The sequence below is a fragment of the Mchenga conophoros genome, linkage group LG20, assembly GCF_057382185.1.
Source record: "Mchenga conophoros isolate Kocher_MC1m ecotype Shallow Benthic linkage group LG20, M_conophoros_male_GT1.1, whole genome shotgun sequence".
NCBI lineage: Eukaryota > Metazoa > Chordata > Actinopteri > Cichliformes > Cichlidae > Mchenga > Mchenga conophoros.
This window is the reverse complement of record NC_140545.1, coordinates 22,049,819-22,163,477: the sequence shown is the minus strand read 5'-3', so window position 1 is coordinate 22,163,477 and position 113,659 is coordinate 22,049,819. Positions and strand designations below refer to the sequence as shown.

The window sequence follows — 113,659 nt, the reverse complement described above, 5'->3', positions numbered from 1 at the left end:
TTCCACAGCATGTCTTCTATCCTGTCTTCCTTCTCTCACCCCAACGGGTTGCAGCAGATGGCCCCGCCTCTCCCTGAGCCTGGTTCTGCTGGAGGTTTCTTCCTGTTAAAAGGGAGTTTTTCCTTCCCACTGTGGCCAAAGTGCTTGCTCATAGGGGGTCATTTGATTGTTGGTTTGTTCTCAAAGCACCTTGAGGCGACTGTTGTTGTGATTTGGTGCTATATAAATAAAACTGAATTGTAAGTAAATAAAAATAATTCAGTGCAGAGAGCCTGGTTGCTGCTAGCAAACAGAAGCTTTGAAAAGTAAGTAAGTGGAGCATCTGTGCTCACAGCCAGGGCTGTGGGCTTGACATGACCGTGGGGCGACCGTGGTTCAGGGGGTTGGGAAGTTCATCTTGTAACCGGAAGGTTGCCGATTTGATCCCCTGTCTGTCCTGGTCGTTGTGACCTTGGGAAACCCTACAACAGTGGTTTGTGAATGTGAGAGTGAATGAATAGTGGAATTGTAAAGTGCTTTGAGTGTCTAGAAAAGCGCTATATAAATGCAATCCATTATGACCATGCCATGGATATCTTAGTGACACTGCACAGATCTAGATGTAGAAAAAGGTGTCTGAAACTGGACATTGAGGAAAGCCTCACAATTGACTTGTTTATATATTCTGTTTATAAACATTTACTATTGCAAAAGTCCATCCATCCATCTTCATCCGCTTTGTCCGGGGCCGGGTCGCGGGGGCAGCAGCCTAAGCAAAGAGGCCCAGACCTCCCTCTCCCCAGCCACCTCCTCCAGCTTATCCGGGGGAATACCAAGGCGTTCCCAGGCCAGCCGAGAGATATAATCTCTCCAGCGTGTCCTGGGTCTGCCCCGGGGCCTCCTCCCGGTGGGACATGCCTGGAACACCTCACCCAGGAGGCGCCCAGGGGGCATCCTTGTCAGATGCCCGAACCACCTCAGCTGGCTCCTTTCGATGTGGAGCAGCAGCTGCTCTACTCTGAGCCCCTCCCGGATGGCCGAACTTCTCACCCTATCTCTAAGGGAGAGGCCAGCCACCCTTCGGAGGAAGCTCATTTCTGCCGCTTGTATCTGCGATCTCGTTCTTTCGGTCACTACCCACAGCTCGTGGCCATAGGTGAGGGTAGGGACGTAGATCGACCGGTAAATTGAGAGCTTCGCTTTTACACTCAGCTCCCTCTTCACCACGACGGACCGGTGCAGCGTCCGCATTACTGCAGCTGCAGCCCCAATCCGTCTGTCGATCTCCGGCTCCCTTCTCCCATCACTCGCGAACAAGACCCCGAGATACTTGAACTCCTCCACTTGGGGCAGGAACTCATCCCCGACCCGGAGTGGGCACTCCACCCTTTTCCGGCTGAGAACCATGGCCTCAGATTTGGAGGTGCTGATCCTCATTCCCGCTGCTTCGCACTCGGCTGCGAACCGTTCCAGTGCAAGCTGGAGGCCCTCACCCGATGAAGCCAACAGAACCACATCATCTGCAAAAATCAGAGATGAGATTCTGAGGCCACCAAAGCGAAAGCCCTCCGCCACTTGGCTGCGCCTAGAAATCCTGTCCATAAAAATTATGAACAGAACCGGAGACAAAGGGCAGCCCTGGCGGAGCCCATCACCCACCAGGAACGAGTCCGACTTATTGCCGGCAATGCGAACCAAGCTCTTGCAACGGTTGTATAGGGATCGAATGGCCCGTAGCAATGGGCCAGACACCCCATATTCCCGCAACACCTCCCACAGGACACCCCGAGGGACACGGTCGAATGCCTTCTCCAAGTCCACAAAACACATGTAGACTGGTTGGGCAAACTCCCATGCACCCTCAAGTATCCTGGAGAGGATAAAGAGCTGGTCCAGTGTTCCGCGACCAGGACGAAAACCGCATTGTTCCTCCTGTATCCGAGGTTCGACTAACGGATGAACTCTCCTTTCCAGCACCCTGGCTGTCACAGGCTGGGTCTCCGACCCAGCACTCTGAGTTTTCTTTGTATTTTTTGATATGTTATTAGTTTGTGTTATTTCCTATTTTGCCTTTAGTTTAAGCAGTTATTGTTCCTGGGTTTTCTATGTTTTGGGGTTTTCTATTTATTTCATCACGTATTAGGTCTGTTAAGTTGTGTTGTCATTTCCTGTTTTATTCTGACAATGTCATGTGTTCTTTGTTCATTGTATTTAGCTTTCCTCTCCTGGTCCTGTCATTAGGTTTATGTCTGTCAGCTGTTTTCCCCCATGTGTCGCCACTTCCCCTGATCACCTCATGTCTGTATTTAAGCCTTTTGTTTTCTTCATGCCATTGTCAGTTCGTCTGTTTATTCTCACCAGAGTTACAGTCATAGTCATAGTCTTAGCCTGTTTATTTTCCACCTCGGTCATAGTTATAGTTTTTGGTCTTAGTACCTTTAGTGTTTTGTTTCTTAGTGTTTTGCCAGTTCAGTGTTTTGTTTCTTAGTGTTTTGCCTGTTTGCTTTGGTCTCTTGGTTCATTTCCTGCCGTCATCGCAATAAAGGTTCACTTTTCTGTTAATCATTACTATTCCTCGTCATCATCTGCTTTTGGGTCCTGTTTCCGCACACATCGGCGCACCCCGCTGTGACAGAACGAACTGACCAGTCATGGACCCAGCGGATTCTGCTCTCAACGAGTGTCTGGAGGAGACTGCTCGGATCCAAGCGATCCTCGACCGCTTCTTTACAGCGCCCGATTTGAAGAGCAAGCTGGTAATGATTAACGCTGCTGAAGCTATTATGGAGAGGGATCCCCGCCTTCTCCAGCTCCCGGACTCACCTGCCATAGTTGATGCCTTTACGAGGATAAAGGAGATGCTGCAGGCCCAGGGACTGTCGAGTCAGGAAATGGCTTCCAGCACCCACCAATCACAACAACCCCACAATCAGTCATCTCCATTGCTGCCTCCGGAACCTGAGTGTGTTCGTGTCGGTTCGCTGAGATTCGCCGCAGCGTCACCACCTCTCAGCTCACCAGTTTCCACGCCCTCATCACAGTCTCGCCATACTCCTGTCACAGTTCAGCGCGAGGAAGCGCCGCACACCATAGACTTGGACGACGACAAGCGCCAGTCTATATTCTGCGCTCTCTTGGAGGAGGAGCTCCGGTGGAAGCCGTGGCTCATTCCGGAGCACGAGCACTCTTTCCGGGGAACTCGACTGGCTCTCGGGGGACCTCGGAGTTACCAGGGACTTCCACCCATCGCTCCGCCGTCTTCCACTCCTAAGAAAAAGCGGCGTGCGCGCCACCGACGCTCCGTATCACAAACGCAAGTGAGTGATTACATTTTGGCTCGTCATGTTTTCTCTCAGGAAGTTGTTGAAATTGACACTACTTTTCCGGTTAATGAGCCCGGCTATACAGAGACTGTTTGCCCTGGAAAAGCTAGCCATCAGGCTCAGCTAAGCTGCTGTGGGACTGCTATCCAGGCCGGTTTGGAGCCGGAGACGGAGGTACAGCTGGTGCAGCCAATTTCAGTGTCAGCCGGAGGGCCCGGGGAGCCCGTCCGGCCTCATGTTTCGTCTGCTGGAGGTTCAGGAGAACCCAGCCAGCTTCATGCTTCGTCTGCTGGAGGTTCAGAAGAATCCAGCCAGCTTCAGGCTTCGTTTGCTGGAGGTTCAGGGGAATCCAGCCAGCTTCATGCTTCGTCTGCTGGAGGTTCAGGAGAATCCAGCCAGCTTCATGCTTCGTCTGCTGAAGGTTCAGGAGAACCACACCAGCCTCATGCCTCGTCAGCTGGAGGGCCCGGGGAGCCCATCCAGCCTCATGCCTCGTCAGCTGGAGGGCCCGAGGAGCCCTTCCGGCCTCAAGCCACGTCAGCTGGGGGGCCCGAGGAGCCCGTCCAGCCTCACGCCACGTCAGCTGGCGGGCCCGAGGAGCCCGTCCAGCCTCACGCCATGTCAGCTGGCGGGCCCGAGGAGCCCGTTCAGTCTCATGCTTCGTCAGCTGGAGGGCCTGAGGAGCCCGTCTGGCCACCTTCTGCTTCACCACCTGTGGCTGCCTCACTGTCACCTGGTTCTGCCTCTGCTACGCCAGGACCAGCTCCGGTCTGTGCTTCGCCCGGTCCAGCTCCAGCCTGTGCTTCGTCAGCCGCAGCTCCAGCCTGTGCTTCGTCAGCCGCAGCTCCAGCCTGTGCTTCGTCAGCTGCAGCCTCAGGGCCTTCATCCTCGCCCGGTCCGACCTCTGCATCAGCTGCTCCTGCTCCACCTGGTCCGGCTCCGGCTTCAGCCTCAGAGTCTTCGTCCTCGTCCTCGTCTGGCCCAGCCTCAGAGTCTTCGTCCTCGTCTGGCCCAGCCTCAGAGTCTTCGTCCTCGTCTGGCCCAGCCTCGTCAGAGTCTTCGTCCTCGTCTGGCCCGGCTTCGTCAGAGTCTTCAGCCTCGTCTGGTCCGGCCTCGTCAGAGTCTTCAGCCTCGTCGGGTCCGGCCTCTGCCTGTGCTTCTGCTACGCCTGGTCCGGCCTCTGCCTGTGCTTCTGCTACGCCTGGTCCGGCCTCTGCCTGTGCTTCTGCTACGCCGGGTCCGGCCTCTGCCTGTGCTTCTGCTACGCCGGGTCCGGCCTCTGCCTGTGCTTCTGCTACGCCTGGTCCGGCCTCTGCCTGTGCTTCTGCTACGCCTGGTCCGGCCTCTGCCTGTGCTTCTGCTACCCCTGGTCCGGCCTCTGCCTGTGCTTCTGCTACGCCTGGTCCGGCCTCTGCCTGTGCTTCTGCTACGCCTGGTCCGGCCTCAGCCTCTGCTTCAGCGTCACCTGGTCCTGTGCCCTCCAAGCCTCGGCCGGTACGCCTGACACTTGGGCGCCGCCGCCGCCTTCCGCACGGCCGGCCCCCTGAACGGTTCCCGCCCCGTCGCCTTCCGCACGGCCGGCCCCCTGAACTGTTTCCACGTCACCGCCGTCGAGGTCGGCCCCCTGAACCGTTTCCGTGTCGCCGCCGTTGCCGTCCGCACGGACGGCCCCCTGATCACATGAACTATGACTTTCTGGACCGTCACCCTCCGGGTCGGCCCCCTGAGGAGTCATGAACTGTTCCCTGCGCTCCTGTGATTTTGATGGACGTTTTGTTTTTGGTTTTTTTTGGCCTTGTTTCTGGCCCTCCGTCCTGGACCCCCACCGCCCGCCCTTGGTGGGTTGTTTTTGGTTTTGTTTTTCGAGGTTTTAGGGCGTCTGGAATCCGCCCTTAAGGGGGGGGCTCTGTCACAGGCTGGGTCTCCGACCCAGCACTCTGAGTTTTCTTTGTATTTTTTGATATGTTATTAGTTTGTGTTATTTCCTATTTTGCCTTTAGTTTAGGCAGTTATTGTTCCTGGGTTTTCTATGTTTTGGGGTTTTCTATTTATTTCATCACGTATTAGGTCTGTTAAGTTGTGTTGTCATTTCCTGTTTTATTCTGACAATGTCATGTGTTCTTTGTTCATTGTATTTAGCTTTCCTCTCCTGGTCCTGTCATTAGGTTTATGTCTGTCAGCTGTTTTCCCCCATGTGTCGCCACTTCCCCTGATCACCTCATGTCTGTATTTAAGCCTTTTGTTTTCTTCATGCCATTGTCAGTTCGTCTGTTTATTCTCACCAGAGTTACAGTCATAGTCATAGTCTTAGCCTGTTTATTTTCCACCTCAGTCATAGTTATAGTTTTTGGTCTTAGTACCTTTAGTGTTTTGTTTCTTAGTGTTTTGCCAGTTCAGTGTTTTGTTTCTTAGTGTTTTGCCTGTTTGCTTTGGTCTCTTGGTTCATTTCCTGCCGTCATCGCAATAAAGGTTCACTTTTCTGTTAATCATTACTATTCCTCGTCATCATCTGCTTTTGGGTCCTGTTTCCGCACACATCGGCGCACCCCGCCGTGACACTGGCATAGACTTTCCCAGGGAGGCTGAGGAGTGTGATCCCCCTGTAGTTGGAACACACCCTCCGGTCCCCTTTCTTAAAGATGGGGACCACCACCCCGGTCTGCCAGTCCACAGGTACTGCCCCTGATCTCCACGCAACATTGCAGAGGCGTGTCAACCAGGACAGCCCTACAACGTCCAGAGCCTTCAGGAACTCGGGGCGGACCTCATCAGCACCAGGGGCTCTGCCACCAAGGAGTTGTTTAACTGCCTCAGTGACCTCGCCCCCGGAAATTGGCGGGTCATTCCCCTCATCCCCAGACTCTGCTTCCTCCTCGGAAGACGTGTCAGTGGGATTAAGGAGGTCCTCGAAGTATTCCTTCCACCGCCTGACAATTTTCTCAGTCGACGTCAGCAGCGCTCCGCCAGCACTATACACAGTGCAGGTAGAGCACCGCTTTCCCCTCCTGAGACCTCTGACGGTTTGCCAGAATCTCTTCGAGGCAGTCCGAAAGTCTTTTTCCATGGCCTCTCCGAACTCCTCCCACACCCGAGTTTTTGCTTCAGCCACTGCCCGAGCCGCATTCCGCTTGGCCTGTCGATACCCGTCGGCTGCCTCCGGGGTCCCACAGGCTAACCAAGCCCGATAGGACTCCTTCTTCAGCCTGGTGGCTCCCTTCACCTCTGGTGTCCACCATTTGGTTCGGGGATTACCACCACGGCAGGCACCAACCACCTTGCGGCCGCAGCTCAATGCAGCAGCTTCGGCAATGGAGACGCTGAACATGGTCCATTCGGACTCAATGTCCCCAGTCTCCCTCGGAATGCTGTTGAAGCTCTGCCGGAGGTGTGCGTTGAAGATCTCGCGGACTGGGGCCTCTGCTAGACGTTCCCAGCACACCCTCACTACGCGTTTAGGTGCACCAGGTCTGTTCAGCGTCTTCCCCCGCCACCTGATCCAACTCACCACCAGGTGGTGATCAGTTGACAGCTCAGCCCCTCTCTTTACCCGAGTGTCCAGAACATATGGTCGCAGGTCTGCTGATACGATTACAAAATCGATCATCGACCTACGGCCTAGAGCGTCCTGGTGCCACGTGCACTTATGGACACTCTTATGTTCGAACAGGGTGTTCGTTATGGCCAAACTGTGATTAGCACAGAAGTCCAATAACAGAGCACCGCTCGGGTTCAGATCAGGGAGGCCGTTCCTCCCAATCACGCCCCTCCAGGTCTCGCTGTCGTTACCCACGTGAGCATTGAAGTCTCCCAGCAGGACAACAGAGTCTCCAGGTGGAGCACCCTCCAGCACCCCCCCCCAGGGACTCTAAGAAGGCTGGGTACTCTGAACTGCCACTCGGCGCATAAGCGCAGATGACAGTCAGGACCCGTTCCCCGACCCTAAGGCGCAGGGAACAAACCCTCTCGTCCACCGGGAAAAACCCCAACGTACCGGCAGCAAGCCGAGGGGATATTAGGATACCCACCCCAGCCCACCGCCTCTCACCAGGGGCAACTCCAGACTGAGACAGAGTCCAGCCCCTCTCCAGGAGACTGGTTCCAGAGCCCAAGCCATGTGTAGAGGTGAGCCCGACTATATCTAGCCGGTACCTCTATTGCAAAAGTAAATATTATATTTAAGAAAAAAAGAAAAGAAGGCTTAATAGGTCCTTTTTAATGTCCCAACCTCTTTTATCTTCCATCGTCTTTGAATGCAGCACATTATAAGTGTATTATTTAACCAACTTCAGGATGCCTGTATGTTAAGCAGCTGTGAAAGACACAAACACACCTGGAGACAAGGCTTTCTGAAAGACAGTTTGGTATATGTTATTCCTAGACGCAGTACTGTATACAGAGATTGTTACATAAAACAGATTGTGAATGAGGGAGCGGACTGATCTGATCAAGCTCGCTGCAGAGCTTGGCAGCTGATGGACGAACAGCTTTCTCCCTCCTCCAAAACAGTCACTGTATACCGTACTCTACTCACTGGCTTCAGTACACACAAGGAGGCCAAGACAAAGCAAAAACAATCCCAAGTTTCACTCGCTTTGCCAGCAGTGTGTCACGATTTTGTATGGGTTAAAATGCTGAAAAGAGCCAGTCACAAACTTCATCTTGTTACAAACTGCATGGTTGGTTTCTGTTTAAATTTCTCCACTAGCAAATCAACCAAAAAAAGCACATCAAGAATGGCAAATGGATTGTGAAAGCTATTCATTTTTCTGAATTGCCATTGTCAAAAAAGAAGGAAAAAAGAGAAAAGAATGGTAATGCTTTGCTTAACATCATTATCTTTCTTATTCAAACAAATTCTTTATTGTAACAGACTGTAAAAAAATTAAACATGGTCTTTGTATCTCTTAAGTGTTTCGGGAAAACCTTTATTGAATAAGAAAATAATGTACCACAATAAAGCTGCTGGACAGTGTCTAACATGTTTCTCTCTTTTTACTATAGCAAAAAAAATCTAGGTCTGCATCACTCTTTATTATAGCTGCTCTTGCTTTTATTATTCATACAAAAATAGGAAAATAATAATTTCTTGCATTATTATTTCCTTATGAGTAGTTTTGTCTTTACAGAAAAAACAGCATTGCAGGAAGTGTCACTGTTTGATCGACACTTATTCACAGATATGCACGACAACATATTCCAGTGCTACAGCACTAAAAAATGTTTGGGAAAATTGATTTACAAACAACAGCATACACGTACACAGATATAAAGTATATATAGGTCAGGCCAGGACCCTTACTGGATACTGGGTGGAAATCAAACTTGCGACTCCCGCTCCAGAGGTGTGTAGTTTTACCACCACACTATCCAGCTGCAGCATTATTTTAATAAATAATGCTGTACATATGCAATATCCAGACACTATGCAGTAATAATTCCCCAATGAAGTGTATATAATAGACATAGGAGAACATTTTAAGATTCCATGACATAAAAGTTATGAAATTATACATACATGAAAATATAGATATCATATCAAACAGCAGGATGCAAACATATGGTATTACATGATATATGGTATTTTTGAAAGGGTGTATTTTGCCTTTGATTACTTTCATTACTTAAAGGCATTAACAAAATGCAAAATTATGCCATGACTGTTTAACCCCTAGAGGGCTCAATTTACCCCATCCTTGTGCTCATTATCCCTCTACATCGGGGCATGTTGTGCAGTAGGACTAACTTTTTTGACAGGTCATTGGTGTAAAACTATAATAACTAGAATTTGATAGATACAACAAAAAAATATTATTATTTGAATATTATTTTTATTATTTTTAACAAATGCAATTTTATTTGGCATCAAAATCAACTGTAAAAAGTTGCTCATCATACCTTCTTTTCTATAGAGATAATAAGGCAATGCAATGTGGATGTATCACTCTGGTGACTGTGGAGATGGTTGGTTTAGGACAGTGGTGGGTGGAGATGCTCATTCTCTCCTCACATTGTCTTTGTTTTCACATAGTCATACATTCACCTATTAAACCACAGTGACATGACAAACACACAGCCAAGTGGCCATTTAATTGGCTTTAGTCCATAGGTAGGATGGTACACATGCCACTGATCCAAATCCTGTCAGGCCTTGTAGGGTGTTCAAAGAAAAAACAGATGTTTCCACTAATATCTGAAATATAATCGAGCAGGTAAATTTACAGTCCATTATGGTTGAACTGGGAACTAACTAGCCAACTTGTAAAAAAGCAATAAGTCAGGGATTACTGCCAGATACCTTACAAAGAAGAAGTACACACAAAAAAAAGCATTCAGTTTACAACACAACCACTGGCCGCCTCTGTGCCCCCTTTGGATATCCATCCTTGGATCAGGAGCAGAGTTATTAGTCATGGTTTTATCCAATCAGCCATCCTTAATGCTTTTGCTACTGGGCATTACTCTGGAGAGGAAAGATTGTCTTTCATTGTCAGTTTGATTTCAAACTGGAGATTAGTCGTATTCTTTCAGTTGCTTGTGGCACAGACCTATGTGTATTTGTGTATGTGCGTGCTTCTGTGTGTCTAATAATGTTTGCATTTGGGCATACAAACATCTGTGTCGAAATTATTCACTTCGGGAAACCTTCATGAGCTCTTTTTGTGTTACATTCTGTACATATGAAGATTAATATCTGTCAGTCAAACTGTAGCGGTGGGTCATCTCACAGGCAAAAATCTGGTAGTGATTCAGAGACTCCCCAGAATTTCGCTATAATCATGCGTATTTTATATGTGAAATTGGAGACATTAATATTTAAAACCTGACCTTCATATAATTATAATTCACTTAATTTAGGATCATAAACAAAGAGTTATTCACCACTTAAATCACCATGATTATATACAGTCTACATATTTTAAAAAAAAAAGGTTTATTACAGTAACGATTTTAGTTAACAACAGTGGGCTTGCTGGATAACAATCTGTGAACACAATTTTAGAGCAACATTATAATACATCCGGACTTTCTGTCTCTGAACTCTCTGAACTCGTGAGGACTCAGTTTCATATATTGAGACTGGGGATAGCTATTTAACATGTTTGAATCAATTTACAGCTGTTCTGAGGGTGTCTTCAAAGTCTCCAAAGACCTTTCTAAACATCTGGATTAAAAAATAATCCAGTGCAGTGAATGACAATAAGAGATTTCCCAAGATAAGCCCGTGTTTGTGAATCAAAACAAAGAGGGCAACACCATGGCTCAGACAGAAAGCAGAGTGGCAACATGGTAGATGGATTTTGCATTCATACAGCTAGAAGTGTCTGACATTTATGTAAGCATTATCAGAATAGCCAGAGAAACTGGTAGTTTCCATTGTGAACTGAAACTATGCTAATGCAGAAAGGCACAGACTATGTGAGTTAATGTCTTTCTTTGGTGAAATCAGATACTGGAAGCTGGAAATAACAGTGTGACTGAACCAAAACAGCATGATTAAGGCCAGAGAGTACAAACAATAGGCTGAAAGATGCTATAAAGAGCTTCACAGTGGAGTAATAATTTAATATCAGAGTTCCCGAGAGAGACCAGTCTCTCAAGAAATAGAAAAATTAGATATGATTCAAATATTGATTATAGGCCTGCATGTGCGCGTTTGTGCAAGTGAGCTGAGTCCTTTAAGAATCTTTGTATTTGTTTATATAAACAGTTCTACAGCACATGTACTGTACAGGTATTTTTTAACTAATCTCCAAATGCAATTACAGCTGAGAAAATGGTTTGCTGATGCAGCTTTTATCGTGTTGTAGATGTGTACCTGTGTCTTTAAACTCTCATTTACACTGAGTTAGCCACTCCAATAAAAATGAAGAAGAGTCATCCTGGAAGTGAGAAAAGAAAGAAAATAAACAGGAAGAGGATAAAAAAAAGTGAGACAGAGGTGAGTGGCGTAGATAATAATGATTAACACCAAATAACCAAACGCTGCACATCTGATCCTAAATGTGGGAGAGACTTGACTAAAGTATCTTACTGTGGCTTAACTCGACTTCTTTTGTGTATGCTGAAGTTTAACATCAATTAACTTAGACGGCAGAGCAGCCTATGTGCCCAGCTCTGCCGTCGGTGACATGACCCAGTAATATTATAACTGCGATGGGAGGCTGGTTGGAGGGGCCCACTGTGATTTTTGTTGAGGTCCCCAGCAGACTCTGGAGTCGCCACTGAGCTCATCCATCTAACTTGGATGTAGCAACTGTAAATCAATCAGTTGATCAACTGAGACTAATTGATAATCCGTTTATTCTTTCAGTCACTTTTCTAGGAAGAACTCTAGGTCCAGCATCCCAAAAATAAAGATTTTCCCCCCTGTTTTCTCTTTTTAATGGCTGAAAACAATTGTTTTCTGTCTTGTGATGTTAACAAATTACGTGGATATTTGTCCTTTGCTTTTACCAAATCAGAATGGAAAATGAAAATAATCGGCTGATTAATCAGTGATCGGAACGATCGTATCTGCTGTTTCTGACCAACTTTAAAAAGCGTCATCCGATAAAATCACCAACTCGATGTCAGTCAAAGCTCGGGCCTGCGGTCTGCTTTTTGAATGAATTTTTCATTTAAACTCCCTCTTCTCTCTCCTTGAATCATCAAGGAGCATCACTCCTCACAAACGGAAAGAATAGACATCCAAACGCACGCACGCACTCACGTGGCCTCTCTCTGCGCATAATGATTCATCAACCACCGTTTGCTCATGAAACCGTGATTTCGGGTCCGATGAGTTCATTTACGGAGCTGGGTGGTTTGTCGTGGGCCCTCGGATGCCCCCACCCCCACCTCTCTCATCCCGCGTCTCGACGGACCAAACGCTGCTGCTGCAGCATCACCGGCAGCCTCCAAACTGCGTTTTCCCTGCCGCGATGGATCCCTGAGTAAACCGGCGAGCTGCTGTCAGAGAGACACCGCTGTAGCTGCTGTGGACAAGGACCGACACGCAATGACCGCAAAGAAATGGTGCCATAGGCTCCAACTAAGAGATAAAGAAAGACAATTTTATTTTTAGCGATGTTATAGGATCGCCTTGTTTACCTTCTCGACAGATAAGCAGCCGGGTGACTGTGATATTACGGCATGTAAGAGCTGGATAACTATTCCTGTGTGACCGACACCCTTCTGCCGCTGATTACAGTGAAATGAAAAAGGTAAGCTTGTTGACACGTTCAGGATTTACATCGGGCGTTGCGGGTTTCAGTGAAGAAAAAAAGAAACAACAAACAACAAAAAACCTGACAGCTCAAATGGGAGCTCATCAGGCTGCATTGTTGCATCGACAATTCCAGTCTTCTTGAGTTGAAATTGACGATTGATTTGGGTGTTTGGATTAGGTCGATTTTCACCTGTCGAAATACGAGTGTGTTTTTAGCGCAAAGAGCCCTGTAAGTAACTTGACATAAATCAATGTAGGTATTATGCCAGCAGCTTGATTTATTGTGAATGTAACAGTTATTCACCTCAGGATGCCTGGACTACCTGGCTTCAGCCTGCCAAAGCCAAAGTCGGTTTATCCTGTAAGATAGTGGTGCCTGAAATCTTTCTTTCCCCTTTTTAGTCTTATGCGCATGATCTGTGTTTGTCAAAGTTATCAAATCTTTGCTTTCATCATTCCTGCAGGGAGAAACAGCCACTGAATTCAGAGTTTGGATAGGGAAAAGCATGTCTTTTGAGAACAATTAGGTGAATCTCTGTTAGCTTTTAACTCAGATTTTGAATTAATCAGAACCATATATATATATATATATATATATATATATATATATATATATATATATATATATATATATATATATATATATATGGTGGCATTGCTTTTTCTTTTTTTCTCTTGATCTTTAATGAGTGGAAATAAAACCCCAAACTAGCAGCAAAAACTCAGGCTATCCTCGAGTTTCATCATTCTCGGTCCTAAAATATTGCAGTTTTTATTATCGAGTGTGTGAAAGACATATTTCTAAGGGGCCCTGTCCTCTGGAGGGAGCAGGAGCTGCCTGCTAAATTTTTTGTGTGGACAGAAACAAGCTCTCTTCTACTGTAAAGCTGCAGATGAGTCCGTGGGGGATGATCGATAGCCAGTTTGTATCAAGGCTCGTGTTTCAGCTGTCATTGTCGAACAGTGGTCTCTACAATTAAAAGCCCATTTTGTTAGTGAAAGACTGATTAATAATTCATCCGCAGCTCAATGGAACCACAAATCTGTGGATGGCACACTGAAGGATGCCTGTGGCTTCACAGTGGCTTCAATCTAGTGCTGTGCAGGCTGGAAGGTTTACACATCACTATATAGGCTGGATGGTAAATACACACTTTACTGTTTGCTGACTTTTAAATGTGCACTGGATTGTTTGCTCTAAGCAGAAAACTAAAAGCATACACACTCAGTGTTGAGCAGTACAAACAAGACATCTCTGGGTATCCAGTGTCAAACAGCTCTGTTGGTGGTGGACTGTAGCCTCTAACTGCGGTGTCAATGTCATATCTGCTGCCAGGGAGCCAACAGCCATGATGATACTGTACCACGGAGTTTGAAGGAAACCCAGCTGGCTCCGGTCCAGGATGGTGGGTGTTTTAAAAACCGGCTTAGTCAGGGCTACTGCAGGGAGTGATTAGAAAAGATAGCATACAGTATCACACACATCAGTGTGACGTCAACAGGACGCAGAGCATTAGAAGTATTTTCACACCAGGACCCGGACGAATCCAGAAACTGAGCCAGAGTTGCAGAATCCATCACACTGAACCCATTATGTGAATATTTAGAGAGCTGTCATGCAAACTATCCAGGCATTATTATTTTTTCTTAAATCTGAAACAATCTCAAAGATGAATATTTGTAGTATCTCCTAGTGAAAGAATGTATTTAAGTGCACGGAGTAGCGTGTAATCTTGAGTTCAACTTGTATGCTACATGAGTGCTTCCATTTTAAGTTATGTAACATTTCTACTCACCCACATTTCAGTACGAAACATTGTACTTTTTACTCCACTACATTTATTCACTGGTGGAGGAAGTGCTGAAATCTGTTACTCAAGTTAAAGGAGCAGGCTGGAGTGTAGAAATATACATCCCTATAACTAAAAGTACTGCAATTAAAATATATTTCAAGGTAAAAATGTCAAAAAAAAAACCAAATGGCTTTTTTTAAAAAGAATAACATAAAATAGTCATTGGTTTGATGCATAAATGGGTAAATATCACCTTAAAGGGGTTGTTCACTCCAAAATCAAACAGATATTTTTTCTGTCACCTGCAGTGGTTTTTCCCATCTATATTTTTCAACCTGTATCAGAGATATGTGCTATAGAAATGTTTGTATTTTCTTAAAAAAACACAATTTAAAAAAAAACAATCCACAAATCGTGGTGCGAGCAGTTTCCTGTAGGAACATTTTCCTTTCTGCTCTCTCCACTCTCCAGCCAACCAACTATCCAGAAGGAAGCCGTTCACCCGTGATCACAGACTTGTACTCGAGACAGTGTGACAAGATACAAATATTAATGGCGTTTATTTATTCTGAGCTGTATTGTTTGCCAGCATGGCTTGTGTTTTAATACGGTAATCTGATAAATGTAGTGGAACAAAAAAGTATCTGGTCATTCAGGTCAGCTTTCACAATAAAGCCCCGAACAGTAGATGTAGAGATACTAATGAGTACTTCCTTAGTTAATAAAGGTAAAGACCAATACACCAAACCAAAACAGTCCAGTACAAACAATAAAAGCTGGGCCTAACTGCATTTAACAGACACAAAGCAACATTTTTTTTTATCTCTGTTTTGGTCTCTAGCAGCTTAAACATCGAGCAATTAACCTGCTAAATGTTCAGCCAGCTAGTCGCTAATCATCAGTTTTCTATTGCAGAAGAAATAATGTTAAATAATCTTTTAACCTGAAAATAGTTGTCTGCTGTTGCTGAAAGTGTCTGGGAGTAAGAGAGGTGGGAGTAAATCAAAAATGAAGTTGTGGACAGGGAGCTTCACCTCACTGTAGAGCTACATAAAACAGTGGGAGCCTGGAAGCAAATGGAGCCGATAATTCTCTCCAGTCTCTTTTGCTTACAGTTCATAAGGTTTCCTGAAGTATGACTGGCCGTGCTGGTCATTACCTGTATCATCAGAAGAGACAGAAATATCATATAGCATTGGCCTAAAAAGCATTTCAATGCACAAGCAAAACAACGTTTTCTTATTCTGTCTCCTTTGTTATTCATTTGGCTGGATTTCCTCCTCTCTCATCTCACTCTAGATTATCAGCTGTATGTGGTGGGAGTAAGGTCAGGTGACAGAAACAACAAGTTAAATACAGTATAGCAGCTTCACCAGCCTTTATGTCGCACTGTTATATTGACTGATGTAGTACTATAACTGACAGCAATATAGTTTGCTGAATTTAATATGTCTGTTGTTATTAAAACTACTGTTTGAGGTAGCCTATTGATGCTATTTGTTCCACATTTGTAATGTCAGTAAAGGCAAACCTGTAAAGGGAAAATGCACTCACTGGACCTGAATTCTAGAAATGGATGAATTTGGAGTTTAGATACAGAAATGGACTACATTTAGACTGTTTTAAACTATATAAACAAGACAATCTTAGTGAAAAGTTACTTATCTGTTCGCTGTAACCTCATCAAAGTGAAGTTACTGAGAGACTTTTTAAAAATTTTGTTTACTTGATCCATTTCAACATGGCAACCTATACCAAGTGCAGTCATAAAGTTAAATCACTCCACCAGACAGCTATACCTGATTTACATTTGGCTTATGTTTACTCCAGGATGTTTTCTTATTCACATCTGGACTGTTTTGAACACAGCTGCTATTTTTAGATTGCTCAGAAGAGGTCCCATTCTGTCCCCTTGCACTTTTGTGAGCTTCTCCGGTGTGTCAAATTGATGATTGTTCAGTTTGAGTAACAGAATGAAGTCTCGTGGAAGCAAATCTGCTAAACAGCGAGTGAAGATTGTATTTAGCAGCTTCATATTTTGTTGGGGTTTGTTGAGGTAGCTCAAGTTTGGTTTGTTTTTTTTTTGGCTGCTCTTGTGCATGCTGCGGAACTGAACACATGGCATCATATATTTTTAACATAAAAATTTATATGGGCGTCATCGTAGATGGCATGATATATGACAACCCGTAGTTTGGACCCAGCTCTTATCACCAGCGATGATCCTCAGCATGTGGGACCAGTTAGAAACACAAGCTGATCTTTTGCCCTTGTACAAGTTTGAGGTCCACAATGAAAGTGGCTAGAATGGAAATTCTCTCCTTGGAAATCTTTGCTTATACTATTTAGTAAAAAGGCAGGGATTCATGAGATCTTCAAGGTGAATTCTGTGTGAAGTCTGTATGTTCTCCCCGGACCTACTTGGGCTCTCTCCCAGTACTCTGGCTTCCTCCCACATTCCCAAGGCATGCATGTTAGTTTAACTGATAATTAATTGGCTGTAGGTGTGACTGTGTGTGAATAGTTGTCTGTCTCTCTGTGTTAGCCCAGCAATTGACTGTCAACTTGTCCAAAACGTACCCCACCTCTCACCTAAAGGTAGCTGGGATACACTCCAGGCCCCCTCTGTGATCCTAAACTGGATCAGCAGTTAAGATAATGGAGTTTTTGTTAACATTTTGATGGGTAAAAATCAGTCAGACTGATGGATGAAAATCATTTGATTGAATATAACTTGAGTACAAAAAAAAATCCTCATTGAAAAAAAACTCGCAAAAAACAGACATGGATAAAATAAGAATTCAAAAATGTTCTTAAATGAGACCCGTTGTGTTTGCTGTCTGACCGGGAGAAGAAATCCCATACAGTATTTCAAGCTGTTGTTTCTTTGTATTTACCATAGCAACAAGCCACCGGTGTAACTTCGGTTCATGCAGAAGAATGGCGCTCTCAAGCCAGCCATGTGTACAGTTCCTTCTTATCATTGATGAAGTGTCTTAGTGCTCCATCTGTTCAGCTATTGTCTCATCATCACCCTCTTAAATTTTTTGAGAAAGACGGCTAAAATTAAGAGCAAAGATGGCGTGATTTCAGCTCCGAGGAGAGTCGCTCATCTCATTCTGTACGTCCGAAACAGAGAGAGATTTTATGACCTTGGTAATGCTTCTCTCGGTCCATCTCACACAGGAGCCGATGAAGCGGCTGAAGGTGATTAAAGTCTGCCTCCATTGATGGTCCTCTGTGCTGCTGAGTCAGTGACCTTTCCTGCCATCGGGTCACTGTGCTCAAATAGCTCCTCTGCTTTCCTCTCCCTGTCTCCTACCCTCTTATCCCTCTTATCCTGTTCGCTTCCTTTGTGCCCTCTTCTGTTTAGCGGCTTGTTTCACGCAGCAAAAACAACCCCCAAGGACAAATCAAATGAAATGATAAACATTCCGCTACATCGCACCAAAAAAGCTCTCTTTCCTCGGCATACTTCAACTGTCTTTCAGCGTTCATCAAATTCAAGTTGAAACATCTCATACTTTCCACTTCTTGCGAGCCCCAAAATAGAAATAACCGTTTTACAGTATGCCCCTGACAAGTGTCTTGTTATCTTCCTGCATGTGTCATTTTACAATAAGTCCCTGCCTGGGCTGCGTCGCTGAATGGATCCTCTGACACAAATTTGCATGTTATGCTTAACGTTTTTCACCAGGGACAATTTATCAGAATGCAGCAATTAAGGAGTCTGTGTCCCCAGGTGATTAATTATGTCTCATGTGTCCACAGCAGAGACAATCCCAGGAACAGTTGTTTGTTCAGGCCAATGTGTGTGCATTTTATTTTTTTTAATTTTTTATGTGAAAAACAGTTTTCTTGGTGTTGAACAAACATTTGCTTTGCTTTTTCCTGCACGACCAGTTTGCAGCTGGATCCAAATAAAAGCTAACAGACAAGGACAATTGACAAACCGTGATCGAGAGACGTCTTCTGTGTGAAAGGTAGAAGCAATACTGTAGGAGACAGAGAACAGGAATAATGCAGGGTGACATTCAAAGCTCAGGGATATTTTGTTTTGGAACTACAAAGAGAATTTCTTCATTCTTCGCTTGCATTTCTGGGGCAGCTCTCGATGATTGTGTCTGTGGGTGGTTTTGTGTATGTAAAAATACTTTTTTTGGATGAGGACTGAGCTCACGGGTATTCATTGTAATATCCACTGCCCTTGAATCAGAAGTCAGCTTTAATTACTTCTTTGTAAACATAAGAAAACTGGTGTTCAAAACAGATTTTGCCTTTTGGAAACCTGCTACCCTCCAGCAGGTCCAAACCAAATGCATAAATTCACTTACATATTCCAGAGAACAGTGGGATAACAAATGCTCATCATGCTCTAATGTGTTGCTGGACAACATTGTGGTAAACAAACACAAGCATGCAGAAAAAGTGTTAGTTGCATTATCCGGGGAAAGATCCACTCCTACCTTAAAATGCCTGCAGCAAGATTTGTTTGCTTTAAAGCCAGTGTTAAATTGATAGAACTATTATTAACTTGCTTTACTAGTATACAATTGTTTGGGCCTTGATATTCATTTTACTGCAAAACAGTGGACAGACAGTGAGCTTAATAGGGAGCCAGAGAGCAGATCTAAGCCCTCTGCAGATTAACACTATGGGTTGCCTGCCTTCTGGCTCTTGCCGCCAATTACATTCACTCAAACCGAGACCTGACCCCGGGTGTGTGCTTGTGTCACAGCCTTGGCCCCCGGCACCATATGGACATGGCATTGCATGTTATCACGTGTGTTGCTAGCACTGCATCTCATCACCTAAACACAAGATTATTTTGACCTTTTGGCATGCATGGCTTCCCCTGATTTCATGCATGCAGCATCAGGGTCCGAGTGTGAATAGAGATAATTAACACTTCTGACCAGGACTGATCTCTGCAGCATCTTTTTAAAACGTAACAATTAAGAATGCTTGCTGAAATAAATATTCGACTGGACTCTAATTTATTCAACGAGATACTAGAGATGAAAAATTCATTACTGACGCCAAGCTGCAACTGTTTTGTTTATGGTCTATTAGTGATAAGAAGAAAAATGGAGCCTCTATTCTTTGTGAAATTTAGACATCAAATCACCTATTCTGCAGCAAAGTTTTGCTTAAGTTAGAATCATTTAGTCCTGGTGAATGTGGTGACACTTATGGTGACAGCAAACACTTACCCCCGAGAGCACACTGGGTGCATGTCTGTGTTGTCACGTCTCAGACGAGGTTCGTTCCGTTCTTTGCACGATTTCAAATTACACTTGGAGCGTTTCAGAAGCGTTTGGTCTGTAGGAGATTGTTTGTGCTGTTTCTGTTCTGACATCCTGCTCTCCTCATCTGCTGTTTGGGCAAAAATACAAAAGAAGGAAAGCATTTGTGTCAATGCAACCAAATAAGCATACAGTACATTGTTTAAGCGCAGAAGTCGGTCATAAAATAATTTCAAACATGATCAGGTTTGCAGATGATTTGCATGCACACAGTACAGTTTTTTTTTCCACACAACAGCTGAAGACAGTGAAACCAGTTGGAGGTGTGCAGCCTCTTGCCTGCAGCTTTTCTAGCAGCTCATTGTGGCTGTCCATTCTGTTTCATGACACTCTTTCGAAAATTAGAGTGTATCGATTCATGGACTAATGCCACAAATGATTGTTGTCTTGTTTCGTACATACACTTCTGGCAAATGATCACGGTCACCCTGTTTTTGACAGCTGAGTGCTTTTTAATGTGATCCAGGAACAGTTTTTGGTCCACCGCACAATGCATGACGTAAAGAGAGGCTAACTAATAAGGCTGTTATCAGGGAGATTTAATTCTGCTAGATCACATGTAGATATTATTAAGTTTCCCTTTGTTTAGGTAGGTTATCTTGTTGTAGTGCTGGGAGGGATCATAGACTGCTGCTACTGTGCCAGTCAAAGCTGCTATACAAAGGTTGCATCCAGTTGATAGTGAATATTTACATTCTCTTTCTGTAATTATTACCGTTAGAAAACAAATGGTAAGGTTAAGGCACCTTTAAAAAGCCATTTATTTCCACCTGTTTTTGTATCTGATTTTATATATTGTTGAAAAAATTATTTTAAGATTTTAAGAAGTTCAAAGTGAATGAGCTTAACTGTAGATGTGTCTACCTTCCAAAAACGATTTGGACTTCCAAAACTAGCATAGAGCTAGTTCCACTGGGTTTGTATTTGGATCATTTTGAAATATTTCCAAGTATATATTTTTATAAAGTTATCATGTATAAGAACGGCATGTAAACTTTAGTCTACTACATAAAAGTCAAACATGTTACACACCAAACCAACATTCCAACCTCCTGCACTGTTACTGAAAGCAAATACTGCATGTTGACCGTAGAGCATATACTCTTAATTTTGGCCATTAAACATAAGAAAAACATTGTTTTTCCCTCTAAACTGGACCAAATAAATTAAAAAAACAAAACTTCTTTATGCTCTTGTAATTAGCCATTCCCACCCACACGAATCAGGACAGATTGTTATGGTGTTTAAACAAAATCGAGGTCTTTCTGTGTTCAAAACACTCTTATTATTAGGTTTGTAATTGTATAATTCTGTTTCTCAAGGAGCTCGTCGACCTTTAATATGTTAATATGTCTCCGCTGCAAAGGCAGTCAACAATATCCAAATGGTATTAAATTATTTACCCCCCCAAAAAACACTGGCACATATAAGAGTTTCACATGGAGGCTGCGCACAATGTGCGTTTCCCACACCATGACTGTACAAAGGCTGCATCAAGCCAGACAGAAAACATTACATCATTCCAAGTAATATTTTCTGTCCACATAAGTGGTAATGTGTGCACTTTCACTGGCACACACGTTCTCATTTAGGCAAAGGATTTCAGGAAGGAATACTGTAGCCTTTTGTGTGATGCAGATTAAACTAAGCTCAAGTTGGAGACTGGGAAATCACACCGTGGCTTTGCTTTGGCTTAATCCTGCCTGTGCATGGTGTCAAGATTTTGAATAATAACGTTAAGTCACTCCCACAGCTTGAGATATAACAGAAAAGTTAGAAAACTGTAGCCATATCAGAACTCAAAGTGCAAAGCAGTCAACAATTAAGCATGTGACAACCGTGTCAGCTGGAAATCACATTACAGACTTCTGATAATTTGTTAAGCCAAAAAAGTTTTAGTGGAACGTTCCTACCAACCAAATAATGCATAGACGCAATGTTTTAGCTTCATGTGCAAGTCGTAGCTGGATGATGGTCGATATAACGTGCAGAACTGGGGCGACAACACTTGTTTTCATTGTGAGTTCCATAAGTGTTCAGTTTAGGCAACAATCAATGATAGGTTTGATAATTTATGATAATCTTTTTAAAAATGTAACATCTTTACATCTACTGTCAAATATGGAAAAGAAATAGTAAAAACTTATATGTGATTACTCATGAAAGTAATATCGATATCGAAGGGAAAAGGTATATGGCGTTAAACGTGCTGTGTACATGGTTGATGTGAACATGTTGTGACTTCAGACTTACTCAGGTCCTATATGCTAGTTACTGGTATTCATAATTTGTCCATGTTCTTTACTTTAGACTACATGGGATTTTTTGTACCCGTAGTAAAGCATTGACTTTCAGAAACCTGTATTTTCCTACCACAGGGCTGGTTCATCAGAGCCTTTCTGCTGAAAACAGCTGCCTGTTGTGGCTGAGAAATGATGTAATGTGAGCAGAGATGGTGAAATGAAAACAAATGAGTTAGAGGATATAAAGCTCCGCAGAGAAACTTTATTTGTACATTTGTCATTGTAAGCTAGCACTTCAGTGATTATGAACATAATGAGGAAATGTGTCTCTACTTATTTTGATGAAAATTAACCAGCTGGCTTTAGGCTGCTCTAAATACATTTCTTTTACAAATTAGTCATATAATATATCACTTTCATTTAGTTAAACGACATGAAAAATCCCTTTTAATTGTTTTCGTGCATTTACTTACTGTAGCAGGTTTCTGTGTGTCTGGCTGCACTTCGTTTACTACTTTCAAAACTTACACCTACTTTGGGTCTGGAGAGACGTAAACGCACCCGCACTGCCCGTTTGCTGTCAAGGCCGCAAAGAGTCAAGAACAACATTCAACCTTGTGACATTACACACCTGCATCCCCTCAAACCACACATGCACACACACTCACGCAAACTTTGACTGTAGCTGGAAGGAGTGATTGTGCGCTGTGTCATCCTCAGCAGTGAGGCAATTTGAAGCCTGTCTCCCTTTTTCACAGATAGATGCAACACGTCTCCCAGGATTGCTGAATACAAACACACTTCTGATCACTCATCCTCACTATAACCTTGAAGCTAAACAGAAGGGTTTATCACATGACACGAGGTGTGCTACTACATTTTTGCTGTATTAGAGCTCTGCTACATTGAATCCTGCTGTTGTCCTGAATCCTGCAAGTGTATTTATCCCACCTATGTACCAAGTTACAACGCTGCCAGTACCAAACCTATATAAATAGAAGCAGCATTTTCCCAGGTCTACCAACGAATGGCAGCCTGAAAGTGTTTAAGTGTATTATTAGTGTATTCCATCCTTTCTTAATTTTTAAAGGGTATAAATCCTCCTAAACTAAGCTGATACCATATCTAGTGTTCCCTGTTTTATCTTAGAACTGCAAGAGATTTGCATGACAATGTGGTCACGTCTTCACACTATTAAACTTAACAAGAGCATTAGCGCATGTGACAGCTGCCCTCGTTTCTCTGCGTCAGTTTGATGTCTATATATTATTTATCGTGCATTCATGGACATTCGCACTCATTGCGCAAAGTGGAGCTTGCAGCACTCCAAGTCACACGAATAATTGTTAAAACACAGTTATGTGGGATCTTGTCATAATAGCGGTACATATTCATTATGTCATGACCATCTGTTCATATAGAGAGTATAGCGCAATATGTACTAGATAAGTATTGGAGCAAACATATTTGAGTAGCAGCCTATCAATTGATTATCGTGGGCTAATGGACGGCAGTGATGTGTTTTCACTAATTTCATTGGATTTAGGGAGAAAATGTGTGATGTCATAGAGACACTTGTGTTGCTCTGTCACTGCGGCAGGATTAACAACACAGGCAACGAACTGACTTCTGCAGTTCCTCTGCTGTCTTGTGTTTGTGCATATTTAAAACTCACAGTCGCCACAGAAGGCTGTCTGAATTGCTTATGTTTCTTGAACATGGCTTGACCTCTTGTTTCACTTTTATCCTTGTATGTGGGGCGTCAACTGATGGACAGGTCACCCTGAGCTCGATGTTTTAAATCCCTGTCGTGCTAACTGTAAAACACCAGGAACAGCAGAACAGCAGCAGGGAGGCAGCTGTGCCTTGAGACTGCCAGGTAATGGGGCAGCAAGAGGCTCCTGAGCCTCACAGGAGGCTAGAGGGCAAATCCTGGATGACTTGGAGATATATGGCAGAATCAGTCTTTCCCATGGGGATCCCGTCTGGAAGCACGACTGTGATGTAGGTCTTGGATAAAGGAGTTGTCTCAGACCTCCTCTTGAATTCTGCACATCTCTGTAGCTTAAACTTACAGAACTGACAGCTGAGCATTAGGAAGTGACTAATGTCAGAACCCGGATTTGCCACCTGCTTGGAGAACATCTGTCTGTCATCACAAGGCGATCTCACTTCATTAATCTATTGGATATGCTAATGAATTTCTTGTGGAGAGTTGCAAGGATTCCCAAAGGTCACTGTGTACTCTTATGCATTGCCTTTCCCTTCCATGCAATGCTCCATCCTTTAGCTTCATTTGTATATCACATAGAAGTACACAGTAGCAGTAAGCAACCCTGGCTCCTGCTGTCCTTAGACATTGTTTGTTGATGCCACGGAAGCATTTTGTTAATTTTTCAATTAGCCCTTTGTATTTCTGATCATTTGTAGCATTTGTGAGTAAAAATCTATCTAACTATATCTATATCTGCATATAGATATTTATATGTAGATATCTGTGGTTGTAAACAATGACTGATGCAGGGAATAGGAAGTCTTGAACCACATATCCTTTATTTGCCACAAAGATATCCTGACTATAACAGAAGCCTTGAAAAAACAGCAGATGGGATCCCAGATAGCTACAACTTTTTGCCTCATGCTTTACTTGAGTAAACTCAGCTGTGACCAACAAAAAGGTCCAAATGAGATTTGGCACATTTGGCCTAGCATCAGTTGCTGTAGGTAGGTCAGCAATAGCTGAAACAAAAAAATAGTAGAAAGTGTCTGGAGCATTGCTAAAGAGTCTGGATGTCTGACTTTTAAGTGTTTTCTTCTTTCTCTGTTGCTTTTGTTTTGTTTAAAACCCCTCCCTGATCACCTGAACCAAATGCCAAATATCTCCATTGGTGTGTTTTCTTTGTTGACAAACAGCACCTTGTCTTCTTGGTGCCACTCTACATATTGTCACTACAGTCCAATATATTTAACGATAACATTTTAATTCCATTCAGTTCAATATGATTTATACAGCGCCAAATCACAACAACAGTCACCGCAAGGTGCTTAAAGATCCTACAATTATGCAGAGAAACCAAAACAATCAGATGAGCCACTATGAGCAAGCACTTTGGTGACAGTGGGAAAGAAAAAAATCCCTTTTAACAGGAAGAAACCTTCGTCAGAACCAGGCTCAGGGAGGCCTGTCATCTGCTGCGACCGGTTGGGGGTGAGAGGAGGGAGACAGGATGAAAGACATGCTGTGGAAGAGAGCCAGAGATTAATAATAACTAATGATCAAATGCAGAGTGGTGTATACACACATGGTGAGGGAAGAGGTCCATCCATCCAATATCTTATGACCAGGAGGGTGAAGCCTATCAAGTTTATAGTTAACTAAACCTAAATTGCGCCTCATTTTTGTTGTTCAATGTTTCATTGCTACAATGACAATAAAGATTCTGAATCTTGCTATGAGGCCACAGTGCCAATCACTGCATGATCATGCTGAAATGGTAAATGGACTCAGAAAGCTCCTTTCTACTTAATTTGAGTACTTAAAGCGCTTTCTACTACAAGTCTCATTCACCCAATTACACCCACACACAGCACATAAATATAAATATTTTACCATTTTTATATATTAGCCGTTTTTAAACTCCAAAATCACATTTCATGCAGTAGAATGCAAGATATTAAGTTCATTTGAGACACACAGTTTATACAATTTATAAACAATCGGTTCCTTTGCATAGCTGTACTAGTGCTTTTGGAGCCTGATCTCAGTACATGTGCTTCAGCGTTTGACAAAGAAGATTTTTAATACATCAAATAAGCCATGACGTTAACTGAATTCTGACTTTGTTTGTCTTGTTTGTTGTGCTGTAGAAGCAACGACAGTTCATCTCTATATCAAATCCAGCTTGTTTGACAAAAAGGAAATATGGAAATTTAACTTCAGCAGTCAGTAATGAGATTTTAAAAATGTAAAGCTGAACAATGTAATATAGCAAACAGTCTGTTCTCAGTCTGCTGTTCTTAAACTAATTAACCAACAGTGGTTGCTGTTTCCACTGTGAGATCAATGCTTGGTCCTTGTTGGGGCTGTTGTGAGCAGTAGTGTGTCAAAATGTTTCAAAGGTTGAGAGGTTTGAGGTGGAGAAGAGAGAGCAAGTAACTTTCTTCTTTAAATGGTGGAGAGAAGGTTTTTTTCAAATGCTCTCTGGAAGCTGTGTGATTGTTTCTGCCTGATCCTCCTGCATACGCTTGGTCACTGCGCTGTGTAGAGTCTCATTAGTATGGATGTCAGCGCCTCTCCTTCAGCTGAACCTGCCATGCCACTACAGTAGTAGAGCTGCCTGCCTGCCTGCCGCATTGTCCCTGGATGGCCGATGTGAGGCTGCCAGCTCTGTCTCCTCCCAAGGATGACTGAAATGTGGGCGAGCGTCAGAAGCTGAATGTCATGATTCAATCAAAGGCGATGTCTGTGCCTGGATGTACAGAACAGGAATTCATGTTTCATATGGCTGTATAAAGAGAAGGGTACATATAAGAAGGCACTATCATTGCAATAAGCCTGCTTAAGAACAAAAAATTACAGCTGAGGTAAGACTGGGGAAATGGCTGTTTGGTGATAGTGATTCAGTCTACAGAGCTTCTGTATTTAGGTTGTACTGCAAGCATCAAGCAGCCCATCAAGTATTCATCTCTGGATTTAGGCTGTGGTGGCAGTTTCTGTAGCTTGGTGTGATACCTGACTAACTTGATTTTGTTGTGATCAGGGATTTGTTCTTCTAGTCAATAAAAATATTCCTTTATGAGCCTGACTGTATGATTGGGCTTCTTATCATGCTGCAGAATAAATTTGGGGCTGATTAGAGGCATTACTGAATATACTGGTTAAAACATTTAAAGTGTCCAAAAGCTTTGCACAGCACTGTATTTGTAGCAGTTATTTCATTTTTCTTGGAAAAGGTTTCAGATCGTCTTGGATTTACGTAGTTGACAGCCTGGCTTATTGTTTATTTACTTTGACACTTCTGGCTGTAGCTCTTTCGTCTTGTGTAGCGAAATCACAGGTGGTGATGTTCAGTACAGGCTGACATTGAGGGGAAAAACATATGACACTTCCAATATCTTTCTTGAAACAAAACAGATGTTTGTGAGTCAGGGTAAGCTTTTGGATGTAGGAAATGTGTGAAACTGAGACTTCTGCAGCACAAGCAAAGAAGAATCAAATGAGCCAAGAAAATATAAAACCAGAGATCACAGATTTAAAAGGTACCAGGGTAAGATGAGCAATGGTAAGACAGAGAATATCTACAGAAATGTGGAAAGTGCCCCACGTGACATTAAGCCAGGACGAAGCAGCTGTGCACAAAGGTGAGGTTCTCCCTTGTCTTTACAAAAGCTGCTGCAGGCTGCGAGGAAAGTTTACCCACGACTCAAATGGGAAGTTAGACTAAACACAAACATGAATATTTGGGAAATACACTAATTCCTCTTTAAGTGTCATAATGAGAGAAAGAAGCGCTACATACGTTACTCATGCCTATATGTTAAATATGAAGCTACAGCCACTAGATAGGTTAGCTCAGCTTAGCCCAGTGGTGTCCAAACCCAGGCCAGTGTCGAGGGCCAGTGTTCTGCAGGTTTTAGCTGTGTCCTTGATCCATCACAGCTGATTTAAATGGTTCTCCAGAGGCCTGGTAATAAACTAATCTTATGATTCAGGTGTGTAGACCCAGGGTGAGATCTAAAGCCTGCAGGACACCGGCCCTCGAGGCCTGGAGTTGGCCAAGCCTGGCTTAGCCTATCTTTGCATAAAAACTGGAAAACGGAGGAAATAGCCAACAGTGCAGGTAACTGACTGATTTTATGGGTTTTTCATGTTTCATTAGCTGTTGCTTGTTTGTTACTGTGTAACTAGCTGTCACTTTTTAAATTGTTCTACTTTTGTTAAGACTTTTTATTATAGGCTATCTAGCCATTTTGACTGACAGATGGGTACTAGTAAAGAGCAGTAGATGCTCTGTAGCTGTTTGCAAGGCCTCGCTTCAGCTAATTCAACTCACAGAACTGCACCTCTCTCATACTTACAACTACCACAGCTTGCTGTGTGGTTAGTTGCACTAACAGAATGTCCAGGAAGTCAGTTTGGGTGACAGGTATTCTAGTTCAATTACTTAACTAATAAATTAGCAGTCCATCTGTGTTCTGCCTTGCATGCATAAAGTCTGGGGAAGCTAGCTTTAAATCATGACTTAGGACTCCTCATCTAATATGGTTAATTCTGGGCCCCAAGAAATCAAGATGCCAAAATCAAGGCTTTGAAATTAGTTTTCACAAACCACTGGGATGTCACAGTGACTGTGTTCGTCTTTTACATAGGCTACAGTACATGCTTGAAAGCCTTCAAAGGACTTGAGCCTTGACTTGGACTTCATGACCAAAACTTTAGCACTATCTCACAGAAAACTCAGCCTCAACCTGCTGGGCTTTTAAGTCTTTTACATTTTCTTGTCCCAGTGTTCAAACCATTAAATCCAAGTGATGTTTATACTGATAATGAATGAAGGAAGGAATGACTGCATAAGTGTAAAACAACTACCCAAGAGATGTTTATGTATTCCTTCTCTGTGCACCCATGGCCATTGTCCTATGTTCCACCTCAAGGCCAGAGGATAAATTCTCCTCCTCTCACTTCGTGCTGCTTCGTCATCACTCCTGGCCTTCAGTCAATCGGTGTGACAATGAGATGAAACTGCACTGCCTTCACAAAGTCACCTGATTATACAATATTCTGTTTTTAGCCTTCACAGCGTCACCTCATCTATTCACATACCGCCGTGCTTCAAAACGCTTCCAGGAACCAGAGATGAAACTTTTTATTATTAGAGCTGTACTTTGAGGTCCATTGATGTAGCCTAATATTACATAAATTGGTTGACAATGCTGGGCTTTGTTGAGCTGTGATTGCACCGGGGTCCTGCTGCGTGTGCTTTGCCATTTCCCACTAAATCTAACTTTTAAGACGTTGCATTTCAGTCGTCATGGTTTCTTAGCTTCCCCTCGCACCTGCTCTATGCAATGCACGCCACAGGAGTGAGAGTTTTTCCAGGCATGACTCAGAGACAGTGACACCCCCGCCCATAACACTTTTCCTCCTCATGTGCTCACAGTAAGACATATTGACATGTTGTCTCAGTCTTTTTGATAATGCATTTGGTCCTGCTAGATAAGAGGCCCATACATCAAGCTGTCACAGGTCTGTCGAGCAGCAGCCTCACCTCATCACTTATATTCTCTCTTTCATTCTGTACACTTTGACTGCGGTACACTCCCACACATTTCTGTTTACCTACTTTTATTTTTCACTCTTTTCTGGGAGCTTTTAATTCTAAAATAACCTTTTCTATAATTTCTTTCTTCATTGTGCCTTCATTAGTAGCCATTCCTTTCTTTTAAAGGGACAGTTCAGCTCAGAGTAAAATCCACATATTTTTCCTCTGGCCTGTAGTGCTAGTAATCCATCTCGATTGCATTGGTGTGAGCTGCCCAGATCTGGAGATATTGGCTGTAGAAATGTCTTCCTTTTCTTGAGTGTAATCGAACCAGATGGTGAGATGGTATTTTGATTGTGGTGCTTCAAGTGCAAAAAAAAAAAAAAATGAAAAGAAAATTGTTGAAAAAAAGAAAAAAAAAGTCTCTTTCCAATAAAGATGACCCAGTTTCTTCAGATAAATAAATAAATCAATTTAGAGATTTTAGAGATTAACATGTGTGCAGGAAATACTTTCTTTTGCCTATATCCACCAGACTAAAGAAGATTGGAGCTAGTTTTTAGATGAACTGGCCCTTTAACTGTCCTGCATTTCTGACACCAAGAGCATTTGAATTGGGCTCCTTGACTCCTTCCCTCCTCCTTCATTTCATGGCAAGTATAAATGTGAGTTTTGACAAACAAAAAAGTAACGCCTCACTTGAAAGCAAGAAGAGTGGGAAAAAGTAAACAGCTGATGGAAAATGTATTTAAAAATTAGGAAGGCTTGGGTTTGAAATTAGAGGAATGACCAGCTCCTGAGGGTAAACAGGGCAGAACAGGCTCATTTATCACAAAGCGAAGCCTTAAAGGCAGAACTTAGCCGAACAGGTGAGAGGAAATGTCAGTGAAACCGATGGCGGCTGAGATATATGCAGGAGCTCGTTGGTGGTGTTAGCAATTAATTTTTTGTTCATATACTTGACAGTCATTCATCGATTTAAATTATGCTGCCAATCTTGTTGCTGATGAGAATCAACATGGTGAAAGGCACACATCAATCTCTTTTGCTAAACCCAACCAGTGAATGTCCAGTAACGAGCCGCTCCTCATTCTCTCAGCACCAAATAGACCCATTTGTCCCGGTGCTGAGTCTGGTGACCCAGTGTTTGTGTTTTTGATTTGATATTGTTTGATTATCGTTATTCATGGTTTTGGTTATCTTTATTTCTTAGTGATCTTAGTTTTTCCTCCCTCAGTGTTTATCTTAGCCTGTGTATAGTCTCTGTTCCCGCGTCTACTCTGTGCCTTTCCTGTGTTCCACATTTTATGTCTAGTCACCCTTGTCTCTATGTTCCCTATGTCTCCCCAGTCACTTGCTAAGCTTGCATGTCTGGAGTCTGAGTTTCGATCTGTGTGTTTCCTGTTTTATTTTGATAGATCCGTTGGGTCGTACATCCTGCCTGCCACAGCACAAACCACGACACCACTTCCATTTTGTCAAGCTCGTTCCTTTCTCAGTGAAGTGTTCATATTGTCCTTGGTCTCTGTGCAGCTCTTGCTCCCAACTTTACAGATATAGATTGCTGGCCAGGATCCCTTGGCATCACATATTAATGTGCTGGGTACTTTTATACATAATTTGTCAAGGTGCAGGATGGAGGCTGTAAATGAGTGTAATGTACAGTACCAGTCAAAAGTTTGGACACACCCTCTCATTTAATGTTTTTTCTTTATTTTCATGACGATTTACATTGTAGATTCTCACTGAAGCCAAACTTCAGCTGTCAAACAGGTGGCATTATTTTAAACTCCTGAATACTTTGGTATGCAGAGTTCATGGCTGACTCAGGCACTGCCAGGAACCCTATTCCTCTGCCTTCAAAACAAGCCCATTACTCCTCCACTGACATTTGGTTTGCTGTGTTTGGTTTTCCACTATAGAAAGAAAACCAAATGTCCTTTGGTTACAGAAGTCTTGTCTTTTATTCAGAAACAGCTTTGCACGCCTAAACTGCGCTGCCATGTTCTGCCGTGAACTTTAACATTTAACGTGCTAACTCAGGCCTGTACACTGTGAGATGTAACTCTTTGGTTTTCTGCAGTTTCTTTGCGCATTGCACGATCATGTGTTGAATTTGCAGGGACATTCACTCCTGGGAAGATTTGCAACTTTCCTGAATGTTTTTCACTTATGATGCAATGGACGACCTCAGATTCTTTGACCTTATAACCATTCCCAGACTGATGTGCAGCATTAATTGCTCTTCTAAGATCATTCCTGATGTCTTTTCTCTGTGGCATCGTGTTAACACACCAATGAATGCTCCAGACCATCAACCTGCTAAAACGTCTGCTTTTATAGATGTTTTCACTCTTTGTGGTGATCGGTTAAGCATGTACATCTAATTGGCAGCACTGTGTCTGTTACTTACCCTTTAATTTCTATGGAATGGTGTACTCGGTTTTTCAAAAGACAGCATAAATGTGCAGTGAAAACTTTCTTTTTCACGTGTCTGTAGTTATCATTAAAATGTTTGTTTTCTTGCTGTAAATGAGAAACAAATCTTTGATTTGTTCAGTGTTTCAGAGGATGACACCTCTGCCACTGTTGGCACTGTCAGTTTCTGTAAATCTCCTTGAAGCTGCACCTTGATTTAGCTCTTGTAAGCCTTTTACTTTAATAGGCCACACGTTGGAAAAACGCACATGTGAATAAACTCTCCAGAACTGATAACAGTTGTTTCTGTAGCTATTTTTATTTTATTTTAGGGCGAATCCTCTATTGATTGGGCCTTTCGTGTTCTGAGATCAAGGCCTTTCCTCCAGCTCAAAATGTGGTCAGGATTTTCATTCAACATTTCAAAGTGTTCTCAGGGCACTCTGGCACCAAAAATGCTGATCCCTGGTTCTGAGTGATGTATCCTTGAACAAAACAACTGTACTTTTGCATTATTTATGTGCTTGGTGTTTGGTATGCTAATAGTGAACATTATTTTATTCCTCCAATGACATATAGCTGCTCTCATCCTGGTGGTACACAGCCCCAGCTGACCAAGACCATTAGCGACGCTGTCAACGGAGGAAGGGCAGCTCCTTTCCTGTGCTGCTAGTGAAACTTTTGGTTGCAATTTAACTAAAACACCAGAAGTCACCTTGTAAAGACAGTTTTATAGTTTTAAAAGTTTGTTTTGAGACTATAGCTTAATTCACTCTGACAGTCTAAAATATTTTTATGCTATGTTGTTTCTCTGCTTTATTAATTTACTGTCAGAGCAGCTTAACTGAGTAACCCTTTTATCTTATCAGCCGCCCAAAATCCCATGTTTTATCATTTCATTTATCATCCTCTGCATCCAGCAAATCTGCACATCAGCAGAAACCACTGCAGAATATACATGAATTTTAAATTCCCCTCAGACGCAAGCCTGAATCATGACCATCTAAGAAACTAACTGCCTAACTAGCTGACTCACAGCAGGTTTTTTGATGATCACCGGGTAGTGGTGATGTAACAAGCAATCCCTGGAAGCCAGAAAAACACTCTGCTCTGTATGCTGTAAATATATCAAACAACTTAAGAACATTAGTGTTATTTAAACATACAAATTAAATCCAGTAAATTGAATCCACTGGACAATAAAAAGAAATACTGTATGTCCCTTGCACTGGCTTCTGGTTGGGCACAGATATCAGTTTAAAATCCTCACTCTTTCTTTTACGTCTTTACGAGGAGAGGCCCAAACTTATATCATCAAGCTTCTTCACCCTTACTCTCCAAAACAGATCCTTAGATCCACTGATGGTCTTCTGACTATCCCACAGACCCGTTTGAAAACAAACGGGGATCACACTTTCCAAATCCCACCACCAATACTGTGGAACAGTTTACCTCCCCCTCTATACACCATTGACTCTTTGGCTTCTTTTAAAAAACAGGTGAAACATCTATTTAGACAGGCCTTTGGGTAATGTTCTTGTTATTGTGTAATATGTTGTTTTGTCTGATTTGTTTTTATATTCCCTGTAAAGCACTTTGTAACAGATTCCTGTCTTAAAAAGTGCTATATAAATACATTTTACTTACTTTTACTTACTATACACGTACAAATATCTAATTAGCCAATCACATGGCAGAAATTCAATGCATTTAGACATGGAGACATGATCAAGATGATGTGCTGAAGTTCAAACTGATCATCAGAACGAGGAAGACATAAAACATAAAACATAAAAACATCCAGCCTGCTTTCTATTAACTGTTCAGGCTAGTGATGGTGGTGGTGTAATGGTTTGTGGGATATTTTCTTGGTAGACTCTGGATCCCTTAGCACCAGCTGAGCGTTGTTTAAAGACCACAGGCTTCCTGAGTAATGATGTTGACCATGTCCATTCATTTATGACCACAGTGCACCCATGGGATGTGGTGGAAGGCGAGATTTTCATTATGGATATGCAGCAATTGTGTGAAGGGGTCCAATCCATTACTAGCAAGGTATCCGGTGAGTCTAGTTGAGTTAATAACATGAGAACAGGAAGCAAACATATTTAGTTTGAGTGGTGCAAGAGGGCAGCTGGTGTGAGCTGCATTAGTCAATGTACACAATAAGTCTGATAACAAAGGCGGGCCTCAAAATTGAAGGGCCTTGTATCAACAGCTCTAAATAATGAATCTGAATGCAACCACATTAATATTGTATTTTGTTTCAGGTTTTGCATATGAATGTTTTTAGGTGTGTATTTCTTCACATTAGAAAAAAAATGCACAAAAGGACATTAATAAGTAATCAAACAGAAGCACATCCAGTTACCAAAAGCAAAACTGGCCCATTCTCTGTATCCTCTACAAGGGAGTTGGAAATATGGCTGCAGACCAAATGTGGTTTAACTACAGTAACAATAGCTGTCAGATTATTGGGTTAAGCCAATGCCACTTTGAGATTTGGGCACACAGCTATTTCCTTTCCTTTGATTATTGCTATTAGAGCAGTAAAGTGGTTTCTCATTCTTTATTTTGTGATCCCCTCAATATCAAATCTCACTTTAAGCTCATCAAACCCCAATAATGCCCTTGTGTGGTCTTAATGTCAGGCAATAATGCCAAATCCTGTAAAAAAGAAGAAGAAGAAGAACTAATTGAATTTCTTCAGTATAGTGATTACTTGAGGTTTACCATAAAACATATCATATTTCAGTCATTTAGTAAGTGGGTTGGGTTGATTTCAGTTAAAAATCTCTGAAAGATGCAAAAGGTATATGATATAAACTATGTGTGCTAGCAGTAATATTGTTTGGTTTCACTTTTTTTTAAATACACAATGCTGTCTTGCATTGTGTCTTGCATTGCTTGTTATAGTCAACAGTAAACCCATTAACCATTAAAAAGATTAATATCCTGTACACAGACTGTGAATAGTGAAGGATTTTCTTTCATTGTTATTATGTAGACAAACATAAAGTGGTTGCCCTCCCATTTAAATGATACCTGTTGGTTTCAGATTGATGCTGTTGGTGTACACTGTCATGGTCAAGAAACCAGTTTGAGATTATCTGAGCTTTGTGACATGGTGTGTTGTCCTGCTGGAAGCAGGCTTGTGAAGGTGAGTCATAAAGAGATGGACATGGTCAGCAACAATACTCAGGTAGGTTGTGGTGTTTAAATGATACTCAGTGGGTACTAAGGGGTGCAAAGTGCCAAAAATAAAATAGCTCCCACATAATTACCAGCACTAGCAGCCTGAACCATTGGTACAGGGGAGGGTGTTTTCACATTGTTTACGCCAGAAATCAAGACCCATCAGACCAGGAAACATTGTCCAGTTTCGGTGAGTCCGTCCAAATTGCAGCCTCAGTTTCCTGTTTTTCACTGATAGCACTGGTGTGATCTTTTATTGCTGCAGACCATCTGCTTCAATGTTTGATATGTTGTTGTTCAGAGATGCTCTTCTGCATACGTTTGAGTTACTGTTGGCTTCCTATCACTTGAAAGCATTAACAAGGCATTTTCACCCAGCGAGGATATTTTCGTGTTTTTTAAACCATTCTCTGTAAACCCTGTTATGCCCTTATAAACTTTGTAAGATGAACTTCTTAGTAAAACATTGCTTCTTTGTGCATCCAGCAGGTATGAAGCAATTTTTATTTATGAGTCTAAATCCAATATTTGCTTTCCTTTTAGCTGTTTTCACTCTACACTCGCTGCTTGTTCTTTAGCTGCTAAATGCTCCTCTGGGTTAGCATTGTGGAGTGGGGTTTTATGGCTGGAAACTACTGGCTGTTATGGCTTGAAGTGACACTGATGAGATCATGTTGAAAGTGAACCAAAACTGTAATGTTGCACACGGGGAAAAAAACAAGAATAAGCTGAAACACTGCATAATGCTATAAAGAAGAACAGCAGAGTCTGTGTGCTAAAAACACAACAAGTACAATATGTAAAATTTGTGAAAAGTGAAATGATGTGGATTATTAATTCTGGACTAATTCATTGTGGTGATATCACAGCTCCCTTAAAAAGAAGACAGGAAAATCACAGCAGGGTTTCTTTTATTATTTTAATTCTTATTGTCTGTCTTTTTTATGTATTTAATAAATTTGTAGGTCTCTGTGGAGAACTCATTTATGTGACTCACTGCTCCACTGATCATTAAATGTCAATTTACGGATTTGTAATTCCTGTGTGGAAGACTTTGCTGCAGTTTTTGTAATACTGACTGCATTGTACCGACGCTTCGTGTTGACTACGGCATCGGTCACTGCCTGATCAGTGTTTGCTATTCTTTCTTGAAGCTATAACTCACTGTGTAAACAGCAATGCAGTGAGAGGGGAACAAGTGGAAATACAGTGGCTATGCATCAGTTTAACTCTGATGCAGCTGATCTCAGCCTGACAGCAGCTCTCCGGCTGATGATAAGCTATGTTACCCTCACTTCTTCCCTCTGTTTGTGTGTGTGTGTGTGTGTGTGTGTGTGTGTGTGTGTGTGTGTGTGTGTGTGTGTGTGTGTGTGTGTGTGTGTGTGTGTGTGTTGGTGCAGCTGGCCTGACAGCAGCTTGATGGTTGTGTGTGATGGAGTGCTCACAGCAGGCTGACCAGAGTAATGAGAAGTGCATGGCTGCAGCTGATACTCCAGAGCTTGGCTCACCTGAAATGGATCCCGACCCACGCAGGCAAACCACCTCACCCTGATACAATAAACTTTAAGCTTTTTAGAGGTCATTCATAATGCTGCATTTAGCCAGCTTGTTTTCTTTTTGACTGCCCTTTGGAAGGTTTATGTGTGACACTATCAATGTTTTTAATGGTGGAGGCCCATCTCTTGACCGAGGTTTCATAAACATTAGTGTAGAAAATTGACCACTTTATGGGGAGCGCACCCCAAGGAGAAGAATTCTCTACTGTTTATCATTTCAGTTGCTGGTCAAGTAGCTCTGTGGTCACGGACAAGGTGTGTCAAACTTCAGGCTTGATGTTACTGTCAGATCGATGAGATGTTTCGAGTTGTCTCCTGGGTGTTGTCCTCTGGAAGCCCCGTGGCAGACTTTTTATCAGACGGGGATTTGTTGTTAGTACAAGGATACACAGTGCAGTGTGTGGCAGAGGGACCAAGTGATGCAGGAGTCCTGTCGCAGTGATACGAAGGAAACCTTGCAATCGAATGTTATCCTGAAACTGTCTGCACAAGAAAAAGAGCGTCATTTGTCCGAGAAAGCCCCCAAATCCAGCATGTGGTTACATTGCAGTGGCAATGACAATAACGTGGCAATAACATGCTCACAGTCATAACATGCTGATGTTTAGCAGGTAGATTTTCCATGTTCCCAATAAGCCTCCCATTCTTTTAACCTTATATTTTTATAATTCCCCTGAAAAGACCACAACAAATGACGTCTCTGCTTAGCAACAGCCTGCTAATCGCTTATGTGTCTGTGCCACTCTTGTCCAAAAAACTATTGAAAACACATGAAAGAACCATAAACTCACAATGGGTGGGCGGGTTACTTTTTGATAAGTATAAATTCTCTGCTAGCTTTTAGTCTCTTCGGGGAAATATTTTTGAACAGCAGAGATTAAATAAATGGACCCTCATCCTTTAGATGCAGTAATCGGCTGGCACGGAGATCACATTTTTTATTTGATCTAATTAGATATGGGAATTTTTACAACAGCAAAAAACAACTTAGACATCTTAATTCATTGAAAACTGACTTGGCTCAATATTAATGTCCCTCTGTATCCTTTCTGCATCATTATGAAAAACATACAGTTTAACTGGCTTATGTAACATTGTAACACCTAGTTGCTCACCTTTAATGTATAGAGAGTTTGACTTTCTCATCAGGTACAAACCACATACTGGAATTTCCTTGCAGCAAAAAGGTTGAATCAGACGATCTTTATGATTTGCCGTACCTTGAAAATGCTCAAAGAAACTATGAAACTTGACAGGAAGAATTTAATAATGGAAGCTGACTCCGCCAGTGCATTGACTGATTATTAGTTTAGTTTGTAGAGAATCTGATACGGTGCTACTCAAACTTCAGTGAGTGAACAGGCTGTAACAAGCCATCCAAATTAAATGACAAAACAGGCTTTGTCACTTGTCCATGACCTCCACAATGACAAATGTTTATGGTCTAATGCTGCTATTGGCAGGATGACATCATTCCCAGCCACAAGAGCCAGCCTGGTATTGTTTTCACCTTGTAAAGCTGTGTCTGTGTGTAAAGCACAGCAAAATGTGTTACTGGAGACGTCTGCTGGTGCAGGAACTAACACAAAGGCCATTTTTAGTGCCTGATGTATACATCAGTTGACTAAAAGTTTAAAAGCAGCCCTTGATAGTTGGTTGCAGACATACTAGTTGGTAAATGTATTTATTTTTCTTAGTTTTCTTTTATTACATCTTTTTATTGATGTGCAGTCATGCAAAAAGGAAAGTTTTCACCGGACTCTAAGCAGTCCTGTGAAGTCCTGCTGCAGGATTTTAGTCGGGACTTTGACTTGACCATTTCAACACCTTAATTCTTTTTCTTTTCAGCAATTCAGTTGTTGTTTTGCTGCTGTGATCTTTCTCCTGTTGCATGACCATCAAGTATTAGCTGTTGGACAGATGGCCTCACATTTGATTCCAGAACACTTTGTTATACAGAGCTCAGTGACTGCAAGGTTCCTAGTTGTCATGTCTGCAACACAAGCACAAATCTTAATCTCTCCACCTCCGTGCTTGACAGCTGGTAATAGGTGTTTGTGGTAATATTCTGTTTTTGTTTTTCACCGGATGTAGAGCTGTGCATTATAGCCAAATATCTCCACTTTGATCTTATCTGTCCAAAGGATAGTGTTCCAAAAGTCTTGTGGGTTGGTCAGAAACAGTTTTCCTAGCCTAAGCCGTACTACCCTTTTTAGAGAGGAGGACAACATGTCCAAACAAGCTATACTTGTTTAGTCTTATTCTAATTGTACTGCCATAAAAGTTTTATATTTACCATGCTAACTGAGGCCTGTAGAGTCAGAGATGTAACCTCTGCTTTTATAGAGGTGGTCAACTAATCAAATGTATTTAATTAGCATCTCCCGGCTGTTACCTGGCCTGTTAATTCCTATAAGGATGCAGTTTTTTCACAGGACTGCATAGAGGCTTGCGAAAACTTTCTTTTTCACCTGACTTTACATTGCCAGTTAACTGTTGGGTTTTTGTTTTAATTACATTGCCACCCACCACTAGACAGCAACACCCTTCTCTTTCTCTGTGAAGTTGTAAACCTGCAAGGTGGAAAGTAAAGACAGATAACAGCTGCATGAACCAGCCTGGTTCTGCAGTACTTTAATCTAGAAAATTTATGGTTGTTTGCTATGTCACAATAAACTGCCAGATAACCACTCGACTGGAGCAATGTGTAAACACATTCTGCAAAGGTGTCTGGCCATTAACCTTCAGGGAAAGAAGGCTGCCGGTGCTAGCACTGTTAATGTTAGCCACACTGATGTGACATTGTGTGTGCACTATGTTATGATGCTGCAAAGTGTCATACGCTTCTTTGGCATGTAAAGTATAATTATGTTATTTTTGGTTAGTTTTGGTTATAAGTAGTAATAAACTTGCTTTTTATTTAGCTTAGATTTCTGGGCACAACAATGCTGGCTATTGTTTAAGCAGAAGAAATGTTTAGCAATCACTTCCTTTAAAGTCTGATGGTTTATTGAACCATTCCACTCCCAGACCCCCCTCCCAGCAGAGAAGCTTTTAATAACCCTGTAATAGCTACTACATTATTTCCTCACTGTTGCAGCTGATGCTATTCTTCCTTAGAAGACAGTCTCAGTACAAATACATAATCAGATTCTCCAGTCACAGTTTTGAGATCTATAAAAAGTAAGTATTCTCTATCTGATAATAATTTGTGTTTGATATGGGGTTTGTTTCCCCCACACCTGTCTGGAGTCTTTATATTTTTACATCATACCATCAGAACTGCATATTTTACAACTGGTGTATGAGCTAGTTTTTGTATTACAAATTCTTGCATTCCAAACTCTTTTAGCAGATGACTATGAAACATCCTCTTAGTGTCAGTCTACGCAGATACAGTGCAGTACTTCATCCTGAGCAGATGAAGTGAAGTGAAAGCAATACTAAGCAAAACACACATCTGAACTGAAGACAGTTTAAAATTTATAATTAAAAAAAACATGATTTTCTTGGTTCTTTACACACAGTTTCCCATTCTTCTCTCAGCTCTGTGCCTCTTTTTGTTTCTTTCCACCGTATGCTCATAAAAAACCACACATGCAAACAAACTGACAGATATACAGTACATTAGCTCAGGGGCTGACAGTGCATTTAAATACCTTTGGAAAACTGCTGCTGGTTTCCCTGACAACATTAGAGGCAATTGATTGTGCTCAGCTCCTCCAAGTGTGGGTATCATGCTCGATTCAATCATCAATGCACCTGATGTACAGTAGCAGTGTTTTCTCTGACACTCACTATGCGGGGAGGCTTCTCCCAAGCGAGGCACGAATGGCATGCCTGCAGGAAGTCATTATGACTTGTTTTGCAAGCTGTAAATGTCCTCCAGCATAGAGGTGAGCCTAAGACTCATGCTGCATTACTGGAGAGCACTTCCATTTTAACACCGGATCTTCGTCTTCTCTACTTCATGCTGTTATACTAGAGGCAGTTTTAAGAGAAATGCTTTTTTTTAAATGTTTTTTTTACAACCCAGACAAAGGCTACTGAAAGTTTTGCTAACCAATCACACTATTCTTCCATTTCCCGTGACCACCTGTAGTGCCTGACTCGTTGGTTTGTGTTGCTGTTCCTGTTTTCTGCCCTTGTCTGACCACAGAAGTTATTGCCATACACACTATTTCTGTTCATTTTGTAACTGATGCCAGTGGAGCGCCTAGATGTTACTAAGCTGTTAGCAGTCTGCTGTCATCTCTCTCTCTCCTTCAGATGGTGGCTCATTGAGTCTGCTTTCACTGACATCACCCAGACATGCTTTTTAGAATAGCTGAAATAATTGAAGATAAACACAGCAGATGGTTGGAAAAATTGCTTTATGGCCGTTTGGTTCTGCTCTTGGAGTATTTGTTTGTGGGCTCCACAATTAAAGAAAAACAGACCTTTTACAAACCCTTCTGCTAACATTCACACTGACAAAGATCTTTATGTATTTTGTATATCTGCTTCCTGCTGCCCATTTGAATACATTTTTAGCAAAAAAAGAAAACGATTTCATCTCACAGAGTGGCTTTTCCTGTGCCATGAGAATGACAAATTTCTATTCTGCAAAATGTCTAACATTTAGGAGAAAAGATAAGAAGCTGTATTGTTCTGAGAGCGAAAGAAGAATATTGTTTTTGTTGCATTGCATTGCAGTGTATTAAGCTGTGATCTACTCAGACACATCTTTACTTAGAGTCGCTATTGTTTTTGCTTTAGAAGAAGGCTGCTGTACTCAATTTGAGCATAGCATCAGTTGGCCACATTATTTATTTTTGTTTATATCTTGTTTGTCTAGCAGTAGCTATATAATTAGGAAAAAGGATTCAGCACCAAAGGTAATATTGTTATACAGAAAGGCCCAGACAAGCATGATGGCTCAGTTTTTAACACTGTTGCCTTACAGCAAAATAGTCCTGAGAATATATACAGCTAAAACAAAACATCTGGGGCTAAAAAAAAATTATATTTTCCTTGAAAACACATACTCTCAAGTGAATAGAAAATAGAGTCACGACAGTGAAAAAGTTGGATTTTCTTTTCTTCTTTAAATCTTCACACAAAAAAATTGTCCATTTGCTGCACCCACAGCTTTTTAGACCTTTGGCACTTGAGCTCTTAATTTGTAATCTGGAGACATTTCACCCCGTGTTTCTTTAACCCCCTACCACACATCGGATTGGTCTGATAATCGCTTCTGACGTGCCATACGCTCTAGCTGCCCCCAGAACAACTCAATAGGCTTGAGATCTGTTGACTGTGCTGGCTACTCCATTTTACGCAGACTAGTAGCTGATTGCGTCTTCCCTCTGTGGTTCTTGCCCAGTTTGCTTTTGGTCATTATCCTGTTATAGAAGGAAACTGTCCCCCAGTCAAGTGTTATCAACAGGGTGTGGAATAGCATCACAAAATGGAGTGATAACCACGATAACTCTCACTGGTACACTTAAACATTTCCTCCACAGTTTTTCAAAGATGATGTAAGGCACTCCTTTAGTATTTTTCACTTGTTCAACAAGTTATTTTTGAACCAAATAGCTGAAACCTAATATTCTCTTTTTCCAGCCTTCACCTGTCCAGTGTGTGCACGTGTCTTTTCCTTAGATATTAGTTAGATATGGCTTTATTTGCAACTCTTTCTAGAGGGTCAGCATCCTCTCTTCTGCCTCTCTCTTGTGTTGACAATCAGACAGGTGTTTTATAGGTAACATTTAATGAAGCTGCCAGTTGAGGACCTGTGAGGTATCTGTGTTTCACACTAGAGCCACCGATGTATCTGTCTTATCTGTTTTACTTAGAGACACTTTTGAACTGTAGGACACATTGTTGTATAAAATCATCAGCTTTTGGGGGGACAGTCTCATGCATTGAATAGCCTTCATTCTAGTGAGGAGCATTATAGTCAGAAGAAGGTTGTTATTTCCATCTGCAATTTATGTTTGGCAGCAGAAATCTCCTTGCATTTCTGTGTGCATATATGGAAAAGCAGAGGCAGTAGCAGCAAGACCCCAGTGGAAAACCGAGTAGGCAATAGATATGACACTGTATAAGTCAGACACAGCAGGGACCTGGATAAATGTGGGTTGCAAAGAGACTTGCAGATACACAGAAACCGTTGGAGGCTAAATCAGCCTAAAGACCTATATAAGATCTTCTAAATGGATACATAGAAGAGCATTAGCTGACTCATCAGTTTATGTTAACTGCAGTCAAGTGATCTGCAAGGTCTGTGGCCAAGCAGGCATTGGGGCTTGCCTAACACCATGTTCAGTTTTTTGAAGTTCCAGCACAAAGGATTGTTTTGGCCATTTCAAAACTGTAATAAAACCTAGAAAGGCAGATGTTTCTTGCTTTACTGATCAGCGGAATAGTATTAAAGTAGCCTAAAATAATTGCAAAGGGGTTTTCTAGTGATCACTTAGTCTTTCAGCATTAGCTTGCATTAATGCATTTTGTTATTAGAACACAGAAGTGATGTTCTTGACAATGGGCTGCTTTACGCCCACATACCTATCCCATTAAAAATTAACAATTATTCAAACTTTTTTAAATTTAATTTAAAAAATGACTGTAAGTAAAGGGTTTGTGTGCTTTCTACTCTGTGTAGCCAAGACAAATAGAAAAATAGAAAAAAAGGCCTCCACAACACAGAAGCAAAAGAGCGAAGCATATTGATAAAATAAAATTCATAAAATAACTGATGAATTTTTCTGAACTGATTTCTTAAATTATTTATATTCTCAAATACTTCTCTTTCTATTTTCTCTCTTTAACCCCTGGCAAACAACTTCTTATTCATGACAGATGAACAGTGCTGAAATTTATCCTGGGCTTATCAGTCTTTGATTGAAGCTTTAGAGTCTGTTTAAGCGATCTGGTGTGCAAAAAAAAAGAGAAAAAAAAAGGAGATAAAAATACACTGACAGGCTAAGGGTGTCTAAATTGCAAAGAAGACACTCTAAATGAAGTTATTGTGCATGCACTCACGAACCAGGACATGCATGCTTACATCTGGCCAACCCATTTTGCGCACTGTTTTGCATGGTACCTATTTTCCTGCGGACAAAAAGTCTCTGGAGGACGGTGCCTATTAGTGCATGATTGACATCAGTGGAATTTCTTATGTAATCCATGGAGAGACAAGGGCATTGTTATTTCTCGCTTTCCCTGTCATCTGGGTTTAGCAGCGGCTGTGAGTTTTTTCCCCTTTTGGTTCAGCTCCCAGGGCCAAATGATTCAGAGATGCTGTCACATGACACAAGATAATGAGTAGACTGCACTACTGCAGCATGACAGCAAGGAGGTCTGCTCAAATACATTGCAGCAAACTTTGCCTGAGCATCCAAGGACAATGCTTTGTTACTTAAAAGGGTTGTATGCATTGTGTTTTGTTGTTTGCGTGTGACTTTGGGGATGCTCATGGGCACGTTTGATATTTATAAGCTCTGTGCACAAAGGACATGTATGTGTAAGAACGTGTGTATAATGCAGTTCGATCTACAGGAAAGGAAACTTGATTGTAAACTGCATCCATATGATACACAAGTTGTAATGTTTATTTGGTCCAAATATCATTAATATTATTAAAATTGGGAGAGAACTCAATTGCATGCTAGGATAATTATCGCTCTAATTGAATCCAAAATGATGCTCGGAGTTGCCAGATGTACACCATGTGCTTTTAAAACATCTCATATTGTCTTAAGCAAAGAACACTGTGTGATGTGTTGTTTTGAAATTCAAAGACAGCCACAAGGGAGATGAACGTGGCAACAGAGTTCCTCTCCAGCGCACTGAGGTTAAGACAATTATCGTCTTGCTGCTACTGGCCTTTTTATCTGACATTGCATTGTTTTCTGTGAAGCATTGTGCCATTTAAGGATATGCAATGAATGACTCCACTCTCAGGCATGCACCATATGGCGCATTCAATTCGTGCACTTTACTGAGACATCCTGGGCTTTCTTTCTAAAAGGAAACCCACAAGAAGACATGCATTCACAGCGAGACAGAAAACAGCTTATTCTTGAAGGACCAATCCAGCACTCCTATAAATCTGAGGGAGTCAAAAGCTATGCAGTAAATTTTAGCCAGGAACAGTCAAAACAGATGCAGCATACATCAAAACATCATGACCTTTAGCGCCTTATATAGGTTTAAAAGACAGATTTAGATGAAACAAAGTTCTGATGATGAAAACAGTCACATGTTTGTGTGTTGTTTGGCTTTGTTAAAATCAGTAAGGTTTTAGTTTAGTGGAAGAAAAAGATGCTTTTAGAATGACTAATTAAACATAACATATAAGACAAACCTGCAATGCTAAGGGGCAGTCAGTGCATCCATACTGTATTATGCATAATTCAGATTGTCATGAGATGCTTTTATAAGGCACCCTGGGAGCATAAATGCTACAATTAGGTCAATTTAGCCCATTGGTTGGTGGTTGCTGGGCAGCATGATGACATCACAAAATATCAGATATAATTCAAGTTTTGTGGGTATAGTTTAGATGTTACTGTGGTGAAATTAAAATGATACGATGCTTTTATAAGGTGTACTGGGTGCATAAATGCTACAAATGAGACGTTTAAGTCTGCAAGCTGTTGCCTGGCAATGTCATGACATCATAATACCTGTTTGTAGATAGACAGACAGAGATTGAGTGATTAATTTTATCATTAAATATTAGTGTACATGCGTTTTATTTTTTCTTTAGTTATCTGTTATTAACAGGTTGAGAAAGCCCTGCAAGTTTTGACAGATAAAATTGGTGGCATGCCCCTGTAACTCCTTTTCTTTGTCATGTGGATAGTATTGCCCTCTTCAGTATACGACAATTAATGTTGAGGTTCGTGGCCACTTAATTTCATGCAGGTCAGGTTATGAAGTGTTTTGCCACAGCGGTAATCTTTTAAATGCCAAACAATTTTCAGATGGTGTATTGATGGTCTAAATATATCGACAAATATAGCAACGATGCAAACACGTGTTGTCATGAAGTGAGGCCGGCATTGACAGTACAGAATAATAGTACTAGCTCAGCAGTAAAAGGCCACACGTCACGATGTTTTTCTGTATGCTCCACTGAGCCTTCAGACAGACTACAGGCCCGTGTTCTCATAAATGTACTATACATGTCTGAGTTCAGCGTCATAGTCTTTTCGGCACAGAAAGAGCAAAGGAAAGATCAGTCTGTCCACTCATGTGTATTCAGGCAGAAGGAACAACAGCCCGGCGCATTCTGTAGTGACTATAGTGACTTCTATCTGCCCATTTAGAAAGACCATGCAGGATTAACATGCCTGCTTTAGAACCAAGTAAATCTTCTATGCTCACACAAACACACACACACATACACACGTTTACGGTATTTACACGGCATGAGTGCAACACAAGCATGCATGCACACATCATAAACGCACTGCATAAGTCCCCCATCATGAATATTGATAGTAATGAGCTTTTCCTCTGTACCTGGGTTCATGCTGTTGAGAAGGGATTGTCCCTTATGGCGGCGGTGGCACTGTCACCAAATGAAGATATGCAGTTCATCTAATATTGAATATCATCCAGGCTGGGATCCATAATTCATTATCTAAGTGAAGACGTGACTCTCGTGAAGAGGATGAGATTTAAAGGCTCAATGGGAGGGGTTGATAGAACAATGGCCCGCACCAGGTGCCCTCATTCAGACGGCAGCTGAGATCACTTCCTCTGTCTCTTCCATATCCCTTCAAGAGGTGAAGTTCAAGGCTTGTCATTGCAGGAGGTTATCTTGGTCTTCTAAAGAGCAGCCACAGTCCCTGCCATGCAGTACTTATGCTAATGAGCCCAAGGAAGCACCTAAAAGCTTTTAATTTGCTCTGTTTGACATCATGCCATTGGTGATGTTGTCTGTCTGCCTACATAGGAAACATACAGATTGTTACGACTTGCACTTAATTGCATTTAAAAAAACGGCATTGGAAAAAAAAAGAAGCTTTTTCATAATTTTTTATATTTATAATCTATTGGATGGAGACCTGTGACAGTGGAGGCTACATGAGTACAACGGATTCATTGTCACGTTCAAGGATCCAGTTTCAGTGATATGAGCTTTGTGACATGGCACATTATCCTGATGGAAGAAGCCATCAAAAGATGGCTACACTGTGGTTGTAAATAGATGGTCAGTGACAATACTCAGGTAGGTTGTGGCATTTTAACAATGCCCAGTTGGTACGAAGGGGCCCAAAGTGTGCAAGAAAATATTCAGAACACGATTACACCACTAGCAGCAGCCTGAACTATTGATACATGCAGGATGGGTCCATGCTTTCATATTGTTTAGCCAAAATTGTTGTTGTAGCAGAAATTGTTCTGAACATGTTCTGCTCTATTATCCCCGTGTTGGTGTAGTTCCTACGTCATCATAATAATGCTGGTGACCAATTACAGTATCTGAGCATTATATTAGCATTAATCAAGAAGTTAGGTAAAGGTATTAAAAACTATCACTAACAAAGTCAGTAGCAAAGTTGATCTGGACCACCATTATTATTAGGATGCAGGAACACCACCACCACAGGGATATCAGATACACCAGTCAATGTTTTTCCAATTTCGGTGAGTTCATGAAAATTGTGACTCTTGCTGTAGCTGATCTTCAAGGTTCGATGTGTTGTGCATCCAGAGATGTTCTTCTGTGTGCCTTGGGTGTAAAATTGGTTATTTGAGTTACTGTTTTCTTCTGGTTATCTGGTGCTGTTAACCATGTCATGTTCAAGTGACTTAAATCACCTTTCCTATCCTGAGGTTTAATTGAATGACTGTATAAAAGTATGCAGGCATGCTATAAGAGACTCTGGCTACTGAGTCACAGCATTGTTTTGAGCTAAAAGTTAATACCAACACACTAACATGCTCAGGTATAATGCTAACATTAGCATGACTTCTTTGCTATATATAATTGTGTTCACGATGATAAGTCCGGTTATAGTAACAGTACATTTCACATCATTAGTAGTTGACTGAATAGACAACTTAACTCCATAATGTGACACAGTGAATATTGATAGTTTTACTGTCTTGGTATTTTTAGCTATATGCGAGCACAAGAGTGCCAAAATGCTTAGTATAGGAGCACTGATTGTTTGTGATACACAGGACATGCTGCTAAAAGTCCAATGTGCTGAATCTAAGTTGAAGAGTGCTCCTGTTGTTCTTCTAGGTTTCAAAGGAAATAGGAAAATAGTGAAAAATCCTGTCCTTATTCCCAGAGGTGATTGTGGATTCCTGCTACAGCTCTGAAGAGTGATGGAGTTATACAGACATATCATTAGGGTTTCAAGTGGGCGCATACCATCCTCAGCATTTTGCTGACTTGGCCCACAACGCCTCCAGTAAGTTCAGCAGTGAGATCCGGTGTCCCAGAACAACCCCTTCTCAGTGTCTGCTTAGTCCACTGGCTTTTTTGCCCAGTTACAATAGTTTCTCTTCAGCCACAACCATTCACTGCCACATTCTGCTGCTTGTGATGTTTTTTTGATGGTTTGCCGAAATGCTTGTCCTTTAATCTCTAGGTCTTTGTGGAGTCTTACTGTAGATGTTGCCACAAATCCCTTGCATCCAACTTCCACTGGCCAAATCTGAACCTTTCAGCCTGGTTGCCTTGCTTTCACAGCCAGTTCACAGTACTATAGTTTCTCCCTCTCAAAAGCTTCTTATATGGGGCACAGTGGACTCAACAAAGTAGGCAGTATGATGTGAGTTCAACCACAGCACAATGTCTGATCTAAGGCTAGCAATGGCAGTTTCAGGGGCCTAGTTTAAGTTGCTGTCCCTCCACCCGCATCTTTCAATCTTGGGCTGCTCCAATGGATACATTCCAGGATTGGAGCTGTAGCTTGGTGGTGTTTTCCTCGGCATATTCTCAACTGCTCTTGTAAATGATATCAGGTGAACAGACATCAGGCTGGCTTTGCACTGATTTTAGAACTATGAGTTTCCATATATATCTGCCAGGCACTTGAGCACTTTGCTTTGCCTCCAGGTGTAAAAACCTTGGGAAAGGCGTTACATCCGGTGAGAATATGCTTGAGCATTGATGGTGCAGAGTCCAACGCTCAAGATGGGTCTTCACCCACCCACTGTAAAAGATTTGTGGGCATTGGGATGACATCATCAGTTGCTATGATGATAAAGTGAACCCTACTGGTTTTCATCTTACGTTATCTAGCTATAGATTTCATGACCTATCCAGCAGCTTTGCGATATGTCCTTCTGAACTGACTGTCATTGCTGCTCACACAACTAATAAAAGATCACTTAAGTAAATCTTGATGGGTTTTAACTGTACAGGTTGCACTAAAAGTAAAGTCACCCTTTTAAACACTCCTTACCTTTGTTAAACTTTCAACCAGACAATTCAAAGATGTGCTAAATACCGGATATTTAGTTAGGTGATGGCTTCCATTATTTTAATAATCAATGCTATCTCTTTTTTATGCTTTCTATGCTGTGCTTATGGGGTGTTGTTGAATTGCTTGTTCAGTCTGTAGATATAATGTTGCATTTACATTTAAAATCATTTATTTTAAAGATTGTTGTATGTGCTATGTTCTGCTTTGTACTGTGGTAGGTTGTTTGTACATTTATTGCTCCTGCTATTGAATTATCTCATTCACTTTGGAGACGTGTTGTTGCTGCCTGGAAGGCACTTTCAAAACTGATGCATCTGAATACTTTTCTAGGGCTATAGTTCATTAACTATAATTTAACACTTTAGCAAGTCAGATAGACTAATCGTTCAGACTGTAACTTTAACTTGGAGGGGATCATTTGCCCTGTAGTTGCAGCTGGATCCAGTTTACCATTATGAATAATTCAAACGATACACAAGGCCACTTTTAATTTAGATATTCAGAGCAGCTATGTTTACTGCGTCATCCCCTTTACAGTCAGCACTTTTTTTTCCCATTTTGTGTTGTGCTCACAGTAAGGGGAGGGTGAGGGAAAGACAATGAGATGAAAGAGGAGGCGAACATGAGGAAGCATTTATGCAGCTGCAGCAGCAAAGATAAAGAGCGCGCCTGTATGTGAGCGTGAATGCACGCCCGCTGCTGCTCTCAGGTAGATTGTTGTCAGACATGTTTTATTTGTAGTGAGGGGGAAAAAAGAGATGTAGTTAAAGCCTGAATATCTCCTCTTTGATGTCGCAGCGAACTAACAAAGCAAACAGGGAAACAGCCGCGTGTTACCATTCACACTGCTTCTAAACTCCACGGCATATCATCAGGCTTTCAGTGGTGGACCACATAATTGATATCCCTGCCCCCAATTAGAATAATAATTATCCCTGCTGTTCTGTTGGAGCCATCTAACTCCAGGGGGTTAAAAGTGATGGGGTTTTTTGTGTATTTTTACCCCGTGACTTTTAACATGATTGTTTACTACATGGTACAATAAAAAAAATCTGTTATTGCTGACCTACAACATGAAATGTCATGACATAATAAGATTTTAGTGGCAAATTAGTTTCCTTACAAAGGCAATGAGGATTTAGAACAGAGCTCTCTTTTATAAGTGTGTGCAACTGTAACAGATCAGAGAAAGTAAACTCAGATACAGCCGGACTCCTGCTTCTGTGAGCATTCATCTCTCACTGCAGGACATGTTAGTCTGCACACACAGCTTTAATTATCCAGAAAGATGACTTTGCTGCTCATTAGGCTCAACCAGGAGACAGGTGACTGGCATAAAGGATAGATGCAGGTGATCTAGAAAACACACAACCCTAACCCACCACTCACTTCTCAACATGGACTGTTTGTCAAAAGCGATCGACCATTGAAGGATGAGAGGACAAGGGAACACGGTGGCCCTTCTGCATTTCCTCCTTTTCTCTGTGAGCTATGTAAATTTGCCCACCGGGGGAATTATAAAGAAGGAAAAACTGTCCAGTTTCATTTTCAGCAGGCCTAAAGAAAGCTAAGATGACTCATGTGGTGAGTGTTTGCACTTAAAGTAAAACCATAACTGTTTGGGGCAATGCAACATGATGTACTTTCCTTATTCTGATTCAGTCCTTTTATCGGGGAATATTTTGGACAGTCATTATTTTGGGCAACCTAAAGAAAAAGCCTGCGCTGTGAATAATTGATAACTAACCGGAGATGGCTCCCAGCCTGTAGTTTATTTCTATAAAAAAAGTTAACTTGCTGAACGTCAGCCTTGTGTGGTGCATATCTGTCATCTAATGGTTCGTGCAGAAAATACTGCTCAGCATATTTTATACAGTGGAACTTGAGATGTATACAAACTGAGGGGATTATCCGTTTTGTGGGGAGTTTGAAAGTTTCTCATTTTCTCCTTTCTTTCCTCCCCAAAAAAGGTTTTTGCTCTTCTTGCCAGTGCTTTCATCAAGACAAATGGTCTTGGCAAAGCCTTTGGCCCCATAATTAACACCAGCCCAAGGAGGAGCCATCTCGGCCTGCGACCTGACAGGCCTGTGCTCACAATGGCCTCACACATCAGGGCCAACGTGTCACAGCAGATCTCCATTCACACCAATTTCAGTCCGCACATGTCTCATCTCATCACTACACTTCCCCAGGCTTTGTTGGATGTACAGTTTCTACCAGGTTACATGGATGATAATATCAGTATTGTAACCATCATTACCATTGCTCTCTCCACGATATGCTCACATTATATTGTATATTTATAGGGAGTATGTTTATTTCCCCTCTAAAAACGAGAAGGTTATTTTTCGTAGCACTCCTTTTAGCTATTTCAGGCAGAAAGCCACCATGTCCTTCACCACTGCGCTGCCTCCTTTGACAGAGTGGCTCTTTAGTATGGAGGTGGGAATGGACAAAGGAGACTTGGGAACTGAGGGCTCAGCAAGATTTGTCACATTTTGACACTCGCTTTGCTCTACTAACCCATGTCACACTAGGTCAGCGTAATCCACCCCATTTTTCCCATTTCCCAGAACAGATAGAAGTAGGATAGAGGTCATTGTGCATCCAGTTTCTTTCAGTTAGTCCATCTTTGATTAACGCAATAGTCTGGAGTATACATGCTCTAGATATTACCAAACTAGGTTTTAAAAAGTGACAATAGGTAGGTTTGAGTTTTGAGATTATTAGAGGGAATAAATTAGAATTTAAGTACTTGATGAAGAAGTGAATGCCTAACAGTTTTCCAAATAGGAAAACTCAGAGATAGAGTAGTTACAGTATAGCAATGAATGCAAACTTTTCCATATATGCTAAACCAAAGTTTTCTGTGCCCATAAAAAACCCAAAAAAGACAAGAAATACAAGAAATACATGTAATTAAATGTAAACATTTTTATGGATAGAATATTGAGGTGTACTCAAGGGGTTGAGGATGTCTGTTTTGTGGTCCAGGATCACTGGTTACCTTGGCTCTCAGCTGGAAGCAGAAGGATTGACCACTTTGGGTTAGGGATGAGTTACTGCCTCAAATGAAGGAGTTCAAGAATCTCCAGCTTGTTCAGGGTTCAGGGGAAAGGTAGAGTGACTGGTGCATCACACTGTACCAGTGGTTGTGGTACGTGCTGTGATGAAGGGAGCTGAGTATGAAGGCAAAGCTGTGAGGTAGTGATGGTAGAAATTAGCTTCCTCCAAAGGCTGTCTAGGCCTCAGAATAGAAACCCGTTTCTCTGGATCAAAAAGAAGCCTGCTGATGTGGTTTGACCATCTCGCCAGATGCCTCATGGGTGCCTCAGGTGAGTTGTTTTGGGCAGGTGCAACTTAGAGGACAGGAACAGGATAGTTTATGTCTCTCGAGTAGTCATGGATCTCAGTATCCTCCTGGATGAGCTGGAGAAGGTGACTTGGGAAAGGAAAGTGGTAGAAAATTAATGGATGGTTAATATTAAAATGTTTAATAACTAGAGACAGATAATTTATGCATGAGTAGAGGGATTATTGTACATATAACGATACCTAACATTTAAATTCCACGGTCTGGTTTCAATTCACTTTCCCATTTCCTCATTGAGCAGAATTTCCATTCAGGTCTAAGTTTGTTTATGGATTTCTACGTGGAAAGTGACGTGTGACCGGCAGGTCTCCTTTCCCCATCTTTTCATGGTGATAAAGGGTCGCACAGACGCACAGGGATCTGCAAAGACAAAAAAGTAACTTTGAGAAGACGTTCCGACTGCATACAGTGTGGCATTATCACCTTCCCTAGGGATACTCTGATTAACTATTCCTAACCACAGAGATTTATGTGCTGCTTCTTTTACATAATTCCTTATCTCTGCTGCTATGAATAATTCATGTGAGACTAAAGAACTGAGAAGACATTGTGGTTGAGAGTGTGGGGAAATGAGTGAGGACATCTTGAATTGCCTTTGTAGGAAGTTTGAGACCTGAAGTAAATACTGGATTTTATAATTGGAGGACTTCTAGTGCAATCTTATAATGAAATCATGACAACCTCAGCATATTTATCCAGATTAGTAAGTAAGTTGCTCATAGTATAAAATATAGATTAAATAATTAGTGTAATCATGCTCAAAATACTGAGTTACCGTGGTAGCCACTTATAAAATGTTTTTTGTCTTACTCTTGCATATTTCTTAACGTTAAATTTACATTTTACAGCATTTCTAAGCTAAGTAAAGTATGACATAGAGACTTGGGGTCACAGTAACGTGTCCTTTTCTACCTCCTTTTCACATTATGCATGGCTACACTTTCATTAAACTGCATCAGCATTTTTATGCTTAGCAGCACTCACCCCCTACATAGTACCCCTGAGCTGAGCTCCAAACTATTATTTCTTTAAAAAAATTTGTTGAGTCCATTAAAGAACAAACTCGAAGTTGTGATCAGATATTATGGACTTCTTGTGCTTGTGCACTGTCATATGACGAGTTGACAATGACATATAGCTGACTATAATAAGGCAGGGGCCAGTAGAAAGGTCCAAATGCATATAGGTAGCCTACTCTTTGCAAACCTTTCATGCTTGTGTACTCACGCTGCATTAAATGGTGTAATGGTGTATTTGACAATATAGACACCAATTTTCCATACTTGTATGAATCATCTTGTTTCACGTCTTCAATGAAACTATATGCTTTTATGTGAAACTGCACAAGAAACTCTTTATATACACTTTTACTTAGAATAAACTTATGGAATGTCACCATGTCACATTTATTTCTATTGACAGTTGCAATAAGTTTTCACCATGATCTTGATTTGATGATGGGAGAGCTGGACTTTCCCATCTCAAACACATTCCAGAAGGAATCTCGTTGGGGTTAAGGTCTGGGCCCTTTGGTGGCCAATCCTAGTGTAAAAGTGGTCCACGAACCACTCTTTCACAAGCCTTGAGCCCCATGAATTTTTATAATGTTAATGTGAAATATACGGCTGACATCAGGGAGGAAAAGAATCCAGTGATGGGGGGAAAACTGGTAATTCAGTATATTCAAATAGTCAGCTGATCTCATTTTTTGTGCATAACATTGCTGAACCTAATCCTGATAAACTAAAGCAACTCCAGATAATAACAATGAGTCCAATCTTTAGGCTCCCTAGCAAATGGAAACCCTGTGTCCCAATTAGCTTAACTGATAAGTGGTTTTCTTAAGGCTCTACAGCTGTTTAGTCCCAACCCCTTCACATTGTGAGTTCTCTTCACATTGTGTGGAAATACTTGTACTTTAATTTTTAAACGTAGTTCTACTGTTAAAAAAAATTAAATACTTTGACATTTAAATGAGCTCTAAACATTATTTTTTAGATGATAGTTCAACACTGTACATAGTGTTGTTACTCTGTTTGTTGCCTGTGATGTTATGCACTTGGTCTTTGGCAGTGTCTTTAAAGTGGACCAGCTTTATTTCAAGGTTTGCAGCTCCATGTTTTCATTCTCAAAATCTGTTAGGTGTACCTCTGCATGAATTACAGTTCAAAATAATCTTGATTTATCTTATACTGAGCCTCTCTGCAGCTGCTCAGTTAATTCACTAAAAAAAGCAGTTTTCGCTCTTCTCCCTCATCACTCAGTGGCATCACTCAGCACTCTTCATTAAGGATATTCTCTCTGTTTGACATCATTTAGAGCCACGGGTCTAAAAAAAACTGCCAATAACAGAACACGTGGTTTAAGTTTAAGATTTTATGTGAGGAAAAGCAGAGTAGGTTCACTTGATGGATGTATCGTCCTAGATACCTGAGATGCAACCGGAACCAAAGTAACGTTAATTCTCCAACAGGACTTAGAAAAAAGTTGGCGGGTGAAGCTCTCACATTAACCTGCTTCATGCCGTAGACACAAGGATTGGTCTACTGTCTGGTGAGCCGTTCTGATTCAAATAGCCAACTTATTTTGCGTAATGTATTCAAAGGAGTTTTGGTGAAGGCTTCCATCCCTCTATTTGAAATCAATTCAAAGTCTTGACTGTCAGAAAAATAGCCAAACGACTTTGGGTTGAAGCTAAGCCTTCTTTTGCCTTTATGCATTTTCAATCTCAACCTTTTAAATCTTTCACACAAACTCCTTTTCTCTCCGTCGGCCTGCCTCTCTTTTTCTTCTGCCTGCTTTATTTTCCACTTTTCATTCTTTTCCTCTCCTGCACTGAAAGTCATTGATTCAACCGTCTACTAGACAAAATGTCCCAGCAAAAAGATGGGGGAAAAAGACACATGAAGGGTTAGTAGGCACTGTAGGGTCTATTCATACATATACAATGACCGAAGGTTTGCTGAAGTCTTCTGAGTTTGATGTGGTTGTGTTTAATCCCGTCAGTTTCTGCAGACAATGACTAGCTTTCAGACGAAAGTGTTTATTGTGACTGTTTAGTGGAGTATGGTTTTGTGGTGTTAAAGATGTAAATTGCATGCCTGTTACTCGTGGTTCAGCTAAGAGAGACTGGTAAAAAGAAGCATTTGAAAGATTAATACTGGACCAGCTTGATGTCATATATGTGCCAAATGTTATGTTTAAACATTTGGTTTTCATTTTCAGTTGTAAAAGTGAGAAGATCCCAATATTTGCCCAGGAGTAGAGTGGGGGGGTTTTTCTGGAAAGCTGAAAGACATAAAGTGAAATTATGTGTAGTCTATTTTGATTTTTTATATAATCTTGAAGGAGGACTGAAATATTTCTTCAATTCTGGGCTTTAACTCAGGCAGTAATATGTGTTAATTAAAATGTAATGCATCAGAAGTTTTTCAGTAGCAGTTTAAAAAGAGCATCTGCTTCATGTGTTGTGTGTTGATCGCATCAGGAATCAAATTTTAGTACTTTTCCCATTTTAGCTTATATATCTGTTTTTTGCAGCTTGGCTGCATGCAGAAATTAATATTTTTAATGAAACTCTTTAGAGCCGCACATCCCACATCGAAGGCCAGCTAAAGTAATGAATTTATATTAAGTAGTTCACGAAATTTTTCACAGGAAGGCAGTTTTTGTTTAATGAAATCAGGGGGAGGTTCTGTGTGGCCGATATGTTCTCATTCATGCGCACCAAGTACTGCTTTTCTGTCAGGTGCTGCTGCTACTACAAGTTAATGAGTAAAGGAAGTCACAAACTTATTTTTCTGTTATGATCAAGTAAACTTTTCACCATCTTCATCAGGTCCTGTTTGCATCTTTGGGTTTTATGCTTTATTTTGTGCTGTTTTCACTCGCTGAATTGTTATACTTGTACTCACTTTTTAATTTGTTAAGTTTAGGCATGAAAAACTATGTGATTGGCTCTAAAAACTGTAGCTCAATGCTGGAGTCACTGGTTAAAGCTTTTACTATGTATGTGAATGATCTCTGCTTCTGGTTTGTGTTGCGCTTGTTACAGTATCACTACTAGTCAGCAGCGGGCAGTGTTTGTAGACAAGTCAGCATCTTCCATGCAAACTACAACCAAAGCAGTCACAAAGACACCAGTTCTGACCAATTTCACCTGGTGACAGCTAAAAACCACTCATCAATAAGTCCGAGAATACATATTTTTCCAGTGGGTCCCAGGGGATGCCAGGGGGTTGCCAACTGGTCTCCGGGCTGTGACTGAGGTTGTACCCAGTGTGTATAAAATAGCCAACAAATACCCACATGTGACAAGTTTGGAGTTGCAGATCCGTCTCACTAAACCTGATGTCTCAGACAGTGATGCAAAGAGGTGCTTTGCACATGCTCAGTTTGACAGTATTTTGGCAGAGTATTTGGTAGATGTTGTTGATAAGTGTTAACTCTTGGAAAGAATTAAATATAATTAGAATTAAATATTAAAATGTAAACATTTTCCTTCAAGTACTTCCATTCATTCATTTTCTTAACTCCTTCTCCATCTTTGAGCTGTGGTAGGTCAAGAGACTGGGCACACTATACACAGGCCGCCAGTCCATAACAAGGCTAACACAAAGAGACAGACAACCAGTTACACCCACACCTACGGCCAATTTAGAATCACAAATTAAGCATGTCTAAGCATGTCTTTGGACTGTGGGAAGAAAAGTGAAGTGGTAATTTATACAGAGGCTTTCATCATTTACAACAGATTCATTAAAACTGTGACAGTGAAATCTGAGATGTGGTAATACTCATAAATCTTTAGAAGATATCATAAAGATGAATCACACTTGATGGCAGAAACATCCATACAGGAAACTTTCACAAAATTCAGACAGTGGGTTGAATGTAGGTGATGCTGAGTCTGAGTCTAAATCATGAGCCTCTGCTCCTGGAGAATCTATCATTTAATGATACAAAATCAATAAACACATTATTACTCATGAGTGGATCTATTTAAGTAAACAATGTGCTGTTAAGTGGACTTCCTTTAATCACAGTTTGGGCAGGCTCCTCTGACTGCTGGCTGCAATCATAGGGCTGTTTTTAACACTTTAGTTGAGCATTGACTGACCTGAGTTAAAACCTAGTAAAGTACAAGGTAAAGACAAATATCTAAGCCTTAACTTAGGCTACGTCCATACTAATGCGTTTTCGTTTGAAAACACATCGTTTTCTCTCCGTTTTGGCCTCCCGTCCACACTGAGATGGCGTTTTCCCCAAGGAAAAACGCAGTGTTTTGAAAACATTCTTGAAAATGTAGATAAACGGCAGCGGGAAATGACGCAGGTCGATGATACAATGCTTTTATAGCTGTTATAGAGACTTGAATGTTAGAAATGCGTCATTTTAGCCCAATGGTAGGCTGGTTGCTAGGCACAATGATGACATCATAATATCTGATGTAGATACAAACCTTCAGGGGCCGAAAGCTACACCCACACTGAAAACGACTCACTCTTCCTCCATTGCTTTCAAGCTGACTGCTGGTCGTAATTCCAGCTATGTCAGTCATCAGTATCCTGTGCTCTCATTGGTCACTTTAGTCACTCTCAATTTCTTGGGTCACTTCTGGTCTCTGGTCTAGCCATCTCTTCCACTGTGGATGCTACTCAAGATGTAACCTTTGTGCCAAGTTTGCCTGGTCAAGGAAGCCGTTTGCAGCAAACAGACAAGCAGAGATTTGGTGTAATCCAGTAAGAGGGCTTAAAAAACAAGAACTTTTTGGTCTGAGCTGCTAGCAGCTAATTAAAACTGAAAATGGTCAAAAGTGAGGCTACTCCAACTGAAGAGACATTAGAAAAAGGTCTGAAGGAGCAGCTACTTAAAATTGCTGATCATTACTTCACAGTTGCAGACATTTATCTGAAAATAAATAAAAAAAATAAAACACTTTAAAATCAGAGCTGATCAAAACAAGACTAATGATGAAGGATTGAAAAAATCTGTAGTGGGCAGTAGCTTGATGGGGGTCAACCTGTGCAAACAAACCAGTGTCTAATTACATGTGGAACGTGAGAAATGGCTGCCGTGCAACTCAGGTTTACCCCAAATTGCAGTGAAGAAGAAAACTCACGGGGGAAACGGCTAACAGCAGGGGAAAGCTAATCAGAGAGTTAATTAACTAAATTGACACATTATTGAAATTGAATCATGATGATAACATACCCATGCTGACATCACAATGCAGTGAACAAATAGATTAATTCCTCTCTGTTTTGCCCTTTAGAGGTATTATTTCTTCTTTAGCTACACAGATATTATGATGTAGACGACTGTATCCCATATCAAAGAATCAATGCACTATGACACCAACTATCACATTAAAATGTGATCATAGAATTTCACAGCATTGCATTAACTGTTTCGGAATTACAACTATTTTTATACACAGTCCCCCATTTTCAGAGGCTCAAAAGTAACTGGACACACTGGCATAATTTTAAATACAAGGCTTATTGTTTATATTTGGATGAACATCATTTCCAGTCATTGACTGCCTGAATTTTAGATGTCATAATCATCTTCAAATGCTACCTGTCCTCTCTTAAGATGATTTGACGGGCCTTTCCTGCAGCCACTTTCAGTTGCTTGTTTTCAGTTACCATTTTTGAGGTACACATGAGATGCACATTCTCTTTTACAAACAGCAGTGCGTATAAGGCAAGCGGTGCATGCATGCTTGTTGGGTCATACATTGCTAAAACATCTAGTCATTCATATTTTTTATCCCTAAAGAACTACATCACCCCCAGCATCGGATGTGATCGCTGGCACTGAATTACGCCATGATTCCCAGCCCCTGAGCATCTCTATTGACACGCATTTCTTAATAAATATATGCAGGCGTTAAACTGAGTGAGCTTTTGCTTCCTTGCGTGATTCTTACGTGGCGACTGGTCGGTGAGGCCAGTCATCATTAGCAGTATTAATGCCTTGGGTGGTTTGCGTAGACCGCGACCCTCTGACATTTTCTCTTCTCATTCTCTTATATACCCAAGCTGGAGATTAATGTGTGGTTTTTATTTTTGCTGCAAACTGTTTAACAGGGAAACCAGCACAGCCTCAGACTCAACCCTGCTGAAGGCAAGAAAGCACATGAGGAAGAGTTGTGTGTAAGCTCTCAAAATTATTATCCCAAATATGTACGCCTCCACTGCTCTGCTGTCCGGTCTGAATTAGCATCTCTGCTCTAAGCCACAGCTCTCAGCCGCTTTACACCATCTGTATATTTGACAGGAAACAAAGACGGGTTGTAGTGGTAAAGCAGTGGTGCCACAGATCTTATGAGAATGGCCTCTGTGTTGCTGCCACCTCTGAGCATTGTTCCTATTAATCAGAAAGCCATTTGTGATGCCGCATTAAGTCCTCGGATGTCTAAAATGTGACAAATGATGATTACCTGAGGGAAATCGATGTTGATCACAATACTATTAATGGTCCCACTGCAGGAACAGCATCCATCGAAGTACAAATCTGGCAAGATTCACCGGCTGTGAAAAAGCACTAATTTAGAACTAGCTTTGTGTCAGGTGATTCATTTAATAACCGAGGTCTGAGAGAGGGCCGTGTTAAAAAAAAAAGCTCACATCTGCTACCTTGTGCTTTTTTTGACATCAAACATACTGAACAAAAAGAAAACAAAACCTGCATTGTCTTATCTTGGCAGTGTGAATACAATCGCGCTGTTATGTGAGAGCAGCTGGTGAGTCACTCGCTGTAGTATTGCAGATAGAAAGACAGAGAAAGGGGAGGGGAGTAAAATACTTGATAGTACATGGATGCCGTATTACAGAGCACTTCTTCAGGGTCAAAAATATACTCACTCATCATTTATTCCCCTCCCCATATCTTAGGTCAACCAGGGGCAACGAGCTCAGCGGCACCGACTTTAGCTATGCGTTCGTCTTCCTGTTACTCCTCTGCGGGGGATAAAATCCATATACCACCTAAAATTTATGGTCTACTTCCTGCATGTAGCCTCATATGAACAAGTCCACATATGTGTGTGAAGTGTGCTTCAAGTTGGACAAATAAGTCCTTCAGCATTTACGTGTGCTCTAACTGCTTGTTTAATTCAAGGATGCAGGAGCCTCTCATAGCTGACTTTGGCCAGTAGGATGGGCACACCAGTCCATCACAAGGGTTGCAAGAGATTCTAACAGTCACACCGATAACCAAAGTTAGACTCAGTACTGACCAACAAGCTAGCAGTCTGAAGAGGAGAAGCCCATGTAGGCACAGGGAGAAAGGATTTATCTTACCGAAAGGTTCCGAACCATTTTACCATGAGGTAACAACGCTAACCAGTGCAGCACTTTGCTCCTCTCACTTTCTCATTTGGAACTATTCTTCAGATTTTTGCATCCAGGAAAGATACTTTTGTGAAACTGAGGCATAGCTGTGAGAGGTCACATGTTCATTCTGGCCCATATAGAAAACATTAAACACATCAAATACAGTTCAACGGTCTCCTTCCATAAGCCACTAAAACATACACCTACTAATCGGAAGGCTGGTGGTTCAATCCCTGGCTGCTCCAGTCTACATGCCAAATATGCTTGGGCAAGATACTAACCTCGGGTTGCTCATATGAATGTGTGTGAATGTTAGATAGAAAGCACTTACACAGAAAAAAAGTACTTTTATGAATGGGTGTGAATGAGGCAAGTTGTATAAAGTGCTTTGAGTGCTCAGGTAGAGGTGAAAGTGTTATATAAGAACCAGTCCATTTACTATTTTCAGACAGTTTCAAAGCTATATAATGTGTTAAGAAACAATCTTAGATTTTCACATACAGACTTGTGATAAGGATTATAGACTAAATGATTAAAGGTGCCTGCTTACACTTAATGACATTTTCAAAAACAAACAGTCTGTTTTTAAAGTGTAACACAAAAGCAAGCAACAAAAATTTGCATATGAAGCCTCCTTTTTTTGTCCTGAAGGCAAACTTCTCCCATGTGCGTGCTATTTACATCAGGATTCCTCATCTTTCTTGCCCTTGCTATCGCATTGTTAAGTTTGTGGATGCACAATCACCAACTGTCAATCAGTGGAAAAATATGAATCCCCAACAAAATGTCTTTTGGCTCACTCTTGTGTGTGCATTAGATTTAGAAAACGGGGCATGCCAATGGTACTAATGGTCAGAAACCCACAAACTGATACTGAAAATCATGCTTTGTCCAAACTGATACTATGAGCCTATGTTCAGTCTTGCTTGTTGATCAAAGACCAGTGGCTCAACACCAGTGAGATGGTGGAGGTGTTAAAGAGGTTCTGGGAGAGCCTCATCATCCTCCCACCAAGCAATCATAAGAAGACCATGCACGAACAGAGGATAGTGAGAGGTGAGCGTGTGTGAATTTACAGTTTGTGTGCTAGACAAAGGGAGAGAGTCACGCAGAAAGGGAGGAGGAGATAAAAAGAGAAATAGGTATAAGAGGGAGGGAGGAGATGAGGGGATGGTGAGAGCCTAAGCAAGAGAGGTGGCAGGCAATAAAGCGCCCCATCAATCTGGTAAATGAGTGTCCTTCCAGCAGAGGGTACTCTGAGAAATGCAGCCTGCTCTGTGTTCATCAGTCAGAGGTTTAACACTCATCCTCCGCTCCAACACTTCCTTATCGAAGGAAAAAGCAATTGAACAAATGCTTGGAGTACAGGTCGCTCTGCCAATTTACTTACAGTATGAACTTGTCTGCTTGGCACCTTGAAGGATCATACTAGCATTAGTGAGGCTTTTGCTTAAATTGCTATTGACACTTTCAGTCCATTTACACAAGTTTATTATGGGTGTTCATTCATTGTGACTTCTATTGACCTCAGTGTGGCTACAAACATCAGCAGCACTTTAAAATCTGTTTATATTTCCATGATTTTTTTTCTTTTTTTATTTCCAGGGCTATTTCTTATATGGCCAGTGCAGCAATATCATCTGGTTAACACACAACACCTTTTTCACTTTACACGACAGATTGCACGGTGAAGATGTTGCTCACGGGAGATGAAATTGACTCAATAGCTGTACTTAGCCTAAGAGCACTTTTTATGCTAGTGCTCACGTAGGGTAAGATTTCATCAACCTGTTTGTCTGCTTGCACACTACCTGTCCACCAAAATACATGGTCAATGCAATCATGTGAAAAAGAAAGAACATCCTCTTTCAATTCTAGGACAAAAAAAAAAAAATCACGTCCTCAGAAATAACATAATCTGAAATGCAGAAGCAATGTGCGAAAAACTAAGTGCTCTTTTATTGATTCCATAGGAATTAAGAGGGTAAGTAGCAGCCAGGTGCTGCTAATCAAATGCACTTGAGGTGTAACCACCTCTATAAAAGCAGAGCTCTTGGCAGTTTGTTAAGAGCATTCAGGCGCCAAGGAGGAAACACATCAGCAATGGGCTTCGAGAAGCAATTGCTGGCCATCATCAATCTGGAAGGGTTATAGGGCCATTTCCAAATAAATATTAATAATTTGAAGTCCATCATCCTACACTGAGAAAGATTATTCACAAGTGGGAAACATTCAAGACAGTTATCAATCTTCCCCGGAGTGAATGTCCCAGCAAATTTACCCCAAGGTCAGACCATGCATTGCTCAGAGAAAATGCACAAACCCCAAGAGTTACACCTATGTATGTTAATGGTTAAAGTTCATAACAGCACAATTAGAACAAAACAGAACAAGTGTGGCTTGTTTGGAAGAATTAGGAGAAAACACGACTTGGGTTTGTTAAGTTGTGGCTGAACAAACCGCAGATATCTCTGGGGGGGGGGTGGGTTACTACACCACCATCTCTCTCTCTCTGGAGACATTTATTTAAACTTATGCTATAAATTCACATAATTTTCTTCAACTATGCTACCACAACCCTAAAACAGATTTAGCCTTTCTAAAGTAATGCAAATGCAACTGTAATGTCTCCAAGCATGGAACAAAAGAGCGAAGCCCATTAACCTCCAGTCCTCAAGGACAGTCTAGACTGGGTCACTGTACCAAGAAAGCACATAATCACCAACTGTTTTCAGTGAACCAACTTCTAGATATATCACACACACATATTACAATATGACTGCATATAACATATTGTACAAAAACACAGACAAACTACACACCAATCACAACTTTAACTTTTAGACCTCATCAAAACCAGTGTCCTGGTTGTATACTCACCCTGCTCTCCTCTCTCCATCCTTATTTGAGAACCACTTTTTTGCTTTGGCTTGCTAAATATCATGTATAATGCTAGAAAACTGATGAACTACTCTATAAGACACACAAAAAAAATTCATAGTTGATGTCAACAGGTTCATGGGCATTTTGAACAAATGACAGAGAGCAAGGCCAGGAAGTGCAAGTAATATATTTCTGAGCATAGCTGAAAAGCAAAGTATTAAGGTGTTGCAGTGACCTAGTCAATGTCCAGACATCAACCTTACTGAAATGCTAACATAAGATCTTAAGACAGCTTTGCATAAACAATTGCAAGTACGCCTCACTAACGTGAGGCAATGTTATTAAGAAGACTGGTCCACAATGATCTGATAGACTGACAAAGTCATACACAAAATAAATATTTTAAGTTTTTGTCGTTAAAAGGCCGGTGTGTTTGAGGTGCGGACCAAAACGCAGACACGGGAGAAAAACAAAATATAACAAAAAGCGAGCCTTTATTGTGGCTGATATCATAAACACAAAACAAAGGCAAAGGCGAACTGAGAATAGAGCTAAACTAAAACCTAAACTGGGATAGGCTAAGACTAACATGAAAACTATCAAAGGGGAAGTGAACATGAATCAAAACAGGTACATTCAACCTAAACTAAAGCTTAAAAATAATCCTGAGACTTGACATACATGATACCAGACAGACAACCTAACATTAAAAACACAGAAGGGTAATGAGGGAAGTGGAAACACCTGTGCAAACAGCTGACACAAATAAGCATGATGCCACAGGGGAAGGAAAACTAAACACACTGAACATGGAAATACGACTTTCAAAATAAAACAGGAAACGTAGAGAGACATGAACTGGGACACGCAAGCTTGACACAGGAGCCAGAGAGAGGAAGTGAGAGAGGGACAGAGACAAAGAGGAGAGAGACACAAGGGGAACCTACACGGTCGAGGAGACAACACATGACAAACAGAAAAAGACTCACAAACAAGGAGACATAGGAGAAAAATAACCTAGACTAAAACTCAACTAAATCCTAACTAATAATAAGAACACAAGAACTTAACATATTTCCAGTATAACATAACATACAAAATCGAACATGCGAAATAACTCAAAATGCTGGGTAAAACACCCAGCCCCTGACAGTTCTACAACTATTGAAGCATGGCACATGTTTATTTTTTCATATGCTGCTTCTGTATTCTGTCTCACTTTTTGCTAAATAAATAATAAATGTGTAGAAATTTACATGTGGTTGTTCATCTCAGGCTATATTTAAATCATTTTTGAAGCTAGAAAAGACCAGATGATTTTTTTCTTATGTCCTGATACATAAAACTTTGACATGAAAGAAGTGTATTTGGAGCCAGTAATTTCCCACAGAAGATGTTAGAGATTCATTCACAGCACTGTTCAGTGACCATGGACCGTGAGCAGACATCTGGTGAAAACAAGTCCCATGTTAACGCTTTAAATATGTCTCTAATAAGGCCTTAATGCCAATGGGAGCTGCACATAAACCTCTGTCACCATGCATGTAAGCCAGGGATCATAACCATCACATACTGAACCCAGACCTGCAGCTTCAGCTTTGATCGTACTTTGAGTCTACATAATGCAGTTTCCTATGTGAAGAACAGAAGGCACGCAGATGTAGCTACAGATGGATAACCTTCAGAGAAACTACAATCTCCGAGGAGCTTCAGATGCTCATTTGGAACGTTTTTACTGCCGTTGTTTGCTAAATAAGATGTTCGGCACATTTGGAACCTTTTTGTAATTTATTTTTGTTCAGAGAGAAGTAAGATGCTGTTGTCAAGGCTGAGTTGTGTTGGTGGAATTGTTTTGTGGTGATATGATGCTTGGAGCGCAAAACAAGCCAAGCGTTCGTCATTGTTGTCATGAGCATTGTGACTCGACCGCACAATCCCATAGCTGTTAGTGGCGGTGACAATGTGAGAATCAGTAATAGACTTCTGAGATGAATGTTAATACTCTATTCTGTGCTCGCACAATGATGTGAATGTTTGATATCAGCGTCAGTCATGGAGTCACACAGAAAGAAATCATACACAGATTAGAGCTTAATGAATGTCTGCGTGTTTTGTGTTTTAATGCCAGCTTTCTGTCAATACACAAATACGCAAAATACACAAAAAGCATTCAAATGTGTGAGTGTGGTACTGTTTATTGTGCGCAGTCTGGACACCTTCAAATGATAAACTAATGTCTCTTGAAAGTTTAGTAACCGGTAGTTATTATTCACAAACATAATAACACTTTCTTTTGTCTTAGTATTTGTTGGACTTTCACCAAGCTATCATAGAAAGACAGAAGTAAATAATTCTTCCTCATAAGTGTTGTGTTTAACTTTAATAATCATTTTTGAAGAAAAAAAAACGATGTGCATCAAAGGGTAATAAAGGTATCAAAACACAATAAAAAGCTGAGTGCTTTTATGTCTATGCTTTGAGTTGTGACACTCATGAAAGCATTTAGATCACACTCGTGAAGATATTAAACAAAATCCCAAACCCTAAATCGATACTTCATAACTTACATTATCTTCTGTGTGGTACTCGGGTTTTTGTGACATAAACTTAAAGAAATTTGAAACTGCAACTTAAAAAAAATAGCTGCTCAGTTATTGATTCTGATGGTCAGCTCAGACATGCTCCACAAGGTTCAAACAAAACTTCTTCATTCACTTGATGTCAGCCCATCCAGATGGCTGGTCTGCTGACAGTAATTTACACAATGCTGTTTGAATAAGTGCTGTGATCCCGCAGCTCACTCCACACACACCTGATTTGTAACACAGCTCGGTCTCTGTGGGCAGCAGCATGCTCAGGGAGACAAATAAAACCCAGGAGAAGGGTTTGTGTCAACTCTCTATACTACAGCATTAAACAGTCTCACAGAGCTGGACTCACTTCCCTTATGCATGTCTTTTAAAAGCTGCCATATTGGGCCATCTGGATATCTGGCTGCAGAAATACATGTCCTCTGCTTTGGTCTGCAGCCTTGTCAGCTGCTGTCATATCTTAAACTCCAACAAAAATTATTGTTATTATTTATTTCTGGTTACATTGTTTGGTCATTGAAATAGTCTGTTTATCTAGTTAAAGGCCTTATTCTAATACAGACAATCACATCATGCAGGAAGTAGTGATCCAATGTGTTAGAGCAGACAGTCACACAGAGGCATAGCTACAGATACCGAATTACTTTACTTACTTTATTAATCTATCTATCTATCTATCTATCTATCTATCTATCTATCTATCTATCTATCTATCTATCTATCTATCTATCTATCTATCTATCTATCTATCTATCTATCTAGATTGTTTTTTTCGGGGGTTAAACAACTGCAACACTTACTGTATTGATTATATATTTTATAGTGTAACACTGTCATCTGCTAGAATGCTGCTCTTTTAGTGTTCCTCTGAAACAGTTCATTGCTGTTCTTGCTATGCACCGTACAGATAATGGACATAGACAATGTAAAGTCACCCACTAGTTTTGCAGTACATATTTTTAAGCTTTTTAAGCATTAACATTTTGTCATACTGTTTTTTCTTGGAGCCTGAACTTAACATATTTGGATGAAAGTGTGGATTGAAGTTAACAGCTAACCTTCACAAATTTGTTTAGAAAGCTGCATCCCTAAACTGTAAGGATGCATTAGAGCACACAGCGCACATAAAATACCAGAATTTCATTCACAACGACTGGAGCACAGACTTGTGAGATGATCTGCACTACAAAGCAGGTCATACTATTTGTCAGATAATCCATGAAAATGCCCTGATAGGCACCAACAGCTCACAGACACACAGTGGAAAGGTCCAGTTCAGTGATTCCAATTTGCTGAGGTGAAGCCTAGCAGATGCCAATAGGCTTCAGCGGCCTGTGTCAGGACATCTGTCAGTCAAAACAGCAACACCTACCACTCCAGTATGCAACTTAAGACTTAACTAATAAAAATACCGCCCCAAATTGGAACAATTCAAAAATTCTGGAATTTTTTGTTTGCTTGTTGGTTTGTTTTTTGTGCATTTTAATGCTGAAAACTAACATTAGCCAGATGTGATCAGTCACTACAATGAGTCCTGAAAACGACCCCATTGCTAGCTAGGGCAGTGTTCTTCTCAACATCGAAAGCAATATTTATTTATTTATGGTAATAAATCATATTCATAAATAACATCACTGTAGAGAATTTCCTGCATTTTTACAGCTGCAGTGTAAGTTGCAAACATAAACAGATTTTTTTCCTGATTAAATAAACATTCATATTCACATTCTTGGAAAAGTCTCTGCACGAGTCACTTTTTAAGCTAGACAGCATATTAGCTCCTCACTTACAGAACACCAAAAAGCCTGTAAACATATGTCACGCCACTTTTGTCTGTTTGCATATTCACTTGATGTTATTTTTGACAAAAGAGGAAGGCTAAATGTACTTTCAGTTTGATTTAAGCTTTTATTGGATAAACACCTTAAAAAATGTGGAACCACAGATTTCTCGGCATCTGCACTAAAGACTAATCTAATTTTACCTGGCTTGTCATAACCCTCTTACCCTTATTCTTCATGCTGTCCTGACAGCTCCAGTTAACTGATACTGAGTTAAACTGCAGTCTTCCACATGCTCTGATCTCAGGTGATTTTGTCCCATTTAGCATCTTTAAACTACACCAATGAAACAGCCAGTCTAAACTTCCTGGTCTCTTGTTTTTGCTTGACTGGAGAATAACTGAAGCAAAATTTCTACATAAAAAAGTCAAATCACCTGGTCTTTAGCAGGTCTTAAAATTAAAATACAACCTCAGAAGAACTTCAAAGAATATTATGCCATGTCACTACTTATTTAAGACAAATTAAGCCAAAATGCAGAAGCAGTGTGTGAAAAACTATTAAGAAGGTAAGTAGTAGCTAGGTGCTGCTAACCAAATGAACTTTATTAAATGATCATCAGCCTTTTAGAGGTGTGATAACCTCTAAAAGGCAGTTTGCTGTTCTGGAGCATTCAGATATGTGTTAACATTGCCTATGCTCTCTAAAAAGATGGCAGCACAGCAGGTTTTAGCATTTTAGCATGAAAATTTCATCCCAACTGCCGTACGGTCAAAAGTTGAATACCACTTGAAAAATGGCAACAATGGGAGAGAGAAAAAACATTTTTTTAAAGATACAAGTTATATAAAACAACACTTAAACTGAAACAGGCTGTTTTAAAGCCATTTTTCAAGTGGTTTTAAACTTTTGATCGGGACTGTATCAAGCACGGTGGTGGAGCGGTAATGTTTTTGGCTTTTTTGCAGGACCTGGGCACATTGCAGCTGTTGAGCTGATCCTCCTTTGTATACCAAATTATTCTTGAGTCAAATATAAGGCTATCTGTCTGACAGCTAAAGTTTAGCCAAAATCGAATCATTAAACAGAACAATGATTATAAACACAGCAGCAAATCTACATCAAAATGACTGAAAAAGAAAAGAATGAAGGTGTTACAAACTTCAGACCTCAACCTGACATTGTGGCAGGTCGTTGATCTACAGTCATTGGGCAGGACCTTAAAAGTCCTGTGCATAAACAAATGCCTGAAATGAACTGAACCAACATTGTAGAGTAGAGTGGGACAAAAGACTGAAAAAGTCATACAGAAAATGTTTAGCAGGAGTGACACACACAGGACCTATAGAGCCACAAATTATGCATAGGGAGGTCGGGCAGATTAATGGTTGACATTTAACAGTGGAGACTGCCGTTAGTTCTAAATTTCAAACTGATACTCATCATTTATTTGAACCTTTATATTACCTTAAATGCGTGTTTGATTGTATAAATGTGACAATAAATGTCCTATTTTAACAAAAAACAAAACAGTTGTTTACTTATCAAATTGTTTTGGTTGGTTTTAGTTCAAGTTTGTTGAAGTTAGAAATTCAGAATTTATTATTAGGTGCTGTTTTTGTCATCCATTTAAAAATATGTATCATTGCTACCTTCAGATGTTACAATAGAAGAAAGCATTTTCACTGTCAGTCAGATTTAATTTGTCTGACCATTTGTAAAAGATAAGTGAAAGGCTTTTATTCTTTTATGGATTTATTCACTTCTATTCTGTTCTTAATGCTTTAATTATGGACGGTGTTTTCTTTCATAATGAAACAGCTCTTCCTTTCATCACCGCGGACGTTAAATATGTAGATGTACTGTACTAGAATCTCACTGGGTTGCCAGCACATCATGAGCTGTGTGTGTACAGTATACATGTCTGGGAATGAAAGTGAGCCAAGCTGGTGAGTGACATGGTTTCATTTACATTTTCAGGCTTGTTTTTCGGCTGTGCTGTGTCTATCAACTTGAATCTACAATTCTTCAGGAAAAACACAGCTCTGAATACATTTATATGTAAAACTAAATAAATAAATAAATGGCTGTGTAACATAAATGTAAGTTCTTGCTGTATAGTATAGCATCTAAATCCACAGAATGATGTTCTATTTTCACTTCGCCCGCTCGGTAAGCTTAGCCTTTCATCTCCCGTCCAAGATGACAGCGTAGTCAAGGGTAAATTAGTCTGACACTGCATTGGCTAAATGCTGCCCATCATTTCCCATCTTCGTTGATCCACATTTACTCAGCTTCATGTCCCTTGGTGTCAAGCACGCATGGGATCACAGACCAGCTGGAGAGCACTGAGTGATGAGCTTTTGTCAACTGTGAGATGGCAGCAGAGGATATGGGAGTACAACCAGCACTCTCCCAAGATGGAACTTCAGTGCGTCATCTGTGAGACATACCCACACTGGCAGGGCAGAGTATTCAGTCTACCTCCAGTTCATCATCAGTGCTCCAACTGCCTGCTGATGGGTGTCCACAGGGCAGGCTTTATGATATCTGAGAATCTGTTCTGATATGATCAGACAAATTCCAGGTCACGCTTTGTGCCACAATATTCCTCCAGCTACATGTACTGGTAGCTTCAGAGTGTGTGATATGCTAGAAGGGCTAGAAGCAGTGTTACCAGATTTGACTGATAAAAAGTATCCCCCACCCAGGTACCTTAAAAACAGCCAAGGTATTAATTTTTATTTATTACTTTTTATTAATTTTATTTATTTCTTGTCCCATCCTTTTGTGTTAACTGTTAAGTTCATTCATCTGTCTGCGTTTTCCCATTTAGTTTAGTTACAAATATGTATTCTCAGTTTTCCTGTGTTGTCTTGTTGTGTCATACTGTGTTCTTCTTTTATTAGTCCCAGTTAGTTTCCTTAGTTTATTTCTGGAATTCTGAGTATTCATTGGATTTTGGACTTTGCTTCTGGTCTTGGATTTTATCAGCCTCAATGAACGCTTGCCTTTATTCTGCCAAGTTTCCCTCACAGGTCTTACACTGCCATACTCTCCCATCCTCATGACAGTTTTACTGGTAAAATTTATGCAAACTAATGAATGTGATGAATAATAGAAGTCCTAAAATATATAAAGTTAGAGCCAATTTTGCCTGTGTACACCACTACAGTGGGCTTGAATTAGTCAAGATATGACTTTCAGCTTTATTTTAAAACACTTAACAAAATTTTGCACTATTTAGAAATCATTGCACTTTTTATATAGATATATATACATATTTACATACAGATATGTGTAAGTCAAACAGTTTGAATGAAAATCACTCAGTCTGGCAACTTTATTCAGGAGTCCCTTTCAACTCTAAACAAAAGACTAGGGCCTGGAGGTCAGCCAGGGATTACATACTATGTTAAGGTGGCCAGCAAACAGAAGCTGTCTGGTATACTTGTCTCATTGTCAGCTATGACTTTGAATTGAGTCTAGTACATTGAAAGACATACATAAAACAGCTGCATTACAGCCTTGGCCCTGGCCTTAGCCCACTTTTACCCTGACCACCCAACAATTTAACAAGTAATATTTTTCATCCACGTTCATCAAATATCAATCTGGTACACAAGACAAAAGTGTGTATCCCTACAAGTACAGGCAAGTGACCTTGGTCATTGATGCTACCTCTCAGCCTCTGCTAAGCTGGCCCTGTAACCAATGATTCTCTGTCTGAATTGCTGTAGTCCTAAGGGTCTTCTGTTTTCTCTCACAGCTGATAAAAAGACAGCCTTTTTCATCCACCCACTATTGGCAGGGGCTGAGTTTGTATGGTGCTCAGGAAATCTTCTAATGAGATTTGTAGTATTTTAGCCATGCTAGCACCAGAGGCTCTGAAAGCTTTTGTCTTGCCCTGTGCCCACCTGAAGCTCAGCAATGAGCTGCTCCCCAAGGTGAGACCTTGGTGTGGTCTTCATAGAGGTTGTTTTGGGTTTGTTTTTTTTATCCCAACTTAGTCTGGCCCCTCATGCAGGGTCAGCTAACCTTGGGAATCACAATGGCATTCAAACCCTCTCTATTACGATGAAGTGGCAAACTAGAGGTCTGTCCTTCAGCACCACCCCCGAGGTACAAAAGTAAATACCTGAGGTGGTTCTAGCACCTGACTGGGACGCCTCCTCCTAAGTGAGGTTTTGCTGAATTACAGATTACTGCTCTGGGATGTTTCTATATACCTCCACAAGAGCTAGAGGAGGTCTACGTATTTCCCCTTAGAGTGCTGCCCCCTTGAAATGGACCTGAAAGAAAAACAGTTAAATGAACATTTTTTTTAACCACGGAAAATAAATCCATCTATGACAGATCAGCATTTAAGGAATCTTTTGCTTTCTTTTTAAATCAATGAAAAGGTTCATTGGAACTTAGATGGATTACCAATAAATTTGGCGATAGTGATATCTTAGCTTATCATTTTTCTATGCAATAATTTATTTTGTAGGAGGGTGGTTCTTTTGCTGTGGTAGTCTAATACTGGCTCCTGACAATTAGACGAATTAGGATATGCCGTGTTTCAATGTTCATCTAGGTTTCAGTAAAATCTATTGCCATAAACAAACTGTTGTGCCAATAGTTTTAAATGAGATTCTTCTGATCCGATTGCTCTTGTTGCTGGCTGTACAGCTTGGATGTTTGCTGTAATTATACCACTTTTCAGCACTTTATTTAAAAAAAAAATCTTTGCATATTAATATGACCTTGGCGTAATCCTCACAACAGCTTCTGCTCTTGTTTAAGTGTGTCTCTTAATGAACAGATATGCTGCTCCTCAGGCCTGACTGCTGCAGCTGTACTGCTCTCTCTGGTCATGTGCCGTACACACTGAAACCTAAATCCTGATACTCTTGGATGCTCTAATCCCTCCACAGTACGGAAGCCGAAACAGAATATTAATTTCATCTTGTTTTTAGCACATTACCAATTTGAGCAGTTAGGAAATGTTCAGCAGGCCTAAGCTTGCCTCCCATGATTTACATTGGACTATTGTTGGAAATCTTTTTAATATGACACCCCAGGCTGCAATAAGATATAGCTGAAGTTATGGGAATGCAACTGCAAACCCCCAATGCAATGTTTTGCCTTTTGCAGTTGAATAATTACACACTGGGTTTCATTACTATTATTATTATTTAGGCTCAAATGCTCACACTGGTACCAGGTTAACCTATTTTAAATAATCCGACAGTACTCCATGAAGAACTGAGTAGGCACAAAGAGGATCTTTATTTTACTGGACATGAAATCCGATGATTTAAGGTCACCGTCCTTCTTTAAATTGAAGAAAATCCAGTCCTGCTCTAGAGGTCAGCTAGTATTGAAAAGATAATCACTCAGAGTTCACAATCAAATGGATAGATTTAATCCAGCCAGAATTAAACCCAATAGTTAGAAAATGGGTTAGAAATCCAACCAGCTAGTGAGATAGACTTATACCGAGAGTGAGACCAGAGAGAAGATTTAAACATTTGAGTTTAATACTCAAACAATGCTCAAACGGACCCATTGTGTTTCCTGTGACATAGTGCTGTGTGTTCTGCCTTTTCAGTTTTCAAAGTGAAGAATTTCCTCTCTAAGCCCTGCCCCCCCAGGACTATTAAAGCTTTGACAGCATTTTAAACAAGCGCTGGCGGAGGATTTGCCATGCTGGCTACTAACCAATAGCATGTAATAATTCCCCAGTGCCCAAGTTCTATTCTGAATTTATGGATAGAGTGTTTTAACAATGTAGACATTGGGCTGTGCATGCTTAGCATGCATGACACAACAGCACATGACTGCAGAGGTTAATGCGTGCAGCATTGGGTCCTTTATGTCTTGTTTCGCCTGAGTCCATTGTAATGTCTAAGTCTGTTTGACAGGGAGGAAAGTTCACAGCTCTCCTACAGCTTAGGCTTGCTCTTTTTCATGAAAAGAACAAAAAAAAATTTTTTTTCAAACCCAGAATTTGACTTTTGCTCTTATTCGTATCATCACAAGCACAGTTCAGCCTTACCAGCAAGTGCTGTGAGAGATTTGCACATCATTGTGCAGCTCGCCTCTTTTTTTTTAAAATGAGCACCATAAGTGTTATTCTGTCCGGCACTATGACGTTCAGTCTTGCAGAATCACTGAAGTGAATCTTTGTGGCGCTGGCACAAGACGTTACCAAATGAAAACATGCAGAAGGGAACCAGAAGCAGTACAATGAGGATGGGAAATGGCTCAAGGGAAATGGCAACGTCTCACTCTAATTACACTTCAGTGTGTGCAGTGGTGAATGAGGGAGAGCAGCGTTTTGGGATCATTTTAATGGGCAAAGCACTGATGAGAATCCCATGAACAGCAAATGCTTCAAGCTCTGAATTTTTCAGTAGGCTTCATGTTTTGAGTGCAGCGGCCTCGGTGTTCAGCAATGTGAAAGGAAGATTCTTTCTGATTTTGGAAGGTGTGCACGCATGCCATCCACATTGTCAGTCACTGAATGAGATAAGCAGGTGCTTTGGAAAACCTCTACCTTCTGTAAATACGCAGGGGGTGCAGTACCAAAGCTGTCAGCTGTCTCTCTCAGAGTCTTTCCACACTGTAAATGACATACTCAGTGCATGGCAAGTCCTAAAGTAATAATCCGATCTTCAGGTTGCACCTGTTATGACTTCATTTTCGGCAGTCGTTATTAAAAACAAATAAAATTTAAAATTTAAAAAAGCTCAAAATAAACTGTAAACATTGACAGCTCTGTTGGGGGGAAATACCCAGTGTCAACGATAAAGTTGTATTATGATTGCATTTTATCATCACATTAAGTACAATTTTCCTGAGTGTAGCTGATTCTTTCAGCAAACCCTGCCTTCTCCTGTAATGTGATTGGCCAACACTTGGCAGTTAAATCCCTTCCAGACAAAAATGCCTCTGTGTTGCAGCCCCTCAGGTTATAAATGATGTTTGACATTAATGTGTTTTTGGCTATATACAGCTACACTGTCAGAATGGCTCTCTTATATCTGCATTATGTTACAGAACATTATACTGATAATCTCAGAAAAAAACAAAAAGGTATAACGGAACAGGAAGTGTTCTAGCTGTGTTACTATGTTTGACAATATGAGTAATATTATTTTTTAAACATAAATAAAAGCTGTTTGTGTCATGCAAGAAGCAAAAGATTTCAATGCTTTTTTTGCTGTGAGTGTAGTTACCATTAACACGTTGACATATAAATGGGTGCATTTGTCGAACATACAGTAGAGATTCCAGAAATTAAATGACTCTAACCATGAAATAGTTGAAAACCTCATAAAAAGATCAACTGTCACTTTTAAAGTTGAGTTGTTTTGTACAAATTTAAACCTGTGAGATATTGTTCTGGTGCATTGGTGAAGCAATGTAGAGAGTCGAAATATCACACTGTACCGACGACAGTGATTGACGGTGTTGGCAGTTTGACAAATAGGTTTGGGGAAATGTGTTAATGAGAGGGAAAAATTTAAATGTTCAAAAAATTCCTCTCAGATGCATGTATAATGTACATCATGTGGAAAAGTATTGTGATAAATGTTTAAGGTTTTTGTTCTCATTAGTCCTGTTATCCTCAGGTCTTGCTTTCCCAGGGCAGTAGAGAATAACAGTTGCTTTATCCACAGGAAGCACCAAATGACATAACTTAGCGACTGCAACAAGCTATTAGTAGATTCTCACTAGACAGTGGGGATAGCGGATGGTGTTGGCCCATCTTAAGTGTTATTACTGTTAACATGGACTTTGTACTTGTGGAAATGTGGAGGGAGACAGGCACATTTTCACTGGTTGTCAAGATTTTATTGAATTTCCATGCTTTTGTGAAGTCGGGTTTACAAAATATAGAAGCAGGAAGTGTAAAAAAAAAGAAAGAAAATAAAGAGATGATACTTTTTGTTCATGCATTATTATTATTCATCATGTTCTATTGTCAGTGATTTAGGTGGACTATAGTATACATGCACAGAACACACAGGTCTTATGTAGATGCGGGGTTGTCAGCACCTGACTGCTTAGCATCATATCCCAGTGATTTACTGATCATTCTATGTGTGTGCGTAATTGTTTTCACACCATATAAGTATCAATCCTGTTTTACTGATATAGACATGAAATTACTGAGTATTTTAAGGTTTTTATTTTATTTCTACTAAATATAGCATCTGCAAAATATTGCTGAGGAAGGAAAAAAACTTTTGCACATACATTATATATATATATATATATATATATATATATATATATATATATATATATGTATGTATATGTATATTAAATAACTGAAGTTGTTTCATTTTGTTTGAGCAGGAGTTCCCTGAATATCAAAAACATCTCTAATTTAGTGGTAGAAAAGTCTGATGCATAATCTAAAGGATCCTAAAAAGATTTTTTCTCCACTGTGATTTATTTTTCTCTTGATAAGCTACTCTGAAAATAACATTAATACAAGGTATTTGGGAAGTCACTGACGTCTTCCAACAATGAGCGTTTATTCTGTTTGCAAAGCTGCAGCCTTGATAATATTTGAGCTTGTTTATTGTTTGTCATCTGGCTTTGATTTTCCAACACAATACCATGAGAAAGTAATGTTGTATCGGGGCCAACTCAAATAATCGCATATACGCGTGTGCACACAGCATACAGTAACAGCCAGTATAATAGGAATACTTTAATAAATCAGCCAGAGAGGAGCCTTGACTGATTAAAATTTTACTTAAGGATGGGAATCTGTCTCTATATAGGACATCTGAACCCTGGATCGTATCTTGCAACAGTGCAGAGTTAACTGTTTGTCACTGTTTATTTTAGTACAATTTAAAATATAATGGGTTATATTAATGTTTCTAAATCTTTTGAACCACTTTTCAATATATCTCCAAGTACAACAGTTCAGACGATCAACACTATTTATAATATTTACCATGGTGACAGAATGGAGCCACTGTCAGTGTTACTGCATTCAAACTGAACTTACTCGATGACTCAAGTGGCTTCTTGAGTCTGTAGCTTTGTTTTTTAACTCGAACAGAGAGCTAACTTGAAATGAAACTCCTTTAGTGAATTTAAAGCAGCTGTAATCAGTATGTGCTGAGTCTAATGATTATGTATACTGTGAATGGAGCAGCTTAAGCCACACAGAGCTATAACCTGAGTCTGCAGCTCCCCCCAGATCACTCCCACTGCTCATAAAAAACTGACTATACCTGCTGAGCACAAAACAGAAGCAGTTTCCAACCAGCTGCTATCATAACTGTGCATTTAGCAGCTATTTACCTCAAGAGTTAGTTGAGATAAAATTGTTGTTTAAGAAGAGCGAATATTACTCTTAAATTTGTCAGGTGGCCAGCGGCACAGCGCCAAATGAAGGATAATGTTGCTCTGTACTGTGTCTGCAGGCTGTGTAAACAGGAAACTGTTTGCTAACAAGTTCAACATATCAGCTTAAAAGGTGATAATATGTCAATGTCGTGTTTACAGATTGTTCTTGCAGCACCCAAGTGGCCAAAAATAAAACGGAATTGTTGTCTGCAAATTCGTTAAGCAGGGAAATCTAGTTTATCATAATGGGTATCACGGTTTGGCATGGCAGACCGTGGGGATATGGGGAATGAGGACCCAGGCGTGGTGCTCTGTGTATAAACAGTGCGCACACACACACTCACATCTACAAGCATGGAGAAGAGCAGCCGCAACACCAAAAATACATATAATATCACCAGTCCATGACTGCCCAGGGATCCTGGGTCGCTCAGACCCAAGACCCTGACAATAGGAGTTTAAGTGTGTTTTCACTACTTGTGCATGAATACTAAACTCATTTTATTTTCCCAGTATGAAGCCAGCTTTAGCACTCATTATGAACTCTCAATGTTACACGTTGTAGAGCTTGAAACATCCCAGTGCTTTTTAAAGTCTCTCCGGTTTAGCTCTTTTAACCTTTTCAGCAGTATATTGCAGTCTGGGGAGAATAGGTGGTGATTCTTCAGTCTGCTTTAGCTGATAAAAAAGACGATAGGTTTTTGGCTGTGTGATTTGTCACAGGGAGAATGGGGTTTCAGACAGCAGAAGAAAAATATGAGCAAAGTGTATTCTCTTTACCTGAGTTCAGCACAGTGGCGCACTGCTTAGCATTGTTGTTTCACAACAAGAAGCCTCTGGGTGGAACTTCCTGGTCAGTTAGTGTCTTCATGTGTAGAGTTTGCATGTGGCCTCTGTACCTGGGTGGTTTCTGTCTTGGTGCTACGGTTTTCTCACATAATCCAAAGACATTGTGTTAGCCTTATTAGGGATTCTGCGTTGACTTTAGGTGTGACGCATTTGCCCCACTACATGTGGGCAGTGTTGGGAAGGTTACTTTTAAAATGTATTCCACTACAGATTACAGATTACATGCCCCAAAATGTATTTTGTAACGTATTCCGTTACGTTACTCAATGAGAGTAACGTATTCTGAATAGTTTGGATTACTTAATATATTATCATGCTTTTACAACCACATGAATGTACTATTGCTGTGTGATTTATTACTATTACTGAAGGTTACTCGCCATACCAACACCAACTAGATTTTTAAATCTTTTTTTTTCTCTTAATATAAATGAGTAACAGTAGGTTGACATTAGGTAAGGCTGCACTTTTTGCAGCGATCTCGTATAGAAAACTATTCCGCGTGTATATAAAAAAGGTCCGCGGCTCCGAACCGTAGTAAAGGGACCTCTGGCTAATACGTCGGGTTCCGTGTCGGGCTCGTAGCTGAAAACTAGCTTTACTTGGTTGTCTGGGTCAACTTTGTATATACATATATATATTATATATTTACATGCTTCCATCTCCCGTTTCTGCTCGGTGATAACTCGTACTTTTCCACTCACCTTTTTCTCCCTCCTCGCGCTCACAGACACATAACGGGTATGGCAGTCCATTCTCCCTGCAGCACAGACTACACTACCCATGAGGCTACATTCTTTAGGGCTATGACTGTAACACTCTGCTTATTGCCTTCATATTAAATCATTTTGTGAATAATCTTTTAAAATATTTCTTCACATCATTATGCGGCCCGCCAGTAGAGGTGACATGGGCCGCAAGGTTGAGACACAGACATTAGAGCTTCTTAATGCGTGTTTTGTCTCCAAAAATATGGAGTTCATGAAACAGGAAAATACCGCCGTGTAATCCATTAATTTCAACAAAGTAACTGTATTCTGAATACCAACTTTTAAAACGGTAACTGTAACGGAATACAGTTACTAATATTTTGTATTTTAAATACGTAACGGTGGTACATGTATTCCGTTACTCCCCAACACTGCATGTGGGACAGCTGGGATGGGCTTCAGCTACGTTACAACCCCGATCTGGATGGAAGAAAATTGGAGGAGTGGACATATTATATTTCATAATGAGCAGTCGGTTAATTGTTAACTGAATTAATTATTATGCATTTTTGTCTTTGCCAGAGTATTGTGTTGAACTTACCAATGACTGACTAGTCATTGAAGACTCCCCAAATTATCTTTGTTTTAGGAAAATACATAAATAAATCATATACATATATTTATCAACTCTAATAAAATAATATTCCATTTATTGTGTCTCTAGCAGGGACAACATTATTAATTGTAAACTTTCAAGCTCCAGATGTTGTGATCATTTGCTGGCCTTTTTGTTCTGTTTGTGTGATAATACATATAATAGTTCGGTCTTTACATTTTGGTATGCTAACATAAGCAATTGACATTTTTAACCATTTTCCTTACATAACTGAGTAGAATAGAATAGAATAGAATAGAATAGAATTCAACTTTATTGTCATTGCACATGCACAGGTACAGGGCAACGAAATGCAGTTTGCATCCATCCAGAAGTGCTTTAGTGATATAGATATATTACAATATATATTAGCAATAATATAGATATGTGAGTATATTACAGAAATGGGTCTATTATGGTATGTTATAATGTACACGGTATGAAGTATGTTGTGAATATTCTATAACTATAAGTATGTACAGGCTGTAGTGAGTACAAGCTATGTACAGGATATGAACAGGATATAAATATGAAAAACTATACAGAATATGAAATAAATAACTTTACAGAATCTGGGATATACAGCTATACAGAAATGGGAACTATGGAAGTTGTAAACAGTTGTAGGATTAAAGATTATCGAATGTACAGAATGATTATTTACACAGAGCTATACAGTAGTGCAGTTAAGATAAGTGAGGGTGTAGATAGTTTCTACAGAGGCTATATAAAGTGCTAGTGGTTGTGAGTGGTGGTTCAGTCCATGTTATTATTGTGTTTGAGGGTATTTATTCTGTCCACACAATGTAAGGAAATTAGCAATTTTATTTCACTTTCAGTGTAGTGATTTGTTTTATCTTGATTTTTTTCTTTGTTTTGAGAAGTGGCCTAAGGTAAATAATATTACTGTACACTTGCCCATTCTTTTTCTTAAATGCTTATCTGGTTCAGTGTTGAGGGTGGGCTCGAGTGTATCCCAGCTGTAATAGCACAAGAAGCTGGGTACTGCCTGAGCTGGTTTAAAACATGCTTTTTACATAAAAGGAGCAAATTAAGTCTGAGAATCTGAATTTAAAACCAAATTTACTTTCTTGTTATATTCTAGTAAAGAAATCACAATATATCTGCTCAACAGCTCTAATGTGATTTTCCTCGCAAGCTATTTACACATAAGATAATTATAAATGTTCATTTTATAATGAGCCAACATATATCCAGTGTATAAATCACTAGGGACAGCTTTTGTTTTATTAAGCATATTGTTCGTTTTAGTTTTACATTAAATCCATACATTTATCAAGTAACTTCATTTGCTTTTGAGCAAGATTCTTTAATAATATTCTGTGTTTTCATTCAAAACACTTTTTCTTTTCTCCTTTGGGATTTATTTTTAATTTCTCCCAGCTATTTGGGGTTAGTTGGACCTGATAAGTATAAAAACTGAATGTCATCTTTGAAAGGGAAGTAATTGTTTTTTAAACAAAAGCATGTCCTCATATGGATACAACAAGTTTATTTCACAGTGTAATACAATAAAGTTTAACAAAGTATGCCAAAATGTAATGTAATATGAGGCCTGGGGTTTCAGGACGATAACATGCAAGACTTACAGGTGTTTTTTCAAATACAGAAATACCGTACTATACACCTGACTCTAACTCTCATACATTCTGACAATTAAAGCCAATTATCACAAACAACACATTCTGTGTGTCACATCTCTTTTCGTATTATATATAATGACGGTTGTGGCCTTCCATAGTTCACTTCCAAAACCCTTATGGGACCAGGATACTCAAAGAACAGTAAGATCACTTACCACACTACCTAAGCAGACTACAGCTGTAGCTAGTATAACACTGACAGGTCACACTTTAGATACTGAATGACAACACAGTACCTGGAAATGCTAGTTAAAGACATTTCCGTCACCCTGTGACACCCAGTTCTCTGTTCAGCAAGTCACTGCTACATCCGTGTAGTGTGTGAGCATGTGAAACAGGTCAAATGTGCTATCTTCATTGCAGTCTAAGGATTCATTCACCTTGTAATTATGCAGTAGCCTTCTGGCCACCATCTCACAGACAGACAGACAGATGCACTGAACCTGCGACAGAGTTACATGAACTGTGAACAGTATTTCTTTCTCATCTTCCCCTGTGATGCTCAACACTTGACAGGGTTTCGTTGGTGCGGTGGATGGGTAGGTGGGCGAATTAGCACGTTTCTGTGTGTGTCGGTGTGCCAGCGTGTGTAGGTGTGTGTCAGTTTGTCAGCAGTGGCACCTACAGGACGCGAACACGTGGGGCTACAGTCAGCTCAGGCGAATGAATTACAGCAGGCTGCGCCGTTGTAAAACGCTGGTGTATTTGTCAGCACACTGCTGCGCCCGTCCAGGAACACTGACTCAGATAAGTGGCTGCTCCCTCACTGTAAATTGTGTATGGGAGGTCGGAGAGATGTAAGAAGTGACAAACCAACACAGCAAAATGAAAATGTGTGCAGTTAACATTCTGCATTCAGCTCCCAGGCAAGATTTCATGCTTGCTGTGGGAGAGGGCTCTTACCATTGACTGATCGGTGAGTCACTCCACTCTGATACAGACAGCATCTGTTGGAGCGAATTTAATGCAACATGGATTTCTGCTTTGTGAATTATGAGTTTTCATAACCTTGATGCAATATTACTGTCTTTTCATAGTGAGCTTTGAGGATGAATAAACCTGTGATAGAAGACACACGTGACAGTCACACTCAAATATCTCTCTTTCCTTGATTTGCTCTCTATTGTGTGTCTGTTTTTCTGCTTATGGTCATCCTGCTGATGTGTTGCTGAGGCACTTTATGACAGAGATACATCTTATGCAATAGATGATGAAGTGCTGTGTTAAAATTATCGTTGTTGCACTGGAAACTGTGGTGTCTATTGTTGACGAGGAGGCTACATTAGATTTAGTGTTACCCCAAAAAGGCAGTAAAAAAGCAGCCATTAGCTACACATCAGAGCTGTCATCCCCTGTCAGTTTGCTGGTTATAGCTGTGACATGGGCATTAGAGTGAAGTTTTATTTTAGATTGCTCTCTGTTTTTATTTCCGCTTGTACCCAATATAGTTTCCTCTGAAGTGCAACCGCAAAATATTTGCTTTGTCTCAAAATTCTTCTTTTAGTGAGCTTTAGGGAAGATTTATTGTTCCCTTTAGTTAGAAAAGAAAGAATCACAATTCCTAGTACAGTAAGTAGATTTGAGAGGATGGCAAAGGACCAAAAATGATTTGTGGAAATGAGGGTTTATTTCCTGCTTTGGAGACAAATGGTGCTTCTTAAATATAAAGCTCATTTACATGTATGAGTCACAAAATCGTTCTCCTATGCACTGTCAGTGTAGTATTTCCTGGCTGTACATCATAATGATGTCTTATATTGGGCCCTTGGCTGTCTAGTTTCCTGCTTTGCTGAAACAATTCATACAGTAAGCTGAATAGCTTCTTCTATTCCCTGTGAATAATATGTGATTTACTGTCTTTTGTTTTTTCAATCTTGAGGCTCTATTGCACTTATGTATTCAGCGGCAGAATAATAGAGACAGTGATTGAAGGAAAACTGCTTCTAAAGTGTTCAGAGCGTTTAAATGGCAATAAATTTTCTATCGCGTAGTAGGATTGTTTTAATATTTCATACACATATACTTCGTTAAAGTTTGATATATTCAATTTGAAGTGTACTTTAAGAGCCAAATACAAAATGTGTGTGTAAATTTCCCCTCAAGCAACACACTGTTATGTAGGCACTTGCTACTGGTGCTCCACCTAGTGGTGTGTTGTTTTAATCAACTTACAGTATGCAGGAACTTACAGTGCTGTAGAGGACAGTAGATCTCCTTTCCACATTATTTTCATTGTTGTGTTTCTTCTGTGAAATGCACCACACATTTTTTTTTTTCAGTTACTCCTCTGATAATCCAAGGACACAGAGGGATTAACACTTCTAATTGTGCTCCAACTCTAATTTGGTCATTAGCTTTAAATATGGGAATGTAGAGTTACTTCTATGCTTTTATGAAGCTTAAAATTGTTCACAAATGGCTTGGTGGACTGTCAGCAATCCCTAGAATGGGAATGTACATTTTAAAAAGAAAATGAAACATTACTTTTAGAAAGGGCAGCTAAAAAAAGTTTAAAAAAGAAAAGAAAAGAAGAAAGAAAAGCTAGTCAGTCAATGGAAGTAACAAAAATATGGCACAAATGTGCCCTGAAGTCTTGACATGTTTGTATTTGCTCTTTTCATTAACAGACTGCATGTACTGAGTATCAGCATAGAGACTTGAATTTCTATTGTTTAATCGGATGTTTTCTCTGTGTTTCATTTTTCTGCATTGCAGAATGGGCCCAGCAGGTCAGTAGACCCGCGCTAATTGGAGACATGTTTTAAGGACAATACCTCAGCCACCATGAAAGGGTTAGGAGCCAACCGCAGTCGTCACCTGTCTGACTCGTGTGAACCAGCGGGCTGTTCCCAGAAGCCTCTGTGTCCTTTGACCTCTGACCCTCACAGCTCCTTTCTGTTGAGCCCTACTATAAACCACTATGGCACTCTGGACCCCCATCTCCACCAGTGCCCTCCCACCAGCCCCACCACCTTGACTCCTGACTGCTTGCTGCCTTTCAGCCAGATGTCCAACAGCAGCACTTTCCCTCGTCTGCATTTTACCTCTCAGACTGACCAGGTTGACTGCTCCCAGGCCTGTATGGCTACTGGTGGTGGAGTTGGGCAGGGGAGCAGGGCAGGGGCACTATCCACATCCTTGTCTATGGGTATGGGCTTGGGTCTGGGCCTGACTGGTGCCCCTATGATCACCAGTGGATCGGCCACTATCTCGTCTGCAGCAGCAGCAAAGATGAACCGGTTACCTTCCAGCCTACTGGATCAGCTAGAGAGGCACCTGCCCCTACAGCGTGATGGCTTCAGTACACTGCAGTTCCACAGAGGCCGTATGTCAAAGCAACGCAGTGAGAGCCCAGGACGCATACGCCACCTGATGCATTCTGTGCAAAAGCTGTTTGCCAAGTCTCAGTCCTTGGAAAACTCTGCAATCAAGGGTAGCTTAAATGGGCGCTCTGCAGGAGGAATGACTGGGACTACAGGAAGTGGTGAAGATAGTGGTAGACCAACCCGCAGGAGCAAAAGTAAAGACAGGGCTAAGACTGAAGGGCAAAAGCAGAGACCTAGACCTAGTACACTAGGCCTCTGGGGCTCAGATGATGCCCTGGACACTGACACTACCAAAGCTGGCACTATAGCTGTAGGTTACCGCAACCCACTGAGCATGATGACTCTTGGCAGAGCGGTGTCAGACAGCCAGGCCCCTCCAAGACATATTCCACAGGGCTATAATACAATTTCTGCACATACTCTCAAGACCTCCAAAAGCAGCAGTGACCTCAAGTTCCTGGCATGCCCAGCAACACAAGTAGGATCCAAGGAAGAGGAAGAAAGAACTAGGGGAAGCAAGGACGATACACTGGTGAAGAGGGGCTCTTGGTCCACTCTCACACTTACCCAGGCTAGGCAGGTGTTGCAGAAGGGCTCTGCTACAGTCAACAGGACCATGCTTAAATCAAAGTCATGCCACCAAGACTTGGCACAACAGTTCCTTCAGGTAGGAGGGCTTGTGAGTATTCATCTCCATCATCATTTTTTGGAAGTTTGCATGGATCTGTTTATAATTTCTCTGTGTATGTCTTGTTTTTTTTAATGTTTGAGCACCGGGAATCTTTATTGTCACATTTGCAGAGTTTCTCACAAGTCGTGACAATCATATCACCTTTTTTAAGCCATTGCTGCACATCCTCACAATCATATTGCGAAATACTAGGAAATGCCAGCAGGGATACTGTATTATCCTGTATTTTAAAGTTTTTCACAAAGCATTTGTTTGCATAATCCAGGTCCCCCTGGGCGACTGGGCAGGAACTTTGGGTCATGGAAAGACCAAAGGAACTGAGATCCCTTGTCGAAGGATGCGCAGTGGCAGTTATGTCAAAGCTATGGGAGACGTAGAGGACAGTGATGACTCAGAAGGAAGCCCCAAACCTTCGCCCAAATCTGCAGCTCGTCGCCTGAGCTACATGAAAGCCACCCAGCAGTCACTGAGTGAGCAGCAGCCGCCACCGACGCCACGCAAGTGAGTCCCACAGTGTAGTGAGTCAAAATATGACCTTGTTTATCATGCTCATTGTTTTGCCACTGTTGATTTTGTGCCCTTTTACATTACATCCATTAAAATATAAACAGGCATTGAAGGGGTATTTGCTATAGGGGTATTTTTCTCATGCCTCCAAAGGTAGTCAGCAGGTGGCAGCATCCTGTCATGAATAAATGTCAGTGTGTGCAAAAGTACTTGGTCAAAACAAGATCATAGAAGATATACATTGGAGATAAAGATGCAGTCTAAGGAAAGGGGACAAGAAACTACATACATTCCATTTTTATGTGCTGCAAAAGCAGTCGGTGAACTTGTTGCCATGTGTTTTACCTCTACATCCAAACGGACAGGCCTCGTTGCTACGCTCTCATGCGGGAGGATTATCTGTGGTCTCCTCTACAAAGTGCGTGCTCTATGCAGCATCTGAGGTCAGTGTAACCTAGAGGCAGGCAGTGTGGCCCTAACCACCCTAAGTGATCCTTCCACTGTTTTCCATCACTTTTTTTGCCTAACCCTGCCAGTAATTTTCCTCTCCACCCACAGTTCCATCTTTCACCTTGCAGGTACCCTGAGTGGCGTGTTAGTACTTTTACCCACTTTCTCAAGTCCTGATTTCATAATATGTAAACTTTCCATGAAAATCACTCCAGCACACCCTGTTGCTTATTGCACACACATTTTCACTAACACCAGGCGCCAACTCGGCAAGGCAGAACAGAGGAAAAATTTTTTAAAAATAAACTGAAATTCAAATCTCTCAAATTCTATTTAGCAGTTTTGCTCTTGTATTGTTATTTCCTCTGTACTGCTATTTAAGCACTAGTACACATCACTATCCACACATCTCAGTCGTGTTTAATTTGAAAAAACCCAGGGGAACATTTCCCTGGTTTAGGTTACTCCTGGATATCATCAATTAAACACAGCCCCTTACTTATTCCAGGCTCTGACTTCTGAGAGGCTGATTATTACGTTCACTTCCACAGCACCCTGCCGTCCCTGAAAGAGCTGTCCACTAATCGGAGCCTTGATAACTTAGACTGCCTGGTGAGTCCTTTAGAGGCCCCTCCACGCCACAGGAACAATGATTTCAGCCAATGCTCTGGCACACTGGGCAGAGGCTCGGGCACTCAGGTATGTCTATGATCTCTTTATTATTTATTGTTGTTATAATTGACAAAGATAATTTTAATCAGTCTGTTTGAATTGGGTCTTTTATTAATAAGTTCCCACAGAGAAGTAGTTTTATTTAAGTGAGCAGTGTACAAAATAATCGAAAAAACCCAACAATCGTCTTTTGAAAACAGTTAAAATATTAATTTAATGAAGGAAAGATTTAAAGCTGGATTTAATGCAACAATATTTAAAGCATACATACCTTCTAAAATTTCTAAAATTGCATAAATTTGATTGACTTCAAGAACCCGTGTATATAAAATAGACTGCCACAACCTTTACATTTTGAAGCTACTGTGAGAGAATATTTAAATGAATGTCTATAAGACTGCAGAGATGGTTTATGAATAAACCAGTCGGGAATAAACTTGACGAATCAAAATGATGCCTCAGAGTGTTTGCAGAATTTCAGAGTGGAAGATATGACTCAGTAAAAACCTGAGGGAGCTTGTTGTACATCTTCATCAGCAGGATTGGAGGTAAAAATACCTTTCATAGAGAAGGAATGGCATCACTATCTTTGGAAATGAAATGTTTAATATTAATGATAGAGAGACTCGATTTAGGCCAGAGGTAAAGTCAGTCGGACCTAAAGGATTTCTTGGTACTCATGCACAGCTTTTGGAATGAGCAGGCCTAATTTTTCTTGTTTATATGCCACCCACAACACTTTCGTATTTGGTCCTGAAATGCCAAATATAAAAATAACTGCTGATGCTTGTTTCTGCTTCTTTTTATGTCGCTTGATCAAACATTTCAGTTGCTGCCGGATGTCAATGCTTTTTCCCATCGTGCAGTGACAACACAAATCCATGCAACAATGAAAGCTATTTTAGGCAACTCAGACAATGCATTGTGATTTACTTTCATACTGACCCTGAGGCAAGCACAAAACGATTAACCTGGTTCTAGGTTTTAGGTGTGTTCAATTTTTATACCACTGAACACAGATGTTAAAAATGCCATATCTCTTTAAAGTATCCTACAGCTTTATTACTTAGTATAGACTTTTAGACTGCCCACACACTTCAAATTTCCACATTTTTATTCCCAACCCCATCACTCATCTCACAACCCCACAGATTTGTTTTGTTAGTCTTTGGATGACACCCAAGACCCAGTTTTAAAACCACTGCATAAAATACTTGAATGTATAAAGCAGTTTTAGGAAACTCCTCACACGACCACAGGGACATTTTTACCACATCTCTTTTGGCTTCATTTGCTGTTGATGCTTTGGTTTTACTTTAGTAAGATTTTTATATCTGAGCAGTTTTTCCATCATAAGCATAGGTCTGTTTAATGCATGTTTATCAGTCTGCCCTCTGCCCTTAGCGTGTGAGTCTGCACACGTTCTTTCAGGTATGCGGGCAGGGCTGTGGGCACTCTGTACCATACTGTGAGGGGGAATCGCAGGCTGTGGAGGCTCTGGATCTGCCTGCGCCTACATGCTTCCGGTCGCGCAGCCATAGCTACCTGCGGGCCATCCAAGCAGGCTGCTCCCAGGATGAAGATACAGCTTCTGTGGATTCAGAGTCACCACCACCCACCACTCCAGGCTATAGCTACAGCTCCAACACCAGTGAGTACCTGAGAGAAGAAGGTGGTCTTATATGATTGCAATAAGATTACAAAGATTTGAAATTACCTTCGAGTCATTCAATTCCTTTTGAATTCATTTATATAGCACCAATTCACAAAAACAGTGGCCTAAAGGTGCTTTACACTATAAGGAAAAGACCCTACAATATTAGAGAAAAAACCTCAACAATCAGACGATCCCCTGTGAGCAAGCAAACCAGCCTAAAGGAGGGGCAGTCATCTAGGGTCACTGGCTTGGGAGATGAGAAGAGAGAAAGAGCATAGAGAAGAAGAAAGACAAACTATGGGAGAGAGGACAAAGGTAAATGTATCAGGAGTATAAAAGAGGAGCGTAGAAGAAAGTGCATCATGGCAAGTATGAGCCTAAAGCAAGCATGGTTCAGGGTCAGATGATTTCTGCTGTATTTACTCCGCTTCATAATAGCAAAAATAAGTATTGTCTGGAAAATTGCCCCTTAAAGGAAGAGGCCACTTTCCTGAAATCCAACTTGTTTTACTGTTTTTGAAAAGTACACCGAGTAACAATTTCACTGTGTATATTTAGTGTATGCAAAAGACACCACATGCGCTGCTATTATAATAGTCTTGACAATACTGTACACCTTAACTATTATAGGTATAATTCAAATAAATAGTAGGTTACTTTCCATTGTTAAAAACGTAACGTAAAAAGGTAGCACATGCAAAAAAATCCCAGCCATTTTGTAAAATTTATAATAATTTTTTGTGTGTATGTGTTACCTTTTTACCTATGGGGTTTAAGTGTTAACCCTTGTATGGTGTTCGGGTCTGTGAGACCCGTGTTCAGTTTTTTTCAAAAGAAAAATTAAACAATTAATTATTTTTTCACGTGTAAATGTGTTGTGTCTTTCCACTCACTCCACTTGATTATAACTGATTTATTTATAACATTTTATATAAAAGAAAAACGAGAAGCACATTAATTCATAAATGTGATCTAACAAAGGTAAAGGGAAAAAATTAACCATGTTTGCTGTTCATATGTCTTGTAATTGGGATGAAGTAAACATCTGTTGAGTAATTTAACATAAAATTGTTTGATAGTGTTAATTTGGAAAGCCAAAACTCTAGCGGGTCCACCAGACCCATGAACACTGGCTGAGTAACAAAAATACGAACACCACACAAGGGTTAAACTTAAATGACTGTGGTTTAGAAATACGGAAGGCAGATCCTTTTAAAGATCTATGTAGAGTATTCCTCTTGTTTTATTGCAATAGATAAACACATATCTACCAGAGTACGGGCTTTTGTTATTAAGGTACTTATGCTTTAACAATAAGAGTTTGCAGCATATTCAGTCTGCAGCTGGATATTGCAAGCTGCTCTCTTCTTTATCGCTGAGAAAATGGATGGAAGATGTACAGCACCTTTCACATAGTCATTATTAGATGGAAAACTAAACTCAAGAACATTTTGCTTGGCACATTTTTTCTGTATCTTTTTACATTTATGTGTAACATTATTGTTATGTTTTCAGGGAAAAGTGCGCAATAATGACTCCTCCAGGCTGACAGGGTGAAGGGTAGAGATGCTGTTTTAGAGAGATAGAGAGATTTGCAGCTAAGCAAAGAAAACTATCTATTTTTTCGCCTACAATTCAGTTCAAGCATTGTTGCAGTAAAGAAGAAAAAATCTGAACATTTCATAAAAACATCTGCTGTGTCTATAGTAAATTCATGCGGTAAATCAAGCTTCACTTCTGTTTTTATGGTGCATGTGTGTATATATTTGTGTATTATTATTATTATTGAACAAATTGCCCTGTAGCTTAAAAGTGTCAGACTTGTGATGTGTGGTTAGTATTTTTCTTCTAAAGAGTTCTATATTACTTTGATGTTAAATCATAAATTCATACTTATGAGTATTTTTTTAAAATTTTTTAATTATAGTCCGAGATACTTTTAGAGGTACTTTTAGCTATTCACCACAAAGATCTGCATGTTTGATTTGGCAGTTTTACACCCTCCCTGATGCCACCCTCCGATTTATCTGGGCCAGCATGAGGGACACACAAGCCTCTGATCTCCTGAGGCTGGTTTTATTTCCCTTTGCGATCTCAAGACAGGGATCTTTCACATGTAAGGCAAATTTGTTAACTACTACAACATAGAGGCAGGTGGATTTTTCTTAGGTCAATAGTGAATCAAAGTTTTAGGGACTAAAATTTCTGATTATTAATGTTTTAAATTTTTATCTGATTTGACTTTTGCTTCTGTACATATGCGAATGGGAAAAAGCTGGACTCTATATGGACTCAATGTATTTTAAAAAATAGTTAACAAGCTAATGTAAGAACAGAACTTGACTCTGTATCACCACTGCTCAGCTGTCTACTCTGCTACATGTACTGCAGAGAGATCTAATCTTAAATAATGAAGATCTTGAATAATGACGCTGGAGCTATTCTGCTGAACAAACTATGTGACTTTTTTTTTTCTAAATGACCACAAACATCTTTTTTTCTTCTTCTTTATGTTCTGTAAAGAAAAGGTTTTCATCTCAGCAGTGTCAGGACAAGGTATTTGCCCCATTTCTTATTTCTTATTTTTTTATATACTTGTTCCACTGGAAGTTTCCAATCATCAAGCAAAATGTAATATTAGACAACGATAACCTGAGAAAATATAAAATGCAATATTTAAATTATGATTTCATTTGTTAAGGCAAAAGAGCTATCCAAACCTACCTGGTCCTATGTGAAAAAGTTATTGCCCGTCTTGTTAAGTCATTAATTAACTGTGATTAACCACATTTTTTGAGCTAACATCAATTTCATTACCTATACCAAGGCCTGATTACTGGCAGACCTGTTGAACCAAGACACCACTTATATAAAACCTGTATGACAAAGTGAAGTATCTTATAAGACCTTAAAAACTACACACCATTCCACAGTTATTATTATTACAGTATAAAGAAACTCAGGAACAGACGAGAAACAAAGTCATTGACATCCCTCAGACTAGAAAGGGTTACAATGGTATTGCCATTTCTAAGGGTTTGGGACTCCAGTCAAACACAGTGAGAGCCATCATCCACAATCGGAGCAAGCTTGGAATAATGGTGAACCTTCCCAGGAGTGGCCAGCCTACCAAAATTACTCCAAGAGCACATCGGCAACTCATCCAGGCCACAAAAGAACCCAGAACGTCAATTAAGGAACTGCAGGCCTCACTTGTCCCACTTACGTTCAGAGTTCATGATTCAACAATAAGAAAGAGACTGGGCAAAAATGGTATCCATCAGAGAGATACAAAAAACCCACAGCTAACCCAAAAGAACACAAAGGCTCTTTCTCTCATTTGCCAAGAAAAAAACATCTTGATCATCCCCAAGATTTTTTGGGAAAATATTCCGTGGAGTTTTGAGCCAAAAGTTGAATTTGTTGGAAGGTTTGTTTAGGGTAAAAGTAACACAGTATCAGTACATAAAAAGAACATCATACCAACAGTCAAACATGGCAGTGGTAGTGTAATGGTCTGGGGCTGCTTTGCTGCTTTAGGATGGAATCATTAATTCTGATCTCTACCAGAAAATGCTGAAAGAGAACCAACACCAACAAGTTCAACCATCAATGGCACAAAAAAGAAGAAAACAAGTCTAAAAAGAAAAGTGGGCCAAAATTCTTCCACAGCAATGTGAAAGACTCATTGTTAGTCACTGCGAACGCCTGACTGCTTCCAAAGGTGGCACAACCAGTTTTACAGTTTATTGGGGCCCTTTTTTCATGAAAGGTCAGGTAGGTTTGGATAACTCTTTTCCCTTAATAAATTTAAAAACTGTATTTTATGATTACTTGTGTTATCTATGTCTAATATTGGTTTGTCGGACGATCTGAAACATAAAATTGTGACAATCATACAAAAAATAAGAACTCGGGAAATACTTTTCAAATACTTTTACCTGTGTAGCGATACAATATATATCTGTGAAAGATGAATATAAGCTGATAATGTTGGTTGAGCTCTACGTGCCACCCAGCAATTTAGAAATGTTTTCTGTCTAGGGTATCTATTTGATATACTGCAATTCACATGTCTCATTGCTTCATGTACCTAATTCTATTAAAATCTTATATATGAAAACCCTATATTTATATTGTACTCTTGCCTCAAAGACTAATTTTTCTGGTTTCTTGCAGGGTTTTTTTTTTAATTAAAATCACAGCATTATAGCATGATTGTAATAGGAGAATAAGGCTATATAATAATAATTATAATATATATATAAAGTAGGGGGGACATAGGAGGAAATAGCTCAGTTCACTCCTTTGTTGGGGTAACAATAGATCACCACATGCTGGATATGTGCTTATTTTTTTATGTCTAGACTTAAGTCCGTTCCCGCGGCGCCGCAGACAAACTGAAGCGCACCTACCGTGAACACATTCATAAACAACGTAATACCCAGACATAAACCAATCACCTTCGTGTTCGATTAGTTTGAGGTCCGGCTCTGTCCAATCGTTTAGAGAAATCGGTTACGGAGAAAACGTGGACTCCAATCCTCGTCGTCAAGGGCGTGTACTACAAATCTTTTCTTCACAGTGTTCGTTGTGTGTCTCCCAGGCACTACACCCGTGTCCATCTCGTCCGCCGTTCATGAATGAACAGAAAATAAGGATTTCTCCGAGTCCACCACTAACAGTAAGGTCTTTGTCACCTTTTTCCCGGTTGAGCGTTATGGTTCTGACAGCCAGCTGCTGTTTGCTACGCTAGCAACAGCGAGCTAACGTAAGCTAATGGTGTGGTAGGTTAACTAGCTAGCTAACGTAGATGAAGAAAGAGGATGAAACCCTGATACAAGCTGTTTGAGCAAGGCGAGGAGCAGCAATGTTGGCTGCCTGTTTTTAGAGTGAAAAGCCATCTCTTTGTTGCCCCGCTGATATCAACTATACAGCGCCTCCGGGTAGCATTACTCAACGTTAAATACCCTGTGTGATAGCACGCCGCGGCAAGCCCTGGACTGGCTAGCAGCAAAGGCTAACGGTAGCGGAGCCGTCACCAGCCCGTTAGGGACATCCCGGCGCGGGCTTAGTTTGGCTAACCAGCCCGTTTATTAGCTAACCGTGGCTAGTGGGTTGTGTGGGTGAGTGATCTTATATTTCCAAATAAGTTTTTATTAGAGACTGTTGTAAGTCGTAATCCACTGCCACAGATCGTTAATTAAAACGATAAAGAAGCTCAGCGGCTCAGTGTGCTTTAAATTGAGCTCATTGGGTATTTAATTTATCTCCCCGGTGGTCTTTTGGATTAACGTTAGATGAGGTAACGGCTCTCTCTTATCCCGGGTATGTGACAGTGATGTGTGTCCAGAGGCACGAAGAAAGCTATGATTCACGTTTATCTGAACCCACATGTACAATCATATTGGTCTACTATAAAATGCTTCCCTATAGGTCAGAAAGTGAGTGCTGTACTAAAGCTCATAGTGTTGTTTTGTTGACAGAAACTAGGTAATTTTTAAGTCGACTCCACTTGTAATGGTACCGGTATATTTATTTTCTAGACGTCCTGTGGTGTGAAAGGAACAAGTAATTGTCTGGACAATCCAGCTTCTTGAAATGATTTTATCTCACCTGGCACAAGTGGCTATATTTGGTCCAAAGGGCCATCTTTATTCATTCAAGACCTGTGGCACAGTCAATAATTTATCAGCTTCCTGCACTCAGTAGTGCTTCGCATTTCGGACACTTCTGCTTAGGCTTTTTAAGGACCCCTGAAACAACTAGGATGTGCACATACAGCACTGTAACATTAGAGAGAAACACAGTAACCGTACTTAGTGTTTAAATTGACTACCATTGTAAAGTTAGAAAGTAAAAACTTAAATCCTGCTTAACATGTGACCAGGTGTAATCAAACTAGGTGGCTTTGAAGCTTCAGAAAAAAAAGGTGTGTTCACTGTATCCAGAACTACATTAAACAAGACTTGGTGTGGCTGTGTTTTATCATGGACAGACTATGAGTCATTCTCCACAGTATTACACACTCTTCCTCTCACACTCATTGATGAGGTAATCTCTTGACTGAATGGCAAAGCAAGTGTAGCTTCTCAATAAGGTCAGCAGCAGACGGGCTTTCTAATGATGAATGTGGAGCTATTTGTTAACACAGTTGGACATTACAGTAAAGGCCAGTCCCATTTCCTGCTCTAATGGAATGCCTTTATCTGAGAACTGCTTTCGCATTGGTTGAAATACTTTTGTTCAATCCAAAATCGCCAGCTCCTAAAAAATACAGTTGATTTTTAACTTTATGTTGTATTTTGCGTGCTGAATACAACAATGTGTCTCAGTGTAATATACATTTTGTGTATTACACTGAGACACATTTTAGTTGTGTTTAGTCTAGACATCAGACATAACATGTTTACTGACACTAACAATCATGTATGTGTTTCTGTGTAAAAAAACAAATCAACCTCAGGTTGTTTAATTTATTTCAGTTATATTTCTAAGGGGCACACTTCACTCATGTAGAGCTTAGTGTTTTTAATTGGTCATTATTAGTTTGAAAGAGAGTGCTGTATTTTGCAGTGAAAATTATGGAGTTGTGAAAGAGCTAATCTCAGAGACTTGTGGCATGCGTCCTTGATTTAACTGATTAGCTTCCAACCCAGACTGTTGACGTACTCCAATAGGTCAGATGTAGAACCACAGATGGCCTTAAAGATGTCAGACATTTCAGTAGAAAATGATCTCCAGTAGTAGGACAGTTGGACATGTTTTTGTCTGTAGACAATTATATGGAACATTTAATCTTATAATACTAGACAGAATAATGAATAACCTGTAACTGTAGTATTAATGAACCCATAGCTGTTTGTTTTCATAATGTACTTTTGGTTTGATGTTGCAGTCTGTTGATCTGTGTTTTGTGTAAGCGCTTTTGCTTTTCCTATCAGTATGTAAGCTTTGTCTGTTTAATGGCTGGCTGCCTTTCCTTCTCAATAGATGGTTTTCTCCCATGAAGTCTGCCTGCCCTACCCAGTGATTTACTGTGTCTTCACTGACACCTTTAAGCCTGTTGCCCTTGTTTCTTAAAGAGTTGTGGAAAAGCACTATGTAATCCATACCCGATTCTTGAAACTGTGGTAACAAAATTAATACATGCCACATAATGGAGCTGTAGAAACCAGCAAAATTACAGTGCAAACCAACCTGTCATTTAAATATATACAAAAACTAAAATTTGCATGAAAACCTTACAGTAGGCTGTATTAAGCTCTACTGTGCAGGAAAAGATCAACTGTTGGTGACTGGCTTCACTCCAAGTGTTGGTTTTCATGAACGTTATACTAACCTGCTGTAACCTTAAAAGTCTAAGAAGTTCAAGGCTTTCTCTTTCTAAATAACATTTGAAATTCCTTTGTTATCCTGCTATGGTAATGTTTAACTAAAAACTCTGACACGCCTCCAAAGAGTACCTCAAACAATAACAGGTTTAAGCCTAGACACACTCAAACTCAAATATCCTCCTATTTTGTGACGTCTAAGATCCTTTTGATGCAGAATCCGTTGTGTAAATATATCCATAATTTCAACAGATACCCCATGCCTAATTCAAATGTGTTATAAAACTCAAACTAATTTCCAGCTTACATGTAATTGGTTTTGATCAGATGCTCCATTTTGCATTTAATGGTTATTTAATTTGATTTAATTCATTTTTTTGAATCTCTGAATGCCTTCCTGTACATGTGAACAGTGTTTGTTTGTTTTTTCGTCAGAAGTCATGCTCAGCGTGTGTCCTGCTCTAATCTTTCAGTCTGTGACTCCCACAGTCTGTCTGTCTGTTGTGCAGTAACACTGGCTAATCTTGGACAGAGCTTCCATCTCTTTTCATGATACTTGGCTCATGTCCCGAAAGGTTTATTCACAATAGGCTACAATATTGTTTGTGAGGGTTGGTGTGTGCTTTGCTTTTATGTACACCGAACTTGGTGCTTCAGTAGAAACTAATGTTAAAGCACAGTTTCTCCCCTTGAAGTTCACTCTGCAGCAGCCTAATTAACACATCAGACTGTAAGTCAGAACTCAAAATGAGATCAGCTGTGATCACAACTTAAATCCCAAACTGGCACACCAGATATCTTAAATTAAAATAAGAAAGTAAATCAAAAAAATAAATAAACAGTTCTAATGGCATCAGTACACAGCTATGAGAATAGTCAGTCATATACATGGATGTTTTAGGCTGGTGTTCAGGTCGCATTAGTGGTCATCTGATAGCACTCAGACAGACCTGCTGATGGAGCCAGAGCATATTATGGGTCAGAGACTGCATAGCTCTCATAAGGGAAGCAATTTAAGAATTGTTTGATGATCATAGTGGTGTTGACAGCATTGGAATTTATCTAAATTGTTTTCTGAGTAAGAGAGAGCACCTCAAATAAGTGATTTGAAGACTCCTGCTGTCCATATAACCTTTCAGACTGGCAATGGGCTTTCTGAGTTCTGTTAGCTTAGTGGCTTTTAATGTCTCAAATAGCTATACTAAGAATAGAAAATGTAAAAAGTAAGAGAGTAGATGAAATGTTTGAGCTTTTAAGCCGTTCAAAGTGGGTACATTGAAACTACTATTAAATGAAAAATTTGTTTTACTATAACAATGATTACAGTAATAACAGTGTATTTGATTAAATATTGGAAACAACTTGAAATATATTTCTTGTGTTGATGAATCTACAGAGAAATGTAAGTAAAATGTGTAACTCCCCTAGTTTTTATGATACTTAAGAGTTTCAACTCATTGTTTAGCTAACCATCCAGCGGTTTTATTGTTTTGGTTCCCTGTCGGCGCACTCACAGCACTAAGTTTGGCCACACAGAGCTTCGTGCTTACTTTTTGTTTTTTTCATAGGTGCACACGCTCCAAAGTTTGAGATATTTGGGAGGCCATTATGAGTTTACGTCCAACTTCTAGTTTGAAAAAAAAAAAAAGTAATAGTCTATAGCATTCTTTATACTTCTACTTTAGCTTTTTGTTTTGTTTTTTACATGTGTAAAACAGCAAATAGGCACAGCAGGGCTTTTTAGACTTGGAGGTGCTCTTGGTTTGTCATACACTGGCTGAAGTTCTGGAAGCAAAGATAAACCATCATCAGGCTATCAGCTGATCTTGACCCAATGTTTCAGGCATCGCAGACCTCGTCCATCGCTTCTCTGCACTACCCCTGTAAGGCACATGAGGGCAACTGTCATATCACATACTGATAGGGCTGCCACGATTTGTCGACTAGTCACGATTACGTCGACTATCAAAATCGTCGACGACTGATTTAATAGTCGACGTGTCGTTTGAAGCTTTGTAAGATCGCAAAAGACGCAGGAATAATAGCAGGATTTAAGAGTGTAATAACGGACTGAAACAGAAGATGGCAGCACTGCATGTACAAGGATTCCAGCTGCCGTTAAACCCCGAAGAAGAAGAAGTAGCTGTGTCCCAGAATTCATAGCGCGGCCCAGCTTAGTTTCCAACAATGGCGGTAGCTAGTTAGTTTTAATATTACTCTTATTATTCTTTCTGGGTCACAAAATAAACGTTTAACATATTTTCAGGCGAGAATGTAGCTGTGTAAACCTCAAATATCGGCTCAGTTTATCAGGACACCACCACATATTTTCAAAAGCGCTCCGACGTTTTCGGAGACGTCTGTTACCCACTAGCTCGATAGCTAGCCGGGGGCTAGGCTAACTAGAGCCGTGAGAACACCGGACTCCCGGCAAATTGTTTTCAAACCCACCGCCGTCTTTCGCGACTCAGGTTAAATATATATGAGTCACTTAGATAAATTAAAAATGTTGTTGTTTGGCTTTTTTTTTTTTTTTTTTTTTTTTGTATTTTATTTGTTCCTGAGTAAATCGGTTTGGCTGAGATTAAAGTTATAGTTTTTACACAGCTGAATAAACGTCAAGCAGACAGCTGATTATCAGAAGTGTGAGATGCTGGAGAATATACCCCGGTGTCCTGTTATATTTTAGATAGCAAGGAGTTTATTAAACTTTACCGAAACAATCTGCAAATTTCATTAAAATTGAATAAACTATCATCTTGTCTTTATTTTTAGTTAGCACCTTAAAAGCTTAAAGCTGTAAGCTAATGATAGTTATATAAGCTGTAGTTTTACGTCCAGTGGATGATGATCTGATTAGTCGACTAATCGCAAAAATAATCGGTGACTAGTCGACTATCAAAATAATCGTTTGTGGCAGCCCTACATACTGACAAAGGATAGCAAAATAGGTTATGCCACTTGCGAGAGGTGTAAACAATCTGCAGTCAGCCCCCTTCACTGTGAGTGAATGTTTGTAAAGGCTTATTAACTTATTTGTTGTTGTTACTTATAAATTGGGCTATTGTTGAATTGAATGAAAAGTGCACATGTGTGGTTAAGTGTTGACAGATATTTGGCTTATGATCAATTTTATTGCAGTGTGCAGTTAAGACCCAGTGCAGTCACCCAGCAAATGCAACTGAGGCATATGCTGTGACTCTGTATGTAGTACGACACAATTAACTTTGGGAATTTCATGCATCTAAGCTATGAGTACTACAAGAAGTGCCTTTCTTTGGAAATAATAAATGTTCTGTTTTGCTCCTACGAAGGCATGGTTTCTAAGTTTGACACTGCTCGCCAGGGCTGCATGAGTGACACATAGGGTGGATTCCAATCCACAGACATGTTTGTGTATGTTTGTGGGATTTAATAAGGGCTTTACTGGTTCTGTGAGTCACAGGCTGATGATGGGAGTGCAGTGCCTACAGAATTACAGGGTGATAGGTTGCTATTTAAATTGAAACCACTACCCAGTAGAATAAATACTGCATTTTTATTATTGATTCAAAGTGGTGAGCTTTAAATTACTTGGTCAGCTAATTTTAAAGAAATATTTCATCCATCATGTGTGTCAGTAAATGCTGTATGTGGGTAGAAGCATTTGCTACTGTGTATTTTGCAACTCTTTGAGGCATATGTTGCTGATTATCGCACTGTTTAAATAGCATGCTTCCCCTTATTTCTTGTAGAAAGCCTGTGGTTTTTCCTGGTTCCTTGCTTTTTTCCCCTTTTTTTTCATATTGTAGTACATTCTATATCATGCACCAAAACCCTGCATTCAGACTGATGACAGAAAAAGAGGTACCGTTCCTATTCCTTCACCCTGAGTCAGATTGTCTTAGTTCAGTGGTAATCCACTTTCAGGCCTCATTTCAGTTTCCCTTGAAAGAATTTGTAAGCGCATAGTTCATGGGTTTCGGAGTGCCAGAATATGAAGCTTTATGTAAAGAAGTGCTCTGCTAAAGGCAAACAGTGTATCGGTCCAATACTGACCTAAATTAGTGGATCGGATATCGGAGAGAAATAAAAAATGTAATCCGATCCATTAAATATCACGAAAGCACCTCACAAAACTTGTAACATGGCGTAACTCAGCTCATAACCTTAGCACGTCGGAGCAGTATGTGTCACGTGATAGAGCAGCTGTGGCATGCGAGACCTGTCGGCGGTCTGGTTGAGCAGTTGGAGCCTCGCTACCAAACCAGCATTTCATCTCCGAGAAAGTTATCCCAGAGAGAAGTAAAGCAAGTGTGTAAGTTCATCTCTGAATGTTTGTAAAGCATTCCCACGTTAAGCTTAACAACTGATACTGAATAAGGAGCAACTGCCTCTTCTCTCTCCCACCCTCTCCTGTTGCTACTTTAGTCATGAAGCTGATCAATGATCGGCTGATCGGCTTTTCTGTTCTCTTGTTTGTTTTTGGCCCACTTTGCACCAGAAAGAGGAAACTAGCGGCTGAACAACAGCAGCACGTTTAAGCTTGATAAGCTGTTGTTAGAATGTATTTAATATTACTTTCTACACCAGGATCCTTTTCTACATAGCTGACAGCTGGTAACTGTGCAGGGGCGGGTCTAGCAAAGTTTAGCCAGGGGGGCAGGTAGGGCATTAACAGGGAAAAGGGGGCACAAAGACATACTTTTCTTTCTTATTCTCATTTAAAATGTCTAGCTTTTAACAAATAATTATCTGAATCTTACACCCAAAGTTTTAATCTGATATAAGATGTATAGAAGTCCATTACTGTATATAGTAACTATTAAGTCTAATATACCCTAGTAAGCTCTAGTACTTTTTCCTTCAGGAAAGTACCATCTGTGCAGTCTGCACAGTCTTTCTGTTGAAGAAAGATGTTGAATCTATTTAATTATTGTGGAAAAATAATTGATTTCTGTGCATTTTATTTTATTTTTTTTGCATGTGCATTAAATTAAAGTTGATTACGTCGATTAAGCATCGATGTAATCAACCTAACCCTGTTAGTTAGGTTGCTTAATATTTTTGCCAAGTACTCTTTAAAATACCATAATAGGGAGGAATGTGTAGGTTTATTAGATTGATCAGTATTGCTGAACTATGAAATATTTTGGGTGCAGTGTATTTTTTGCATACGGGTATAACAGAATAGCTTTAGTGTTTTTGTTTTTAAACTTGAGTTTGAACTTGAAAAACAGTTTTATTGATTAAAAAATACACTATCTGATTCATATCGGTATCGGCAGATATCCAAATTTATGATATCGGTATCGGACATAAAAAAGTGGTATCGTGCCGTCTCTAGTTTTTACTTACTAAATACTTAATTATAAAATAGTAATTGTTGAGTATTGGATTTGAGTTTGTAAAATGAAAAAGTCATTATTAGGGATGGGCATCGTTTAGGTTTTATCCGATACCGGTGCCAAATCGGTACTTTTGAAACGGTGCCGGTGCTCAAACCGGTGCTTAAAGAATGGAGAACACAAAATTGGTCCAAAAACCTCTCATGTTCAGCTGTTTTTTGTAAAATATAACAATGTTAGCCTTTTCTGCAGCTATGGGGCATATATGGTATCACTCTTGGCTGGAAGCAGTGCTTAAACAATGGAAAAAACACAAACTTTGTCCTAAACCTCTCATGTTTAACTGTTTTCCACTTTTTCTTTGGTCATTTTAGCCTTTTTAGCCAGGGTGAAGGGAGTATCTGCCATCAAACAAGAAGACAGCCGCATGTAGCTATGATGATGTTTGCTAGTTCACCTTACATGCATTAATGTAATAACGTGGTTAGCCTACTCAACGTAAATTAGCTACTCACGCAGAGAAGAACGGCTGCTGCCACCATCATCCGTCATCATTTCTGCTACACTGGCAGGGCTAGGGGCCAGGACTCTCCTCTTCGTGTTTTTGGGGGATGTTGTATAACAGGCAACCCACCCGCAGTAGATGCGCTCGGTGTGAGGTCTCGCAGCAAGCTATCAAATACAGCGCATTTCTGGGCTTTTAAAAAAAACGCTATGCGTCGCCAGGTGTTTCATCGGATTTGAGGTGTTACCTCCTTTGACAGTATCACAGTATCAGCTTAAAGCACTTGTTGCAGGCTGCTGAGTTTGCATATTTTGCTATGAAGTACAGCCAGACTTTTGACCGCTTCGCCTTGGACATTTTTAATCTGTAGCTCTGCTCTAACAGAACGTACGTACCTGGCCCCGCCTACTATCCTCGGAAACGTAAAATGATTGGCTAGAATCTAAAGTGTATCACAGCTCAGGAAAAAAAAGCACCGAAATAAAGCACCGAAATGTGCGCTGCTTTTCGGTCTGGTTACTACCGTTTATGTCAGAACCGACACCGGTACCCATCCCTAGTCATTATTGAAAACACTAGTCGTCGGTGGAGTTTCTCTCTGATCCATTCTATCCTGTTTGATTTGAAAAATTAAGAACTAGTAGCCAAAAATCCATAGGAGGAAATGATGATAAGGACCAAATTCTACGTATCTATGCATGTTGCTGCCGATATAGTGTTTACAAGGCCAGTTGTCGCTGATTGGTCTAACAAAGCTGAATGTATTGAGAACAAATGAAAGAGGGAGGCTCAATGGTAGTTGAAAGAACAGAGCAAGTGGAGGAGGGGAATAAAATACAATTGTTTGATTCCTTTTTGTTATGCTGTGGAAACAAAAGAAAAACATCACACACACAGATAGCCAGTCAAGTTTTGAATGTTTTCCTGCTTCCTTTCCTATTCATACATTTACTGAAACATGTCAAGCATGACTGGGGAAAAAATGCAAAATGCAACAGGATAACTTTATTTATATGACTAATCTGTACTTCAAATGGGATGAAAACACAAACAAAAGCTCAAAAATAGACTGCTACCCTCAGTTCCTGGATCCATAAGACCTAGAACTGTTGAGCTGAATATCACTAGAGAAGGCAGAGTTGTCTGCCTGACAGTCCCCAGAGCAAAAGGCCTGTGAAGGTGTGGCATATAAAGGAAGATCTCCAGAGACAGGCTGACGTCAATGGAACACAGCCACCAACAGAAGTACATTACTGTAAGCATAGAGGTAGCTTTTAGTACGGCCCAATAGAGACAGCAATAAGGGCAAGGTACACGTTTGTTTTTCAGATAGCCATGTTAATAGTTTTATGTTTTGGCATTTGGTACACACCAGCTGGCTTAGGGCTGGCTTAGTCGTGCTTTGTTTCAGTAGTCTTATGTGACAAAGTGCAGGATTCCCTTTCTAAGCCTTATGTTTTCATTCTTTTTGTTTTCTTTTTTTTTCTGTTCTTTTTTTGTCAGCAGTCAGCAATAGGAAAGCTCCACCTCCAGTCCCTCCCCGTACCACCTCCAAGCCCCTCATCTCAGTGACATTACAGAGCAGCACCGAGTCAGCCCAAGACACATACCTTGACCAGCAGGACCGTGGCAGTGAGGTCAACAGCCAGTCAGGACGGAGCAACTCCTCTGACAGCCTCTGTAGCATACGCACGGGTAGCCTGGCTAAGGGGACCCAGCCTCCACCAGCGCCTGTCCCTGCTGCAACCCCAGCACCATCTGCAGGCTCCATACCTCCTGTTCCAGCCCCCCGTGACCTCCCAACTACCACCACCACAACCACTACTGTTGCTACAAGTACCACTTCCACATATACTCAGTCCCAAAATGACACCCTAAGCAGTGGTACCACTCTAGAGCAGCCCCCGACTGCACCCAAGAGGAAACTTTCCTCTATTGGAATTCAAGTAAGTTTCTTTTTTTTGTTGTTGTTGTTGCTGGAGATATAATCAAGCAGAGACAGACAGACAAACCGAGTTGCATTTCACTGATATATTGTGTTGTTCATTTTTCAGGTTGATTGTCTTCTGCCAGTTCCAAGAGAAGAACCCCTGCTGCTGGCTAAACCTCTTAAGTTTCAGTCAATCGGAGTTCAAGTTGAAAACGGCAGGCCGTAAGTATACACTCATGTTTCCAGGCTTAAGCCTGATGTAGAGTTCTGTGGTAAATTTATGTCCTAATTTATGAGGTAACTGGAAATTGCTTTCATTCCTACACTGGAACCTGAAGTTACTAGGTAGATCTGATGTAGAAGTATAATTATAATTGTAAAACACAATAAAGAAAGAAAATAGATTTTTGTGACAGAAGATGTTAATTTTTACATCTTCTAATTTTTGTCATTAGTGGTTTGATTTGAGTTTCATTGATCAGCTTCCTGCAGAGGTCCATTTTATATGCCCAGATGGGTCACACCTGTTTTTGCAGTACAAGATGGGGAGGGTTGGATAATGTTAAATAGGCACTATAGATGTGCTATAGTTATATTATTGGCTTTAAAACAATGGTATTCTGGTGGTGGTGTTTGTTTTTTTTAACTCTACTGTCAGGCCTGGTTTTAATGTGCTGTAGCTCTTGTACTTTTCCCTTCCTAACTGCATGCACTTACTATCTCATTATTTCATCTCTGTTGCTCGTGCATCTGCAGCCTATACAGCAGTGAGTGGCTAAGGTAATTCAGCAGTCAGCCTGGCAGCAGCATAGCGCTCTGATTGATGGATTTTTACTCTTGTTTTGACTGTAGTGAGCTGAACATAGTGAGAAAGAGGCCATTTAAACTTTTGCAGAACACTGTAATTTCCCGTAATCACATTTGTTTGACAGTCCACTCTTTTTCTCCTGCTCATTATCTGTGAAGCCAGTTGTCTGATAAGCTTTCATGTTGTATACCTGATTTGTTGCTAATATCTGTACTGTCACATCCTCAATGCTATCTTTCCGAGTCTTTGCAGTAAATGATAATGCACAATCAGCTGCCACAGTCTTGTCAGTCAAATGCACTGACCTAGATCTGTTACTGTGGAACATGTTTGCCCCATCACTTAATTGTCTTTTTTGTTGAAGTTTGTCAGAAGCTGATATTTATGCATGTGTCTGCAGTCTCAGCCGGGACAGCAGCATGGCCTCCAGACAAAATACAGAGACTGAGCCTCAGGAGCCTAAGGATGCCGCACCCATAGAAAACAACACAACCAACTGCGCCAACAGTCAGACGGTGAATACTGCGCCGAACGGACGGGACAAAGCCATGGAGCAGCAGCCACTTAAACACAACTCAGCACCATCCAGGATATCCATCTCACCCCCAGAGACTCTCGACCCAGCTTTAGACCCCTCCTCGTTGCCGCCTCCAGATCCCAGCCTCGAGTCTGGAAACTGCAGCAGCCAGGGAGATGCTGTTCAGCCTACCACGCCAGCATGTCTCAGAGACGGCAACTGGTTTCTGAAGCTACTGCAGGCTGAAACAGGCCGCATGGAGGGATGGTGTCAGCAGATGGAGCAGGAGACCAAAGACAACAAGCTCTCAGAGGAGGGTAGGTGACAGAAATGGATAAGGTGGCTATCAGCACATTTACATAGGCCCCATTTTACTTTTGTCATGTGTCCTGTTTTCAGATAAGATATAATAATCTCATTTGCCCTTTGCCACATATGCTGTATGCCTGTCTGTTGGCCAGATCACAAATCCCTTTGCAATCTGTCTTAATTTTCCCACGCAACATGCAAATCAGGGTTGGGCCTTTTCCAGACTGGTGTTATCGCTTCTGTCGCTCTTACTCCCTCTCACTCACCCATGCAGATCAGCACTATCTCTGTTGTCATTCAAGTGCAAAACAGATCAAGGGCCAGATAAATCCCACAGCATGTGAGATTAATGTCAGTTTACACATGTAAGAAAGTGCTGTGTTTACGCACAGTATTTACTTGGTACTTGTTTTTTTACATTTTGAACATTTGGCTTGAATCCTCAACTAGTAATGAAAAATTGAAATGAAATTATTAAAAAACTAAGCATATTAGGTTGATTTCAAGAGTATCTTTCAACGTTAGATGTTAATGTGCTACAAAGAAAGATGTTTATTTTTTTTTAAAAGAGCCACAGTTGTATAAAAATTGAAAGAAATCTGCTATCAGTTAATTGCCAAGAAGAATTGAGTTGCTGTGCTTGTTAGTGAAGTTCACCGACAGGACACTAGGTCAGGTCTCATCCCTGTTGATTAAGGACACAGAGACAAAGCATGACAGTCATTACTGCCATTGATTCACAGTACTACAGCTTATTAGAGAGGACAGGGGCAGGGTAAGCATTAGTTTAGCTATAACAGAGCCACTGCAGACTCATTTCACTTATTCATGTCCCAAAATACCACTCAGGCTCTTAAGTAGATCAATCTCTGCAATGCCTTAAATATGAATGAGCAAGAAGCAGATGAGCAGTGTAGGCTCCTTCAGATAATCATTCCTCCTACTCTCTGTGGACCTGAATTATGAATTTCCATTTACATGCAAATACATGACTGAAAGAATCTTTTGTTGTCAACGCTATAAAAGAGTTTATAAAATACTTGTAAGAAAATTATTTACTGTCAAGCAAGGTTAAATGGTAATTGTTAGTAAACACATTGCATCACACATCTTCACGTCTTGACCCTTTATGTACTTGAACTCAGACATGCAAAAAGACTCGTGTATTAACTCTAAAACTCAAAGTTTGTTTCTAATGTGTCTTTTTATTCTAACTGGAAATGTTTGTTTGCTTGTTAAGGGTTTGTCATATTTGTGTCTTTGTAGTTTTGGGGACGATCCGCAGTGCAGTAGGGAGTGCTCAGCTCCTCATATCACAGAAGTTTGAGCAGTTCAGAGGGCTCTGTAATGAGAACTTGGTGAGTGGCTTCATTATGTCCTGTTGAGTGTGTGTGTGTTTGCTGTCCTTCTTTTGTTGCCCAATTGTAAAAGATCATTTGTTTTCCATTATTTGACCTACGTAAAGTGAGATCTCATTATTTTATGTTAATTAGGAAAGTTTCAAGCAGAAATGCAAACTTCACACCGATCTTACACGATTGTTCACTTGTCCTACTGCAATATTCTAATTGTTGATTGGCGTCAAATGTATTTTATTTTCATCTATTTGCTTAAAGGCAGGCTGCCCGGGAAGTATTTGTGTGGGTAAGGATGTGACTAATTTTCTCTGTTTGGTCCAAATCTATTCATCTGTCTCACTTTCCTTTCCCTAGAATATAAATGCCAACCCACGACCAACATCGCAGGACCTTGCAGGGTTCTGGGATCTGCTACAGCTCTCGATAGAAGACATCAGTATGAAGTTTGATGAGCTCTACCAACTTAAAGCCAACAACTGGCAGCTTCCTGAGAAGAAGGTGATGTTGGGTACCTTACATTTTTGTTTCACTTGAGATTTTTAGATTGGTGCCATGGGTAGAGTTGTCATAATTAGTCATTCAGCAAAAAGTTAATCAGCATAATATTTCTTTGGTAGTTTTTCAAGTAAAACTGCTAAATGTTCTCTGGTGCCAGCTCCTTAGCAGTGTGAATTTTTCTGTTTTAAATGGCTAGAAATTGGACACCATTGTTTTTTTTGGATAGTTGGCTCATTAAGCCAAATGAAGTTGAAGATATTTCAGAATTTTCTGACATTTTAATTTAATTGACAGCTTGATCAATAATGAGTGTTAATTTCAGTTGTAAATGCAAGCCTGGAGGATTTTAAATTATTTCCTAAGTGCTTAATGGACTACATATGACACTTAATCATCACTACTGGAAGTGTGTTTTGCTAGTGCCACACCATATCTCACTCTTTTCCCCTCTTGACATAATTTCCTCAGGATGAAAACAAGCAGCTTCCATCATCTGTGCCAAAGAAGCAGAGTAAGCCGCGGCTGTCAGCAGAGAAGGACAAGAGCGTGGACTCTGCTGCAGACAAGCAGCGGCAAGAAGCCAGAAAAAGGTTGATGGCAGCAAAGCGTGCGGCATCAGTACGACAGAACTCCGCCACAGAAAGTGCTGACAGCATCGAAATCTACGTCCCCGAGGCCCAGACCCGCCTCTGAGAGCAAACCAGCACCGATCAAAAAATTGCTAACGCACTTCAGACATTCATTGACACAACACAAATCTGAGACACACACAAAATATATATATATTGGATGCACAGCACAGAGGCCAATCCCTCATAGCTGCACAGGAGATATGTGGGGATCACAAATAATCAAGAAAAATGCAGATCACCAACCTGCTGCCATGGGACAGAAGTAACCTTGACAGATGTTAAATACTATTGTTATTATTGATATTATAATAATTATTATTATCTCCTAAAGTATTTCAAGACTGTCTTAAATGTGCAAGTATCTTCGATAAGGACATCCTGTACCTTGTGAGCTGAAGAATCTTGGTATCCCAGAAGTTTACTCTCTTAAAAACTCCCTTCACTGCTGAGTCTACCGGCAAGTTGCGGCTGCCAGGTTTACGAGCTGAGCGACCATCCACACACACTCAGGACACACATGCAGGTGTACTCACTGTCCACAGAGTCTTCCTGTTCTCTCTCTTTGTATTTGGCTGCCACTCGTTGGGTGTGGTGTGTACGCTTTACTGTGTAAGAATTATAAGATGGCGTTAGTGTACTCAGAGGTTTAAAATGCAGAGAACCAGAGGAAGGCAGTAGCATATATATTATAAATATCACACTATTACAATGTTCATTTTGTAAATGTTGTATACCAGATTATTTGTTAGAAAGAGGTCAGTGTTCAGTACCAAGGTAGTTTTTTATAGATCGAGTACATTTACTGTCATGATATATTAGCACTTGATGCAATCATTCACTCCCCATTTATCTTCCTCTTCTTTTCACCAGTGCATATTACACAGTCTGTGGATACCCATTCTTAAAGTCTTACTTTGGTTAGTTTTTGGTAAGGGATATGAGGAAGGATCGCCCAGCCAGTGAGGAAAAAGTGGAATGTATGAAATGTATGCGTTTGCAGCTCATGTTGACTTGATCACTGCACTTTCCATTCACCTCAGATCAAGTTTGCCCACCTTTTGTTATCCTAATCATTCTGACCTTCACTACATCCTCATGCGATGTAGGGGGACCAAGACATTCACCACTTGATATGGCATTCCCATTCAACCAGACTTGTGTGTGAGGGTGGGGGTTTCCTTGCTTCTGGAAAGAAAATGGAATAGCATAGCAATAATAAAATCCTATTAGAACAAGCAATGCAGTAGGTACCCAGTCTTAAGTTATTTAATCAACATTTCCAGTAGGACTTTATTAGCATGAAGGATGAATGTTTTGGGGTTTTCTTTGTTCTTCTATGAACTAACTTTCCTTAAAATAACAAGAATCTCAGGTTGAACACTTAAGCTCAACAGTGAAAACCACTATGGATGGAATATTTATTATACAGCCTCTGGGCCAAAATCTTGGATCCTTTGCCAAATATTCCATAGGACTCCAGGCCTACATGGTGTTCTTCTATAAGGAAAAGGACTTTTTAGTAAGGTTCGGTGATGTAACGAAAGGGGTCAGTTTGACTCCTCTGAAATCACCATTCCTTTACGACCCTTTCTAGCAGCTAGAACTCCCACCCCTTTTGAAAATGAAGAACTGTGGTACAATGTTTGTTTTGGGGGGTTTTTGTTTGTTTGTTTTTTATGCCATTTGACACATTTTTGTGACATTCATCCAAAATGAGATCAATCTAAACATGCGTGGACGTCTGTAATTTACAATAATAAATGGTGCTGCGAGGGATTTGATATTGTGCCAACGTGGCAATGATCATCAACCTTTTAGTTTCATCTTATTAGGATTTTATTTAATGTTATTATTATTTAATCTGCTCATGAATTCAGTTGCCTGTGTGTGCATTCTCAGAAAAGTTTGTGTTTGCATCCGCTCACTCCAGATATGCTATGCCTCATCTCTGTATAAGCTCATGACACTTTGGCTATGGGACTGGAATAGTTTCCGTGTTTCCAGTTTCTTAAATGGAAACTCAAGTGCCAAGGGTATATGAGTGGAACAGGGCATAGCACATACTCATGCTAAAGTGTAGGCAGTGTAGGTTGACTCACTTTTTCTTTTTTGTTGCAAGAGCTGGCTCTCCCCCTACTGGTCAGTTTTTTGCATGACACTCCAGACATTTTGTTCTGCTCCATTTTGAATTTTTAGTTGACGTCCAAAAAGACACGAAATTGAACTGGGAATGCTGACACAACACTGCGTTGTCAAATTTCTTATTCTCTTATTTGTATTACATCAACAATGGACATGTGCATTTCATTGTCCAAAGAAATCATTAAACATCCCTTTGCTACATGTCCTGTCATCATTCTTGCTGTCTTTTTTTATTGCACTCATTCATGAAACGGTAGTAATATTAGCTGCGAAGTTAATATTACACAGATAAATCACAAGCATTAGAGTAGATCTTTTATTGTTACCGTGTAATCTCTAAAAGCATGGCCTTCTTACATATAAAATATACAAAGATCCTTGCCAGTGAATTTTCAGTATTCCATATCATGGGTCTTACAAATTATCTGAAGCTATTAAATCTGTGTAAGGCATTCAGGGTATGCACTGTACGTAAGTGTTTATTACTGTGACAAATGGTGGAAAGTCCTTTACTTTTTATCGTCTATCATTTGAGAGCTGGATCCCTTTATTTGCCTGTGTACTGAACTTTTAAGAGAGCAAGACCTGATCAGGGATCTTCAGACAGTTTGTTTACCAGTACTTCCTGAGTTTCAAAGGGCTACAAAATGGACACATGATGACCAGAAGGTGCAACTCTAGAGGCAGGTTATGTGGATTTGCTATTCAGCCACCATGTGGACGAGGCAATATTCTTCGGCTAAGACGTTTCTAGAAGTTTTTGAAGACACAGAAATTTTGGGTAATCTTTTGGGTAAAAATTGGGTCATTGGTTGTGCTTAATGGACAGAAAGCCCATTCTGACTTCAGTGCTCACCCTTGTGGCCACATATCTGTCCTCTCAGAGACCAGCCAGGAAAATGAGCAAAAACTATGTAGTTCCAGATTATCTCCTACTGACAAACATTATTTTACAAAATAAGCACATATCTTGCAGACAAAGGGTTGTTTAATGTTATGGTGTATTAGTTAGACACTGTGAGGCTAGTTTCTTTTAAGAGAATAAAGAATTGTGATTCCCATGACTTATGAGTTGGCACTTTTTCTGTGTTAATTAAATGTAGAATTAAATGGGAATGCCACTCATATTTGAAGTTCACTGTATGTTTTTTTTCCTTGGAAACATGTTTTTAAAAAGATACCACAATTCTATCTTGGTTGTTCTTGCAGCTTTTTAGTCCATCTAGGCATGTTGTCCTGGTAACACTAACAATGACAAAGGACATGTAGAGAAACAAACCCTTAACCCTTCTTGTAAGATATTCAGAGGTATCCATCCTGCTGGGGGCTTTTTGATGGCAGGAAGGTTCTGTTCCACTTGTGTACTTGAATGCAAACACACTGCAAAACAATACAATAGCTAAGATTACCTTTAATCTATGATGAAACATTTCTATATTAATGGGAGTGGCCTCTTCCACACTGACGATGCCTCCATATATGGGACACAAAGAGTCACTGAATAGTGATCATCAAAACACAATTTAAGGGAATATCTTCCAGAAGAGTGCCAGTGGAGTACTTTGTATGTCGTCAGTTTTTTTCAGTTCAAGCGTTGGGTTTTTCTTACTTTATTTGTCACTTTTGTCTGCTTTTTTGCTTTGTCTTTTATTTTTGGTCTTTTAGTTAAAATGAATGGAAAATAATCCAATATGTTTCAAATAGTGTCCAACTTTGTTTTAAGTGCTGGGAAAGGCTGTTTCAGCACGACACACTAAACCAAGTCAGTTTGTTTGTTGAGCAACTGGACCTGCTTCCACAGAGGCTTGACATAAACCCCAATCAAACACTGCTCTAATTAATTTGAACACAGACTGTGAGCAACCCCGTATCACACAACAAGACTGGCCAACCTCACAAATGTTCTCATGGATTAGTAAGAGCTAATCCCAGCAGCCAGGCTTCAAAACTTCATGAAAAATCCTCCCATTACTGTAGTTGCAATTCCAGTGGTACATCCAAGCTCTTAATTGTATTCCGAAAAGCAATAACATATAAGCATAATGTGAAAGTGTCAACACACTTTTTTGCCATATAACGTTAACACATGGAAACACAACCAAAAAAAAAAGCATGTTCAAAGCAAAGACGTTCTTACTGCCCTGTTGCATTGTGCTGCATCACACTCATACTTCCTGTCATTTGATCCCTGTTACTACATTACAACTACAGTGCAGAACGGACGAAAAAGAGCAAATGAAATGAGGGTGATAATGTGTTGTGGGTGATAATAATTAAAAACACAGACTCTAGTAAAAGCAGAAGAGGTTTTGTTAGAGACATTCTCTGTCAGTGAACACTTGCAAGTCTTCTGGATTTGAGTTTTCAGCTCATATTTTATTCAGCAGCTTTTTGTACATTAATAATATGTGCTTCATATTATGTTAGTTATGTTTATTGTTAACACTGTCAGTGAAACTGAAAACATATCACTACCAAGACAGCAAGTACAATAGATATCTTCTTAGGCACTTTAAGCGTGAAATTCTGGGATGATAAAAATGTTTAATGAGCTGATAGTTGCTGTCATTATATTTTTGTGTGTTTATTTTATTTTTGCTGTCATTTACACCTCCTATACAAAATAACTGAACTATTTTAAAGCCTTTCAACTCCATAACAACTATAATGATAGTCTATGCAGCCAAAATCACAACAGCTAAAGGTCAGCCACTGCATAGGTAAAATGCCATTTTATCTGGCATCAGGGCAATAGCAGTTAACAAGGCCAGCAAAAGGGCCAACATGACACTAATAGGTCAGTATTTATTAGTATAATATTAGTATGTGGCTCCACTTTTGAGATTATACAGTTAGGTCCATAATTTGCTGGACAAAGTAAACGTCTCAGTGGATTTTGAATCAAAACATCAATATGTGATTGAAGTGCAGACTTTCTTTTCTTAGGTGGATTAAAGATGTTTAAATGTTTAATAAATAATAATAATAATAAAAATGTTTAATAAATAAAGCTATTTTCAGAAGCTCAAAATTAACTGGACAGACACAATTTTGAGGATTGTTTTTAGAACTTGTAAGAACAGCAGCTGCCTTAAAGTGCTGCTTTTTTCTCTTTTTTTTTTTGGAGGTCTCTCTGCATTAAGTTTTATCTTGATGGGGTTTTTTTGCCTTAAGAAACTCCTGGGTTGCTTTTGCAGTATTTTTTGACTCATTAGTGATTTGCATTGACATCTGTCGGATCGGTTTTGAAGCATTTGTCTGAGTCTGAGCAGAGAGCATAGCCCTGTACACTTCTGTCAGCAGTCACATCATCAATAAACATCAGTGACCTACGTACCCACGCTATAACATCGCCTTTCACCATGTTGAACAGATAACGCAGTATGTTTCAAATCATGAGCTCCGTTAGATGCTATGAAGCTGCTTTTCTTAACCAAGGAAATAATTCTGTCATCGTGCAATTTAGTTGTCTTCTGTGGTTTTTCAGGCCTTTTGGTGTTACAAAATTGGCTTTCTTTTAATTAATACACCCGACTGTTGCATTAGCTGCTCATAAACTTAGCTACTTTTAGTCTGATGGCCTACCTAATTAAAAGCTATACAATGCAAATTCAACACTTGGAAACAATTTCATATATTATGCCTGCTTCAGTTGTCATGAAATAACATGGGGACAGGCCTCATGTGATCGTGAAACACCTTTTCAGTTTAAATGTCCAGTTATTTTTGAACCTCTTAAATTCAGGAACTATGTATGAAATGTATTTTTTGTAAAATCTCACGAATTAAAGCTGAAAGTCTGCACTTTAATCACATGTTGATTATTACTTTTTTTATTTACCGGTAAATCCACTGTGGTGGTGCACAGAGGCAAAACTTCAAATATTGTGTCCTTGCCTAGCCAATTATGGACCTGTTACCATAATGGAGTGTAAATGCATTTTTAATCCTATGCAGTGCGGTGCATTATTTTTTACATTGTAGTAAATAATATCTATATTTATGCACTTGTTTTCTCCTTAATATTTTCTATTCTCACAATAATCTGCTCAGTGGCTTATC

General features: G+C 40.3%; 1 protein-coding gene across 6 annotated transcripts; it reads left to right on the top strand.

Annotated features, from left to right (window-relative positions):
• The first annotated feature begins 11,987 nt into the window (after positions 1-11,987).
• Positions 11,988-113,403, top strand: dlgap4a (discs, large (Drosophila) homolog-associated protein 4a). 6 transcript variants are annotated; one of them, XM_085258634.1, is made up of 12 exons: positions 11,988-12,505; positions 83,650-84,927; positions 85,217-85,452; positions 85,824-85,901; positions 86,460-86,607; positions 88,012-88,231; positions 102,910-103,349; positions 103,458-103,555; positions 104,542-104,975; positions 106,234-106,325; positions 106,680-106,823; positions 107,292-113,403. In XM_085258634.1, the coding sequence occupies exons 2-12, from the start codon at positions 83,719-83,721 to the stop codon at positions 107,514-107,516; spliced, it is 3,324 nt and encodes a 1,107-aa protein (XP_085114760.1). In that variant the 5' UTR covers positions 11,988-12,505; positions 83,650-83,718; the 3' UTR covers positions 107,517-113,403. The 6 variants fall into 6 exon arrangements, with proteins under 6 accessions (XP_085114760.1, XP_085114759.1, XP_085114758.1 ...); XM_085258633.1 differs by having other exon boundaries at positions 87,985-88,231; XM_085258632.1 differs by having other exon boundaries at positions 87,985-88,231; positions 102,907-103,349.
• Positions 113,404-113,659: the final 256 nt, after the last annotated feature.

Coding starts and splice junctions, on each gene's coding strand:
- dlgap4a (XM_085258629.1), top strand. CDS start 83,719: ATGAAAGGGTTAGGAGCCAACCGCAGTCGTCACCTGTCTGACTCGTGT. Junction 103,350..103,457: donor TTTCCTCTATTGGAATTCAA/GTAAGTTTCTTT, acceptor TTCATTTTTCAG/GTTGATTGTCTTCTGCCAGT. Junction 106,824..107,291: donor GGCAGCTTCCTGAGAAGAAG/GTGATGTTGGGT, acceptor TAATTTCCTCAG/GATGAAAACAAGCAGCTTCC.